The 144,179-nt window shown below is 42.1% G+C and overlaps 1 protein-coding gene, 1 long non-coding RNA gene, 1 other non-coding gene and 1 pseudogene across 3 annotated transcripts; all 4 read right to left on the bottom strand.

Annotated features, from left to right (window-relative positions):
- Nucleotides 1-74,894: 74,894 nt before the first annotated feature.
- Nucleotides 74,895-102,314, bottom strand: LOC142436550 (uncharacterized). The gene is made up of 3 exons (XR_012782004.1): nt 102,252-102,314; nt 101,592-101,669; nt 74,895-74,927 (listed from the first exon to the last, which is right to left on the bottom strand). It is a non-coding gene; the product is annotated as an uncharacterized LOC142436550 (long non-coding RNA).
- A 4,472-nt stretch (nt 102,315-106,786) lies between these two features.
- Nucleotides 106,787-139,675, bottom strand: LOC142436549 (ninein-like protein). Its single transcript, XM_075540126.1, has 7 exons — nt 139,546-139,675; nt 137,165-137,325; nt 135,342-135,408; nt 119,068-119,240; nt 118,135-118,287; nt 108,766-108,933; nt 106,787-106,927 (listed from the first exon to the last, which is right to left on the bottom strand). The coding sequence occupies exons 1-7, from the start codon at nt 139,673-139,675 to the stop codon at nt 106,787-106,789; spliced, it is 993 nt and encodes a 330-aa protein (XP_075396241.1).
- LOC142436552 (small nucleolar RNA SNORA84) lies at nt 111,004-111,135 on the bottom strand. Its single transcript, XR_012782005.1, has one exon. It is a non-coding gene; the product is annotated as a small nucleolar RNA SNORA84 (small nucleolar RNA).
- A 1,695-nt stretch (nt 139,676-141,370) lies between the features above and the next one.
- Nucleotides 141,371-141,706, bottom strand: LOC142436551 (E3 ubiquitin-protein ligase RBX1-like; annotated as a pseudogene).
- Between the last annotated feature and the right edge of the window lie 2,473 nt (nt 141,707-144,179).

The raw sequence follows: 144,179 nt of genomic DNA, 5'->3' as shown, positions 1-144,179 counted from the left end.
AGGACCTGATGCAAAGGGCTTAAGTGGAGAGCAAATGCTTTGAAAATGATTTGGGCAACGAATGTAGGGGTGTGCTTTATACAATTTATGTATGTATTTGTATGGATTGTGATAAGAGTTGTATGAGCCCCTAATAAAATGTAAAAAAAAAATGTCTTTTGCCTCCTTTCCTCCTCTATTTCCCTTTACTTTCCTCCTGTCCCACTATCATGTTTGACCTTCATTTGGCTCTCAGTAATTCCTCTTTCAGCTACATTGCACTTGATCTAACCCCACCAGGCATTCTACACCTTCCTCTCCATCAATTTTAGATCTCTTGTTGTTCCCTGTCCGTGGGTCTGTTGGCTCCCCTCCCCCTTCCCTAGCTCTCCCTTTCTATTATCCCCTGGAGCCGTTGGTCCCATTTTCTTCTCAGGATTGTAGGATTTGAATTTTTCTAATATGGTTATAAAGTTCTTTCCTGTTGTTTTGTTTATATAGTGGATAACATTGATTGTTTTTCTAATATGTAACCATCATTGCACCCTTGTTATGAATTCATGTTGGTCATGATGATTTACTTTACTGAGATATTTATTGTTGGCTTTATTAGGTAGGGTTTTGTTGAGATATTTTTACATTTATGTTCATAAGTGATATTGCTGTATTATTTTCTTTCCTGGCTATGTTTCTGTCTGATTTGGGTATAATGATTTTACAAGTTTCATAAAATGAATTTGGGGACTTTCCATTTTTATTATGTCCTACAATGGTTTGAATAAAATTGGTGTCAACTCTTCTTTGAATGTATTGGGAGTTTTTAATTGCATGACTCGTTTCTCTTTTCAATATGTATGTTTACTTTTCCTGCTTCAGTGTGTTCGTGTATGATAGATGGTGGTGTTGTTGCTGTTATTGGAAGGTGCTGTGGAGTTATTCCAACTCAGTGTTCCTATGGACAATAGAGCAAAACCCTGCCCCATACTGTGCAGTCCTCTCTATTGTTCTTATCTTTGAGCCCAGTGATGCAGCTACTGTGTCAATCCATCTTGTTGAAGGTCTTCCTCGGTTCTAAAACCCGGTACTTTTATCATGCGTGGGACACGTCTCCAAGGTCTGTCTCCCTGGACAACATGTCCAAAGTACATTAAACCAAGTCTCGTCATTTTCTGCTACAGAGCCTTCTGGATGCACTTTTTCTAAGACAATTTTTGTTTTCAGTTCCTCTTTTTAAGTAACTTATTTTCCCTCAATTGCTGTCAGGATTCCTGTCATTTGTAACTTTCATCATGATATGTCATGATTATTTTATTTCAGTCAGCCCTGCTTTTGGTTTGTTTAGCTTCATGAGTACATTTTTTACCATGTCATGATATATTAAGGAAGTTTCCTTCTCTCTGCTCTTTTGATTGTTTTGTTTGTTTCTTCCTGTTTTTTTATCCAATCACACATAATGTACTTGATGTTGTCCCACAGAATTCTGTGATTTTCTCTAGATTTTCTTGTCTATTTTAAAAATTATTCCTTTACCAAATTAGGTTGAGAGATTTTCTTTAATCTCACTGATGAACTCTCTCTGATTCAATTCTAGTCCATTTGCTCTTTTTTAAAATTAAAAGATCATACTACTGGGGACTCAGTTTATTGTGCCAACCTGGCCGATAAACACATGTGGGGTTAATTGAAGGGCAGAGGGATAAATGGCTCAGTGAGCCTCACCTTTCTAGTTCTCGGGTCTCTTGCTTTGTGGTCACACCAGGGTGCAACTGCTTTCGCAGTTCCCTGCTACAGCCAGCTTGCAAGACAGACTTCCTGCAAGACATCCCCAGGGAGAAGCCACATGAACGTACCCCGATGTAGCCCTGGGTGCTGGAGCACCCACGTGGAGACCCCTGCCAGCGCTGAGATGCTTACATATTCATTGACTCAGCTTTCCTCTGCAGTCGACATCATTGTGTCTGTTTTGTGAGATGGAGCAGGACTTTGTGGACTGTTATTGGACTAATGGGTTAATGTTGGACTTGTGGGCTTGGGCAGCACTGGGTTGGGATATTTTCTTGATGCGCACTTAACCTTTACATACAACTCTCTCTTATACACAAGTTGCTGTAGATTTACTTCTCCAAAGTACCTAGACTAATAAAGGGGCTCTTAGAGCTCTTATAACAATCAATACATCAATTGTATCAAGCATATTTGTACATATGTTGCCAAGATTATTTTCTAAACATTTACTTTCTATTTGAGCCCTTACTATTAGACCCCAGGGACTCTCAAGGGGCAGGATTGTACTAGGAGGCCAAGAGGTGCAGTCCTTATGCCCTTGTGATGATACTGGCCTTGCTGTGCCCCAGGGTCAGTTAGCCCCTAGGGCAAGGCAGGGCATGAAGTGAGACCAGTGTTAAGAGCTCCGCTGGTGTAGGCAGTCCCCAAAGGAGAGAGGGCCACCGTTGATCCCAACCCTAGCGAGGTGATCTCCTGGCTGTCTTTTCAGGCAAGTGGGGGAGATATGTCAGTTACGTGGGCGCTGACAGAAAATGAACCACCCATGTGATGGACATGGGGCTTAGAGGAGCCAGCAGAGAGCAGGCTGCCACGGTCAGGCCTTATCAGGGGTTTAGAGGCCAGGGTCAAAATATCAGTCCCTCTTTTTCCCCTCCCTCCCCACCCCACCTTGACCCCTTGATAAATTATAAATTATTATTATTTTCATATCTTAACCAACCACTCTCTCCCGTCACCCTTGGTTTCTGTTGATCGTCCCCCTGGGGTGGGGGTGTGGTTATGTGTCAATCATTGGAGTCACCTTTCTCCTGCCCTCCTGGTATCACTACTTCCATTGTTATTTCTTGATTCAGTGTGTGTCGAGCTCTTATCTGTATCTGTGTACATGTTCTGGTCTAGCCCGCAGTGAAAGGCAGGACTGGAGTCATGGTAGTGGGGGGTGAGGAACCTCAAGGAACCAGAGGAATATTGTATATTTCATTGGTGTTATACTGCATCCTAGTTGACTCATCCCTTGTGACCCTTTTGCAAGGAGATGTTCCATTATCTACAGATGGATTTGGGGGTGTGTGTGGGGTGTGTGTGTGTGTGTTTTGGGTCTTCTGATGCCTGTTACCTGATCCCATGTCATGATCACACAGGCTGGTGTGCTTCTTCCATGTGGGTTTGTTTATCAGCTAGACAGCTGCTTGTTTAACCTCAAGCCTTTCAGATCCCAGATGCTATATCTTTTGATAGAAGAGGTACCATCAGCTTTCTTTTTTTTTTTAATATTAGCATGGTGTGTTTTATTTTTGCAGTACTTTCACATATCCTGCTCCAATTAGTGATACTTATTTTCCCCAGAGATAAAGAAAACAAGGGAATGGGTTTTTAAGCTAAACTGAAATAAGGTATGAATAGCAAACTAGTAAATGTACAAGTAATTTTCTCACATAACACTTGATCACTAGAGTATGAATAGCAGCTTCTCCAACTCTGACACCAAGCGATTACATTTAATGCGATGGAAAGTTAATGTCCAAGCCTGGGTGAGCAGCATCTGACACTTGTCAGAGCCAGTCTTAGTTTTCTGTTGTTGTTGTGGTCGGGTGCTGTCGAACCAGCTCCACCTCACAGTGACCCTCTAGACAAGAGAGCACACCCCATCCAGTCCTGAACCACCCCCAGTATCGCTCTATTTTTGCATCATTGTTGCAGGCAATCCATCAGCTTTCTTTACCACATTTGCTTGTGCACCCATTTTGTCTTCACCGATCATGCCAGGAGGGTGAGCATCACAACATGCCAGGTTCTTAGAACAAAGTATTCTTGTATTGAAGGCAGGCCGTGAGCAGAGACCTAAAGTCCATCTACTACATCAATGTCTTGCCATATATGATGTACATAGACCAATACCTCTATTTTTATGAATTAATGTATTTACATAGGTACACACTTATGCTTATACTTCTATCTATAGCTTTGCTTCCTAGATCTTTCCTGTTTCTTTTTACCTTTCTTCTACCTCACCATCACACTCACCCTTCTTCCACCTTAGTAGTTCTTCTCAGCTAAATTGCTGTTACCCCAACACCACCAGGATCTCTTTATGTCCTCCTCATTGTTGATTTTAATTCCTTAGTTATTCCCCTGTCTTTGGCGTTGTTTGCTTACCACTCCCTTCCCCTGCCTCCTTCCACTCGCAAAGTCCTTTGCTCTTCTAATGTGTTATCTGTTTCTCTCATCTTAGTATTAATCTTCTGAATTTCTCTTTGCTGTGGTGTACGGTTTCTAGTTTCAATTGATGTGTTATTTTAGTGCTTTCCTGAATTACTCTAAAGTGTGTGTGTGTGTGTGTGTGTGTGTGTGTGTTCAGTTTTTCTTTAGCTTCGCAATCTTTCCTTTCTCCCGGTTCATTGATAGTATAAAAGTATAATTTTTAATAGTTTATCAGGTAATTTCAATGCCTTTTCTTCCTGAAAAAAGGTCTTCTAGCTCTATATTGGTCATGTGCTTCAGCTGTTCTGTCTTGTTTCTTCATATAAACTTAAATTGCCTTTGCCACTGAGATGTTGTAGTATTAGTGTTTTTGTGTTTAATTGATCTTAGTATCTTGAGACTGCAGACACTCCACCTATCTACTGGTTGTTGTAAAGGATAATTTGAGAATGTGTGTGGTACTGTTTGTTGTTATTATAGCACAGTTAGCAATGGTTTCTTTGGTGGTCTCACTTACGTAAAGATGATCAGGTGCTACAGGAGTATGTAGTGTCTGTCACTGTATAGGTATGACTACAGTCATAGAGGTGGCTAGGCCTGCGATTGCTGTCCACTGTCAGGTAGAACAGGAAGGGACAAAAAAAAATTGCCAACGAAGAAATAATTTTTGAAAAAGAAACCAGCAAGAGACAGCGGACAAACAAGAGCAAGTGAAAGGAATTTAATAACTAGAAGTGTGTGTGTGTGTGTGTGTGTGTGTGTGTGTCAAAAACCAAGGTAGAGAAAAATAAAAGAGAAGCTAATCAAAACATAAAAAAGGAAAGGAAGGGAACTGGAAAAGTAAATTAAAATGGAAAGAATAGAAGTAGAAGCAGAAATAAAGAAGAAAGCAGAGTGCAGAAGTGATTAAAATAAATAAAAGGAAGTGAAGGAAAAGGAAAAACAAAGAGAAAACTTGGGGTGAGGACCTTTTTGTATAGGTCACAGCCTCTAGGGGGTTGAATATTGATTCCAGATGGAGCTTGGCAGGCCTATCTGTTTTCTGTGGTCCATGCACCTGATCCAGTAGGGTGTTTTTACAGCTTAGGTGATAGCTGAGGGGAATCTTTCTGGTAGAGAAGCAGCTGGGTCAGAATGGCTAATCATGGGGGAACTTTCCACGTGTCCAAGAGTAGCGAGGGATCCAGCATTGTATTTTTTGCTAGTGCTATGAGGAGAATCTCAAGCATTCCTGGGCATGGGGGTGATAATCCATCTCTAGGCATGGGGATGTTAAACCATGAGGGCATAGCTTTGTCTTCAAGCAGAAATGGACTTACAAGGATATCTCTGTCTGGTGTATGGGTGAAGGTAGGGGCTGGCAATTGTGATATCAGGAGGGTGTGGGAAACAAGTGAGGATCCTTTCTTAGTGCCAGCTACCAATGTGCCAGGCTTCTGTCTGGATGGAATGCGTCAGGCTAGCTGACAATTCACCTGTCTGTTCTTGCACCACTTTTGTTTCCCTTCATCTTCTAGTTAGTTTTCAGTCCACTTTTCTATAATTTCTTCTGAAGCTCAAGGTTCCAAGATTACCTAGTTTTACTAGATCTCTTGTATCTTTGTTGTAAGTTGTCTGTATAGTTATTCATTATACCTGATGTCCTTAATACATAAGTTCTTCTTTTTAAAAAAAAAATATATACTAGTTACACTCCTGGAAAATTCAGGGTTTATTAAAGTTGGGCAAAAAACCACTTCTGTGTTTACAAGTTTCTTATTGAATTTAATTTAAACTATACAATTCATTTAAGTAATTCTGATTAAACTACCAATAGCTTTAACAAAATTTGAATAAAGCAATAAATATAGTAAAGTTAACTTAATTCCTTATTAACTACTTGTTACTGTTGAGTTGATTATGATCTATCACTGTTGGAATTTTAAAATAAGCTATTAGTTTGTTTTTTATTGATGTAAAATATAATCCAAGAGGTTATTTTCCAATAATTTCTTTTCTGTGTCCCTTTTTTCCCTCAGCATTTTTTACCTCGTTGGAAGTGTGAACAGTTAATCAGACAAGGAATTCTGGAACATGTGCTGTCATAGCTTCACATTTAGACAGAGTCCAGCTCTTGGAGACATCTGTACATCTTTCCATCTACCTGACACCACTGTTTAATTGTTAAAATTACAGGCATTCTTTATGTAAAACCAGAATTACTTGACTACATAGTTTTAGTGCTCATTTCTAAGAAATTATTAGAATCCTAAGAATTCTCATCCTTGCAGTACTCTCTATCCATATATATAACATTTTATATTAGTGGTTTGTTCATTACCTTTGAGTCTTTTTCCTCTTTTCCCCCCAAACACAGTTGCATTTGGCTGTACAAGAAGAAGGCAGACCCTCATGGGTCTTACATTCGGCAGGGATGCTGTAGCATTCCTGGTGAAGCCAAGAAGCCCAAGATTCTTGAATATTTATTAATGTTTCACACAAGCAAGTTACGATGATGTGTAAGACCTCTTGCTATATTTAATGTGTAACCACAATTGTTTATCATCTGATTTGCGAAGGCAGACAGTAATGGCTAGCCTGGCACATGACTATCAATAAACTTGTGCATCAGCAACAACTAAATGCCATAAGCAAGGTAGCTTAAAACAAAGGGAAGTTTATTCTCGGTTCTGGAGGCCAGAAATCTGAAGGCAAGTGTTGACAGCACCTTGTTCTCTCTCTGAAATAAGGGAGGTCCGTATATCGTTTTTCTCAGCTTTTGGGAACTGCCAGCAATTCTTAGAGTTGCTTAGCTTGTAGTCAATCATTCATTATCTATTTACTTGTGGTTTTGGATTCAAATGCCTTTTAAAGATACCAATCACCATTTTGAAATAACAGTGAAAGCAAATAATAATTTATAAGTGTATGTATATATATAGGTAGATATGAGTTGAACCGGTGGTCTGTGGGAGTATACCTGTGTGGCAGGGACTATTTTGATATACTTATTTGTACTGTAAATATGTCAATATGTCCACGTATGTGATAGAGCATACAAGGTACAAAGTTATGAAAACTTATTCATGTCCAAAAACACCTTCAAGTTCTGAGGCACTGGACTGGAAGGGTAAAGACCATAGTTTGGAGACTGTCTAGGTCAATTGGTGTAACAGTCTTTAAACCGAATGTTTTGCATTTTATTTGGATGAGTAGCAGTTACAGGGAGTCTTATAAGCTTGCGTGGTGACCAGTTAAGTTCCAACTGTTAGTCTCTTTCCATTTGGAAAACAGTTGAAATCAAAGACCCAAACAATTAGGTTAAAGAACTATTGGACCACATGAACTCCTACCTCCTGAGGGGTACCAACTCCCACAATCAAACGGGTCCAGTTGTGTAATTGAGGGGTAAAATTAAAGAGACAACAGACAAAATAAAGTATACAATTGCTCACCTTCAGGACGGCCATGATCTCAACACCCAGGTCCACACACAGAGAGAAAATGTATCATATTTCTAATCATGCTGTATATACATTTTGAGGACATTCAAGCCCCCTAGTGACAGGTAACCATATGCGTAACAGGAAGGGGCTGTACAATAGGTTTATGCGTGACAGAAAGGGGACGAGCTAGGAATACACACACAATAGGAAGGGGGAAACACTGGGGATACACCTGTGACAAGATACCCGCTAAGCAGCTGACCTCCAAGTGTACAGTCATTTACCATGTGTCATAATAAGGTTGTGACAACCTGGGGAAAACCTTTCTGTATCCCACAACCTCTCTAACCTTAAGACGAGGAGAACTGGAAGGTTCCTGGCTACCACTCTAGTAAAAATCGAAGATCCTGAACAGAGTAGGAGAGAAAAGACCAGCTTCACTGGTCTGATAAAGACAGGTAGAGAATCCCCTCTCCCCCTAAGACTATAACCCTTAAACATCCGTCAAACCTGAAAATGAACCTATTCCCAGAGATCATTTTTATGCCATACTGGACAGACCTGTAAAATAGTAACACTTGTGAGGACTCATGAGAACAAAGTATACTGACAATCATATGAGAAGAAATGTTGCTAAAAGCCAAGTTCAGAAGGCAGGAAGAAGGTGAAATGGGAACCCAAAAAGGATGTTTAAGGGATTACAACTAATGTCACAAAAGAAACAAATTAAGAATTGTTGAATGCGAAACTAATTCTGTAAACAGGTACAATGATGAAGTGTTCTTTAATTAAATAAAAACTTAGTATTAGATTGTTGTTGCTGTGCATGTTGGGTGCTGTTTAAGATTTTCAACTCAGCAACCCCATAAGTGTTTGTTGGGGCTGTAGTTTTGGTCATCTCTACTATATTTTAAATTATGAAATGATGAAATGTTAAGTAAGTGAGTAAAGCTTTTCCAAAAAGTCATGTGGAAATAGAACTAAAAGATAATCAAGAAGGACTTCTGCCAAGATTAAATAGACACCGAGAGATTGAGACAGAGTTACAGAACAGAGGCAGGGTTCAGACAAAAATGAGTGAAAGAGAAAGATTTTATTGAGGGAAAAGAACTCCCAGATGGATTCCGCAACCCAACAAGAATAGGTTAAGTAAGTCGCGCATGGTGCTAGGGTGGCAGGATATATACATATTATATGAGCTTAAAGGCATATGGGCCGGTAAGGGGAAGGGAGGTTCTTTGTACTGCGGCTGCAAGTTTCGGAGCAGGAGATGACCTGTCCATAAATCATCTTGTTCTCAGCAAACCTGCTTCCTGGCACGCTGGGGGGGAGTCTGTGTTCTGCCCGGGGGTAAGCTTTGTGACATGCTGGAGGCAGCTGCTTTGAAGTTCAGCATGTCATTTGTCTTCTTGAGAGGCTGGTGCAAGGGGCTGCCTGGTCCGGACCTGGCCCAAACAGACACACTACCAAGATCCTGTACAAGAAATATGTGAAAGACCAAATAAAACACGAATGAAAATCCAGGAACCCTCAGTTTTAGAGGAGAGGATAGAGAGATTATTTGAATGCTGACTACAAGAAGCTGAATAAAATCTAAATATGAAGACACGAGACTAGTAAATTCTCAACTGACATTACAGCACATCCATTATGAAATTTGTGTTTAATGTGAAATCATCACTATAATCAACATTGGAAGATTTTCTTCTTGTACCCATTGCTGTTGAACATTATGAAGTTTTGTGAACAGGGTTTGATCAGAACAATGAGCTGACAACTGCCCCATATCAATAGCTGGCAGCCCAGGTGCCCAGCCCTCCCCCTCCCCCCACCCATTTACCATAGGTGTTCTACCTACAGGTGGGGGCCACTTTTTGACTAATGATAGTGGCCAACATCTTCTAAATCTGTTCTCAACTGCACTCCGCAGTGAACAGAGAATTATAGTCATTCCCGTTCTGTGTCACACCCATAAGGAGACAGGTGCTTAGCACCTAACAACATATAATCACCAATTAAGTACAAATAGTACCATTACAGTACACTGAAAAATTCAATTTCATTTCACCCAAAGAAACAATTCACCAAAATAAAGATCTAGAAACCCTTTCTAAGGAAGAAATGTCATGGGAACTTCCTAATAGTTAATAATTGGGCATTTTACATAGAGAATATTGCAAGGCAAACAAAACTTTGGGAAAATTCAGGGACGACTACAATAACAAAATTAATGAAACATTAGAAATTATACCAACACAGCAAATTAAAATCCAAAAGATTACAGAAGTAGGTAGCATTGAAGGTAAGTCAATGAAATGTAATCAAGAAGAAACATTCATCAAGAGAAGACAAAGCTCATTAAGCTGATCATTTTTAGGTGCTATTTAGTTGGTTCCTCATAGCAACCCAGTGTACAAAAGAGCAAAATACTACCGTCCTGTGCCTCTTCACAATTAGGTTTGAACTTGTAACCATTTTATCAGTCCATTGTGAGAATCTTTTTTACTACCCTATTTTAACAAGTCTGATGTCCAACATCTTGAGACAATATGTTCAAAGTATGTGAAATGAAATCTTGTCATCTTTACCATTAAGGATCATTCTAGCTGTATTTGTTCTAGAATACTTGTTCTGCCTGTCCCTGGTCTTCTCACTGTTCTTCATCAATACCATGATTCAAATGTATCCATTCTTCTCTGGTCTTAATGCCCAAATGCCACACTCTCTTGGGTCAGACAGGTCTCAGTCTCAAAGTGACTCCCTTGCTCTTCAACACTAAAAGGTCTTGTGCAGCAAATTTGCCCAGTGCAATACTGTTTGTTTTCTTGACTGCTCCTTCCATGGGCATTGCTTGTCAATCCAAGCAGAATGACATTTTAGATACTATTAGTCTTTACCATAATGTTGACTACTGATTATAAGGGTTTTGGTTTCCTTTGCATTGAGTTGTATTCCATACTGAAGATTGCAACCCTTGATCTTCATCAGCAAGTGTTTCAGGTCCTCACCTGTAGCAGTTGAGGTGTCATCTGTATATTGTAAGTTGTTAATAAACACTCTCTCCAATCCTGGGCCTGTCTTCATATGTTCTTAGATTATTATTTCACCATATATTTTGATTAAATATGGCGAAAGAAAGCAGCTCTGACATGAATATTAGCTGCTTTTAAACAGCCCCATATTGTTCTATTCCAATGAATGCCTCAAATACCACTTGGTTTGTACAGGGATGATCAAGGGTTGAGGAATTCCCATTTTTCCAAATGTGATCAATAGTTATGATCTATGTACCCTGTTACCTTTACAACGCAAGTAGCAACAGTTGTTATCTTTGTTCAGCCAAGATCCATCTCATATAATCAATGATAAATCCTTTGTTCCACATCCTCTCCTGAATCTGACTTGAATTTCTGGCAGCACTCTGTTGATTGTAACCATTGATGAATTTTTTTCAGCAAAAGTTTATTTAACAGATATTAATATAAGAAGTTTGATAACTTCTGCAGTCTGTTGTGTCACCTTTCTTTGACGTAGGCACAGATTTTCAGTTGGCCTTGTAACCTTGTGCCAAATTTCTTAGGCATAGACGAGCCTGTATATTACTTCGCTGAAGAAACATTTCCATTGACCAATTGCAGGAACTTTATTTTTTGCGAATGCCTTTGATAGGGCTTGGACTTCTTCCTTCAATACCATTGGTTTTTGATCAGAAGTTACCTCTTAAAATAGCTGAATGTACTTTTCAGTACAGTGAGTGTTCTTCCCATCATCTTTGGGTACTTCCTGCTTTGTTCAATATTTTGCCCATAGGAATCCTTAATGTTTAACTCAAGGCTTGGATTTTTTTTCTCAGTCCTTCAGCATGAGATATGTTGAGTGTGTTCTTCCTTTTTGGTTTTCTAACTTCAAGTCTGCATATTTGATACTTTGTCTCATTAATCTGCCCTTTGTGATTTTCTGTGAACTTCATTTCTTAAATTTATTACAGTTGATCTATGATCAACTGCAAGTTTTAGGGTCTCTTCTGATATCTGCTTTATTTTCTTTTTATTGGCATATTGCTTTCTTATTATATAACCTTGTCATTTATTTCATCCCACAGCATATCAGTTGTCATCAGTGTTGTTAATATTTAATGCTGTTCTTGATGTGTCTATAAAATTGAGGTGGGATATATGCAAGGTCATATTGGGGCTTTTGTGGGCATGTTTTAATTTTCAACATCAACCTGAACTTTTATGTGAGCAATTGATGTTCTGTTTCACAGTCAGCCTTTCGGCTGCTATTACTGAGCTTCTCTGTCATCTCTTCCCATGGAGGTAGTCAGTATGAGACCTATCTATACATTCTGTATGCTGTCTATCCAAGTACACATTATGTTGTTGAAAAAGGTATTGCATTTAAGTCCATCTCAGTAAATTCTATCATGCAATCAGCAACTTTTGTTTCTCTGAAGCCATAGTTTCAAACTATTGTCCCTCTTTGTTCCAGCTCTCATTCCAATTATCAATAATGCATCTTGATTATATTTGTGATCAGTTCAGACTGAAGTTGGTAGAATTCAATTTCTTTATTCTTAAATTAGAATAATAGTCATACTAATTGGGCTTCCTTGTAGGTATATAGATATTTTCATATTACAGAAAGCATTGTACTTTAAGTTTTGAAATTCTCTTTAATCCACATTCACACAATTCAATAGTTCAGTCATATCAAGAAGAATTGTACAATCATTACCACAATTTCAGAATATTTTCTCTATACCCCCCCACTCCCATGGTTAAATCATCTTTAAATTGAGTTGTGTAATCACCTTGAGTCCTAGTACTCACTCCCCCTCCCACCTTCATTGTTTACTTCCGAAATAGCCTCACCCTCCCCAATCCCTGCTCACCCACCCCTATATCTCCTAGAAACCCTTTCATCAGTTAACTATATTTATCCACTCCTGTGCTTCAACTGGTAAATCCAACAGAAATAATAACAAAAAATAAAATGATATGGATAAGACAATAATATATAAAGACAAATAAAAAGCACCAACATCATTTCTTTTTTCCTAACCCACCACCATCAATATTTTAAAGGCCAGGGAAGAAGTTTTTATCATGGAGTAAGCAAGAGATCCTTACACCTAGAACAAATTCAGGATGGATCTAGAAGGTCAACTGATCAAATCCCAAGTTTGATCCAGCATAATCAGGATGACAATGATTTTTGTTTGGTAGTAAGTATTTCAGACCTTTGCCTGTAACTAGAGATCTGCCAGTGGCTTAATTTGTCTTGATATTCTGCAGATGGATTTTGGGCTCCCACTGTCCTCCATAGCCTTCCACAAATTGGGTGTTCATAATTTTAGGTCTGATATTACTTCTTTCATCATATTTGAGTTTATTGTCATCTTTGACTCATACGAGCTGGTTTTCTTCCATGTTGGCTTAGTGGACTCCTTACTTAGATGGCTTTTTATTTGAATACACACCTTAAAACCACAAACACGATTCCACTTGAGAGCCAGGCACCATCTGCTTTCTCACCACAATGCGTAGGACACTCTTCAGTGATCTTTTCATGTGAGTGAGTATTGAGCAGGGCCATGTTTTCAGAACTGACTATTCTTGGGCTGGAGCTAGACTTCATTTGGGGCCCATAATCTAGCTGCTTCTCCCGGGGATATTCATGACTCAGGTTTACTGTGGTGGTTGTGTGTGTTAGTCCAGGTAGAGAGATCCAGGGAGACACTCGTGTATAAAAAAGAACTTTATATAAAAGAGCAACTGTATATTGAGAAAACATCCCTGCCCAGTCCAGATCAAGTCCATAAGTCTGATATTAGTCCATATGTCCAATACCAGTCTATAAATTCCTCTTCAGACTCAAGCAACACATGCAATGATGTTGAATGAGGAAAATCACAGGCCAGTGGGTGAAAAATCCGGATCCAGTGGTGGTGGAAGCATCTGAGCGATGTCATGGGTCTCCATATGACTCCTCCATCTCCAGGGCCCTGGCTCCATCAGTGTAGCTCCCAGTGGCTTGTCAACAGGAATGTCTCACAGGGAGACAAACAGAGTGAATCAGATACAGAAAACCTTAAGAGTAGAAACAACATTGTCAGAGATGGTGCCAGAAGATGAGCCTTCAGTCCAGAAGACACTCAGTATGACTCCAGGAGAACTGCCTTCACAAAGTAGAGTCTATTGTGATGTGGGTGGAATACACCCTACATGAGTAAAGCCTTCAGGACCTTCATTTACTGATGGGACATGACTCAAAAGGAGAAGAGATAGCTGAAAACACCAATTACCATATATGCTTGAGTGTAAGCCACGTTTTTTGTTTTTTTGTTTTTAATTTTAACAATTTATTAGGGGCTCATACAATTCTTATCACAGTTCATACATATACATAAATCAATTGTATAAAGCACAACTGTGCAGTCTTTGCCCTAATCATTTTTTCTCCTCTTTTCTTTTTTTACATTTTATTAGGGACTCATACAACTCTTATCACCATCCATACATATACATACATCAATTGTATAAAGCACATCCATACATTCCCTGCCCCAATCATTCTCAAGGCATTTGCTCTCCACTTAAGCCCCTTGCATCAGGTCCTCTTTTTTTCCCCCTCCCTCCCCTTCCTCCCCTCCCTCATGTGCCCTTGGTAATTTATACATCGTTATGTTGTCATATCTTGCCCTATCCGGAGTCTCCCTTCCCCCCTTCTCTGCTGTCCCTCTCCCAGGGAAGAGGTCACATGTGGATCCTTGTAATCAGTTCCCCCTTTCCAACCCACTCACCCTCCACTCTCCCAGCATCGTCCCTCACACCCTTGGTCCTGAAGGTATCATCCACCCTGGATTCCCTGTACCTCCAGCCCTCATATGTACCAGTGTACAGCCTCTGTCCTATCCAGGCCTGCAAGTTAGAATTTGGATCATGGTAGTTCGGGGGGGGGGGAAGCATCCAGGATCTGGGGGAAAGCTGTGTTCTTCATCGGTACTACCTCGCACCCTAATTAACCCATCTCCTCTCCTAAACGCCTCTATGAGGGGATCTCCATTGGCCGACACTTGGGCCTTGGGTCTCCACTCTGCACTTCCCCCTTCATATAATATGGTATATATATACATATACACATATATACACATACATACACACACTTATATCGTTGTTTGTTTTTTTTTGCATGATGCCTTATACCTGGTCCCTTGGCACCTCGTGATCGCACTGGTCGGTGTGCTTCTTCCATGTGGGTAAGCCACGTTTTTCAGCACATTTTAATGTAATTTTTGTGGTAAAATTAGGTGCTTCGGCAGATATTCAGGTCATATACTTGAGTATATACAGTAATGGAACTTAGAATGTAGGGATTTAGGAAAATTGAGAGTTGTAAAAAATGAAATGGAAGTCAGAAATAGATATTCGTGGTGTTAGTGAACCAAAATGGACTAGCATTGGCCATTCTGAATCTAAATGTAGCTTGCTGAGAATGATAGATTCAAGAGGAATAGTGTTTCATGCATTGTCAAAAAGGACATTTCAAGATCTAGAGTATAATGCTGTCTGCGATGCAAAATCTATCCTCATATATGGAAATCCAAACAATTGTGATTATTCAAATTTACATACCAACCATTCAAGCTAGTGATACAGAAATTGAAAATTTCTACCTATGTACCTATGTCTCCATTCTGTAATTTATCAAACATGGGAATACTGCATAGTTTAAAATCATGAAAGGTGTTAGGTTTATACTGTCTTACCATACTTACTCAATCTGTATGATTAGCTCAATTATATAAAGAATGTGACACCAGAATTGGAGGAAGGCATATTAACAAACTGCAATATGCGGATGACACAACCTTGCTTGCTGAAAATGAAGAGAAATGGAAGCACTTGCTGATGAAGGTCAAGGATTGCAGCCTTCAGTATGGGTTACTACTCTATAAGGTAAACCAAAATACAACTGGACCAGTAGGTAACAGCATGATAAATGGAGAAAAGGTTGAAGTTGTCAAGGATTTTGTCTTGATTGGATCCACAATCAATGCTCATGGATGCAGCAGTCAAAGAAATCAGAAGACATGTATTTGGGTAACTGAATATTTTGAGTACCAAGTTGCGCCTGACCATGCCGTGGCATTTTTTTTCTTTTTTTACATTTTATTAGGGACTCATACAACTCTTATCACCATCCATACATATACATACATCAATTGTATAAAGCACATCCATACATTCCCTGCCCCAATCATTCTCAAGGCATTTGCTCTCCACTTAAGTCCCTTGCATCAGGTCCTCTTGTTTTTTCCCCACTCCCTCCCCTTTCTCCCCTCCCTCATGTGCCCTTGGTAATTTATACATCGTTATGTTGTCATATCTTGCCCTGTCAGGAGTCTCCCTTCCCCCCTTGTCTGCTGTCCCTCTCCCAGGGAAGAGGTCACATGTGGATCCTTGTAATCAGTTCCCCCTTTCCAACCCACTCACCCTCCACTCTCCCAGCATCGTCCCTCACACCCTTGGTCCTGAAGGTATCATCCACCCTGGATTCCCTGTGCCTCCAGCCCTCATATGTACCAGTGTACAGCCTCTGTCCTATCCAGGCCTGCAAGGTAGAATTCGGATCATGGTAGTTGGGGTGAGGAAGCATCTAGGATCTGGGGGAAAGCTGTGTTCTTCATCGGTACTACCTCACACCCTAATTAACCCATCTCCTCGCCTAAACGCCTCTATGAGGGGATCTCCATTGGCCGAAACTTGGGCCTTGGGTCTCCACTCTGCATTTCCCCCTTCATTTAATATGGTATATATATACATATATACACATACATATACACATATATACACATACATACACACACTTACATCTTTTTTTAAAAAAATTTTTTTTATTTTAACAATTTATTGGGGCTGATACAATTCTTTTCACAGTTCATACATATACATACATCAATTGTATAAAGCACATCTGTACAGTCTTTGCCCTAATCATTTTTTTCTCTTTTCTTCTTTTACATTTTATTAGGGACTCAAGCAACTCTTACCACAATCCATACATATACATACATCAATTGTATAAAGCACATCCATACATTCCCGGCCCCAATCATTCTCAAGGCATTTGCTCTCCACTTAAGCCCCTTGCATCAGGTCCTCTTTTTTCCACCCCCCTCCCTCCCCATTCCCCCTCCCTTGTATGCCCTTGGTAATTTATACCTCGTTATTTTGTCATATCTTGCCCTATCCGGAGTCTCCATTCCCCCGTTCTCTGCTGTCCCTCTCCCAGGGAAGAGGTCACATGTGGATCCTTGTAATCAGTTCCCCCTTTCCAACCCACTCACCCTCCACTCTCCCAGCATCGTCCCTCACACCCTTGGTCCTGAAGGTATCATCCACCTTGGATTCCCTGTACCTCCAACCCTCATATGTACCCGTGTACAGCCTCTGTCCTATCCAGCCCTGCAAGGCAGAATTCGGATCATGGTAGTTGGGGTGAGGAAGCATCCAGGATCTGGGGGAAAGCTGTGTTCTTCATCGATACTACCTCACACCCTAATCAACCCATCTCCTCTCCTAAACCCCTCTATGAGGGGATCTCCATTGGTCGACACTTGGGCCTTGGGTCTCCACTCTGCACTTCCCCCTTCATTTATTATGATATATATATACATATATACATACATATATACATATACACATATATACACATACATACACACACATATATCTTTTTTTTTTGCATGATGCCTTTTACCTGGTCCCTTGGGCACCTCGGGATCGCACTGGCCGATGTGCTTCTTCCATGTGGGCTTATTTGCTTCTGAGCTAGATGGCCGCTTGTTCACCTTCAAGCCTTTAAGACCCCAGACACTATCTCTTTTGATAGCCGGGCACCATCAGCTTTCTTCACCACATTTGCTTATGCACCCATTTGTCTTCAGCGATCCTATCATGGAGGTGTGCAGTCAATGATATGATTTTTTGTTCTTTGATGCCTGGTAACTGATCCCTTTGGGACCACTCGATCACACAGGCTGGTGTGTTCTTCCATGTGGACTTTGTTGCTTCTGAGCTAGATGGCTGCTTGTTTATCTTCAAGCCTTTAAGACCCCAGTCACTATCTCTTTTGATAGCCGGGCACCATCCGCTTTCTTCACCACATTTACTTGTTCACCCACTTTGGCTCCAGCCATTGTGTCGGGAGAGTGAGCATCATAAAGTTCCAATTTAATAAAAGAAGGTATTCATGCATTGAGGGAGTGTTTGAGTAGAGGCCCAAGGTCCTTCCGCCACCTTAATACTTGACTTATAAATATAGACACATAGATCTATTTCCACATCCTCCTATATATATTTGCATGTACATGTATTTATCTAGACCTCCATGAATGCATTTTGACTCCTAGCTCTTTCCTCCATCTCCCTTGACTTTCCTCCTGCCCTACTACCATGCTTCGTCGCCACCTGGGCTAGAGTATACCTCTTCTCTAAGCAACCTTACCCTTGATCATTTCCCACCAGGCCTGCCACTCCCCCTTCTCTACCATTTGGGGTCCCATGTTTTTCCCTTGTCCCTGGGTTTGTTAACACCACTTCCTTATACCCCTCTACCCCCCCCACCCCAAGTCCCCCCGGCACTGTCGGTCCCGTTGTTTTTCCTCCAGATAGTTCATCCAGCCTGTCCTATTCAGACAGACCTGTGGAGACACTAACATGCACGAAAACAAGACAGAGGAAAACAAAGCAACAGTATACAACCAGGCAACAAAACAAAAACAAACCACTGACAAAGAACAGAACAAAACAGTTCACAAGAGAAAAGCTTGTAGTTAGTTCAGGGATCGTTTGCTGGCCCTTAGGAGCGTTTTCCAGTCCAGTCTTTTGGGGGCCATGGCATTTTTAATCATCTCATTCACATGTAAAAATTGGACATTGATTAAGGAAGATCAATGTAGAATCGATGTATTTGAATTATGGTGCTTGTGAAAAATATTGGAAGTAATTGGACTGCCAAAAAACAACAACAAATCTGTTTTGGAAGAAGTACAGCCGGAATGCTCCTTAGATACAAGGATGGCAAGATGTTGGACATTGGACAGGTTTTCAGTAGAGACCAGTCCCTGAAAGAATGCTTGTTACAGAAAAGGCACAGCAAAAAAGATGGATTGACATGATTGAAATCATAGGCTCAAAGAGAAAACGTGTGTAAGGATGACACAAGAAACAAGCACTGTTTCCTTATGTTGTCGATAGGGTCACCGAGTCTGAACTGACTGGGTGGCACCTAACAAAACAAGATTGAATATATGCCATCAGTTATATCTATTTTTTATGTTCAAATAAATCTTTATTTTTTTAAATCATTTTATTGGGGGCTCATACAACTCTTATCACAATCCATAGCACATCAATTGTGTCAAGCACATTTGTACATTCGTTGCCCACATCATTCTCAAAACATTTGCTCTCCACTTAAGCCCTTGGCATCAGCTCCTCATTCCCCCCCCACCCGTCGCTGCCCTCTCTCTCATTAACCCTTGGCAATGTATTATTTTGTAATATCTTGCACTGTCCAACATCGCCCTCCACCAACTTTTCTGTTGTCCATTCCCCAGGGAGGAGGTTATATGTACATCCTTGTAATCGGTTTCCCCTCCCCCCCCTCCTTCCACCCTCCTGGTATCCCCACTCTCACCACTGGTCCTGAAGGGATCATCTGTCCTGGATTCCCTGTTTTTCCAGTTCCTATCTGTACCAGTGTACATCCTCTCATCTAGCCAGATTTGTAAATTAGAATTGGGATCATGATAGTGGTGGGGAAGGAAGCATTAAAGAACTAGAAGAAAGTTGTAAGTTTCATTGTTGCTACAATGCATCCTGATTGGCTGTCTCGCCCCACCCCCCAACTCTTCTGTAAGGGGATGTCCAGTTGTCTACAGATGAGTCTCTCTTGGTTCCCTAATCTGCACCCCCCTCGTTCACAATGATAATATTTTTTGTTCTTTGATGGCTCCTACCTCATCCCTTTGACACCTCATAATCCCACAGGCTGGTGTGCTTCTTCCATGTGGGCTTTGTTGCTCCTCAGCTAGATGGTCGCTTGTTTACCTTGAGTCTTTAAGACCTTAGACACTATATCTTTTGCCACCATCAGTTTTCTTCACCACATTTGCTTATGCACTCATTTGTCTTCATCGATTGTGTTGGGAAGGTGAGCATCATGGAATGCCAGTTTAATAGAACACAGTGTTGCATTGAGGCAGTACTTGAATGGAGGCCCAATGTCTATCTACTACCTTAATACTAAACTTTGAGGGCCCCCCAGTCCCTTCAAACCTTGTGGATCTGTGCCTACTTATCTTTATGATGCGCCTCCTGCGACCCAGCAGTGTTGAATTTCCCTCTTACTAGCTCTCCTGGGTTGATTTCTGTGGAGTCCCTCTGGTATGTGTTACTCAGTCACCATCTTCCCTCCAAGATAGTTTTTTTAGAAAACATTTTATTAGGGGCTCATACATCCAAGATAGTTTTTATTGATTGTGTTATTAAACTTTTTTTGGTCTTCATTGCCTTTTTTCGTGACATTTTTTTTTTCTTTGAGAGTGGTGTATTGAAATCTTCTGTTCTTACTGTCGATGTGTCTTGGTCCTTTTTCAATTCTTTGAGGATCTGATGTATTTCAAAGGTGTTTCATTGAGTGCATAGATGACTATTAAAGTTATGGTTTTCTGAGCTATTTTTCCCTTTATCATTATGTAGTATTCAATCTTTTCTCGTTATGTTGTTTGCCTTGAAGTTTATCTTCTTGGAGATTAATATTGTTACCCCTGCTGAGTTTTGTTGCTGTTTGCTGGGTATGCTTTTGTTCCACCTCTGATTTTTAATGTCTTCAAGTCTCTGTTTGTGAGGTGTTTTTCTTGTAGGCAGCATATTGATGGGGCTTGCTTTCTTATCCATTCAGCTTCTCTCTGTCTCTGTACTGGTGTATTTAGTACATTAACATTCAGTGAAATTATTGACATGTATGTGTATTTGTTTCCACCATTTTGGTTTATATATGCGTGTGTTGTGTGTTTGGATGTGTATTGTGTTCAGTTTCTTTGTTCTTCCTGTGTCGTTCCCTTGCTCTGGGTGTTGTTCTGTGTGTGCTGTTTTTTGTGCGGAATTGTCTTGAATGTTGGTTTCAGGTTTGTGTGTTGTTGCTGTTGGTTTTTTTGGCCACAGTACTTCATTGAGTATTTTTTGTAATGGTGGTCTTGCTTTGGCCTTTTCTTGTCTTGAAATAATTGTATTATACCACCATATTAGTTGCTGAACCTTTGTGTGTAATTGATCTTTTTCTCTAGGTGCTTTTAGATTGTTTGTTGTTTCCGTTCTGAGGTTCGACATCTTGACTACAATATGCCGTGGAGTTTGCCTTTTAGAATATCTCCTGGCTGGGGTTCTTTTGGCTTCCTAAACAATCATCTTTTTCTCTTTTAGACATTGAGCAAAGTTCTTTGGCTGGCGCTCTTGGACTATTCTCTGTGTGGATGTAACTTTGTTTGTTTCTTCCTCTTCTGGAATTCCTACAAGATGCAGGTTGTTCCTCTTAATGGTGTCCCACATTATTATCAAGCTTTTCTCAGTCTCTTTTGCATTTTTTGGTTATTTGTCCTTCCTTTAGATTGGAATCTATAGATTTGTCTTTCAGTTCACTAATTTGGGTTTCTATCTCTTCAATTCTGTATCTCTATTTTTTTTACAGCCTCCCGCTTTTCCTTTATAGCAGGGGTGTCAAACTGACCCTGTCGGCCGCATGTAGCCCCTGAGGAGCTTTTTTGTGGCCTGCGATGCTCTGAAATAAAATGAAAATAGAAAAAAATTGTTATGAAGAAAATAGCACTTAGGGGAGATCGAGGCAATACCGTACACACAATTCCCTCGTTAACCCTTTATCTGAAGATGAGTATACATGTGGCCCAGTGCTTTCTGGGGGGCCTGTGGATGTGTATAAATGCACTGACCTAGTTCCAGTGATGATTGGAAGCGATCTGTCTGCCACTCTCAGTGTCACATAATGTAAAGAGATCCCAATAGTGAAAAGGTGAAAAATAGCACTCTGGGTTGTGCTGTTATGATCATACCTAGCAGCAGTGCTAGTGACCATTTTTAGAGAGAAGCCATTACAATTGTGCATCACGTTTGTCAGCTGCCCAAATCTTGGTGTTTTTTATTAGTTACCTTGTTATATTTTCCGGTCACAACATAAGACGTAGTGAAAACTAGTAGAAGGAAAGCACTGTCAAGTTAAGGGTAAAACAATAATTTTAGTTTTATAAATACATTAAATAAAATAAATATTTAAATAAAAGCTATTATAGTATTTCAATTATCCTATCCATATTCCTGAATCCTCACTTCTAAATAGAAATTGAACAAAATTTGTAAATGTGATGTGGCCCATGTGAATCTTGCCTGTTGCACCAAATGGCCCGCTTTTTAATTGAGTTTGACACCCCTGCTTTGTAATTCTGCTATTATAGTGTTTGATTTTTGTGTTTCTGTTTGTTTCTCTAATGACGTTATAGCTTTTCTATTGTTTTATTTTTCCTTTCAGACTTCTTTCAGCTGTTGCATGAGCACAAACATCATTCTTTACATTCTTTTTCTGGGAAATCCATAACTTGTACAGTTTCAGGTATTACATTTAAGTCTGATTGCTATTTGGTTATTTGTTTATGTTTCTCTTGTTTTGTGTGTGTGTGTGTGTGTGTGACTGATATCTTCTGTTGTTTCCTTGTCATCTTGGAGTCTATTGGGAGTGTTATGTAGGCGATGTTATTTGGAACTGGTTAACTCTATTAGGTGGTGCAGTAGAGGGCTAATGGATAGTTTGTATTAAGTGTCTGAGGGAGGTTGCTAATTTATGTGTTAAGGGAGTCATATGAAATTTGGGGAGGAAATGTTATGAGTGTTGGGAGAGTGAAGGAAGCAGTAGGTTAAAAAAGAGGGTGGAGGATCAGGTAGTGTTATATAGTAGGTTAAAGGAAGGGGTATTTGGCCCTGAAATGCCTCATTTGCAACGATGGATCAATGGGTACTAGTATTTGAGAGCAAAAACAATTTTAAATATTGTGATAGTAGTATTAGTCTTTGGTTTTATGAGTCTGAAAATGTAAGAAAAATTTTGATGATCAGTACAGTGAAACTAAAAGACAGGTTAATGATGTTATGAAGTAAAACTTTGGATATTTAGACTAAAGAAAGGAAAATGAAAGAAAAGGGGTAAGAGATGACAGTTTTAATAATAGTAATAGGAAAAATCATACTAGCATAAGATGCAGGAGAGCTGTTAATGTATGTTTGTCCGGGACACTAAGCTTCACACAGAGCTTAGTCTCTGTTGTGGGTGCGAACTAGTAGGTAGATGGGGTGTTAGGGGTCTAGGAAATAAACCAATGAGATCGGAAGGAAAAAACGTAAAGTAATATATCATACAAATATATACAAATGATATATATAAGCTCCCTTATATAAATTCCCTGCCTGGGCTTGTAAAACCTGTTCTGCCTGCCAAACCTGCTCCAGCTTCTTGTTTTGTGATGCAAATACTTAGTCAATGAGTCAGGTGTATGCAATCCAGGTATGTGTAACAAGTAATTAGAAAATAAATCCTCAGAGTGGCCCAATTATTTAAGGTACCAGGCCTTTGGGGTGTCTTCTGATCAGGGGTTGTGCTGAGTGGTACCTCAGGAGGGGGCTGGAGCTCTTGGTGTTAATCACTTAACACCTGCTTTCAGCTGCCCTGTTCTCAGCCCTGTGAGGCTCAGTAAGCTGTGAAGTACCCACTACTAGGAGTGAGTCCTAGATGGGGGATCTCCACTGGCAGTCTTCTGGTCTTGGCAGGAAGCCAAAGAAATTTATATTTTTATTTTCCCTGGTCCCAGTCTGGTCACTTCGAATTATGATCCTTTTGCTCTATCACACCCCACTGGCACGTACCCCCCACCCCCTCAGCTAGCTTCCCAATTCAAAGACCCAGGAATCTCCCCTCAGGCGGCCGAGGGGAGATGCCCTAAGCGGTTCTAATTGGCTGGTGTTTCTGCTCTCTCGTTGTAGTCTATTTGTGTCTACATATCTTTATGGTGACAATCCTGTGGTCTGGAAGTGCTATCCCTTTCAGTAACTCTTTTGCGCTGTTCTCTGCAGTGTGTGCTGCTTGGTCATCCTCCTCCTCCCAGCTGCCCCTCAATCCCCTCTCAGGTGCTGCTTATCTCCTCTTGCTGCTCTCATTGTCTTTCTTATTTGAAAGTTCATATCCCCTAGGAGGAGTCATCAGGCTGTAACCTGTTTGATAGGTGGGACTAGTGCTACAGTTTCCCACAGGGTCACGTTGACATAACATCTAACTGCCACAACAGCTAAAGCAAACTGCTTGTGCTGCTCCTTTAAAACTGGAATTGAGAAAAACACATTTGCCCAATTAGTAGCTGCTATCAGATACTACAAGAGATATTAATCTACTCAAGCAATAAAACCATTTCTGGGACAGCAGCTGCAATTGGAGTCACCACCTGGATAAGTTTCCAGGCACCCCCTGCCATTCTCAAAGATCCATCTGTTTTTTGCACTGACCAAATTGACAGGGACAGAAGAGGCATTTTCTGCCTGCAATATGGGAATTAACAGAAGACCTTGTGAGAACAGGTTAGTAAGCAGGTCAACCTTGAAGCTAGGCCCTAATGAATGTCCTCACACAGCAGTGCTGCTGGAGATAAATCTGACAGCACACTGATCCAGAGACAAAAGCTGAGATTGCAATTTAAAGAGCCTCAAGGGTGGTCTAAATAACTAATTAGAAAGCTAATTGTACATCTGTGGAGTGGCAAACTCCTCCCCTTTAAAACTGTCTTTTAGAAACTAGGAGTCTTCCCCTAGACAATGAATGACCCTTCTTAATTTGTGAAAGGGGCCCCCACTACATTCCGGGAGCAAAGCATATTTTATCTATGCTTAAGGTATCCTTTTCACCATGCCAGAAGGACTCACATACTTTCTTTGGAAATGATTCTATCTATGCTTTAATAAAATTGTTGCCCAGCCTGTGTGATCACAAGGTGTAGATGGGATCAGAAAGAGTTAGGGAGCTAGAGGCAGAAACCTCTACCTCTACCTGCCAAGGCCTCCCTCCACCCTTACAGACTGTGGGAAGCTGCTCCAGGCTGGATGGCATGAATAAATTCAGGCAGTTGAGACGAAGCCAGTACTCTTGGGAGGACCTCAATCTAGGCCAGGTGAGCTTAATTGAGTCAATGGAGTCAACCAGTACTGTCAACCACGCCTCCCAGTGGAGGGCCCTGAAAAGTCAGAATTGCAAGGAGATGACAAGCAATTCTCCAGGTCTCCAGACCCCATATGCTAATTGCCATACATTCCTCACTACCCCTGTAAAAACCCTCGCCCCCAGCTGCTGAATGGGACTTCCCTGACCTGTCCGCCTAGGTCACGAAACCTCGGCAGGGAGCCGCAGGAGCCGCCCTACTGCCCCACCTAATAAAGCTATTTCTGTTTCTGCTTTCCTTGTCCTGTCAGTATGTCTGTCTTCCTCCCTGTACCTCAGTTTCACCTTTACACTTCTATCCTTTATAAAAATTCACTTGGATCACAAACCAGGGTTCGGTGTGAATTCATTCTCATGGGAAGCCAATGACCCAGGTATTTCCACCTGAGGAATCTAACAGTATCAGACATCAGGAGACCCCAAACCATCATATGATGTGAATGAAGGGAGTCGGATGGAGACTCAAAGCCCATCTGTAGACAATTGGACATCCCTCACAGGAGGGACAAGTCAGCCAGAGTGCAGTACAGCACCAACGAGACACACATTTCTTTAGTTCTTTAGTGCTTCCCGCACCCCACCCCACCCACCTATCATGACCCCACTTCTACTTTACAAATCCCAGTTCTAGCTTACAAATCTAGCTAGACCAGATGGTACAGATAAGAGCTCTTGTCACACGGGATCCAGGACAGATAAACACATCAGGAACAGTAATGGGAGTAGCAATACTATCAGCGTAGGCCACTTAGGGGGAATGTAGGGGGAGAAGGGGGAGAAACAGAGAATTGATTACAATGATGATGTAGACATAACCCCCACACCCTGAGGGGGACAAACAACAGCAATGTGGGTGAAGGGAGACAGAAGATGGTGTAAGATAGGAAAACGATAATAATTTATCAAGGGTCTTGAGGGTGGGAGGGTGGGTGAGGGAGGGAAAAAAGGAGCTGATATCAAGGGCTCAAGTAGAAAGAAAATGTTTTGAAAATGATGATGGCAACATATGTACAAATATGCTTGACTCCACTGATGTATGGATTGTTATAAAAGAGATGTAAGAGCCCCTAATAAAGTGATTAAAAAACCCCACACTAAAAACTGGCTTAACCGCTGCTGGTGCTTGTGTGTGTGTAAGCACAGCTTATACCTGGACCCTTACAAACCACATAGGTCTAGAGTTTGCTAGTCCCCCCCATAGACAACAGCTCAGTTCGGAAGTAATGGTCTCCAGCCCTATATTCTTCAATTCCTTGATGGTGCAATCTTTGCACCCTGATCTTTGCAATCCCTCCAGGAAAACATAATTGCGTTGGCTTTACCATTTTCCTAAGTAGAGGTAGCTTTACTAGCTTCCACTCCTGCCCCTGCCATAGTAGTCCATGTTCTAGAGTCAGGTAGCCATATGGGGTACTGGCAGTCAGTGAGTCTGTCTATTCCATTTATGTGTTCTAGAACAGGGAAATTACTATAGGATAGGTTTGGGCTCATACTGGATCCCCTGTGAGATCAACCTGAGCTAAGACTCCATTATAACTTGACCTTTATATGCTCCTAGTCTGATTGTGGGACCTTAAAATTTAGGGTCACTTAGATTAATGTCAGTTTGGAGCCAATGTCCAGTAACCATCCCCAACGTCTGATTATTTCCTTTCTCCAATGAATTGTCACTTATAAAAGGCGCAGTTTCCACTGGGCAGGCCTGGGAGAAAGGCTAACTATGCATTTTTTTTATTAGTGTAGTGGGTGCCTTCCTCAAAGGGACCTGGCTTCCCCGTAAATGAAGGGTTTGTGAACTGGCTCAATTTTTGGGAATTGATCGAGCATTTGCGACTCTATATCTGGCTATTTGAATTAGACTGCTATTCAACTGGCCTAGAATTTTTCAACTTGTACAGATCAATGATAGATTTGGTAGGTTTCTCATTTATTTCACTCCTAGGGACACTCTGCTTAGGTATCCAATGCCATACAAATCAGGCTATTCTGTTACTACTTTGACTCTGCTAACCATTTGGCAACCACACCCACCTTGTCTCTGTTAAATGCTACTGCTTACCGCCTACTACCATGGGACCCAATCAGCCATGTTATGTGCAAACGTCTTAATTAGGGTATTTTCCACTGTCAAAACTGGCTCAAAATAAAATATCAATCACAGCAGTCTTTAGAGATACTTAAGATCCCTTCAGAAATTTGTTTCCCACTGAGAGAAAAGGTGTGTCCTCAGTGCATTCCATTTGTGAGTCTATGGGTCTGCCCTGAAACACGCCCATTCCCTTAATGCTCTAAAGTATACCAAGCTAGGTCTGGTACTTCAACTTAACTTGCTCTAAGCCACTGCAGAAGCTTTGCTTCAGTAAACCAAACAGATAAACTATTAGATTCTGTCCTAACGTCTGGTGCTGAAACACTGACTGAAGGATCAGTGCTTAGTTGGTCCACGTCAACACATTCAGAGTGATGCAACCATTCGCTCCTTGCATCATCATCTCACTCCCGCACACATTCCTCGGGTCTCTGCCTGTACATACTAGAAAATGCTAGCAGTCCTTTAAGAGGATAGCACAGCTCTTTCTGGATCAATATTTGGAGGTCACCTTTGGGATTACTGAGACAAGTTTAGAGGCAGTGTCGAAGCAGGCATGAGTGTCGAAGGTGTTTCCCAGCAAGTGTCAGCATTATCTTGCAAGGCATCTGCTGCAGGGAATGCTCCAGATACAACTCGAGGTTCCCTATCAGCAGGGAAAGTTGGGCTAAGCTCAAGTGCAGGTGGAGGGGACAATGGCTTTACTAATGACGGATTAAACTCTTCAGATGTGAGTGGTAGTGTTGTTGGCTGAAGTAACTCAATGGCATGTCAAGGATCCATGTTCTGATATTTCTGAGAATAATCTTTCCATGTGTCCCTATGATGGTTCGATTTTATATCAGTTTGATGCATCTGTGTGGAAGTATGGGTAGAGTTCAATCTCAATAAGGCCCTCTCCTTGGAGGAGGTGCCCAATTTAGAGAGATGCCATGGACAACTTTCCTTCCCTCTCCCTCCATCCTGCTTACCTTGATTCTGCATCTCTAGGATTCATGGCCGAGCCAGCCTGCTGATCATAGGAGCTGCAGTGCCCTGCCCTCTTCCTGCTGACCTTACATCCAGATGCTCTTGCCCCTACTGGCCTGTGATTTTCCCGATTCCTGCTTTGCCTTTGCTTCATTGGCTGGAAGCTGGGTGAGTCTAAAGGGGACTTCATCTAGCATCTGACCCATGGACTTGAGTTGAACTGGGCTAGGCTTCCTGATGTAAATTTATTTTTGCTATAAAGTTATTTGAGTGTAGTTTGATTTATTTCTCTAGAAAACTCAGCGTAGCACAGTCCTCTTCACCGTAACTTTCAGGTTCCCATTTAGTCCCAATCCATGCTCTCCTGTTAACATCAGAAATCATTCTAAGTAGAGGGTTCAGTTAGTGTTGTAATTCAGCCACTCTTTTTTTTTTTAGATTTAGTACTTTTTAAAAAAACATTTTATTAGGGGTTCATACAACTCTTATCACAACCCATACATATACATACATCAATTGTATAAAGCACATCTATACATTATTTGCCCTAATCATTTTCAAAGCATTTGCTCTCCACTTAAGTCCTCTGCATCAGGTCCTCTTTTTTCCCCCCTCCATCCCCGCTCCTCCCTCCCTCATGAGCCCTTGATAATTTATAGATTGTTATTTTGTCATATCTTGCCCTATCCAGAGTCTACCGCCCCCCCCCCCTTCTCTGGCGTCCATCTCCCAGGGAGGAGGTCACATGTGGATCCTTGTAATCAGTTCCCCCTTTCCAACCCACTCACCCTCCACTCTCCCAGCATCGGCCCTCACACCCCTGGTCCTGAAGGTATCATCCACCCTGGATTCCCTGTGCCTCCAGCTCCCATATGCACCAGTGTACAACCTCTGCCCTATCCAGTCCTGCAAGGTAGAATTCGGATCATGGTAGGTGGCGGGAGGAAGCATCCAGGATCTGGGGGAAAGCTGTGTTCTTCATCGGTACTACATCGCACCCTGACTGACCCATCTCCTCTCCTAAACCCCTCTATGAGGGGATCTCCAGTGGCCGACAAATTGGCTTTGGGTCTCCACTCTGCACTTCCCCCTTCATTCACTATGGTGTGTGTGTGTGTGTGTATATATGTATATATATATATATATATATATATATATATATATATATATATATATATATATATATATATATATATATTGCATTATGCCTTATACCTGGTCCCTTTGGCACCTCGTGATTGCACAGGCTGGTGTGCTTCTTCCATGTGGCCTTTATTGCTTCTGAGCTAGATGGCCGCTTGTTCACCTTCAAGCCTTTAAGACCCCAGACACTATCTCTTTCGATAGTCGGGCACCACCAGCTTTCTTCGCCACATTTGCTTATGCACCTGTTTGTCTTCGGTGATTGTATCATGGAGGTGTGCAGCATATGATTTGATTTTTTGTTCTTTGATATCTGTTCCCTTCGGGACCATGCAATCACACAGGCTGGTGTGTTCTTCCATGTGGGCTTTGTTGCTTCTGAGCTAGATGGCCGCTTGTATATCTTCAAGCCTTTAAGACCCCAGACACTATCTCTTTTGATAGCCGGGCACCATCAGCTTTCTTCACATTTACTTGTTCACCCGCTTTGGCTTCAGCAGTTGTGTCGGGAGGGTGAGCATCACAGAGTGCCAATTTAATAAAAGAAAGTATTCATACATTGAGGGAGTGCTACTATCTACTTTTTTGCGACACTTCGCTGTAGTACCTTTATCTTCAGTGATCATTTCATGAAGGTGAGTACTGAGCAGGGCCATAATTCTTTTTAAGTGTGAGCCCCCAAACCATTCCTGAATCTATGCTTTTTAAAAAATTTGCTAACTTAGGAGTTAATACAAATGTCATATTATTCCATAGTTCAATCACATCAAACAGAATTGTAAAATTGCTGCCACAATCAGTCTTCACACATACATTTCCCTCCTAGACTACTTGACATCATCTCCCTCTTACTTCCCCCGACCCTCTTTATCCTTGCCCCCCCAAACTATTGTTATATTTTCTTTCTCAAAGTCTCTGGGTCTCATTTACTAAAAAGCAGAAACAAATAACAGCTTCAAGAAAGTGACCCCCATGGTTCTGCACCCCTGAGACACACCTTAATATACCCAAGCACATGCAACACACAGTAGAGGGGCTGTCACAAGATTTCCAGAATAATAGATATCTTAACCCAGCATAAAGGGGGTTGATGTAACATGACCTTATTTGTCCACCAACCATCAGTACACCACTCTTGGTACAGCTGTTTTCTGCTTCCTCAGGCACCATGTATTTCCCGCTTAAGTCCTCATGTTACAAGTGTGTCTGAGGTAGAGTCTAGTTCACCCAGTGGGATTCCCATATGGGGCTCACTGATGTAGCCTCTGGAGCATGCATGCACCCCAAAGATCCAGGATTTGGTGTCCCAGCATTTTATGGCACCTGGTCTGCTTTCCTGGGATACCCCCCCCCCCAGATGCCCTACACCAGTTCTGCCCACCCATTGCATGCCACTGAAGACACCTCCCATTTATTGTTGCCAAGAGCATCCTCAGTCTTTTGTCCCCCACCTGGAGGTTAGCTCTCCCTCCCTCCCTTCAAAAGGCATGCACCTATGTACCCCCAAATTTGACCATTCCCTTTCATCTCCTGTGCGGCACCTCTCATCAGTAAACCCCATTATTCCGACGGGGCTACCTCCCTCTCTGGGAGACCTCACCACAGATCTAAATGGCTACTATTCAGCGAACAGCCACTACCCCCTCGCACCCTCCATTTGATCCCAGCTGTCGTGAGGTGACCTCCGGCCAAGTGACCTACACTATACTCACCAGGAGCAGATGATGTGTAGGTCATTGGCACTGGTCCAGCTCGTTAGCGGCCTGTCTGACCCCAGCCAGACGACTGCATGGCCTGCACGCTTGAGCTTGCGCCTCTTCTGCTGCTTGTTCCTGCTGCTCTGGACTCACACAGTGCTTGTCCTTTCGTGCTTCACTCGCTTCCCTCAGCATGTCTTCCAGAGCCCTCCACGACATGAGGGGTCTCATTGCTGTTCTTCAGGCATGCGCAGTACTCATCATGTTTATGTACCAGAGGTTTTTTATCCATTGTTGGGAATGGAGGCCGCTTCTAGCAATTGTGAGCTGTGCTGTGATGAACATGGGGGAGCAAATGTCTGGTTATGATGTTTTTTATTTCTTTGGGGTATATGTTCAGTAATGGTATTGCTGGATCATATGGTAGTTCAGTTGCCATCTGTTCTAGGTATCGCCATACTGCCTTCCTGAGTGTCTGTACATATTTACAAGTCCACCAGCAGAGGATAAGAGTTCCTATCTCACCACACACTCTCCAACATTTGCTGTTCTCAGCTTTTTTACTTTAACTGGGCTACAGTTATGGGTGTTAGGTGGTATCTCATGGTTGCTTTGACTTGCATTTCCTGGATAGCTAATGACTGAGAGAACTTACTCATATGTTTATTAGTTATTCGCGTATCATCCTTTGTGAATCATCTGCTCCGGTCCTTTGCCCACTTTTTCATAGGGCTACTAGTTTGTTTTTCTTGCCACCTTGTAAATTCTGTAGATTTTAGTAATTAGTCCTTTGTTATGTCATTACTAAATATCTTTTCCCAGTCTATGGGTCTTTTTACTCTTTCAATGAAGTCTTTTAATGTATGCAAGTTTTTTTATTTTTTAATATGTCCCACTATTTTGTTTTCTATGGATTGTGTCAGCTTTGTTATTTCTGATAGCCCATCTACTGCACTAGGGTTCCTAGTTTTGTCCCATTTTTCTGATCCTGAGAGCTTTGGGTTTTACTTTTAGGAATTTGATCCATCTTGAGTTTGTTTCTGTGCATGGGTGAGGCAGTCGTCTTTTTTTTGTTCTTCTGCAAGTGGATAGCCAGTATTTCCAATAGCATTTATTGAAGAGGTGTCTGCTTCCCATTTAATGTTTTTTAGGCCTTTGTCAACAATAAGTTCTCTGTCTGTGGAAGCTAGAGGGTAGACCGGTGTTAGTTTTGTGAAGGGAAGACAATATAAAACAAGAGATTGGCAAAAAATATTGGAAATGAAAAGACAATGGTAGATTTAACGAGTTATTTAATGTAAAACTGATGTCTGCTCTATAAACCTTCACCTAAGTAACAATAGAAAATATTTTTAAAAACTTAAAAAAATTCTCTGTCTCTAAATTCTATTCTTTAATGACTATTTTAACACAGACACACACACGTTCTATTTTGTTACCATTAGACTCACAGTTTAATGATAAAAATTACATTAAAACAGAACAGAAAAGTTGGTGAAGGGAGACGTCGGACAGTACAAAAAAAAATAAAAGGAATTTTTTTAAATTTATTTTTTTAAAAATTTATTGGGGCTGATACAATTCTTTTCACAGTTCATACATATACATACATCAATTGTATAAAGCACATCTGTACAGTCTTTGCCCTAATCATTTTTTTCTCTTTTCTTCTTTTACATTTTATTAGGGACTCAAACAACTCTTACCACAATCCATACATATACATACATCAATTGTATAAAGCACATCCATACATTCCCTGCCCTAATCATTCTCAAGGCATTTGCTCTCCACTTAAGCCCCTTGCATCAGGTCCTCTTTTGAAATTTTTGTTTTTTAAAAAAAGTGACTTAAATAAGAAAAACTGTGCATGAGCAGCCAGTAGTAACTATTGGTCTCTCTGCACTCGGAGGAAACAAGAGTGAAGTCAAAAGACATGTTGAATACAATTATTACAATAGAATGATGAACAACCCAAACATTAGTCTCTATAATCTTGAGCTTGGAAAACCTAAATGGTGCCTGACTCCTGCTACCTATTACTCTGAACACAATCACATTAGAAGGTCCTCAATGGAATGGGGGTAAAATGTGGAACAGAACTCATGATCATAAAACAGACTGGGTTTACTGGTTGAATGGAGTCTAGTAGCATACCCCAAGAATATAACCAATGTCCTCTAGGCGTGGAACTGAAATGACCTTTTTTAAAACCATCAACAGCTTAAAACCCAAAGGGCAGCATTTACCCAATGACAAAGTCCAGAGGGTTACTAAAGAAGGAGTGATGGTAAGAGAAAGCCCAGTGGGGAAGTAGGATGGCACATGGAAGGTATTGGAGTGGATGTGCAAAATCAATGTGTATGAATTTTTCGATGTAAAACTGATGAACTTCTCTGTAAACCTTCACTTAATTGGTAATAAGTATACTTCCCTTCCCCCACCCTAACAGTTTCAGAGTCTCAAATGTTTTCGTGTGTTGTATCTTCATTTTCATTTGACTCTAAATATTCACTGGTTGTTTGTATAATGGTTTAATTTCCATATAATTGTGTATTTCAGTTTCATTGTGTTACCAAATTCTGTTTACATTCAATTGTGATCAAGAAATATACTTTGTCGCAGTCTGCTCCAGCAAGGGGACAGCATGCCACCAGCTGTTGTCAGTTGTCCAGTTCCCTCTGTGTCCCATTAGCTTCCCCCAGGGACGTCATCCTCCGAGCCTGGCGTGCCAGCGTGGGGTCTAGTCCCGCTCTCTTTCTCTTCCTCTCTCCTGGCTTGCCTCTGTGTGGGTGTGGCATGCTGGCTCCTCTCCCTAGCCTGTAGCTCTCTCTCTTCATGCATCCTTCCATGTGACCATGCTGTCCTCATGGTTTGGTGCTTCATAGTAGGGTCTACATGCACTCCAGGCTGGGAGAGGCAGCTCCTGGACAGTCTTGAAGGCCAGCGAAGAGACCCAGGATTTTTGTATATTTCTTTTCTCTTTTTAAAAAATTTTTCTTATTGATTTACTATTTTATTTTAAAAAATCATTTTGGGCTATGTCATAGTCGGTATACCTACCTATATAGGATAGGTATGGGAGGAATGCTTGAGGTGAGAGCATTGGGACCAACAGTTCCAGGGAGACCTGGGAGGTCAGAGTGGTGGAGGAAGGGGGTGCTGAGCAGGCTGCGCCGTGGACAGGGGAACAACTGGGGTGTCAGAGCCAGTAATGAGGATATAGGGATCCAAGGTGGGGGTGGTGGTAATGTTGGAGCAACAGTAGACTAGCTAAGGGGGTTACCAAGAGGCAGAAATAAGGGGAAAGTGGCAGTGGGACATGAGGAAGGTAAAAGGCAACAGAGGAAGGACCAAGGAAGCAAAGCAATGGATAGAGGTATAAACATAGTGGTGTGCATATGTAAATACATTAATCTACAAAAATAGAGGTATTGGCCCATGTACATATATTTATATGGCAATACCCTGAGGTAGGGGATGGACTTTGGGCATCCACTCATATCCTCCTTCCATTCAAGAACACTTTGTTCTATGGGGACCCAATGCCCATCTGTAGACAACTGGACATCCAGTTGCAGAGCGGTAGTGGGGAGATGAGTCACTCAGGCTTCAGTGTAGCAATAACGAAACTCACAACTTTCCTCTAGTTCTTAAACACTTTCTCCCCCCAACTATCATGATCCCACTTCTACCTTGCAAACCTGGTTAGACCAGAGGATGCACAGCGGTACAGTTGGGATTTGGAAACAGGGAATCTAGGACAGATGAACCCCCTCAGGACCAACAGTGAGAGTGGTGATACCGGGAGGGAAGGAGGGGTAGAAAGGGGAAACCAATCACGGGGATCTATATATAACCTCCTCTCTGGGGAATGGGCAACAGGAAAGTGGGTGAAGGGAGACGCCTGGCAGTGTAAGATAAGATAAAATAATAATTTATAAATTATCAAGGGTTCATGAGGGAGAGGGGAGCGGGGAGGGAGAGGGAGAGAAAAAAGGAAAATGAGGAGCTTATTCCAGGAACCAAAGCGGAATGCGAAGTTTGAGAATGATGAGGGCAATGAATGTATAAGTGTGCTTTACACAATTGATGTATGTGTGGATTGTGATAAGAATTGCATGAGCCCCAATACATAAATTTTTTAAAAAAGAGAAAGTTTTGTTCTAACCAGTCAGCAGCATGAGATGTTTAGCCTCCTGACACAATCGCTGAAGACAAAATAGGTGCATAAACAAATGTGGTGAAGAGGGCAAATGGTGCCCGGTTATTAAAAGATATAGTGTCTGGGGTCTAAAAGGCTTGATGTCACACAAGCTGCCATTCAGCAGTGAAGCAACAAGTCCACATGGAAGAAGCACATCGCTGGTGCGATCATGAGGAGTCATAGGAACTGGGCATCAGCAGACACGTAACAAATAAAAACGAGAGGGCTGGAGCAGAGATCCAAAGCTCATCTGTAGATAGTGGAACAATCTCCCCACAGAGGGACCACAGGGAAGGATGAGTCAACTTTCCTCTAGTTCTTAAATATTTCCTCCCCACCACTATCATGATCCCAATTCTATCTTAAAATCTGGCTAGACCAGAGGATGTACACGGGTACAGAAAGAAACACAGGGGATCCAGGACAGATGAACCCCTCAGGACTAGTGGTGAGAGTGGCGATAATTCAAGGGTGGAGGAAAGGTGGGATAGAATGGAGGAACCGATTACAAGGATCTACAATATAAGCCCCTCCCTGAGGAACAGGCAACAGAAAAGTGGGTGAAAGGAGATGTTGGACAGTGTAAGACATAACAAAATAATAGTAATTTATAAATTGTCAAGGGTTCATGAGGGAAGGGGGTGGGGAGGGAGGGGAAAAATGAGGAGCTGATACCAAGGCCTCAAGTAGAAAGAAAGTATTTTGAGAATGATGATGGAAATAAATGTACACATGTGCTTGACACAATGGGTGTAGATATGGATTGTGGTAAAATGATTAAAAAAGAGAGAAAGGAATATAGTCATTGTACAAAAAATAAGAAAAGAATATAAGCCAGGTGACATTCCACCATTTCCAGATCTAGCTCTTTCTTTTTTATTAAATCAGTTTTTGGGGGGCTCGTACAACTTAAAAAATAGTTTTATTGGGGGCTTGTATAACTCTTATCACAATCCATAAATATATCAATTTTCAAGCACATTTGTACATTTGTTCTCATCATTTTCCCTTTTGTGTTCAACTTTGAGTGACTTTCTAGTATCATTCCTTCACATTTCTCACGTTGGAGGACTGGCTTTAAGTTTTCTTGTATGGGAGTCTAATAGCTATGAACGCTCAGCTTTTATCTTGGAATACTTAACTTTTTTTTGAAGGATAATTTTTACAGTCCTTAATTTTTGAAGGACCGCTTTACAACTTGTACAGTGTGAGCATTTTTCATAAAACAAGTATGGATAGATATAATCATATTTATCATATGAGCAAGGGGAACACTGCGGAGCATGTTTGGGAACATGGCAGGGCTGAAAGAGACAGGTTTTGTGCTACATTTTATTCATTCCTAAACAGTGTTATATGAAAAAAGAAACTTTTAATTAAAAATATCTTTTGAAAGAAGGGCTTGGCTCTCCTCCTTGACCCCAGTGAAAAAGCCTATCACTCATACCTGGCCTGCCCTCAAAAGATCAGGTGATATTTTTACATCATTTACCACAATTCATATGCATTCTGATTCAACCCATTAATTGCAGCAATACCGTCAATGTACCATTTGAGTTCAGTTCCCAATCTGCAGGGGGAGAGTGCAAATCTTGGAGGTCCTGCCTATCTCTGTTCGATCAGTAAACCTGGCATCCTTTAGGGTTATGTTCTTAACTTCTCCCCCACTCTAGACAGAACCTTCTGTTGTGATCCTTTTCATAACACTTGGTCATGGTAGCTGGGTGCCGAACAATGTTTTCAATTTCTAGGTTGTGAAGACTGACGTTTTCCTGGTCCTTCAGTCTGGGCACTTAATTCGGAGACCTGGGTTTGACCAGAGCCTGAGCTGAATGTCTTTGGGTTGAGGCTCATAGCAGAGTTGTATGCCACTTCGGGTGTTTATTAGCATACCTGAAACTCTGTAATGTGTCCTGTTAAACACCTATCCTGAGCATTTCTCTTGGCACTATAACTTATTGAGTTATTAAATTCTTTCATCACGCATTTTGTCTGTGAGTTTCTGTTTAGCCGTTGCAATGGATACATGCAAAAGTAAAAGGGTGGACACTAATCAAGACTATATAATGCATATATAATAAATGTACAAAGAGACCAGGAGACTTACTTACCATCTTTGGGATAGTGCGTGCCTTTAGGACGAGTAAACGGTTGCAATCAATAGAATACGACCTTCACCTCTATCTAAAATATTTTATATCTTTTAAAAAGAAAAATTTCAAAATATTATATTAAATGTATCTAGTTGATGGGTATATGGGTTTTCTCCTAAAACTGTATTTTCTAATTATTTGAGATATTTTATAATTGAAGAACAAAGGACAAAATTGAAATATAGATATTTTTTAATTGAAAAACTGCAAATACAGTGACTCATTTCACATTACAGTAGTACATTCAGATAAACAAATGACCATCAATTTTGGTATAAAACTATATTTTTATCTTTTTTTAACATATAGTTCAATTCCCAGTGCAAAAACACTCCAATGAAAAAAAGATTAATGTACAATAAATACAAGCCTACAGGTGTAACCACAGTACCAATATTTACATGTGGTAAAGTGGTTCCAAACGAACAAGAGTCCTCTCCTTTATTGTCTAGAGGACACTCTGCTTACAGAGGGAAGCCCTTCTGGAAAGTCTACCCTCAGCAGCCATTGGGAAGTGTAACAGAGGACAGAGCTGAATAACCAGACAGTAAAGCTCTTAGGTTCAGGGTAATGGTTTCATGGGACATACCATTAGTTGGCTTATTAACATGTTTGGTGCTTCTGTTCTACCTCGTCCTTCAGTTGTCAGGCACAGTTGGTGTCGATTCATGTGGAACAACAGAATCGAATAGAGTAGGATTCTGGAATGCATGGCTAATTAGCTGCCTCCATAAACAATGCCCTCCTTTGTCACGAGTCCAAATGAACTGCATGGTGCCTGGCTACCACTGCTGAGCATTTTGATCAAAGAGTTCAGAGAAGGATCCTGAACAAAATGGGGCAAAAATACAGACAAGAATAGAAAATTCTCATAATTCCCAACTTTCTGGAGCCATGGAGGGTGGCTGAACTCCTAAAACTATTGCCTTAAACCAGAAATGTACCATAATGTCTTCTTGAAACCAAGTAATAGTTTGGCTTAACTAGTAAAAAAAAAAGTCTGCTTTGAGCTTGATGATCTTTTAACAACTATGTATGTGGAATAAAATGGAAAACAACTTGAAGTATTTGCCTGGGACTTTAAACAAAAAACAAAGCCAACCACACTGCCATGAAATCAATTCTGATTCACAATGACCTTACAGGACCGAGTAGACCTGCCCCTGTGCGTTTCTGAGACCGCAACTCTTCATGGGAGCAGACAGCCATGTCTTTCTCCCAAGTCTGTTGGATTTAAAGTGCTGCTTTTGTGGCTAGCAGCCCAGCGCTGTCATCACCATGCCACCTGGACTCCCCTGGAACTCTAAGGGGAGTGAATTTATGCTAACAGATGAGCAACAACTGAAAAATGCTGAAAATGGCTACAGACCGGAGGAATATAATCCGTATCAGCAAACTGTAAACATTAAAAACTGCTGAAGTGATGTATGTTTTGTTGTGTGTCTGCTTAAGAAAACATAAATGAAATTTAAAAGGAAAAATATGATAAAGCTGTCTAGAGCCCTACTTTACATTTTAATCTTTGAAGCCAAAGTCACTACGAATTGTAATTGACTCGATGGCAAAGAGAGCTTAAGTCGAAAATGCAGTATTGGAACTGCATTATCTTAACCCACTTTCTCTGTCAGGCCTGACCAAGTGTTTCCATCATGTTTTCCCAGTGGTAAAATTGGGAGTTTTATAAAAATGTGCTCTTGTCCAACACGTGTATGTTCCCAGGATCTGGCACAGAGCAGATGCTGCTGGAACGAGCCAGACACCACAGTCGCCCTGTTTCTGAGGACCATGGCCAATAAGCTGCAAGTGATTAAGGCATCACAGTGGCTCAGGTTTTAAGATTTCCTTTTCAGAATGAATTCCAAGAAAGCAAGCAGTCTTTACACACAGAGGGATGCCGGAGAAATCTTACTGATTAATTTGTTGAGAGCTCTGAGTTTTTCTTCCAAGATGAGGCTGTTTTTCTCAGCTCCTCTTTGTTTCTCTTCAGTAACCTGGAGGGCTTTTAGCAGGTGTGCGTTCTCCACATAAAGCTCCTTGAGCAGCAAATTGGACTTCACGCTGTTTTCAAACTAGAGAGGGAAGAGAGCCACCCATTACTGTGAGTGCAGGGAAGGAGTACATGCTCCCGACCCTGTTCATTCCACGGTCGTTGAAATGATAACTTTAGGTTCTTAAGGATATAACAAAAATATTGCGTGTATGACACTTCTTGTTACCCTGAAGTGAGACCTCCAACTGAGGGTGTGATGAATTATGTACTGGAGAAAATTTACGGGAAATTGTGGGAATCAGTTTAACCGGAAGACCCAAGAGTCACAAATCAACAGTTCTCAGAAAGGCTATTGTACGATACAATAATGAATTGCAAAGAATGACAACAATTATTGGTTCTTTACTGCCCTTTGCCCTAGGAATCACTGTGGCCCTGACCCCCACTGCTGTTTCCTGGGTCTGAGCTTTCTGCCAAACCCATACGGTTTCACAGATGTGAATGACAGGAAACACTAGCAATGACCTCATTCAAAATACAAGGGCACAAGAATCCCAGCATGGGGTTCAGTCAACACCAAATATCACTTGTAGAACATAGTCAGTAAGCGCCCACATGCCAGGTCTTGCTCTAGCACTAGCGAAGCAGTGGTGAACGTAGTCTCTGGGCTGTGCGCCACATATGCTAATGAGAACCAAACTTAGTATGCCATATGGGGGAAGTGCTGAGAAAACCAAGCAAGGAGCAAGAGGGGTGCAGCTAGTTGGTTGAGGGAACTGTAACGACTAATGTAAACCTCAATTTGACTAGACTATGATTCTCATCAGTCTGACAGGTGCTTTTTCATAATGGAATCAACTTTCATTTTTGTGATCTGATATGAACAGCCAATCATTTGAAAGGGAAATTGCCTCGGGAGTGTGGCCAGCTTCCTTTATCGAAGTGGAAGTTGTGGCAAAGTTTGCTCTCTTTCTTGACCTGCACTCTAGTTGCCTGATCTGCAGTTCCTGTGTTATAAACCTGAAGAAGTCTCCAGCCTAACCAGCAGGTCGTGGATTCACCAGTCCTACAACCCCACAAGTCATCAGAAATCCTTAGCTTCCACTGGACACATACGGTAGGTTTGGGACTTGCCAACCTCTACAACTGCATAAACCCCTACCATGCAGCAAATCTCTGTATATGTATGTATGTGTGCATCTCACTGATGCACCCCTCTCGAGAACTCAGACTTAGCTATTTGGCACCAAGAGTGATTCTAGAAGAACAAAACTCAAAGAATAAGTGGTAGTTACATCATTTCATGTCAACTTGAAGATATATGAAAGTGTAAGGGTAGAGTTTAGTCTGTCAATCAGGTCACACCCTGATGGTGACTCTCTGTGGGCGAGACGTTCTCATAAGCAGGGTCCTGGGCACCTCCCCCACTCTCTGTGCCTTCACTTTCCTGGCTGCTGCAAGCACTACGATACGGTCAGTTGGATCCACATAACTACACCCACTGGCCTGTGATTGTCCTGCATTCTGCATCATTGCATGTGACTTAATGAGTCTGAAGAGCGACTTATAGACTGAAGAGCTGGACTGGGATGGAATGTTTTATTGATCCATAATTACTTCTTGAGATAAAACTTTTTCTTATACATATATGAGTATCTCTGGATTTGTTTCTCTAGTCAACCCGGCCCAACACAGAATGCTTTCTTTCTTTTTTAGTTATATACTTTCCTTGGGAACTCTTACATCTCTTATCACAATCCACACAATCATCCATTGTGTCAAGCACATTTGTACATCTGTTGCCATCATCATTCTCAAACATTTGCTTTCTACTTGAGCCCTTGGCATCAGTTCCTTGTTTCCCCCCTCTCCCCAGTCCCCCTCTCTTATGAACCTTTGATAATTTATAAATTGTTATTTTGTCATGTCTTACACTGTCCGACATCTTCCTTCACCCACTTTTCTGTTGTCTGTCCCCCAGGGAGGGGGTTTTATGTAAATCCTTGTGACTGGTTCCCCCTTTCTATTCTACATTCCCTTGACACTCCCGGTATCACCACTCGTCCTGAGGAGTTCATCCATCCTGGATTCCCTGTGTTTCCATTTCCTATCTGTATCAGTCTACATCCTCTGGCCAGATTTGTAAGGTAGCATTGGGATCATGATGGCGGGGGAGGGAGAGGAAGCATTTAAGAACTAGAGGAAAGTTGTATGTTTCATCATTGCTACACTGCACCCTGACTGGCTTGTCTCCTCCCCATGATCCTTCTGTGAGGGGATCTCCAGTTGCCTAAAGATGGGCTTTGTGTCCCTACTCTGCACTTCCCCTCATTCACCATGATAGGATTTTTTGTTCTTTGATGCCTGATATCTGATCCCTTCGACACCTCATGATCACACAGGTTGTTGTGCTTTTTCTATGTGGGTTTTGTTGCTTCTGAGCTAGATGGCCAATTGTTTACCTTCAAGCCTTTAAGACCCCAGATACTATATCTTTTGATAGCTGGGCACCATCAGCTTTCTTCACCACATTTGCTTATGTACCCATTTGTCTTCAGCGATCATGTCAGGAAGGTGAGCTTCATGGAATACCAGCTTAATAGAACAAAGTGTTCTGACATTGAGGGAGTACTTGAGTGGAGGCCCAATGTCCATCTGCTACCTTAATACTAAATCTATAACTATATGCACATAGATCTATTTCCCCATCATCATATATAAATATATTTACATATGTACACACCTGTACTTAGACCTCTATAAATGCCCTTTGCCTTGTAGTTCTTTCCTCTATTTCCATTTACTTTTCTCTTGTCCCACTATCATGCTCAGCCTTCATTTGAGTTTCAGCAATTCCGCTCAGTTACATTGTCCTTGATCAAGCCCTACTAGGCCTCTTACACCATCCTCGTCACTGATTTTGGAGCACTTGTTGTTCTCTTGTCCCTGGGTTTGTTAACTCCACTACAGCATGCTTTCTGAACTTATTCTCAAGTCTGGCTGGATTTAAAAGTACTAATTGCTCGACTTCCAATAGTAAAGAGGCATAGTAATCCATGGCATGAGGTGGCAATAAAGACAAGCATAATATCCCCACCATTAGATCAAACATCTGTGAGAGAAAATGCTGTGAGTGACTACTATTTCATTATTATCTTTCAACATTTTTGTTACACCCACAAGCATAGTGAAGCTGGCTGGTTCAGCTTTCAGATACACAACGCGGAAAGAGAAAATGATGAGTCCAGAGCTTCAAAGTCCTGGCTCAAGCAGTACATAAAGGACCTGAAAGTTGCTATTTGGGTCTTGAAATAAAGTCTTATTTCTTGTAGCAGTGTTGAGATTGCTGGAAACCCATCCAGAGTCTTATCCTCACTACCACTGAGTTGGCTGCAATGCACAGTGACTGCACAAGCCAAAATCGAATGTCCTCGAGGGCTCTGGGGGCTATAAATATTTATCGGAGCACAAACTTCATCTTTTACCTGGGGCATGGCTGGTGCTTTTAAAATCGCTGACCTTTAGCTAACAGTCCAGTTTGTAACCCACACACCACCATCATTCCTGAGTCCTAGCTGAAGAATAGTTAATTACACCATCAACTGAATCCCTTATGTTGAAAGGTTTGACGGGGAAGATGTGAGATCCTGAAAATTGAGATGGGAAAATGTGGAAAATAAAAGGATCAAGCTAGGGACATGGAGCCCTTATTGTTGAATTACCTTTTTTTATTTTCAGAAGGACCAGCCTCCTGCCCCCATCTGAAGGGATTAACCCACCTTCTTTGCCTGAATCACCTTCGAGAGTAAAATCAGCCCTCTTATCCTCATCTGACCATAGTCCCACAGCTGTGTCCCAGGAATCTTTGTATGAGGCAAATGCTTTGCAAGATGCACTCTTTGCTTTTAGAGCAATAACTAGTGTGAAGTCCACTGTCCCGTGACACGACTTCTTTGAGGCATAAAGTGTGGCCCAGGAGGAGGTATGGCATACTCCAGACAGAGACTGCTTGCTTTTCCTACTGAACACAAGGAGAAACAAAGGCCTCGGGATTAGGTGTGGGAACTGTGTCAGTCTGAGTGTAGTGCTATGAGCCTGCCAAGTGGCAAGTCTTCATTCGATGTTTCAGCTCACGGCGTCAGAAAAGTACCTAGTAGTTCCATTGTTGCGGGACGACAATGAGGACTATGAAGTGGCCTATACTGAATGAAGTTGAATTGCTTTTATATACTGGAAAAGGGATCTAAAAGCTGAAGTAAATTGGAATGTTAGAGTAGATTTATCAAGATGGACATACCCACACATGCAGGGGATGCTTAGAGGGCTCTATCAATTCCAAGATGAGCAAGTGTATAGGCCCACAACTCCTATGAATCCTCTGAGGTAGAAATCCACTACACTGTCAGAATATAGATAGTTAATATTTCTCAAAGGATCCCTATGGCACTAAACTGACACTCATTCTAGGAGGCCCAAATGTCAGCTCATGCCTATCCAACAGTGGGTACAGTGGTCTCTGAAATAATCCTGTAATAATCTCTCCAGGTCCAGAATATGCAATTGGCAGAATTTTGGATCCCTGACACATGGAGAAAGGGTTATTACAGTAAGATAGGCCAAGTGGAAGCCATTAGAACTTTCCTCAAAGAAATATTAGACCAAAAGCAGTATTACATTGCTGGAGAACCTGCAGAGATTAATGTCACCATAAAGACTTGAAGAATGGAGGGGGATGATTTCCACCACAATCTCATTCAACTTACCTATCTGTCTTGTGCAAAAAAAAAAAAAAAAGGATCTTAAGAGAGTGACAGTGAATTGATATAAACTTAACCAGTGGTGGCTCTGATTGTAACTGCTAATCCAGATGTGGTTTCACTGCTTGAGCACATTAGTACATTTCCTGGAAGACAGCACATAGCTATTGCTTTAATCAATGTCTTTTTCTTGATACCTGTCAGAAGCAGTTTACCTTTAGCTATCAAGGTCAAGAATACAAGGGGGCTTCAAAAAGTTCTTGAATGAGATCAGGTCCCTTAAGGGTAGCATTGGTGAAGAAATTAGATGGTGCCCCACTAATCAGACAGAACAGCATCTGGGATCTTAAAGGCTTGTTTCCAAACAAGCAGCCATCTAAGTGAGATGTCAACTAATCCACATGGAAGAAGCACACCAACATCTGTTATCCATGGATTGTAAATTATATAATCCAAATCGGAAGAAGGGAATAGTATCAAAGCTTAACAGGCGAGATTCTGGTTTTCAGAAGGGAATGGATGAGAGCGGAAGGCCAAAATACATTTGCAGGAGCTACTCAGCGAATAAGTCTCCAGTGATTTTCCGATGAAACTGAGGAATGGGAAGAACCTGGTTACCAGATGAGAGTACTGAAGATGACTATAGGAAATTAAAATGATAACTCTGACTTGAATAGCTAAAATCTCGAACAGTTAAAACTATGGGGGTTTATTTCTGTTGTATTTTGTCATCGTGGTTAGCCGTCTCGATTCTTTGTTATGTTTTTGCTTAACGCCTGGCCTGCAGTTCTAGTTCATAAACCTGCAGACATCTGTTCCTCTGCTACCCCATGAACCAGCAGAGGTCTCCAAGTTGCCACTGGACCCACGGATATGGGACGTGCTAACCCCCCCATGTGTGTGAGTCACGAAGTACAATTTTCTCAATATATTTACATACATGTTTTACTGGTTTTGCTTGTCTACAGAAACCCCGAGGCTGTTCCTGTAAGATGACATGTGAACGGAGTTCTGAGTAAAATGAGAGTCCAGAGACTATCCCAGTTTTTCCCAAAGGGGGCGGTACTGCCCGTTGGGTAGCAGTGAAACAGTCCAGTGACGATGTCTGGGCCTCAAAGCATCCAGGGGCGCTACACAAGCAGACACCCAAACCGTATCCTGAATTAGGGGCAATAGTACAAAAGATTTTAATGGTCAGGTGGACAATGAGTGATTTTTTTTTCCTGTAAAAAGGGGTGGTAGGCCAAGTAAGTTTAGGAATCTAGGGGCTATGTGAACACCAGGTAGCAAGAAGAGAGATTACAAAGACCTTGCAGCTGGTCAGGGCCTCGGGTGACTAGGTAGCAGCAGGCAGCCACCATAGCTGAAGGTGTGTGCTCCTGAGGAAACATAGACAGGAAGTCAGGGCAGGAGTGGACACTAAATCTAAGAGAGCCTTAAAGGACACCGTGACAAGGTTGACTTTTACTTTGAAGAAGATGGGAAGGTGTGAGGCGCGGCGAGCTGAGATCTCAGAGGTATTGCAGCGCCTGTGCTAAGAAGAAATCAAGGCCGGTATGCAAGGCAGAACCAGGAAGGCCAGAGAGAGGGCATAAAGTGAGGGGGTGTGGACCAGAGTGAGATCAGTGGGGTACGAGTGCTTGGAGTCTATATCCATTCTGAAAGCTGTGCTGCGAATTAGGTGTAGACCCAGGCAGGGGGGACGAACAGTGGCTGAGCCATGAGAGGAGCATGGAAGGGAGAGAAGCAGGGTTGTGAGCACAGAGTCTTTGAAGGGCATTTAAAGAGCAGAGAGGAGGGCTGAGGGCTAGGCCAGAGGGCCAGGCTTCTTTACAATGGGCTTACATACTTATGGCAAGGAGGGCTCCCAGTGAGTGGGGGAATAAAAAAGAGCAAGGCAGGATGGAAAGAAGAGGAGAAAGGGGACTTAAGAGGAGTAGGGGAGGGACAGGAGGAAGTAAAGGAACAGTAGAACAGTGACAGGCATGGTGCCTGGCACTCGGTAGAGCAAAACCTTTTACAGGGCCGAGACTATTTCCCCACAACCACGAACAGGGAAGTGTAAGTGTGTGGGTGCCTATTTATGGCTGTCTGGTGATCAGGAAATGTTACCGGTATTTAGCACCTGTCAGGAAGGATTCTCAAGTACAACACATGTGATATTCCACCAGTGAGCAACATGCTTCCCCCAATGCTAATCTGTTTTCTACTTGAGGTATACGATGGGGTACCCACAAAACCTGGAATTTTGTTTCAAAGCTTTGTATTTAAATTTTTTTACAAAACAACCTTATCACCTTCAAAGTACTCTCCATTACACCTAATACATTTGTCAATTCTGCGCTTCCATTCTTGGAAACATTGTTTTTTTTGTTCAAATTCAGCTGTTTGGACGGCTGACAGCACCTCTCTCATTTTTTTGCTTCATCTCTTCTATATCATCAACTAGCTGTCCTTTCATGTTCCTCTGCATTGGTGGAAACACAAAGAATTTGCATGGAGTGAAGTCAGGTAAGGTGCATGGGACAAGAGAGGCATGCTGTTTCTTGTCAAAAATTGGCACACTGAGATGGCATGTGAGCAGTTGCATTGTCATGATGGTAAAACCAGTCCCCCATCTGCCACAAATCAGGTCTTTTTTGTTGCACATTGTTACACAATATTTTCAAAACCTCTAAATAGAAAGTTTGATTAACAGTCTGACCTAGTGGAAGGAACTCTAAATGCACTATATTATGGACATCAAAAAAATCAAATGAGCATAATCTTGATCTTTAATTTCACTTGACGAGTTTTTCTTGGGCAAGGTGATGACGGTGTCTTCCCCTGGCTTGACTGAAGTTTGCTTGTCACCAGTAATGACCTTGAGAAAAGTCTGGATCACTTCAGAGTTGTTCTTTCCAAGAATGACTTGTTTCCAGTTGACACTCCTTCTTGGTGGCCTGTCACAAATCTTCTGTTAAACTTCACTGAACTAAGCTCCAAGATAGTCCAGATAACTTCCCCATCTTTTTAATGGTCCATCATTGGTCTTCAAGCAAAAGTGGATGAATTTTTTGGACATTTTTGTCTGTTTGGAAAGTTGATGGACATCCAGAATAAGGTTTGTTATCGATCGACATTTTACCTTTTTGGAAATAAGAAAACTACTGGTACACTTGAGTTTTTTTCAGAGTGCTATCCTTGTAAGTTGTATTCAACATCACAACAGTTTCTGTGACATTTTTCTGGAGCAGAAAGCAAACTTTCACAGCCACACGCAGTTCTCTTAAATGAGCCATCACAAAAAACAAGGTGTGAGCAAAACTGCTTTTATGAAAAAATTCACTGTGACCAGAGAACCTTCCCAGGCGACGCCGCTGGGTGCACTAACTCAGAACAAGTTGCTCGATGCTCAGCTAGTAGGAACAATGCATCCTATGAAAGCTCCACAGAGTGGAGTTTTCCTGTTTTTCTTTTTTACCCACTCATATATGTTAGGTCATGATTAAGGGGCTGCTCAGATACCTTATCTGTGCAGTATAGTCTCCCCTAACACCCTGACTCTACAGTCCAGGAAAATGTGTTTTCTTCAAAGCCCTTGGCCAACTACAATCTTATTATTAGCTCTCATCAGCTCTAGAATTTAAGTTCCATGAGGGCTTATTTATCTCAGGTCTACCTAGAAAAATGCTTTCCTACACAGTAGGTGCTCAGTAGGCAATGTGCTGAATGAAGGATGCATGAATAAATCCATAACCTTCCTGAGGTTATGTGGCCATCTCAAAAAAGAAACCTTAAAATGATACCCAAAAGAAAATAAGTACAATAAACAAGCTAGTTTTATATATATAATAGAATCTTTTATTGACTGCTATTAATTATGAATCCTGTGGAAAATTACTTCATGTTCAAGTATAAGGTGTTGACAGAGGCTCAGTCTGAGGGGTAACTAATGAACATGGCCTCTCGGAGTCTGTGACCAGACAGTCTCTTACTACACCAGCTGTGTGAATACCCAGGAGGTAGAAGTGTGCAGATATAAGATGTTTGTGAGGAAATGACAAGAACTTATCACTCACCTGGTCCTTCTGCTCATCTACTTTTTCTTGTAGAAGCATTTCCATATTCTTTAAGATCATTTCCACTTTATCCACTTGCTTTTCTGTGGTATTAAGTTGTTTTTCATGTATTTCCTGACAAAAGGAGGTTACCAATCAAAAAATTATGTTTTAAAAGAACTAACTTCAAGACATTTAAAATGGTATTTGGGCGAAATGTACACATCTACAAGTTACTAGCTACGAGCCTCTGTCTGAACATGGGATGCTAACAAGCTCTGTCAGGAGTATAGGTGTGGCGCAGGGCGTAGTGTTTTGCATAGGAATCCGACAGTGGCAGTTTCTTACATAGGCTTACAAAAAAACAAAAACAATGCCATCAAGCCAATTTGACTCACAGCGTCCCTCTATAGAGTTTCTGACAGGATTTCTTTATGGGAATAGATAGGCTTATCTTTTTCCCTGGGATCATCTGGTGGATTTGAACTGTCAATCTCGCTGTCAGCAGTCCAATACTTATCTGGTAATGTAACCACTATTCCAAAGGCCTGTCATATGTTTTAGCAGTTGTGTTCCTAGGTATTTACTCAAATGAGTTGAAAATCTGTATCCACATAAAAGCCTGCATACAAATATTTATCGTAATTTTATTCATTATTGCCCCAAACTGGAAGTAATCAAGAGGTCCTTCAACAGGTCAATGGCTAAACAAACGAGCATATCTGTATCATGGAAATATTATCTAGCAAAAAAAATAAATGAGCCATCAAGCCATGAAAAAAAATATGGAGGAAACTTAAGTACTTATTAAGTACAAGAAACCAGTCTGAAAAAGCTACATAATGCATGATTCCAATTATAAAGCAAAATTAAAGAGACAGAAACAAGGTCAGCGACTAGCAGGAGTTCAAGGAACAATAGAGGAACAAACAGGTGGAGCAGAGAATTTTAAGGGCAGTGAAATTATTCTGCATGAAACTTTAATCTTGGGTACAGGGCATGCCTACGGGCAACCCTAAGCGTCATCCTGAATGGGAACAAGAGACAGCAGTTAATAACGAAAACTGATGCTGTGGAGTTAGTTCTAACTCAGGGCAACACATGTATTTGTCAGAGTCGAAGTGCTCCATGGGGCTTTCTTGGTCATGATCTAACTCTGTAATTCTAACATCCCAGAAAACCTGATCTGATCTGTAACCACATGGAGTTTCTTTCTATCTCGTTATTTATTTTTCAATATGAAAACCGTTTGCAGTAGTGGTCTCATACAATATCTGTCTCTTGTGATTGACTAATTTCACTCAGCATCATGTTCTCCCGAATAATCCATATTATTGTTTTGCATCACATCTTTTAAAACAGTTGTATTAGCACTTCACCCACGTCATACAATTCAATCAGATCAAGAAAAGTTGTCCAATTGTTACAATATTTAATTCAAAACCTTTTTCTTCTTCCTTGTACTCATTGTAATTCATGTACTTATTTTTTTCTAACTGTGGCACAAATGTACAGAAATATTTTCCAATTGCACAACTTCTAGTTGTATAATTCAGAGCGAGAAGAGGCTCAATAATATTCTTCATGTTGTACAACTATCATTGTTATCCTTTTTCAAACTATCGACCACAGTGACAGAAACTCAATGCTCCCAAAGCAACAGATCTTTCCCCTTCACCCATGGTAACTGTTGGTCAAGTTTGGTTTCTTTTTTTACAGTATTTTAAAAAATCATTTTATTAGGGGCTCATACAACTTTAAAAAAATTTATTATTATTTTTTAAACAATTTATTAGGGGCTCATACAACTCTTATCACAATCCATACATATACATACATCAATTGTATAAAGCACATCCATACATTCTTTGCCCTAATCACTCTCAAAGCATTTGCTCTCCACTTAACCCCTCTGCATCAGGTCCTCCCAAGAGCAACCTCACTGGACACCCCTCCCCCACAATGTCAGCCCTCCCTCTTCTCCCCTCAACAGGCATGCACCTATGTTCCCCCAAATTTGACCATTGCCTTTCTTCTTTCCTGTGCTGCCCCTCGCATCAGTAAGCCCCATTCCTCTGACAGGGCTGATTCCCTCTCTGGGAGACCTCACCCCAAATCCACATGGCTACCTCTCAGGGACCAGCATCAACCCCACCCCATCCATCTGATTCCAGCTCTCATGAGGTGACCTTCGGCCAAGTGACCTACATGATACTTACTTTGAGCAGATGATGTGTGGCTCTTTAGCGGCCTGCCTGGTCCCCAGCCAGACGACTGGATGGCCTGCACACTTGAACTTGTGCCCGTTCTGCTGCATGTTCCTATTATCGTGGACTCACACAGTGTTTATCCTTCTGTGCTTGACTAGCTTCACTCAGCATAATATCTTCCAGATGCCTCTACAACTTGAGGTGTTTCATTGTTGTTTTTAGGGATGTATTCCATTGTATGTATGTACCAGAGTTTTTATCCACTCTTGTACTGATGGTAATGTAGGCTGTTTCCAGCTTCTTCCTGCCCACCCACCAGCTTTTTGCTACTATGAACTCTGCTGTGATGACCATAGGGGAGGGAAACATCTGTCCGTGATCTGCTTCTTATTTCTTTGGGGTACATACCAGCAATGGTATTGCTGGATCATATGGTAGTTCAGTTGCCATCTGTTTTAGGTATCGCCATACTGCCTTCCAGAGTGCCTGTACATATTTACCAGTCCACCAGCAGGGGATAAGAGTTCCTATCTCACCACACACTCTCCAACATTTGTTGTTCTGTTTCTTTTGAAAAATCATTTTATTGGGGACTTGTACAACTTATTGTAATCCTTCCATTGTGTCAAGCACATTTGTTCATTTGTTGCCATCATCATTTTCAAAATATTTTCTTTCTACTTGAGCCCTTGGCATCAGCTCCTCATTCCTCCCCCTACCTCCGCCCTATCCTCCCTTTCACATTCTGTTTTTTTTAATTGGGCTAGTTATGGGCATTAGGTGGGATTTTATGGTCATTTTGACTCGCATTTCCTGGGTGGCTAGTGACAGGGAGCATGTATCAGTATACCAGTATCAGACTGTTTTGACAACTGTGGCTGTATAAGTAGGTTTTGGGGTCAAGTAATGTGAGATCACCTGCTTTGTTCTTTTTCTTGGGGAGTTCTTTGCTTATCCTGGGTTTCTTCCCTTTTTATATGGAGTTAATAATCAGTGTTTCCATTTCTTTGAAGAATGATGTTAGAATTTGGATCGGCAATGCATTTTATTTGTAGATTGTTTTAGATAGTATCAACATTCTCACAATACTGAGTCTTCTGATCCACAAACACGGAATATGCTTCCATTTGTGTAGATCCCGGTTGGCTTCTTATAGTAATGTTCTATAGTTTTCTTCGTACAAGTCTTGGTTTTTGGTTAAGTTTATTCCCAGGTATTTCAGCTTTTGCAAAGGATACTGATTCCTTGGTATCTTTTTCTGTACCCCCATCCCTGGTATAGAAGAAGTCAATTGTTACTCTTGTATACTGCTACTCTACTAAACTCCTCTATGACTTCCAGCTAGTCTCTTGTGGACCCTTTAGGATTCTCAATATATAAAATCATATTATTTGCAAACAGTGAAGTTTCACTTCTTATAATGAGATTCTTGAGGCTCTTGCTATCTATATTTTCAACTTGTCTTTTCAGAAAGTTTGTAGGAATTCACTCTCTTTTTAAGATTTAATTCCTTTATGCTACTCTTCTAAATAAAGCAGATTTATAAAAAACTATGATATTCCATGTTCTTTTCCCCCAGGCTTCCTGGCTATGTGTGGGGCAGTGTATGTCTCCATATCTTTAAGTTGTTGCTCTCATATTCCCACTCTGCACTGCCCACTCACCTGCTCTTTCACCTGGTGACCAGCCCGATCCATCTTCAGTGTCAGCAACTGAACGGGTACTTGATTTTTCTCATTTTGAGCCTTCTGGACAAAGGCCTCCTCACCCAGGTGAAGGATCCTATGGTTGAGCTGAGATAACTGATCCTTGTATTTCTGACTCTAGAGCAAAAAAGGGTAAAACAATGATTGAAAACAAAAACGAAGCCCCAGCAGATCCTTTCAGTGGTTAATGAGGGGTAATTTTGTCTCACTGTGGGACGTGGCAACATCTGGAGGCATTTTTCATGGTCATAATTGGGGTAGGTAGGGGTGGTTACTGACATGTAGAAATGCTACTAAATATCCTACAGTGTATAGGACAGCCCCTATACAGACTTATCCAGTCTCACACAGCAATGATGCTGAAGTTGAGAACTCTGCTTTATTCCTGAGAAGAAGTGAGAATACATCTAGACCATTAAGAACATTTAAACCACTGTTCTGAAGGCCTCCCACTTTTATCTAAGTTATTTAAAACATCGTGTTAAGGGGGGGGGGAGGAAGAAACTTAAAGCATATGAATCTCTTCAAAAGGACCTCTGACCTGTCCCTGATATCCAAATCTATCTGGCAGTAAGTTGTTGATATTCTCAGTACCACTGGGCCAGGAAATTAGAGTGTCTGACAGATGTCCTCTTGGTGTATACACAAATGGCCGTGTGTTCCAACAGTTGCTAGAAAATTTCTCAGTTTTTCACCATAGAGATTTCAGTTACTGTCAACCACTGGTCAGGAGCATCTTTCAATAAATTACAATTTAAAAGAATCAAATTAAATTTTTGTTGGATTGCCTTTCTTTTTTTCTCACAACAATTAGTTTTCAGGGGAGAGATCAACCACAGTTCCAAGGTATTCCCACGTTGGTGTGAATACCTATGGTTCAGCAATGAGCAGAATCATATCATTTTTATCTTGTAGGTTTAATACGCACACACAAGGGTAAGTATAAAAGCATTTTATAATAGAAACTTGTTAAAAATGATTATGGAAACATATGTATGAATGTGCTTGACACAATGAATGTATGTATGGAATGTGATAAGTTGTATGAGCCCCCAATAAAATGATTAAAAAAAGAAACCTTAATTAAACAAAACTATCAAAATATGAACTACTGTTTCATGTCATATCTTTATCTATGCCTATATGCTTCTGAAGTGTTTTCATCTTTCTATTCATTTCCCAAAGAATTCTCACTCTTCAATTTATGTCATGTCAAATGGGAGTTTTGTCATGTTCAAGGGATGCAAATCATGTTCGTTTTAAATGTCCTCTGAGCTTGGGAACACAGAGCAGTGTGGAAGGCAGATAAGGCTGCGTCAGGTGGATGGGTCGTTCCCAATGAGGAGCTCGTCAGACAGTCCTTGCTACCCTCCAGGAGGAGCAGGTATGGCGCCGTAACAGAACACACGCCGTGGTACATTTTCCTGTCCTTCTTCCTCCTCCCCAGCGCAGCTTTCCATTCTCTTCAGATGTCTTCCTGAGAAGTCTCTGTGATCATCCTTGAGAAAATATAAAGAGGATTCCTTTGAAACCCAGAAAGAGAGTCTCCAAAGCCTTCTGAGGTGACTTGCCTTGAATTCATCTTTGAGGTCTTCCCGACCTTCATTAAAACGCTAAAAAGTATTGTGTTATGTGGAGCAGCAGCATTCCTGTAAACTTGTGGGAAAACTTAATTAATTTGGGAATATTCACTTGAGTTTTGTTAAAAATGTGATAGCCCTGATGTAAATGAAAATTGATTTTTTAAAATTTATGTTTTTCCCAGATCATTTTATTAGGGCATAATCCAGACATCATACCAATAGCTCTATCAGATCAAGCAGCGTTGTGCAATTACTGCATATAATCAATTTCTTCCTTTTCATACTACGTGATATCAGCTCCCCATTACCTCTTTCCTCCCCATCAATACACCCCAAGAACTCTTACTCCAGTTATTACCTCTACAGATTCACCCAATCTGGGTTTGATAAACCCCCAAACACAGAAAGATACATAACAGAGAATCAAGAAAGGTACCAAAATAACAAAATACAGCAGAGATAAGACCTAATCTAGAAAACAACAGCAAAACCCAGAAAATATTAAAAACTAGATAAAAGTCAAAGTGTATCTAAAGGGAGCTCAAATAACAAGATTTTAACCATTCAAGCCCTATTTATCATTTTAATTTACTATAATCGTCTTTCCAATACCAGCTGCCTGATAACCAGGTTATTCCTATCCCTCAGTGATAGTCAGAGGGGGGCCACTGGAGGCTTATTCCCTGTGGAGAACCTGAACATGTATTTTGGGCTCCCACTGTCAGCCATAGCTTTGTGAACACCAGAATTTCACAAATTTCAGCTCTGACAGCACGCCCTTCTTCAGATCTGGTTTATATAATTGATAATCCTTGGATCATCGATGATCGTGTGCTTCTTCCAGGTGAGTTTACTGACATCTCACTTAGATGGGTGCTTATTTGAAACAAGCTCCAATTATTTCCAACAGGGTTTTGTGGAGACCTTGGGTTTTTCTCTCTCTATAAAATCATACCATCTGCAAATAACTAGAGCTTAATTTCTCTTTGCCCAATTGCACTCCCTTAATCTCTTGTTGCCTTTTGATTCTGGCTAGGATCTAGCACAATGCTGAATAAAAGTGGGGATAATGGGCATCTTTGTCTGGTTCCCATTTTCAATTGCAATGATTTCAGCTTTTCTCCATCCAGTATGATACTGGCTGTTGGATATTAAGACATGGACTTTAGTATATTGAAGAATTTCCTTATATTTAATTATTGTTTTTATTAGGAATGGGTGTTGGATATTGTCAAATGCTTTTACTACATCCATCAATATGATCATCTGGTTCTTCTATATTTTGTTTATATGGTGGTATGAATCCCATTTGGGCATGAAGTATTATTATTATTTTGATATGTTGTTGAATTCTACTGGCCAGGATTTTGTTGAGAATCTATGTTCATGAGAGATATTGGCTTGTAGTTTTCTATTTGTGTGAGGTCTTCCTTTCATTGTCATTGGTTTAGTAATTTTTTCTCCATCTTTTGACTCTCAGTCTGTTTTTGTCTGTGAGTTTGAGGTGTGTTTCTTGAAGGCAGCAGATTGATGGATCTTGTTTCCTAATCCAGTCTCCTACTCTGTCTTTTGACTGGGGTATTTAGCCCATTGATTTTCATTGGTATTAATTCCAAATGCAGGTGAGTTACTATCATATTGTATTATCTGTGTTTGGGAGGGAGGAATCTATTCATGTCCTTGTTTCCCGTCTAGATCTACTGTTTTGGGTGTTGTTTTAGTGTGTTGACTTCTGGAAAGAAGCACGGACTGTGGCGATCTCATAATGTTTTTGTGCTGTTGATTTTCTGACCATAGAGATATGGTTAGTGTTTTCGGCAATGCTGGTTTTGTTTTTATGAATTCTCTATTTCCTTGTTTGGGAATACCTTTATTTCTTCTTTATATGTGATATATCGCTTTGCTGGATACAGGATTTTGGTTGGCAGGTTTTTACTTTGAAAGTTTGATCTATGTTGCTCCATTTTCTTATTTCCTGCATATTTTCTGCTGAGAGCTCTGAGCTTATTCCAATCTGATTACCTCTGAAGGTGACTTTTTCCCTCTCTAGCTGCTCTCAAGATTCTCTCCTTTTCCTTGAAGTTGAATATTTTGACTATCATATGTCCTGATGCCCTCCTATACATGTCCCCTACCCCCACCCCCCGGGTCTAACCTCCTTGGAGTTCTCTCTGTCTCCTGAATGGTTATTATCTCCTCCTTTATAGTACTGGGGAAAATTTCCTCCACAAATTCTCTTACTAATTTATATGTAGATTTGTTTGTTTCTTCCTGTTCCAGTATTCCAAACAAGACATTCATTACTTCTGTTCATGGTTTCTCACATCATCCTCAGGTTTACTTCAGATTATTTTACTCTTTTGTTTGTTTCTCTCATTTGCTGAAGTCTGCATGGTTGTCTTCAAGTTCATAGATTCAATTTTCATTTTCTTCCATTCTATTGTTCAGTTCTTTTTGGGGGGTAATTATTTTATTGGGGGCTCATACTACTTTTATCACAATCCATTCATACATCCATTGTGTCAGCACATTTGTACATTTGTTGCCCTCATCATTCTCAAAACATTGCTTTCTACTTGAGTCCTTGGTATGAGCTCATTTTTTACCCTCCCTCCCTGCCCCCCTTTCTCATGAACACTTAATAATTTATAAATTATTATTAGTCATGTCTTACACTGTTCAACGTCTCTCTTCACCCACTTTTCAGTTGTACATCCCCCAGGGAGGGGGTTATATGTAGATCATTGTAATTGGTTCTCTCTTTCTACCCCCACCTTCCATCTACACTCCCAGTATTGCCACTCCCACCACTGGTCCTGAAGGGTTCATCTATCCTGGATTCCCTGTGTTTTCAGTTCCTATCTGTACCAGTGTACATCCTCCGGTCTAGCCAGATTTGTAAGATAGAATTGGGATCATGATAGTGGTGGGGAGGAAACATTTAAGAAATAGAGGAAAGTTGTATGTTCATCATTGCTACACTGCACCCTGACTGGCCCATCTCCTCCCCGTGACCCTTCTGTAAGGGGGTGTCCAGTTGCCTACAGATGGGCTTTGGGTCCCCAATCTGCACTCCCCTCATTCACAATGATATTATTTTTTGTTCTTTGATGCCTGATACCTGATCCCTTTGACACTTCATGATCACACAGGCTGGTGTGCTTCTTCCATGTGGGCTTTGGTTGGCCTAGAAGGCCACTTGTTTACCTTCAAACCTTTAAGACTCTAGATGCTATATCTTTTGATAGCCGACACCATTGACTTTCTTCACCACATTTGCCTTCAGTGATTGTGTCTGGAAGGTGAGCATCATGGAATGCCAGTTTAATAGAACAAGTGTTCTTACATTGAGAGAGTACTTGAGTAGGGGCCAAATGTCCATCTGCTACTTTAATACTAAACCTATAAATATATGCATAGTTCTATTTCTCCATCATCATATATAAATATATTTACATATGTACATGCCTATATTTAGAGCTCTATAAATGCTATGTGCCTTGCAGTTCTTTCCTCTATTTCCTTTTATTTTGCTCTTGTTCATGTTCAGCCTTCATTAGGGTTTCAGTAATTCCTCTCGGTTACATTACCCATGATCAAGCCCTACCAGGCCTCTTACACGCCCCTCACCACTGATTTTGGATCACTTGTTGTTCTCTTGTCCCTTGGTTTGTTAACCACTTCTTTTCCCCAACCTTCCCCTCTCTCTTGTCCCCCTGGAACTGTCAGTCCCATTGTTTTCTCCTCCAGATTGTTTATCCCACCTATTTTATCTAGATAGACCTGCAGAGATAATAATATACACAAAAACAAGACAGAACAAAACAAAGCAACAAAAGAAAATAAAATAACACCACCAAAAAACAAATGACAAAAAAAAGAAAAGCCTGTCAATAGTTCAAGGTCTGTTTGTTGACATTTGCGAGTGTTTGCTGATTGAGCCTGATGGGGTGCCATGCTCTGAACCCAAAGTCTATTTTTGATAATGCCTCGGGACTTCCTTGCTCTGCTTCCCTTGCTGTTCTGTTGCATGCCCTTCATGTTTTGCCTCAGTGTGGTGGGGTCAGATCGGTCTAATTCCCACACTGTGTCTCCAGTGTTGTCCCCTATAGGGCTATGGGTCAGTGGGGGATGTCCTGTCTCATAGTGGGACCAGCCATATGGTCCTCTCTGTGCATTGGCTGTTCTTAGTGGGGATATTGTCCTTAAGGCTTGGTGGGCCAGGATGTGCTCCAGTCTCTCTTCCTCCCCCTTCATTTGCTTCGATTTGCTCTGATCAGACATGTCCCTCTCTCGGAGCTGTAGCTTCAATGCTATCCTCTGAAGTACTTTCTTCTGGGGGCAAGGGCTGCTGTCCATGTAGTTGGGATTGGGGCCAACCCCTCAGACCTCTCTACTGGTTCCTTGCTTCATGCCAGTATGTTGCATTCACATCTTGGAGCATGGGGTAGAAGTCTGGTCCTTCTTTCCCGGCGACGATATGAACAAGACCCTCCCTTTGGATGGGTTAGTTCCCTGTTCCCCAGCTACCCATTTATTTCATTTTCTTCCCCCCCCCCACACACCTTTTTAATTGTCTAACATATGTATCCCTGGATTTGGTCTGGCCCCTGCCATACTACCACCCCAGGAATGTTTGTATACAGTAGCTTTTTCCTTATGTCCCTTTTGCATTTTTTTTAAGTTTACCTCAGCGGACTCATGTTGTATTTGTGTTTTGTGCTTGGCTTACTTTGTTTAGCATCATTTTCTCCAGTTTTTCCCATGTGGCAAGGTGCTTCATGCATTCATCACTGCTTTTCAGTGATGTGTAGTACTCCAGTGTATGTATGTACCATAGTTTTTATTTAAATCATTTTATTAGAGGCTCATACAACTCTTAGCACAATCCATACATACATCAATTATGTAAAGCACATCTGTACCATAGGTTTTTAATCCATTCATCTGTTGATGGAAATTTGGGTTGTTTCCAACTCCTTGCAATTGTAAACTGTGCTGCGATGAACACCGGTATTGCTCAGTTCTCATACAATGTTTTTTAATTCTGTTATCTCATTGTTTTGTTTCTCGGTTTCTTTGGGGTGTGAGGTTTTTAGTATCACACTTTCTTCCTTTTTTCAGAATTGATCCCCAAATCTCTTGTATGGTCACAAACATCATTCACCTGTATTCTCTTTCTGGTAATTTAAGGTCTTCACTTTCTGTGTATTCCAATGAAGTTGCGTAATCTTCAGTTGTTGACTTTTGTTTATCTTGATTTTTTGTGGTTACTACTGCTGACTGTTGTTTGCATGGCATAGTGATCCAACTGTAGATGGTATGTAAGGTTCTGGATTGTGTGTGAGTAGGTGGAGGAGGGAGGGGCAGGACTTGCTCTTTGGGTTAGTGGAGAAAGTTCAGATAGGGGCTGGAAATTGTATTCTGTTGAGATGAGGAAGAAATGATAGAGCTGACTGGGTAGAAGGAATAGGAGATAGGAATACATGAGTAGGATTTAGGTGACAGAAATAATCATAAGTGGTGTTCTGGTTATAGTGGTTTTCTGATAAATTAAAAAAGGGGATTTTAAGGGGTCTGCTAGTACTTGTTAGTTTATGTGAAAGTGTGTCTCACTGTTAAGATTCTGGCTGAGACTGGCTGAATTCCCAAGGAGGTTCTAACTGGTGGCAGTTTCTAACATTTTATATTTTCTTTTGGTTGAGGTTTTTCTCTGTTTTGCTTTGTCATTGTTTGTGCTTTGTGTGATTTTTTGTGTATGAAATCCAGGCTATGTAAATCTCTAGAGACAGTAACTGGAGTGATAGTTGGCTAGGGGCATGGCAGGAAGGTTGCGGGAAGTGGGAAGCTAACAATGAGTGGAAGAAGGAAGAGTTCTGACATTGATGGTGCTGATGACTGCACAACTCTTACTCTTGTACTTCTGCCAAAGAAGCCTCATCTCAATCTAATTATTATCAATGACTAGACAAACCCAAACTTCAAGACACGGAACAAAACAATTGCATGTAATATTCAAAAGTGCCATGGTCTCCAAAATAAAGAATAGACCGAGAGAAAGAGACAAGAAGACATGATATAAATGCCACATGTGATTCTAAGAATTATCAGGATGGCTGGCAGCACCAAAATGGGGTGTCCCTGACGGCAGTAATGTATCCACACGAACTTTCTGATTTTTGACAAGGGAGGTAGTTACTGCATTCTGAAATCGTTGAGGAACAAAGTCCTCTATAATATTCGAAAATAGTTTTTAAAGAAAGAAAGAAAGAGAGAAAGAAAAGTTCATTAGCTTCACATCAGGTGGTAATACTAAACCTGACTGTTGATCATTTCCATTTCAAGGCAGGCCTGATATTTCTCTTTCTTTAAAATATCAATTTCTTTCCTGTTGAAAAAGCAAAATTAACAATATCATTGCCAATTAATGTGTTTTCTTCTTCTAGTAACAGTCCACCATGGCTTGGACAAAAAGGCCCACCCCTACCTCCCCTCATATTCTACGGCCCAGATCCCTCTACACTACTGCTACTGCTATGATTGATAATAGTGGTGATGGTTCAATCTTGATCCCAAGCTCCTAAAGCCAGAAGAATTTAGGAAAGTTTACCCTTAGGACTTCAAACCGATTCATTCCAGTTCCAACCCCTGTTGATAATTTGAATTTTTGACCTAAATATACTGAATCACAATCAATATTTTAGCAAAGTTCTCAGGCGATTCTTTAATTTTTAAAAAAGTTCTATTGATACATAATTCACATATATACAATTCAATAGTTCAATCATATCAAGATTGTATAATCATCACCACAATCAGTTTTGGAACATTTTCTTCATTCTTGTACTCGTCGTTATTAGCTTTCCATTTCCTTCTAACCAACTGTGTGAAACTCCCAAAGAACCAGTAATCCAGTTAGGGTCTGTATAGATGCACCTATTCTGGACTTCATCTATAGGAAAACATACTTTAAAAACAACAGAAACAACTAACAATAACAAAGTAAAACAGACAAGAACATTTAGAAAAGAAAGCAGAAAGTATTAAAAACTGGAACAAATTAAAAATGGAACTTAAGAGAGATCAAAAGACAAGGTGCCAAATTTTAAACTAACTGCATCTCCAATAATCCCCTTTCCAATGCATTTTACATGCGAACAAGGCTGGTCCCATCCTTGGTCTAGGGTCAGATGGGATTCGTCAGGTGACTCTTTTTGAGGCGGAAATGAAAATTTTCAGCAGGGAGGGTGAAACCAAAGCCAGGTGTCACCTTGGTTTGTGCTGGTAACTGCCAAGGTCAATGGTATAGCCTCCCACACCCCTTAACGATTCAGTCTTAGAAACCCTCTACAGACTCAATGAGAGTGGGTTTAGTTTTCGCTTGCAAGATTTTGCCAGATTGTACAAAAGGAGCATTCTCCGTGGCAATCCTTAGTCAAGCAAATTACTACGGATTTAGCAAAGTATGGAACTAGCCACCCAGCAACACAAACACAAACCATCTTACCCTCACTGCGATCTGCTGGGAATGGAGTCTGGTAGTACACTTAGGAGAAAATGGTTTCAAGGGAAGACCTCCTGGATTTCAGAACTGTAATGATGCAAATCCCCGCTGGTACCTTCCCCTGCCATCCATATTCTGACCGTCATGGCTACTCCATCAACTATGCTCCATGCTCGCAGCAGGTCAGAGTTGACTTTATCTTGAACTTCTTATTTGGAAGAAAAATCAAAAGGCAGACTGCCCTTGGATATGGCTACAGCAGTGAAAACTCACTGACCAGTGTTAGCACTCCACTCCCTGTCCCTTGTTCCTGCCTCAGTGTCCTAGGGCCCAGACCTACCCCTAATGCCGATATCTACATACAAATATAAACCGTGGTGAAAAGTCCACCTGAAATTATTACTGAGTCATGAACATAGATATTGTATTTGTCTAGGAAGGCCCTAGGATCATTTCACTGTACTAAACTATGTCCACCTGTCCTCACCATCAGGTGTGATGCGGAGTACTTTCATACAGGGAATAAGGTGGTATGCCACGATGGCAGAGGTAAGAAGGATGGGTGTAGCAGCTGCTCACTGTGGGGTGGTCAATGCTGCCACATACATACGTGTTCTACCTTTTACGTCTGAGACCAGGCATTCAGGTATGAGAGGGGCTGCCTGCATGTGGAGGTAGGCCAGGGCCCTTTACATATGTGTCATGTCATGGTCAGAGACCAATTAGGTTCATCCACTCTTGGCTTTCTGGAAAGTGAGGTTGATTTGAGAATACGCCCCACTTTCTATCTCAGTAACTTCTACACTCACTTTACTGAGAGGAAACCACTCATTCTGCTATGTGAAAACTGGGTCACAAGCTCAAAGGTCCTAAGTTGAACCTGGACAAGCCTTTACCTCTGTACATCATTTGTTCTTTCTGCAACTTTAAGTTCTTGCTGAATCCTTCCCAATTCATTTGTCAACGATGTGTTTTCTTCAGAAAGCCTCTGTAGCTCGGCTCTGCAAGCACAATTGACAATCAGAAGTAAGTTGGGAACCATGTGCCCATGGTTGGTATCAATGCGTAATACTGAATGTGAGACCTTGGGGCATTCCAAAAGCTATTCCCTGCTAGTGAATCCCGGCAGGGATCTAAGAAACAAGAATGACCAGAGCTTAAAATATATGCACACATTTTCCTCTTTAGTGAGACTGTCACCTGCTATACTCCAAGGTCATCACTGGAAGGAAAAACTGAGGAAGAAACACATATTGATTTATGGAGCGGCCTGATGCACAGTGAATACCTCAGCAGAGAAAGGCAGGTGTCACTATCTACTCCATGACCAAGGCTACCCTGGGCCACATTATTTCCTGACAAACAATTCTTAAAGAATCTCTGCCAAGACAACACAAGTGATTTATAACAGGCAAGTATTTTTACCAACAAAAAAATCCCTAATGAGCTTTGAACCCATACTTTCTGTCCTGAACACATGTCGATATTTATCCCCCCAACTACGTCTTTGTCTGGCATCTTGTTAGATTCTAATTTTCCCAATCTAAGTAATCAAGGTACTATATAACCTTGCCATGCTTATCTTATGCATTATGTTCTAGTATCAAGCACAAGTATGTCTCATCTGACTTCATTTGATCTCATGGGGCACTAAGGGAAAAATAGAGAAAAAGAAGTCATGAGAACTTTAAAAGCAGCAAAGGGTTTAGAGTAGGGCTGTCAAATAAATGGGACATGAAATTTGAAATGGTCACCCTGGCTCTAGTATGGGAAACAGACTGATTCTAGGTGTGTACACTGTGTTAGGTGGAGGTGTAATTCTACTTTTGGCTGCTTGGAGCGCAGATACACTGAAGATTGCTCATCCTATCTGCTGAACAATTAAGAGACTATGTGAAGCCAAGTATGTAACTGCCCTCACAGAAGTAATGGAGAACACACTCAGAGCAGAAGACAATGGATGACTAGGGGCTCCGAAAACGTAGACAATTGTGTGTGTCAAGAGATTCCACCAAGAGTTAAAAGAGAAGCTAAAGGCTGTGTAATTTCATATTGGACAATGACATACTGGACAAGAGACTCATCTCTAAAATTTACAGAAAATTGAGTATCTCAACAGAAAGAGATAGGCAATCTAATTTAAAAAATGGTCAAAGGATGTGAACAGATCCTTCACCAAAGAAGACATTCAGGGGGGCAAAAATATATGAAGAAATGCTCTTAATCATTAGCCATTAGAGAAATACACATCAAAATGAGATACGACCTCACCCCCCAAATTAACTGGAAGGTTAAAAAAAACAACAACAGATAACAACAAATGATGGTGAGGGTGTGGAAAGACTGGCACTTTCATACACTGCCGGAGGAACTGGGAAATGGTGCAGCCACTGTGCCAGGCAGTATGGTGCACCCTGAGAAAGTTGGGAAGAGAAATACCATGACACATCAATCCCTCTACTTGGTATGTGTCTTCGAGAAATAAAAACTATGACACAAATAAATAGATACAGACCCATGTTCATCATAGCATTATTCACAATAGCAAAAAACAGGAACAATCTAAATGCCCTGCAGTGGAAGAATGGATGAACAAACTTGGGTGCAATAAACACACAATGAAATGCTATGCAACGTCGAAGAATAACGATGCACCTGCAAAGCCCTCACAGAGGGATGGACACGGAGGACAGTACGCCGAGTGGAATTAGTCAAAAACAAAAAGGACAGATATCGTATGAGACCACCACTATAAAAATCAACAGTAAGTTTTCTTATGGAAATAAAAACATTCTTTGATGGTTGCAGAGGATGGAAAGGAGGGGGGGGAGGTGCGGCTAGAACACAGGCAAGTGATAGCCTGGGCGGAGGGGAATGCAACACACAGGAGAAACGATGGAGGCAGGCAGGCGAGTACACCGGTAGTTTGCAAGAGTGAGAAACTACAGACGCAAACACTGTTAGATTCAAAGTCCTACAACAGTTGGGGATTGGGGAATCTACAAGTGAGTACTTGGACATACACACAGGCTGAACAGATAGGAGACTTTTACAAACATATATATGTGTGTGTGTGTGTGTGTGTGTGTTTAAAAGAGAGTATTTGTATATTTACTTTTACTGCAAATATATCCATGAATGTGGTGGGGCGAACAGAGGACAAAATTATGACAACTTCTTAAATATAAGCAGATACTCTGAAGGAATAAGGTACTGGGCTTTGGGGGAGTGGTATCACAATAGCTGCAGGGGACAAAATGATCCATTAGCATATCATAGTTCACAAAGAAAGTGCTCTACATTCTAATCTGGTAAGTAGCAGCGGTCTTAAAGGTCTCTGAGCAGCCGTCTAGGGTGCAAGGACTGATCTCTCCCTGTCCAGGGCAGAGCAGCGGGGTGGCAGTTAAACAGACACAGGGAAAACACTTAGTTGAAGGGACAGTGAGAACACCGGTCTCCACAATCCTGGGCCCAGAAGAACGGGGTGATACCTGGCGCCACCACCACCAGCTCTGCATAAAATCACACTAGAGAGTCCTGGAAAGAGAAGAAGAACCTGTCAATCAAAATCCTAAAAGAAACCAGGCTTACTGGTCAGACAGCGTCTGGTAGGGCCCCTAAGACCGTGCTCCCTTGGGTCTGGACTTCAACTCACTACTGTGTTAGAAAAGTCAACCGTTAAAATGAGATGGGGAGCATTCACCCAAAGACAGAAGGCTAGGAAGGGAGGAGAAAAGGACACAGAAAACAGGGAAGTCGTGGACTAAGGGAGGGCATATTAAGGGGACTGGAATGAATGAATGGCATCAAAATATGTATGAATTGCAGAGTGTTAAAGTATGATCTGCTCTGTAAACCTTAATTCACAATAAAAACTTCATTAAAAAAAGAGTTGTAGTTGAGTTTTGCACAAGACACATTGTTTCTTATGTCAATAAAAAGGTAAACATTATTATATCTTAAAATCTAAAAAATTCCATTCCATACAAACATATTGCATTGACCCAGAACTTTCATAGCAGTAGAAAAATGCAGGCAAGAGAATGAAAAATAAAGTGCAAATGAAATAACTATAGCTCTAAGCAACAATATGGAAGAATCTCACAAGCAACATATGGTAATAAAGGACGGATGGTATGCTTCTTTTATATAAAGTGCAAAAACAGGCAAAATTAAGGAGTTAGAAGTCAGGATACTGGCTATGTGTGGGGAATCCAGGAGGGTTCTATTTCTTGTTTTGGGTGCTGGTAAAACGATCTGATCAATTTCTTATAAAATCATAGCAGTACACTTTTTTATTGCATATAACATTAGAATATTTTAAAAAATACACACCTAAATACACCAAAGATATGTGATCATGAATGTATCAGAGATAAAAAACATCCAGATCACTACTGTGGTTGGCAGATTAATGACCTCCTAAAGACTGTTCTGGGAAGCCATGGTGGTGCAGTTGGTATTGTATTCATCTGCATTTCACTCTAGGTTGCTAACTGGAAAGCCAGCAGCTAAAAGACCCACCCACTCACTGCTCTAAAGGAGAACGATGGGGCTTTCTGCTTCTATCAAGATTTATAGCCTCACAAACCCTAGGGATCAGTTTTACTCTGCCCTTTGGGGTGGATATGAGTCAGAATTAACTCGATGGCAGTTGGTAAAACATTATTCATGTTCTAATTCCCGATTGTGAATATTATGTTACATGGCTAAGGGGAATTACAGTTGAAGATGAAATTAAGTCTGCTGATCAGCTGACTGTGAGATAATGAGATTATTCTGGACTATTCTAGTGGGCCTATTGTACAGACTAGGGTCCTTTTAAATGAAAGAGGCAGAAGAGGCACAGCCTTAGATTCAGCCAGCCATTGGACGCTTTGAAAAGTGGAAGAGGCCACGAGTCAAGAAATGTGAGTGGCTTCTAGAAGGTGGAAAAAGTAAGTACATGGGTTCTCCTTAGAACCCCTTGGAAGGGGCACAACCCTGATGACACCTCGATTAGAGTACAATTTAGCTCTCAGTTCTAGCTAACATGCAACTAAGCTGTCAAGAAATTAGCTAAATTTTAACCTATTTCTGACCTGTAGCGTCTAGAACTGTAAGATATTAAATCTGTGTTGTTTTAAGCCACTCAGGGACATGGGTCCATCTATGGAAAATATTGGGAAAGGCCTTCCTATATCCCAGGCTTTTGAGATAGAGCATTTGCCAGCCAAAGTCCTCAAGCGAGAAGGCCAGTTCCACCTGTGGCCTTTCAAGCAGCCTGCCCAGCTGGTGGAATTAAGAACTCCCTCTCAGCTCAGCTTTCTCTAGAAGGCATTGGCTTCTGCGGCCAACATCCGAGTGTCCCAGTCAGTTCTTGGGGCTCTCACAGAATTCACGAAGCAGTAGATCTGCGCCAAGGACACTTTCAATAAATACACACAGTGGGACTAAAGGAAGGTGCTTGGAGCTGGCAGGCAGAGACCTTCAGAGACCCCAAAGGAATGAAATGGGGTTCAGGGCAGTCTTTCGTGGGCCCCGTGAGACAAGCACAGATTTCCTGCTGACAGAGATAGTGAAAACCTGAGTCTAAGCCACAGCAGTCCTCTTGGTGAAGTTCTGGGGGTTTCTGTATGGAAAATTTCTCTTTTTGCATTCACACAGCACCTAGCAACACCACGGCCCGAGTACAGGCCAGACTGGGCTTGTAAGCTTGGGCACACCTGGGCTACGTGGTATTCTCCTGGTGCCGAGTCTACCAGCCTGCTAGGAGGAAAGGGGGTTATGCAATCAAGTCATCAGGGACTGAGATGACTCAGTTCCACTTGTTTAAGAATGGATAGAGGGCAAACCTGTTATTCTCTCTCGAGTCTGCTTCTTTCTCCCTAGCCAGAAGCTTATCTTCCAGCTGTAGGAGCCAGGTTTTCATGTCATTCTTTTCTCTCTCCAGCACAGTTTCTACCTTCTGTTATCGGTACAGCATCTTCTAATTTCTGCTGTCCTGTCCTAGTGGTCCCTACCCCATGCTCACCTTCCAAGACACAGAGGCTCCTAGAGGGGCAGCTTGTGTCCAGCCATGTCCAGTAAGGGCTGCTCTGTGGCTTTGGACTCCTGCTGCTCAGATGATCTTTGCTTCTGACCAGCAAGGCTGCTAGCCAAAGGTACGGGTTTCTCCAGGAACATGGGCCTTGCCCCTCTAGGGGATAGCATAGATCACCCATGTCTCTAAAGGAGCAGGAGCCACCTCTATATCATTCACCAAGATGGGATGGCCCTGATAGTGAGCTATGCAGAGGGTCCTCTGGGCTGTGGGGCTGCTCTCGGGACCGGGCTCTGGACAGGATCTGCAGTGAGATGCCTCCCTGGCATACGCAGGAACTCAGCCTCTCCACGTTCTGACCCTGCTGGTCCCGTCTCCTTTCTGACTTCTGTGGACCTCAACAGGCCTGGAGGCAGTTGCCTTTCCCTCCTTCAAGAAGGCTTTCAGCCCCTCTGCCTCCAGGGAAAGCCCTTTTAATTGCTTCCTATATGTGGTATCTAACTTTTCAAGTGCAAACACTTTGCAAATTTTAGCTTGCTCTTTACTCATCAGCCCTCCCTGCCACCCTCCACCCTCCACCCCCCACCCAACTTGCGTTGCTGCTTCTTGCACTGGGCTAGCATCTCCTTCTGCCTCTCTTCTCTATCCCTTGTCCAAGTCCAGCTGGGCTCCCATGTCTGTCACTAGCTGCAGTTGCCTCTGAAGCATCTTTTTCTTTTTACAGTCCCATTGCTGTAACAAGTGCGCTGCTTCCATCCACAGGAGTTTCTGGCTCAGTTCAGCCTTTGCCCCCTTTCTACAGAAACTTTCACATGGACCTGGCTCAGAAACACGAATGTCACATGTATCACAGGGTTAGAAAGGCCTGCCCAAGCGCACGTTCTAAGTGCACAACTCCTCGCTACTCGTGCCAGCTGTGCTCAGAGAGTGCATGCACAGGATCTAGTTGATAATGCAGCAGACACGACTTGTCAAATGGGACTAAATTTACATTTAGACGGATTAAAATGGAATAAAATCAAAGCTCAGATTCTTGGTCACATCAGTCACTTTCAGTGACCCCATGTGGCCAGTGGCTCCTGTAATGGGCAGGCAAACACAAGATATGTCTATCACTACAGAAAGCTGTATTGGGCAGTACTGGCCTAAAGTTTAGTGAAAAAAAAAAAAGTACCTTTAGTCGAAATTACTCTAAAAAGTATTTTAAACATCTAGGAAAGAGGCCTTTAGAAGCCCCAGGAAAATAACACTGAGGTGGAGTGAGGCCCAGCTGAGAGCAGTCAGCCTGGGAGAACAAGAGTAACTCAGCTCATCAGAGTCATGCAATATGGCTCGACTCACAATCATGACATGGGGTGGGAATGGGGGTGGGAGCAGCCTTCCAGCCAGTTAAGGAAACTCCTGGGACCAGACATGTCCCTTTGCTACTTCTTAGAGCCTGAAAGGGCTTGGGAATAGTGGCAATGGTCTATAAGTTGTTCTGGACAGTAGCCCGCCCTTTACCAGACAGTTCACAGGTTCAGATACTATGAAGCAAAATTCTCAGGAGGAAGCTCTGGATCATCCTAGCGGGCAGTATGTGTTATTGCAACGCCCAGGTCTGAGGCCACTGTGTGGTCATCTTTTGGGGAACAGAAAGGCAGGGTACAGAAGAGGGTACAATTCAGTAGTCCAGGATTTTCTTTACCGCCCATACTTAAGCTGCCTCAATTTCCTTGCACCATGACAGAAAGGCAGACTGGCTCTGGGATCATCAACCTCCCCAGGTCACAGGACACGGGAGATGGCTTGATCCACTGTGGTCATCGTAGTGCCACTTCTAACCCGAGCCATGTTCCCAGCTAAGAATGCTTCCCAAGGAGGCTTTGCAGGTCTGGTCAGCAGGGCTCTAGCCCGCTTGGTGTCCAAGTTGGCGAGGGCCAAGATTCTCTGTGGGAGAGTGAGGTCATGATAAATAGGCATGGGCTGGCAGCAACCAGTTATCATTCCACTAAGTGAAACCTACTTGATACGCTCAGTTTTCCAAAGAAATCTTTCATTGCTTTTCTTTGTGATGACACAGCAACTCGCTGCCATGAAACCGATTCTAACTCCTATGCTCTGCAGGATGGAGCAAACTGCTGCCGAGGCTCTCAGATGGTCCCTCTTCTTGGAGGAGCAAGTCTGTTTTTCTCTCACAAAGCAGTTGGGAGGTTGGAATCACCAATCTTGTAGTTAGCAGCCTGATGCTAACCCAAAGCCCCAGCAGGGCTCCTTTCGCTTAGGACAGCTTTGAAAAGCTACCTTCGCAGATAACTGGCCTCCCTATTGCAAAGGAGCTTTTAGCCTTTTTCTCCATTTGCCCACATACTACCGCGTGCACTGGAAAATTAGAACATGACATTAAATAAGGAAGATGCTTTGCTACTTTGTTCCTTTGCTACAGAGAAGTCTGAGGCAGAAAATAAATATGAATGTGTTAAAAGTAGTCTACAAACTAAATTACTTCATAACTTAAGTTTTAATATATATATTTCTAATTTAAGTTAAAACAACTCATACAAAGCCCTATTTTTTCCTACCTTCCTCTCTGTGGCCAGAGAAAAACTACCCACTTAGCATGCACTGCAGTTGAGTCATTTCCTGAATTAAATATCTAATGTGGGTTTTTGGGAAGAACTTCAGACTGAAGGAGGACCCAGAAGAAAACAGGGCAGCAGACCTGATTTGTGGTAGTCCGTGCTGGTGTCTCAGGCGTAGCTTCTCGTCTGGCCACTGAGCTAAGGTGGCCAACTCCTTGGGGCAATGTGGGCCCCCACTCCTTATCTCCCACAGCTGCCCCTGCAGGCTGCAAAGGGCATCCTGAGACTGTGCATGGAGTGCCTCTCTAGCATGCTGACTTCACTTTTGAACATAAGCTCCATTTCCCTTTTCTCCTTCTCAAAGTTTTTCTTCATTAGTTCAATTTCCTGCTTGTAGTTTACCTGGAAAGAGAAACATTAGCCCCTGACAATATGACATGGAAACAGCAAGGTTGTCGGGCATGCCAAGGAGCTGAGGCCTGCAGAAGTCAGGGATGAAAAGGCAGCGGTGACATCCCCAAGACTCAGTGCTCAAGATGTAGGCACAGCCTTGTCTGGACCAGTTGGATAACCTCCCGTGGGAGAAGATATTGTCTGGCCGTTGGCTGGCAAGCTCCGTTTAGGTAAGTAACTTGCACCCAGGAGCTCAGAGGTCCCGGTGGAAACAGGGTGGCTGGCTCTCTGAGTCCTGAAAGTAGAAAGAACGCGGCACATGGCAACTGTGTGCGGACATTCTCTTAGTCACCATCTAAGGAGAGGCAGGAGCTAACTCCATCTGAGAAGACCTTGTCAGCCAGGGTAATCCTGGCTGAGAAACTATGCAGCATCCCACGAGAGGCAAAGCCAAGGATAAGTTATGCTAAGAATGAGGTAGGTGGTGTGAATTCCCACACAGCAGTTGGCAGGGCTGCACTCAGCATGCCAGCCCCCAGCGACTTTGGGCCAGGCACTGACAGTCATTTCTCTTGTATTTCCCTCAAACTGTCTTCTTAGTGCCCCCGCTCACCAACCAGAGAAATCCAAGGCAGCTGCCTGGAGAAGGGTCAGCACTAAGCACGGCTCTCTGTGCACAAAAGGAAGCCCCAGGCTCCCCTTCGGGCACCCCTCACACCTACCTTCATCTCCAGCTGGCTCTTGACGTCTTGGTAACGTTCTTTTACCTGCTCCATCATGAGTTCCGTTTCGAGGCTCACTGGAGTAGGAGCTGTAACGCATGTGAAAAAGCCTGCGAAGAAGAGGAAATCTCAGCTTAGCTCAGTGAGGACATTACAGGTTTCTTACAGCTTTCCTATTCCCAAGGGACAACAAAGCACAGATTCTACATGTGCTTTTTCAAGGGAAAGGCAGTGATGGTGGAGTCCTGCCGCACTGGCGTACAACAGCACGCATCACTGGTGATCTGCTATGTTGTATCCATGTAGAATAAAGGATCTCAAACTTATTTGGTCAGCTGTCCAATTTTCAGAAAAATAGTTACCCAGCAACCCTCTGGCAATTAACTTTTATACAATAGCCCATCCCTAATCCAGGATAGGGTGTAGGTTATTTGCTTTGGCAGCTCCCACGGATTATTCCAGTGCCCCCCAGGGGGCAGCATTGCCCACGTTAGGAAACACTCATTTAGAACCATTTCACACTTTCACCAGAACAGATTGCTCAGGAGGCTCCTGCAGCCCATCACACCCTTCAAGTTCCTACAAAGTGGCAGTGATATCGTGTGAAGGGACTTCAAAAAACCTCCAGAACACGGAAGAAAAAGATAATGGAATTGTCCATGAATGTAAGGCCCCCTTGTACTTCACTTCAAGTTTATTCCCTGGTGATGCCAGGATCATAGAGGAGGTGGGGAGATGGAAGAAGTGGGGTGACCTGGTGACACATGCCTCTGGGCAGTGTGATGCCTGGGAATGAGCCTCACTGTGTATGAAGGTGGCCAGACACACCTCATGGCCTGTTTATTAGCTAAAGACTTCAAATTGGCCTCCTCCTCCTCACACAAATAATGCTGGGTTTCAGGATATGTAGGAGCTCTGGTGGCATGGTGTTTATGCATTGGACTGTGATCTGAAATGTCAGCAGTTTGAAACCACCATCAAGAGTTACAGTCTCAGAAACCCACAGGGGCAGGTCTCCCATGTCCTATAGGGTCATTATGAGTTGGCATCAACTTGATGGCAGTAAGTCTGTGTGTTGCTCGATAAACTGGTCAGATGATTGCTGAAGCCAAAATGGGTGCATAAGCAAATGTGGTTGAAAAAAGCTGATGGTGCCTGGTTATTAATAGCATATGGGGTCTTAGATGCTTTGCAATTAAATAAGTGCCCAACTAGCAGGTAAGAAACAGCCCACAAGGAAGCACACCAGCCTGTGTGATCATGAGGTGTTGAGGAGAAATGGTATCAGAAGTTCAAAAGATAAGCAACCAAATTGATGTGAAGGGGCATGGATGTAGTAGAGACCCAGAAATCACAGCCCCTCTGGTAGTTGGACAGTCACGCTCAGAAGGGACACAGGAAGGGATGATAAATCCAGGGTGTGGTATAGCACTGATGAACTACATAATTATCCTCTAGTTCCTTAATATTCCCTCCCCTTTTGATTATGGTTTTTATTTGTTTTGCCTCTTTAATCATATCAGATTTGATGTAGGTTCATCGTATATTTAATATCATTTGATACATGAAAGCTAAGATAGATAACCCTTCAGAAACAATAAATGGAGTAACGGTTCCCTGAGGGTACGGGAAGGGGGGAGGAGATAACAGGGAGCTGAGAGCACTGATGACTGAATAACCCCACTCAATGGGATCGAACAACAGAATTGTATGTGAGTGGATATATTGGATGTGCAAGATATGGAAAAAAATAAAGTAAGGTTTCCTGGGGCGGGGTATGGTGGGCAAAGGAGGGAATAAATGGGGAGCAGATATCAAGGAGTTCAAGAAAAAGAAAATGTTTTGAAACGGATTGTGGTAGCAACTGTACAACACTGTTTGATGTGATTTAACTATGGAATGTTATACTTGTAAGATGTCCCAACAAAATGATTTTAAAATACAATAATAATAATAATAAATAAAGCAGTCAGGCACATTCCATACGTGTGGAATGAGGAATGGTGCTTGAGAGCACTGCAAGGACTCGCTTTCCGACCTGAATCACCACTCCGCACACCAGGCACACAAGGCACATCTTTGAACTACGTGTGTTGCTAGGGCTTGGAAGAGAGCTGGTCTGAGACTCAGAATTGCATTTATGCCATGACTCAGTCTTCATTTTGCAGTGTCAAGGATGGGACGTGGCAAAGTCATCCTCTACTCTCATTGTCACCCTGAAAATGGTGACAAACTTTGACATAAGGGACAAGACAAAAACCTGAATGAGAACCTCTGGAAAGAATTACTTTGCCTTGGAAACTGAGAACTGTCAACTTGCGCAGTCACCTGGGCTGACAGGAGGTCCGTGAGGCTGGACAGTCCACATCACTAGGCTTACTGCAACCCAGCTTCTTACTATTCTCTCAGCAGCAGACAAACATCGGAAGGGTCAACTGAGCCTTGGTGCTGCTTCTAAAATGGTTTCCATCAGAGGGATGGGAGGACAGTACATAAAAAGGCCACATTGTGAAACTGCTAGGTTTCATTAGCGATGGCATGAAGCCTAGGTCTGTGATCTGGTGCCGCAGTCCCCAGTCTCGAGCAGACCCAAGACTTCAGGGCCCTGTCTCCCAGGTTTTGGGTCAGTGGTTCGTGCTGAGGGCCGTAAATTCTGTGTAGTTGAGGGGACACAGTGTCCATTTCCCTGGGGATGGCTGACCTGTCTGTTGTGTGGAAGAATACGTAGGATGCCTTAAATGGATGTCACAGCACCCTTGGCATCTCTGGATGTGGTGCAGCTGGCTGTGTCAGGCTCCATCCCACATTTCCCAAATGAGTCTAATGGCCTTTGACTGTTGACTCACAGGATTTCAAGACACCAATCTGCCATTTGCAGGTGAGCAGGTTATGTTGGGTTCCAAAGACGCTGTACCCACATTCAGAGAAAACTTAAGGTTCCCAGGTTGGCTCTTTTAGCTATAATTCATTTACATTTTATTAAATAAATAGCTTTAGAGCACTACAAAACTGGGAGGGAGGAGGATGCAAAATGCTCGACTGCCAAAGATCCACAGGTCAGTGTCCACAGATCTCCCTGGGGTGAGGGAATGGCCTGTCAGTGTCCACAGATCTCCCTGGGGTGAGGGAGTGGCCTGTCAGTGTCCACAGATCTCCCTGGGGTGAGGGAGTGGCCAAAACTTAGCACACAAAACCACTGTGTATCAGAGCTTTGGCAGCAGGGCTGAGAGACTTGCCACGGTGTCTGCTGATGCACAGTTGGGGGCACTGATCCAAGAACCAACCCCTGGCTATACAGGACTATGACAAAACTCTAGGGCAGCTGTGTTACCTCCTTGTTCTTGTCTTTTGAAGGAGCTGAGATTAATCAAACACAGTCTACACTGTAGGTGGAATTTGTCATAAACCTCAGCACTAAGAGGATCCTGAAGCCAGAGATATCTACTTTTAAGCAGATATGCACGCCTATGCACACAGGTCCCAACTGCTTCCAGTGCTTGACCTGTGTCCTGCGCAGGCGCCGCTGGCACAGGTCTATTCTGACGAATTCTGACACTCAAGGGGACAAATCTCAAGCTCTCTCTGAATATCAGGGAGTCATTAATATGTTTTAGATATAATTTATCTCTTTTATTAAAAGAGTTTTCACATCAACCAGCTTACAGCTCAGAGGACAATCTGTATAGAGACTGGTCTGTGACCTGGGCAAAGGAAATATAGCTCCTTTATTTACTGTCACATACCCTCACTCTCTCTGTCTCTAGCCTATGCTGAAACCTCACCACCAAGTCCCTTCATCTTAATCACAACTCTGGAGGTGGCTTTGGAACATCTACGAGTGATGGACATGCCTCTGATGAGGTCATTGTGAGATCACATAACTGCTGCCATTTCATTACAGTTGATAAAGCCCCCATCCCCTTCCATAAATTCCCAGCTACAAGGAACTCAGCCGGGTGGTGCCAGTGTGTCTGGGGCAGGTGTTTGTGCCTCAATATACCCTATGATGCTTGGAAGTGGCCCATGACACAAACTACGGGTAGGTCTGAGAGATAGCCCAGTTTGCTGGAACAAGGACTCCACCCTTTCCCCAAGAAGATCCTCTACCTTCGGAGCAATCTGCTGGGGGCAGGCATCCATCTGGCCGGAAACTAGATGGGCTACTCTGTGTCTTGTGCATCCATGTCTGTAGGCCTTCCAGTGCAGCCTGCAACTCATCATTGCGGTCCTGCAGGTCCTATAAGCAGAGTAGAGATGGCCCTGCAATCCCCATGCTACACAGCAAGGCCCAAGGAGCAATGCAGCACCGCAGGGTCTGCAGGATGCCCAGTGGAAAGGAAATTCAATTCCTGACAGCAAACATGTAACATTCAAACTATAAGTTTCCAACTATGCAGTGAGTTAAACATGACAGGGATAATTCAGCTTTCTTAAATCCTACATCGCCTTCTATCACTAGAATCATAGCAGGGGCTAAATTTTTTTTTTAAAGTGAAGTGAATGTGGAGGAGAAATGCAGATCACCAACACCTGACTCAACAGGAATGTGTGCAAGTCCACCACAGTGATGGGGTATGGCCAAGAAAAGCAACTCACTGGTGTCCTTTCTCCAGAGGGTTCTGCAGCTTTGACTGTCAAGGCGTTGCCATCATCTTAAAACAAAATGCCACCCAGCAGAGCAGAAAGGCCACATGGATGGCTGAGGCCCAATGAGGCACATAGAGTGGGGGCTGCAGGACAGACAGGCAATGCTGGGAGGCTGCCCTGAATCTGCACCTGGCTGCAGTGGTCTGTCTGCACAGGAGTTGAGGAAATGCACTGTAAAAAGCACACTTGGTTGCCAGGGTTTAGAGGCGAATCTCCCAAGACACAGCTCTCACTTGTAGATTTAAGGGTAAGAAGGCAAGAAGCGCCTGTCTGTGGGACTGTCTGTGGGACTATCGTGGTGTGAAGTCTCTTGGCATGGCTCTTCTGTCTAGGTCTTTGTGATTCCCATTGATGATTAGGTGGGACTTTGCAAATAGGGCATGTCTAACACAAAACAGAGTGGACTGGTTCATTTTCGTTGCCACTTCCCTGGCCATAGGGATGTGTTATCTTAGAACAGGAACAGAGAGGAATCCCATGAACTTAAGGGATAAAGAACTACCAGTGGAGAACAAATGAGATCTCTGTCTAAAGACAAGAGGAACCAGAGGCTGTGAAACAGAAATTACTGGACAGACTGAAAGAACAAGGCAAAGTCAGAGGCTGAGGCAAGGAGACACGGGACAGAATTGAAGAGCAACACAGAGACTAAGGACTAGAGAAAGACTTGATTGAGGCGAGATGATACTGTGGACCAATGACTGTATCCTTAGTGTTTTCTGATCTTGGCTTGTAGTAACCCATTAAGTTCTCTAAAAAGCTCCCTTAATTGTGAGTATTGCCTGTGAGCTCTGTGCGACCAGTGCAATGGATTATAGAACACAGCACAAAAGTAGAATGCTGTGGAAGAAACAGTTACTATCAGAAAAGGGTAAAGAATGATGGAGGGTGGAGGCATGCCTGATCTCTATTTTGTGGCAATCGGCCTTGATTGATGGAGCTACGTAGGATTCTTCTCCTTGATGTAGCCAGAGGTCAGCTATGCACTCCATGCGGTTTACTCAGGGACCCTAGATCCCTTCGTGAAGGAATGTGAGGTGTGTGGTCACTTTCCCTTTTGTGCACCTGGGGATGGGGGACTTGGGACTCTTCAGACCTAATGAATACGGCAGCAGTGCTCCCAGGGACTATAGGAGTATGATTCTACCTGGTTTCTCCTTTAGGAAACGTACTCTGGAGGGACACTAGACATTGAACTGTGAAGAAGCCCAAACTGGCCCATCAGGAAGCCACATGGTAAGCGAGCTTTCAGACATTTCTGGTCTAGCCAGTAAGGTGTGTAGCTGAGGCCCCGGCATCATAGGGCAGAGAAGAAACATGTTTGTTATGCTATGTCTGAGTTCCTTCCCACAAAATATAAAATCTATGAGCATATTTAATTGCTATTTTAGGCCATTAAGTGTTGGCGATAATTTCTTATGGAGCCATAGTAACTGGAATAACATGTATGAGTGAGCCACAAATAGCTCATGGAAATAGGATTAAAAGGTAAAGGAATTTTCCATGAATTTTTGAAGCCCTTTTTCTGTAATTTACAAAGGTAAATTACAGTCTCTTGAGGGGAAAAGTATATTAATTTTAAGTGGGAGAGAAAAAAAAGTTCTCACAAAAATCTGTTAAGAAATGGATGGTAGAGACTTCCAGGAAGATGGCGACTGAGTAACACATAGCAGAGGAACTCCACAGAAATCTGTGCAGGAGAGTCACTAAGAGGGAAATTCCACACCACTAGGTCGCAGAAGGAGCATCAGAAAGATAAGTAGGCAGAGATCCAATAGGTTTTAAGGAGCTGGGTCTTTTGGCTTACCACAATGGAGGCCAGCTAGGGTTTGACCTTAGCCTAAGGTGACCAGACGTACCGCTTTTTAAACATTTTTTCTCGTGTCTATGGTGTTTTTAAAAAGTCCCAATTTTTGGAAAGAATGCACAACAAGTGAGGGTATATACGGTTTTCGGCTGCCATGTGGCAATTTCACCAGGATATGAGTTTTATCAATGGTGTCCCGCTATACCAATGTTAAAATCTGGTCACCTTACCTTGGCCCGGCCACTGTCTTGGCTGGAGCCAGGATCATTTGTAGGCAACACAGGGGCTTTATCTCAACACAGCCACAGTTTGACACCATCTCAGGGCAGGGATTAAACCCCTCCAGCCCCATGGTCAAGGATCAGGTTCATTTATATTGATGCTTCAGTTTCCCTCTCTTCTCTCTATTCCCCCCTATCCCCCTGTCTCAGTGGGCTGTTTTTTTTTTTCCTTCTCTTTTTCTCTTCCCCTTTCTCTCACACAGCACTGCCAACATCCTGACCACTACCCTTAGCCTAGGGCATTAATGCCTGCACTCAACCCTGCTGGGCGAGCTCCTCCCTCTGCAGCATAACCGGAAGCTGGGAAAGCCGACCCACACTCCAACAGGGGATATCCTGCCCAACTTCTTCCCTGGAAAAGCCCACCTGCCGGTCCTCTGTAGTGCTTAAGACATGGCTGGAGAAATTCGGCACCCCTTCTTTGGGGGAAATCCTGCCTGTGTGCCTTGGGGAGCTCCTATCCATCCTCTGTGGTCCCACGTTACTGAGGGAGCTTCCTCCCGCCTGCTGTAGTGCCTCACAGACTAAGAAAGCTTATCAAACACTCACCAGCTTTCCACGGAGCAGTGGGAAACTCTGCCTAACCTACGCAGTGATCTACCTGATCAGGGAAATTCTGCCCACCATTCACGGTGCTCTATACCAAAGCAGGCAACCAACCAGATTTCTGTGACACTCCTGTTGCAGCGGGCACCTTTGCATGCCACCTGTGACAACCCAAGCCGTCATGGGCCACACCATCATGGATTCTTGTGAGATCACCCAGTAAAGCACCATCCTCGTGGATCCACAACAACCCAACCAGCATCTCCGGAGAGGCCCATCCAACTTGTTGACTAGGGAAAGAGTGAAGCCACAGGAGGACAAAGTGGTTGGCTAATTCCATAGTGAAATTAGCTGTAGCAGTTCGAAGAAGCTTTCCTACGAGTCTCCCAGAGAGAGCCAGTGCTCTTTGACTCCCTGAAAAATGGCACCTGGCTCCTCTAAAACAAACAGCAATCAGGCCCAATGACCTCAACAAAAAAACATGAGAAACAAACTTCAATGGCAGAGATGTCCTGAACCGAACGACATGCATAGAAGAAGCAGATATTTATCTGCCACATAAAGAATTTTTCAGAATACTTCTTGCAGTAATACAGGATATGAGAAAAACAATACAGAAAAAAGATGAAATGAAAGAGGAGATTAAGTCCATACACCAAAGGGAAATACAAGAGATCAGGGAAGAGATAACAAAAACTAGTAGCAGACACACAGACCTCGAGAATCGACTAGAGGAGGCAGATAATTGCACCAGTGACCTAGAGGACAGCCAAGGAGACTTTAAATGCGAACAAAAATCTAATAAGATCATTAGTGAAGCTGAAGAGAACCTAAAAGCTAGGTCTGATGCTATGAAGTGGAACAACATTAGAATTATTGGATTACCAGAGGAAGACACCACAAAGAAGTCAACTGCAACAGAGAGGAAATTCTTGGAGGAAAACTTCCCGAGCTTAATGAATGAAAACCTGGCAACCATTCAGGAGGCTGAAAGAACACCAGTCAGATTGAAACCCAAGAAGAAATCAAGGCACATCATACTTACTATCCAACTTTGAGGAAAAGGAGAAAATCATGAGAAGAGCTAGGGAAAAACAAGCAATCACATAGTTTCCCAAATAAGAATATGCTCAGACCTATCATGTTTCCCCAAAAGTCAGACATCCCCCCAAAATAAGACCTACTTACAGTTTTGCCTCGGGCTGAAATATAAGGCATCTCCCAAAAATAAGACCTCCCCAAAAATCAGCACCCCCGAAGCTACCGTAACTCTGGACTCTGGATCATAGTGGTGGGCACCACCACGCAGCTCACTATTGGCTGCAGCGCAGTCAGAGCAGACAGGTAGTACGAGGTCTCTTTTAATAAAACAATAAACAATAAACGTGTACCACATTCTTCTCCATGGAAAAATAAGATATCCCCTGAAAATAAGACCTAGTGCATCTTTGGGAGCAAAAATTAATATAAGACACTGTCTTATTTTCGGGGAAACAGGGTATCAGAGAACACTATGAAGATGAGGAGAGAGTTGTTGAGCAACATTGCAAAAATTGAAGTAAAATAATGCAAACCCAAGAATACTCTACACAGCCAAATTATTGATCAAGATAGATGAAGAAGTAATTGTCTTTTAGAGAAGGAAAAACTCAAAAAATACATTAGAAGAAACCCAGCCTGGATCCTTGTCGATCCAGTATAGGCAGAAGAACAGCACTCACCAAGCATAAGTAAGAGACTGCCACAGAGAACAACCTCACCCAGAGGGAAACAAAGAGAAAACAGCCCCCAAGATAGCATTGGATTAAGGGTGAAAAGAAGTCAAGAATGAAACACACACACACACACACACACACACACACACTACATTAAAAAGAAAGGGAGGTGGGAAAACACCCAACACAAAAGGTGTAAGATGACATCAGAGTCCACGGATGGAAATAATACCCCTGAATATCTATGAACTAAACTCAGGCATTAAAAGACTGAGGCTAGCAGACTAGTTTAGAAATACAACTAATCAATCTGCTGCCAACAGGAGACACATGTCAAGACTACAAACAAAACTAGGCTGAGAATCAAATGCTGGAGAAAAACATACCAAAGAAACAGCAATTAAAAAAAAAACCAAGTGTTGCAATCGTAATCTTGGATAAAACTGACCTCAAAGTGCAAACCATAAAAAGAGATGAGGAACACTATATAATGCTCAAGGGAACAGTAGGCAAAGAACCACTAAGCATTGTAAACATATTCCCCAAATGACAGACCTGCTGAATACGTCAAACAAATGCTTCAAAATATGAAAAAGGAAGTCACAGCCTCAACAATTATAGTAGGTGACTTCAATACACCACTCTCTGAGAAAGAAATATCACAGGGAAAGAAACTCAACAAGGAGGCCAGAGATCTAAACACTACAATTAGTCAATTTGACCTGATATATATTTACAGAGCTTTTCATGAAAATACAAAATATTTCACATTCTTTTCAAGCCCACATAGTACATATTCGAAGATAGACGACATGCTGGGGCATAAGTCAAATCTGCATAAATTTAAGCACATTGATATCATATAGACTTCTCTCACTGACCACTGTGCCATAAGGCTGGAAATTAGCAAAAGGAAGATGAATAAAACAAGGCAAACAATTGGAGGATGAATAACTCTCTACTGAAAAAGGAGTGTGTACTGGCTCAGATCATAGATGAAATTAGGAAATTTCTAGAAACCAATGAGAATGAGAATAAGACGTACCAAAACTTATGGGACACAGCAAAGGCAGTTATCAGAGGAAGTTTCATAGCAATACATGCACACCTGAGAAAGGAAGAAAGCCATATGATTGATATGCTGGCACAAAATTTACAGCAACTAGGGCTGAGTCAACAGCACAATCATGCTAATAGCAAAAGAAAAGAAATAATAAAAATCAGGGCTGAGATTTAGGAGAGGGAAAATAAGAAAACTATGGAAAAAATTAATGCTGCTAAAAGTTGGTTCTTTGAAAAGATAAACAGAATCAACATATCGTGGGTAAACCTAACCAAAGAAAGACGGGAACAAATTTCAATAGCAAGAATGAGGGATGAAAGAGGGGACATTACAACAGACTCTAATGAATTCAAAATGATAATTAAAGAGTATTACGAAGGACTGTATTCCAATGAATTCAACAACTTGGAAGACATGGTCAAATTTTGAAAAACAATCCCTCCCTCGAATTTCCCAGAGGAACATCAAGAATGTCAATAGACCCATAGCAATAGAAGAAATAGACAAGGATATCAAGGGATTACCAACCCCAAATTCCCTGGACCAGATGGCTTCACAGGACAATTCTACCAAGCATTTAGGGAAGAAATGACACCAATCCTACACAAAATCTTCCAGAACATAGAAAAGACGGCAACCTCTTGAAGCAAGTATAAATATGATACCCAAACAGGGCAGGAATCCTACAAGAATTGAGAACTACAGACCAATATTCTTAATGAACACAGATGCAAAAATTGTTAACAAAATACTTGCCAATAGAATACAAATGTATATAAAACGAATACCATATATACTTGAATATAAGCCGACCTGAGTATAAGCCTAGGTACCTAGTTTTTACCTGGGAAACTAGAAAAACTGATGACTTGAGTATAAGCCTAGGGTGGGAAATGCAGGATGTGAATTAACACAGAGACCAGAGGGGAGAGACGGAGCGCAGCCACGGACACATCCTGACCAGTTCAGCTGCCAGCGTAAGTGAATCACTATGGGTGCTTCTGCAAATTGGAGCCTTCCACGTCATAGGATGGCTCTGATTGGTTAGATGTGAGTAACAAACATTCAAAGCCCTGCAGTATCAGTGGGGCTTTGAATGAACAGCGGAGGAACGACAATCACCTGTGAGATATTACACCTCGTATAAGTTAAACCCCAGTTTTTCAGCACATTTTTTGTGCTGAAAAATTCAGCTTATACACGAGTATATATGGTAATTCACCATGACCAAGCAAGATTCATACCAGGGATAGTTCAACATACGAAAGACCATTAGTATCATGTGCCACATTGACATGAAAAACTCTAAGAACCACATGATAATATTGATAGATGTGGAAAAAGCATTCGACAACATCCAACACCAATTCCTTTTTAAGACACGTCAGGAGATAGGAATGGAAGGACAATTCCTCAAGACCATACAAGCTATATATGAAGAACCAACAGCCAACATGGTAGTCAATGCAGAAAAGAGGAACACAATTCCACAGAAAAAGGGTCCAGACAAGGATGCCCCTTGTCCCCACTCTTATTTAACATCGTACTGGAGGTTTTAGCTCGCAGCATAAGGCAAAGGAGAGACATCAAAGGTATTCGTCTGGGGAAGGAGAGGTAAAACTATCGTTATATGTAGATGACATGATTTTATAAATGGAAAATCCCAAAAGATCCAAAAGGGGCAGAGTGGCAGGATACAAGATCAACAAACAGAAGTCCACTGGACTGCTATACATATCAGCTAAAATAACAGAAGAGGAGGTCAAAAAGGTGGTACCCATCACAATAGCCAAGCACAAATTAAAATATCTAGGGAAATAGCAGACTAAAAGAACAAAAGATTTATATGAGGAAAACTATGGAACACTATTACAAGAAACCAAGAGTGATTCAACAAATGGGAGAATATCCCATTTTTGTCGATCAGAAGACTCAATATAGTAAAGATGTCAGTTCTCTCCTAGGCACTATATAACTTTAATGCAATCCTGAGAGAATTACCCTCATCTTTCTTGAAAGAAATGGAAAAACTGATTACCAAATTCATATGGAGAGGGAAGAAGCCCAGAATTAGCAGAGACTCCCTAAGAAGGACACAGTGGGAGGGCTTGCTTTACCTGACTTTAGCACATATTATAATGCCATCATGGTCAAAACTGGGAGGTATTGGTATAATGACAGATACTTAGACTACTGGAAAAGAACTGAAAACCCAGAAATAAAATCATCAGCATACAGACAACTCACTTTTGATAAAGCCCCCAAAATATCAAAAGCAGGTACCCTCTTTAACAAGCGGTGTTGGAAAAAATGGATATCTACCTGCAGAAAAATGAAGCATGACCCTCATCTGACTCCATGCACAAGAATAAACTCAAGGTAAATCACAGACCTTGAGGTAAAACTCCAAACTATTAGGTCCATCAATAAGGGAACTGGGACCAATCTGAGAATTTTGGCACTGGGAATACATGGGATAGCAGAAACAGGGAAGGACACAAATGCACATGAGTCACAAATTGACATGTGGGATACACTGAAGATAAAACATCTGTGTACATCAAAATAATTCACCAAGAGAGTAATAAGAGAGCCCACGGACTGGGAAAACATCTTTAGCCTGACACATCAGACAAAGGCCTTATTACTAAAATCTACAATACTCTGCTAGTTTCCAAAGAGAAAAAAACTAATTGCCCACCGAGGAGGTGGGCAAAGGACCTGAACAGCAGTTCCACAAGGGTACAAATCCGAATGCAAGGAGTTGGAAACAACCCAAATTTCCACCAACAAATGATTGGATTAAAAAACAGTGGTATATACATACAATGGAGTACTACACATCACTAAAAAGCAGTGATGACAAATACTAAGAGGACGCCTGGCCCTCCCACCAGAAGAACTTATTTCAAAAGACGGCATTGAATCTGCAGCTCCAGGAGAGGGACATATCTGATGGGAGCACATGGGTGATGATGAAGGGGGAGGAGGAGAAAGTGGAGCACATCCTGGCCCACCAGGTCTTGAGGACGATTATCCCGATTAGAGCAGCCAGTCCACAGAGAGGACCACATGGCCAGCCCCACTATGAGACATGACGCCCCTCACTGACCCATAGCTCTACCGGGGACAACACTGGAGACACAGTGTGGGAACTACGCCTAATCTGATCCCGCCACACCGAGGCAAAACACTAAGGGGGTGCAACAGAATAGCAAGGGAATGGAACGGCGAGGTCCTCAGGGAATGATGAAGGTGGACTTTGGGGCTAGGGTGTGGTACCCCAATTGATTGAACTGGAAAACACTCCTAAAGGCCAACACACAATCCTTGAACTAACTACAAACTTTTCTTTCTTGTGCTTTTTTTTGTCATTGATTTATTGTTGTTGGTTGGTTGTATATTGTTCCTTGGTATTTTTATGTCTTGTTTTTGTGCATGTTATTATCTCCGCTGGTCTTTCTAAATAAGATAGGCTGGATGAACAATCTGGAGGATAAAACAACAGGACCGACAGTTCAGGAGGGACATAGGAGAGGTGGGGGAAAAGGTAGTGGTGTTAACAAACCCAGGGACAAGGGAACAAGTGATCTAAATCAGTGGTGAGGAGGGGCTGGGAGGCCTGGTAGGGCATGATCAAGGGTAATGTAACAAAGAGGATTTGCTGAAACCCTGGTCGGGACTGAGCATGATAGTGGGACAGAAGGAAAGTCAAGGGAAATAGAGGAAAGAGCTAGGAGACAAAGGGCATTTATAGAGGTTTAGATAAAGACATGTATATATGCAAATATATTTATATATGAGGATGGGTAAATAGATCTATGTGCATATATTTATACGTTTAGTATTAAGGTAGCAGAAGGACATTGGGCCTCCACTCAAGTACTCCCTTAATGCAAGAATACTTTCTTCTATTAAATTGACATTCTGTGATGCTGACCTTTTCAACGCAACTGCTGAAGACAAAGCGGGTGCATAAGCAAATGTGGTGAATAAAGCTGATGGTGCCCGGCTATCAAAAGATATAACGTCTGGGGTCTTAAAGGATTGAAGATAAACAAGTGGTCATCTAGCTCTGAAGCAACAAAGCCCACATGGAAGACGCACACCAGCTTGTGTGATCACAAGGTGCCAAAGGGATCAGTTATCAGGCATCAAAGAACAAAAAATCATAACATTTTGTGCTTGCCTCCATGATATGATCGCTGAAGACAAATGGGTGCATAAGCAAATGTGGCAAAGAAAGCTGATGGTGCCCGGATATCAAAAGGTATAGCGTCTGGTGTCTTAAAGGCAAACAAGCAGCCACTTAGCTCAGAAGCAACAAAGCCCACATGGAAGAACCACACCATCCTGTGCGATCACAAGGTGTTGAAGGGATCAGGTATCAGGCATCATCAGAACAAAAAATCTTACCATAGTGAATGAGGTGGGGGGGGCGGGGTGCAGATTGGAGATCCAAAACCCATTTGTCAGTCACCGGAATCCCCTTGCAGAGGGGTGTATGGGAGGAGGCGAGCCAGTCAAGGTGTGATGTAGCAACAATGAAAAATACAACTTTCCTCTAGTTCCTAAATGCTTCATCCTCCTGCACTATCATGATCTGATTTCTACCTTGCAAGTCTGGCTAGACCAGAGGATGTACACTGGTGCAGATAGGAACCAGAAACATAGGGAATCCAGGGTGGATGATCTCTTCAGGTCCAGTGGTGAGAGTGGCACTACTAGAAGCGTAGAGGGAGAGTAGGTTGGAAGGGAGGAATCGATTTCAATGATCTGCATTTGACCTTGTTACTAGGGGGTGGACAACAGAAAAGTGGGTGAAGGGAGATGTTGGACAAGGCAAGATATGACAAAATAATAATTTATAAATTATCCAGGGTTCATGAGGGAGGGGGAAGCGGGGATGGAGGGGACAAAATGAGGACCTGATGCCAAGGGCTTAAGTGGAGAGGAAATGTTTTGAGAATGATGAGGGCAATGAATGTACAAATGTGCTCTACACAACTGATGTATGTATGAATTGTGATAAGAGTTGTGTGAACTCCTAATAAAACAATTAGGCCTCCACTTACTCAATGCAAGAACACTTTGTTCTATTAAATTGGCATTCCAGGATGCATACATTCCCGACATGATTGCTGAAGAAAAATGTGTGCATAAGCAAATGTGGTGAAGAAGGCTGATGGTACGTGGCTATCAAAGCGTCTGGGATCTTAAAGCGTTGAAGATAAACAAGCGGCCATCTAGCTGAGAAGCATCAAAGCCAACATGGAAGAAGCACACAGCCTGTCTGACCACAAGGTGCAGAAGGGACTGGTTATCAGACATGAAAGAACTAAAAATCATATCAATGGGTGCCCACCTCCCTGATACGATCAATGAAGACAAACGTGTGTGTAAGCAAATGTAGTGAAGAAAAGTGATGGTGCCCAGCTATCAAAAGATATAGCGTCTGTGTTCTTAAAGGTTCTAAGATAAACAAGTGGCCATCTAGCTCAAAAGCAATAAAGCCCACATGGAAGAAACACACCAGCCTGTGTGACCACGAGCTGTCGAAGGGATCAGGTTTCAAGCATCAAGGAACAAAAGATCATATCATTGAAAATGTGGGTGAGTGCAGAGTGGAGACTCAAAGCCCATTGGTAGCCAATCGGACACCCCTTAGTGAAGGGTTGTGGGGAAGAAATGAACCAGTCAGAGTGCAGGGTAGCAGCGATGAAACATATAACTTTCCTCTAGTTCTTAAATACTTCCTCTCCTCCACTATCATGATCCCAATTCTACCTTACAAATCTGGCTAGACCAGAGGATGTACATTGGTACAGATAGCAACTGGAAACACAGGGAATCCAGGACAGATGACTCATTCAGGACCAGTGGTGAGAGTGGCGATGCCTGGAGGATGGAGAGAATGTGGGGTGGATAGGGGGAACTGATTACAAGAATCTACATATAGTCTCCTCCCTGGGGGAGGGACAGTTGAGAAGAAGGCGGTGGGAGACATCGGACAGTGTAGTATATGACAAAATAATCATAATTTATTAATGATGAAGGGTTCATGAGGTAGGGGACAGTGGGGAGGGAGGGGGAAAATAAGCAGCAGATATTAAGGGCTCAAATAGAAGGCAAATGTTTGGAGGATGATGATGGCAACAAATGTACATATGTTCTTGACACAATGGATCAAGAATATATTGTGATAAGAATTCTATGAGCCCCCAATAAAATGATTAAAAAAATAAGAAAAAAAGTAGTGATGAATGCATGAAGCACATTGGAAAGAATTGGAGGAAATTATACTAAGCGAAGTAAGCCAAGCAGAAAATGAGAAGTACTATATGAGTCTGATGAGGAAAGCTTAAAAAAAAAAAGTGCAAAACGGGCTTAGGGAAAAAACTATTGTATATAAACATTCCTGGGTTCAGGTTCAGGGAGTATGGCAGGGACCAGACCAAATCCAGGAATACATATGGTAGACAACTAAAAAGGAAGGGGAAAGAGAGAAAAAACAAAAACAAATGAGTAGTTGGGGAACAGGGCACTAACTCCCCCAAGGGGAGTGTATTATTCATATCTTCTCAGGGAAAGAGGGACCAGACTACAAAGCGGTGCTCTAAGATGTGAATGCAACATACTGGCATGAAGCAGGGAACCAGTAGAGGGGTCTGAGAGACAGGCCCCAATCCCAACTATGTGGACAACCACCCCTGCCCCCTGAAGAATTTACCTTAGGGGCAGCACTGAAGCTACAGCTCAGGGAGAGGGACATGTCTGATCAGAGCACACAGGAGCAAATGAGGGGGGAGGAAGAGAGAGTGGAGCACATCCTGGCCCACCAAGACTTGAAGATGATATCCCTGCTCAGAGCAGCCAATAGCTAGAGAGGGCCATATGGTCAACCCCACTATGAGACATGACATCCCTCACTGGCCCATAGCCCTATAGGGGACAACACTGGATACACAGTGAGGGAATTATGCCTGATCAGACCCCACCACACCGAGGCAAAACACTAAAGGCGTGCAACAGAACAGCAAGGGGAGCAGAGCAAGGACGTCTCGAGGGAATACCAAAAATAGACTTTGGGGCCATGGTGTGGCACTCCATCAGACTCCACCAGAAAACACTCCTAAATGTCAATAGACCTTGAACTATTTTCTTTTTTGTTGCTTTGTTTTGCTCTGTCTTGGTTTGTGCATAGTATTATCTCTGCAGGTCTGTCTAGATAAAAGAGTCTGGATAAACAATCTGGAGGAGAAAACAACAGGACCGAAGGTTCCAGGGGACATAGTAGAGGGAGAGGTGGGGGAAAGGAAGTGGTGTTAATAAATCCCAGGGACAATGGAATAACAAGTGATCCAAAATCAGTGATGAGGAGGGTGTAAAAGGCCTGGTAGGGCTTGTTCAAGGGTAATGTAACTGAGAGGAATTACTGAAACCCAAATGAAGGCTGAGCATGATAGTGGGACAAGATAAAAGTAAAAGGAAATAGAGGAAAGAACTAGAAGGCAAAGGACATTTATAGAGGTCTAAATACAGGCATGTACATATGCAAACATATTTATATATGACAATGGGGAAATAATCGATCTATGTGCATATATTTATAGTATTAACGTAGCAGATGGACATTGGGCCTCTACTCAAGTACTCCCTCAATGCAAGAACACTTGTTCTATTAAACTGGCATTCCATAAGGCTCACCTTCCCAACACGATCGCTGAAGACAACACAGGTGCGTAAGCAAATGTGGTGAAGAAAGCTGGTAGTGCCTGGCTATCAAAAGATATAGCACCTAGGGTCTTAATGGCTTAAAAATAAAGAGGCCATTTAGCTGAGAAGCAATAAATCCCACATGGAAGAAGCACACTACCCTGTGTGATCATGAGATGTTGATGGGTTCAGGTATCAGGCATCAAAGAACAAAAATATTATTATCACTGTGAATGAGGGGCAGTGCAGAGTGGGGATCCAAAGCCCATCTGTAGGCAAGTGGCGATCCCCTCACAGAAGGGTCGCAGGGAGGAGATGAGCAAGTCAAGGTGCTGTGTAGCAATGATGAAACATACAACTTTACTCTAGTTTCAATGCTTCCTCCTCCCCACTATCATCATCCCAATTCTACCTTACAAATCCAGCTAGACCAAAGGATGCATACTGGTACACACAGGAACTGGAAACAGAGGCAATCCAGGACAGATGACCCTCTCAGGACCAGTGGTGAGAGCGGCGAAACAGGGAGGGTGGAGGGACGGAGGGGTAGAAAGCAGGAACTGATCACAAGGATCTACATATAACCACCCCCTGGGGGACAGACAACAGAAATGTGGGTGAAGGAAGATGCTGGACAGTGTAAGACATGGCAAAATAATAATAATTTATAAATTTATCAAGGATTCATGAGGGAGAAGGGTTAGGAGGGAGGGGAAAAAGGAGGAGCTGATACCAAGGGCTCAAGCAGAAAGAAATATTTTGAGAATGATGATGGCAAGAAATGTACAAATGTGCTTGACACAATGGATGTACGTATGGATTGTGATAAATGTTGTACGAGCCCTCAGTAAAATGATTTAAAAAATAAAAAGCAATGGATGGTAATTAAAATAGGAAAAATCCCACAAAGAATGGTGTCTTGCTAGGCACCCGGTTGAGTAGTACTACCAATCCCATGGGTGTCAGGGTAGAACTGTGCTTCACAGGGTTTTCGATGGTGATTTTTCAGAAGTAGATCACCAGGTCTTTCTTTCAATATCCCTTTCAATGTGGGTGGACTCAAACTGCCAGCCTCGCAGTCGGCAGTGGGATGCGTCAACTGTGTGCACTTGCAGCTCATTTCCCTTTCCACTGGGCAGCACGGATCTTGGAAGCAGCATCCACAGTCATATTTATCTGGTGGCCTGCTTCTTGTGTGGTTCTTCTTATATTCCAAATAGGTATTCTGAAAATGTCCACTGCTGATAACAAGTTGATTCTGACTCACAACGACCATATAGGGCAGAGAACTACTTCTTTCGGTTTTTGAGGTGGAAAATCTTTACAGGAACAGACGGCTTCATCTCGCTCCCACAGACTGGCTGATGGGTTTGAACGACTGACCTAGATTTTAACAGCACCCAAACATAGCCACTAAGTACCACTAGGACTCCTTTAGACACATCCCTACCACTCAGCAGTGTGAGAAAGCTGATGCCTGATATACACCGAGTCGAAGTCTCTCTGTCTTGAGATTTAGTAACACAAAACCTAGGAGCATAGTCCATTACAACTGGTAGAGATGTGTGGAGCCTGAGCTGGAGCAGCAGGGCCTTAGCACGTCTACTTGGTGGCTCTCTGGAAGGATGGAAGTCAGACTACTGTTTTTAAGTTATCACTTGCTTAAGTGGGTGGCTGTGGATGTTGAAGGTGATAAGGAATCTGGGGAAAGTCTTGTGAAGTAGCAAGTCCACTAAGGTCTATCACAGCATTAAGAACAAAGGACTCTGGGTTTCTTACAGAGGCCACAGAAAGCCATTATGGTGTCCAGCAAAATACACAGCAGAAAAAAGTATCAAACCAAAGATAGCGGGTTACCATCTTATATTTCCTTTTATCAAAGGCAGCCTCACCAGGAAAATCAAGATGGACAGTTGGGAAAAAAAAGAAAAAGCTGAAATGATGCTTAAAGAGAAAGAACATTTGATAAATCCATTGTAGTGTCCACAATAGCAGTAAAAACTGCCACTGAAAGCGATCTGACTAAAATCTTATATTTGCCAAGGGCAGCCTCATCGAGAAAACAAAGATTACCAGCTGAGAGAAAGAGAAAGAAAGTTAAAATGATAGCTAAATTGGAGGAAAATTCAGCGACAAAGGGAAGAAGCATGGTTGTTGTGCTTTGCAATATGCATTGTAAATTACAGTGAAACTTTACGCTAAAATTTGGAAAAGAATGGGCGCTACGCAGGGGGAAAGGTCATGCTATTTCTCCTTCTGTAGAATGAGTGTAAGACACTGAGTTCAGCCAACAAGCAAGGATATCCCTGTAGCAATGAGCCCATCTGGTAACCTAATCGACCTCAAGAATCATTCTCTTGTCAAATGAACCGGCAGTCATTGGAGAAATGGCAGATTCTGGGGTAAATGGCAGCAATGTACAAGGTAAATCTGGAGTATCTCAGGAACCACGTAATAAAACAACCAAAACAATGATGGTGCAGTGCAAAAACTTAGCAGATAGGTTGACCTGTCTGGCACAATTTGAACACCAGAAATCTAAGCACAGTAATGAATTATAAACCTTTGGTAATAAATCGGAAATTCTTTAATTCCATAACAACAGGTAAAAACCCACTGCCTTCAAGTTGATTCTGACTGTTCGTGTCCCTATGGGAAGAGTAAAACTGCTCCCCATGGTTTCTTGGTTTCTTTTTTTACCCTAGAGTTCTGAGAGCGTACATGTTTATGGGAGCAATAGCTTGATCTTTCCCCTACAGAGAAAGATGGATGTGAATTGCTGACTTGTGGTTAGCAGTATCACACCAATCTGCACCACCAGGGCTCCTTATACCAATATGTGACACACGCCAACCGATAGATGGCATCGTCCTACTTTAATTAAAAAGGAAACAACAGAAAAGCACTAAGTCAAGGCATTTCTTTGAAACAGGGAAGAAGAGTCCCAAATAACCAGAAGCCTTGGGAATTTGGCAATACCAGACCAGCCCTACATGTACTTAAGGAAGTTTTCTAAATGGAAAGGAAAGAACATTAATCAAACACTCAAATGTAGACAAAGGGGGAGGAAGGAGTCAGACAGAGATCTCAGAAAATAAGTACATATTACGACTACTGGATGTAGGGTGTACATTACTGTCACTGGAGGTTCACCAACAGAAAAAGGAGAGGGAACAGTAAACCAGGAATACTTAATATTTCACATTCATTGTTGATTGCATGCTAAATGTTACTGTAATTGCATGTTGTATAGTATAATATTTGTAGTAACCACTAAGAGAATATGTAAAGAGGAATTAAAGCTCATAACAAAAGATGCTAAATACAAAAAATAACAGGAAAATTGATAAAAAGAGAAACCAGATAAAAGAAACTCAAAACCCAATTAGCTAAAAGAATGAAGAAAATGTAAATAGCCAAAATATTGACACAAAAGGCAGAGTGATAGACTGGATAAAAAACATGATTCATCTTTTGTTACCTACACAAAACACACATTCACATTAGGACACAAACTGATTGAAAATAAAGGATGGAAAAAATGTTCCGTGCAACCAGCACCCAAAAAAAGGAGTGTGGTCATACTGATAAAGGCTATTACATAATAAAAGGGCTAATACTTCAAGAAGATACAACAATTATTAGCATATATTCACCTAACCTGTCCAAAAACATGACACAAACACTAATATCAAAGAAAAAAAATTACAGTGCCGCTATTAATATTTGTAGATTTGAAACCTTCAATTTCAGTTCTCGACAGAACATTTAAAAAGTGAATCAATAAGGACATTAAGAACATAAAGAAAATCATAAGCCAATTTAACTTAGAACACTCCATCCATCATCAGCAGACATTTTCACAGGATAATTTTTCCAGAACCAACTACAGATTAGGCCACAAATCTCAAGTTTTAAAACATTAAAATCATACAAAGCATACTTTCTGACCATAATGGTATGAAGTAAGAAATCAATCACAGGAAGAATAAAAATGAATAATTATTATTATACCAAAATTAAATATTGTACGACTAGAAAACAATTTCTCTATGTAAGAAATTAAAAGTGAAATAAAAATATACTTGGTATCAAATATAAAGGAAAGCACAACATACCAAATCCTTTGGGACACAGCACAAACCATTCTCAGAGGGAAATTCATAGCAATACATGCCCATATTTAAAAAGATGGATGAAAATCAATTGTTTAAATGAAAACTTGAACAAAAAGGAAAGGAAGAGCAAGAGGCCAAAGATACTAGCTGAAATGAATAATAAATACCAGTGAGAAAGAAATGAAATAGAATACAGTTAAACAACAGAAAAAAATCAATCAAACCAGAAGTTGGTTCTTTGAAAAGGATCACTGAAACAAACTACTGGATATACTGGGGGGGGGGGAGGGCAAATAATCCAAAGAAATGAATCTGGAGACAACACAACATATTCATTGAATAAAGAATCATAACACTATGAAAAAGAACTGCAACAGATTTGAAAGTGCAGATGAATGGGACAAATTCCTGAAAATATACGACATACCTAAACTAATATGAATAGAAATAGGTTTAAGCAGAGTAATTATGAAATAAGCAATTCAGAATGTGATTAACCCCCTGCTCCACCCCTTCAAAAAAGACCAAAAATATATATAAAAAGAAAAGTCAATGGCAAGATGGCTTCACTGGGATATTTCATAAAAAATTCAGAAGTGCTGACACCAGTTCTATAGAAACTTTTAAAAACATTAAAGAAAGGGGACTAGAACATGTCCAACTGAACACATACACACAGGTAGATCCTTATGTAACAACCAGGATAGACTAGGCCCTAAGAAAAGACAGGTGGCCTGTGATCTCAGACAATGGCTTGAAAGTGAAGTAAAAGGAGGCTTCCATATATCAGAGACTGTGGGAGCAAGCAGAGAAGGGAAGGAAAGAGCAGGTCCACTGAAGAGGCGCCCAGTGGTCTCCTGCTACCCATCTGTAGCTCCATTCTGCACTGCTGGCTACAGCAACCCAGCTCCACTCCTCAAAGACTATCATTGTGAGCAGGGTCCAAAGCTTCACGTGTAATAAGCACGCAGGTCCCATGTGGCTTCCAGCTCTCCAAGCAAGCTGGCCTGCACAGTTCCCGGAGCATAGGTCCCAAAGGACCAGCCTAGGCTATCCCAAGGACAAACTTGGCACCATGATAGTTTTCCTGAAGATTGCCTGTGCTTTGACGGACTATGTTAAGAAGCTCTTGGCCTTAGGGAAGAATACACTCAAGTACAGTGTTCCTCCCCCTCCCAACTTTTCTTAGTACAGCCTTTTACTGCCCAAAGCCTTTTTTCCCTCCCCCGTCCCTCTTCTATTATTCATTTCTGGCACTACTCAACAAAGTCATCGACTCCCACAAAATCTAGCAGCCCTCCCAACCGTAATACCCGGCCACGATGCTGCAGTGGCAGCAGTCACTCCTGATTCATCAGAAGAAGGATTAACAAATGAACAACACTCAGATCTCAAGGAATTTTCTTAAAAAGAACAGGCTCTGAAACTATCATAAATTGAATTCAGAAAAATGTTGTCATGTACTTTCAACAAAGAGTTTGCGAGAACAATGGTCAGAATAGAAAAGCTAGATATCTTCAACAAAAACCTCTAAAAAGAAATGCAGAAAATATTAAGATAAGAGAATTAGGCAACAATTTAGAAGAACAGAGTAAGAGAATTGAAGAAATGGAAAGCTGAATTGGTGAGTTTGAAGGCATATCTCTTAACTCCAATTTATGAGTGATACAATCAGCTAAAAGAACAAAAGAATCTGAAGAAAACATAAGAATGAAGTGGGATTCTATCCATATAAGAAATTCCGGAATAATACTTCCTTAACAGAACAGAGGAGGAGAAAATAATTCTCCAGGAAGCAGAGAGAACCCAAAACACCACAGATCCCAAAAGAAAACACTGGAACATATTGTCGTTGAAATTTCCAAGACAGAAACAATTAGCAGGCTGAGAACAGCTTGGAAAAATTGTTTTAATTCATTTACAAAAACACTTTTATTGGCATATGACTCACATGTCATACAATAGCTCAATTATATTAAGATAAATTGTAATAATCATTATCACCACAATCAATTTTAGAACATTTTTTCTTTATTGTATTCATGTTATTTCCCCCAACCTCCCCTGCCATAGCCCCCAAAACCATTGTCTATATAGATTTAGTTATCCTGGATTTCATATACAGAAAAATGTATTTTTAAAAGCCTAACAACAATAACAAAGAAAACAGATTAAAAAAGCTCTAGAAAAGAAAGCAGAGGTTAAAAGAACTGGAATATATTTAAAATGAGTCAAAAGGGAGATGTATAAATTTTAACTTAAATACATCTGTAATAACCAATTTTACAATGTTATCTGTCTGATAACAGGGCTGTTCACATCCCATGGCTCTGGTCAGAGAGGATTCCCCAGAGCTTGCAAATGTTATCCACAACCTTAAAACCAGGTGTTCATAATTGAAGCTGATATCATTCCCTCCTTCAGATTTGAATTTCATGAGTTAAAATCCTAGGATGTTACAGGCTGGTGTGCTTCTTCCACATGGACTTAGTTGATCCCTCACTTAGATGGCTGTTTAAGACCAGCTTTTAAGACCCCAGAGGCTATTTTTTTCTGATAGGTGGGCACCATCTAGTTTCTTCATTACACTTTCCTATAGCATTCATGTCTTGAGTGATTTCTTCATGAGGACGAGCATCAAATAAGGCCATTTCATAAGAACTAATTGTACTTAGATTGAGGCTAGAATTAAGTGCAAGCTCAAAATCCATTCACATATTTATGGTTCATCTGGCTCTGGTTCACCTCAGAGATATAATTGTTATTTTCTGTTAGAGAACATTATCAATCATCCCCTTGGGCATAAGGCAATTTTATTGATAGTGTAGTTAATTTAGCCAATGGTATAGAATTTAAAACAAAAATATGTCTTGTAAATTTAAATTTTATGTTTTCTTCCCATTGTCTCTCTTTTGTTGCCTTTAATAGATATTTTTATTAATTTATTTCTATTACCATCCTTTTTGTCTTTTTTCTCATATTTTTCTGTGTTACCAATGTTCTTAGGAACAAAGACACCGCTCCTCTATCTGTCTCTAGGTGGGTCCGCCCACATGCAGATACACCCACATGTGAGTACCGTGAGTGAACATTGTTACCCATGCTGCACCATGCTTTAAGACAAAATTTCATTTATTTGTCAACAGAAATAAATATTTCAAACAAAACAAAACTGTAAACCAATATCCCTTATGAATATAGGGGCAAAATCTCAAAATCCTGGCCAACAGAATCCAACAATCTATCAAAAAGCTAAGCAAAAGAACCACAGCAGGTGAGATTGGTTCCAGGGATGCAAAGATGGTTTGAAATGAGAAAAATAATGAATGTGATCTACCATATAAAAAAGAAAAACAACCACATGAGCATTTCAATTGATTCAGAAAAGGTATTTGATAATATCTAACAGCCATTCTAGATACAAATACTAAAAAATAGGATTCGAAGGGAAATTCTCAATGAAATCAGGGACATATATGAAAAACCAACTGCCAGCATCTTACTCAATAGGGAGAAACTGAAAGCACTCATTCCTCTTTCAGATGGAAATACACAACAATGCTCCTTATTAACACTCTTATTCAACATTGTACTGGAAGTTAGCCAGAGCTATCAGGACACAAAAAGAAGTTTCAAAAATCCAAATGGGCAAAGAAGTAAAACTGTCACTATTTGCAGATGATCTGATTCTATACATAGAAGGCACCAAAGGCTCAACAAAAATATTGCTAGAAAATATAAAAAGATTTGGCAACATGGCAGGAAACAAAATTGACATATAATAATCAACAGGATTCTTGCATACTAACAAAGATAACTCCGGAAAAGAAAACAAGGAATCAATACCATTTACAATAACCACATAAAGATGAGTCTCTTTAACAAATGGTGCAGGAAAAATTGGATTTCGACTTGCAGAATAATTAAATAAGACTAATGCCCCACACCCCCACAAAAACATATAATATGGATCAAATATCTAAAAATAAATACCAGAAAATCAATGAGAAAACATGGACAAACTTAAGAGTCCTATTGCAGGGGATACACAAAATGTCAAATATTAATGAAGGATGCACACGTAACAGAAGACAAAATTGAAGTCTGGGACTTAAGAAAAGTAAAACAAAAACTTCATCAAAAAAGTAAAAATGTTATCTACAGATTAGGAAAAAGATTTTGGCAATGATATACGTAATTGAAACACTTCAATAAGAAAAAGATGAATAGGTCTGTGTGGCAAGATGGTGATGGAGTAGCATTCCAGAGGGACTCTGCAGAAATCAGTGGAGGAGAGTCACTGAGAGGGAAATATCACTCTTCTGGGTCACAGGCAGAGCATCTTAAAGATGAGCAGACACTAGGTCTTGAAGAGCTGTGGGGTTTGGGCTACTACTGTAGAGGTTGGCTATGGCTTAGCCTTTCCCCTGCCACAGTCTCGGCTGGATCTGAGCTCTCTTGGCCAGCACAAAGGCTTAACTTCAACACAACCACAGCTTACTGCTGCCTTTCAGCAGGGTTTAAACCCCTCCAGCCCCACAGTCAGGTGACTGGGGCTGTTATTTCTCTCTCCCTTCTTCCACAGTCTAATTGGCCTCGGTACCCACCACCTGGTCTTTTTTCTTTCTTGTCTTTCCTTTCACATGTCACTGCTGGGCTCCAGGTCACTGCTCTTTGCCTAGAGCAACTGCATCCATCCTCCACTCAGCTGGGGCAGCTCCTGCCCACTTGCCCTCTGTAGCCTTACAAGCAGCTGGGGAAATCTTGCCTGTCTTCTGCCACACCTCAAATGGGGGAATCTCCCCTTAAAACATCTAGGAGAACTCCCATCAACCCTCCAAAGCCCTGTAAGCAGATGATGGAAATCCCAACCACCCTCCACGGTGCACCATGTGGCTGGGAGGGTCCCTGGGCCCCTCCCCGTCCTCTGTGGTCCCACATGGTTGAGGGAACTTCCTCCTACTTGCTGCCGTGCTTTACACAACTTAAGACAGCTCTGTGTGAGCCCTCTCCAGTGTGCCATACTGCTGTGGGAGCATCTGTGTGACCTATATGGGAGATCTTGCTACTAGAACAATTCCGTCTGTTATCTGCAGTGCTCTACACTAAAGTGGGCACACCCATCAACACTATGTGGCAATCCCGCTGCAGGAAGCACCCCCGCACTTCCCCTGAGGTGTTCCAAGCCGCTGTGGGCCACACCACCATGGCTTCCTGTAAGATCATCCAGTGCAGTGTCATCCTCCCCAGTCCACAATCACCCAACCAGAGTCCCATGAGAGGACCATCCAATGTAACCTCTAAATAACAGGATACGGGTTGGCTAGGTAAGGAGTAAAACCACAGGAGGAAAAAGTGGTAGCCTGACCTAGTACATTTAGCTGCAGGCAGTTCAATGACACACTCCAATGAGTTTTCCAAAGTAGGAGACCAGTGCTTGTTGACTTTCTGAAAAATGGCACCAGGCTCTTCTAAAACAACACAACACAAACAGCAACCAGCCACAAAAACCTCAATGAAAAAACAGGAGAAACAAAAGGCAATGCCAGAAGTCCTGAACATAATGACATGTATAGTAGAAGCAGACATTGATCTGCAAACAGAAAGCAATCTTCAGGATTTCTGCTTGGAGTTATACAGAATATGAGGGAAGCAATATAAAAAAAGGATGAAATGATAGAGGAGATAAAGGCCACGCACCAAAGGGAAATAAAAGACCTCAGGGACAAGATAACCAAATCCAGTAGTGAATTCACAGACTTCTCCAAAAGACTTGATGAGGCAGAGAATTGCACCAGTGGCCTAGAGGATAAACAGGCAGACTTCAGCAAATGGGAAAGGCAGTTAGCCAAGATAATCAAAGAAACTGAAGAAAAGCTGAGAGCCATGTTTGATGCTATGAAGAACAACATCTGAATAATTGAACTACCTGAACAAGGCACAACAAAAGAGTCAATGGCATAATAAATAGTGTAGAAATTCTTAGGGGAAAACTTCTCCAGATTAATAAATGAAAACTAGGCAACTATTCAGGAGGCCAAAATAACACCAGCTGGACTGAATTCCCAAGAAGAAATCACCAAGGCATATAACAGCTATTCTATCCAACTTAGAGGAAAAGGACAGCCTCATACGAGCAGCAAGGGAAAATAGAAACAGTTACCTATAAAGGAACTCAAACAAGAGTCTGTTGAGACCAATCAGCGGACACTGTGAAGAGGAGAAATTGAAGAAAATAACACAAACCCAAGAATACTCTATCCAGCCAAATTATCAAGATAGATGGAGAAGTTAGAGTCTTCCCAGACAGGAAAAACTCAAAGACTACGATAAAAGAAACTAGCCCTACAAAAGATCCTTATCTAACCGGTATGGGCAGAAAAACATCACTCACCAAACAAAAACAAGAGACTGCCACATAAAACAACTCCACCCAGATGTAAACAAAGAGTAAACAGCCCCCAAGATAACAGTGGCAAAGAAAGGCAGAATGAACCACACACAAATGGACAACACACTGATAAGAAAGGGAGGTAGGAAAACATTCAACACAAAAGGTACAAGATGACATCACAGAGTCCACAGCTGGATATAATAACCCTGAATAACAATGGACAGAACTCAGCCAATAAAAGGCAGAGGTTAGCAGCCTGACTTAGAAAACACAACCCCTTGGGCTGCTACCTATAGGATACACATCTTATGATTACAGACAAAAATAGGCTGAAGAAAAATATACCAAGAAAACGGCCATTCAAAAAAAAGCAAAGGTTGCAATCCTAACCTCAGATTGTAAAAATAGTTCCCAAGGTACAAGCCATAACAAGACATAAGGGGTAGGGGCACTATATAATGTTCAAGGGAACAGTAGATGAAGAACCAGTGAACATAATAAATATATTCATGTTCAACGCGACGTCCACAAAATTTATCAAACACTCCAAAAGATGATAAAAGAAATCACAGGCTAACAATTATAGTAGGTGACCTTAATACACCATTCTCTGAGAAAGATCACAAGGAAAGAAGCTTAACAAGGAGGCAACAGATCTAAACATTATGATTAAATGACTTGACCTGATAGATATTTTCAGAACGCTCCACCAAAATGCAAAAACACCCTCATATTCTTTTTAAGCCCCCCATGGCACATACTCAAAGATAGACCACATGCTGGGACATAAGTTGAATCTGTGTAAATTCAAACATAAAGAGACCATACCGACTTCTCTCTCCGACCACTATAACATAAGGCTGAAAATCGACAGAAGGATGATGAAGAAAACAAGGGAAAAAATTGTAAGAAAAATAACTCTCTTTTGCAAAAGGAGTGGTTACTGGCTCAGAAAGATATGAAATTAGAAAATTTCTAGAAACCAATGAGAATACAGTTACCAAAACCTTTGAGACAGCAAAGGCCGCTATCAGAGAAAGTCTGATAGTAATATGTAAGCACATGAAAAAGAAAGAGACGTATGATTGATGTGCTGACACAAAACTTACACCAATTAGAGCAGTCAGCAGAATAATCCTACAAATTGCAAAAGAAAAATAAAAAGGGCTGAGATTCATGAAAGGGAAAACAAGAAAATTATGGAAAAAAGAAATGCAGCTAAAAGCTGGTTCTTTGAAAGGATTAACAGAATCAAAAGACCATGGAAAACCTAACCAAAGAAAGGAAGGAACAAATTTCAATAGCAAGGATGAGGAATGAAACAAGGGACATTACAATGAACCCTAATAAAATCAAAAGGGTAATTGCACAGTACTATGAAGGACTGTACTCCAATGAGTTCAACAGCTTCTCACTCCCCGCTATCACGACCTCAGTGCCGCTTCCCAATCTAGACTAGACGGGAGCATGCGCATAGGCATAGGCAAGAGATAAAACTCACGACACATGGAACCAGGAACAGGAATGGGAATAGAGACAAGAAAAGGGTAGGGGGAAGGGGGCGAAGTGGGGAGAGAGGAGACACCAATAGCAATGAATAGCATATAATCCCGTACCCCCAGTCAGGGGGGAGAACAACAGAAACTAGAAGGGAAGGGAGATGGCGGTCGGAGTAAGATTTGAAAATAATTAACAATCTACAATGTATCAAGGGGCCACGAGGGTTGGGGTTGGGGGAGGAGAAGGGAGAGAAAAAAAGAGGAGCTGATCCCAAGGGCTCCATGGAAAGTAAATGTCTATAAAAGAAAGACAGAATATATGTACGGATATGTCAGATACAATTGATGTATAGATTGTAACAAGAGTTGTAAGAGCCCCCAATAAAATGATTAAAAAACACCCACACAACAACTTTGTTTTTAAAGAAAGATATACAGTAGAAGAATAGCAGCCGTCAAGTCTGGAGCACTGGGCCTGGTTTCTTGGGACATTCTTGTGGCTATAACATGAGGCCACTTTTAGATATCAAGTTGACCTTCCACACGCAGCAAGTAGACGTCATCAAATTTGAGGCTTTTCAGCAGAATCAAGGCTAAACGTAGAAGCCCGGTCTCTTCAAGAAGATACTCTCAGTGGTCTCCTCTTTCAACCTCCAAAAGGAGGGCCTGAACATGGCCTGCTCAAACCTCAGCCACTCTCATAGCCATCAGCTAGGTTGAGCTACACAGACACTGGTCACCTACAGTTCTGTCCATTCTAATGGTTGAACACCACCCTCTTAGCAGGTACAATGAGACAAGAAGTAGAGTTCTTTGGACTTTTTTGCACAAGAGGTCTAGAGACCTGTTGATGCAGCCAGAGGGTCATGCTTTTAGAGAAAACCCTAAGTTCCCCATAAGCTTTGACCCTGCCCCAGTGTAGAAATGGTTGGGGAAGAGGATGGGAATGAGCAAAGGTGAAGGTTTGGGTACCAACAACCAAAATGCTGGCATGTAAGACCCAATACAAGATTAATATGTGACTGCTCACAGCAGTCAAAAGAGTGAGTGCAGTAGAGCTGAGGATGGTGAGGGAACCCCCCCAGCCCAGCCCCCCAAACTTCCCTGGCACATACCCTGCACTTGAATTCATACTCCTTCAGGATCGCCATGAACTGTTCTTGAGAGAAGAGTGCAGTGCCATCTGGTTCCAGCTGATGTCAGACCCAGAAAGAAAGCAACAATACAGAGAATGGTAAGGCAGGTCCTCTTGGGCCAGGTTCCTGGGGCCACCTCCTCACTTTCCTTCTGGGAATCTAACTTCTACTTTCCAGTAGCTCTAGAAAAAAGCATCCAGTCTACCTACTTTCAAACTTGTTTAAAAGGTCTTGCCACCAACAGCGTTTTCTTAGGACCCGGAGCCTGTGGTGGCTGGGATGCACTTCTGCCTTGTCTCTGGTGCAACTTCTCCCTTCCCAGCAACGTCCTTAGGGTAGATGACATATGATGGCACCACGCTCTAAGTGCTCCTTTGGCCTCTCTGGCTAATCCCAAGTACTATTAGTGGGTCCTGGCTTTATCAGTACAGAGGCCATACTACGCGGGGTAGCACTAGGTCACAGTGACTTGTCATGAAAAGGGGAAAGAAAAAGATATTATATAGATTTCTCTCCATTACAGGATTTTTGTAAGGAAAAAAACCAAAGTTCTATCACCCAAGTATCATTTTCAAGACATGGCCCACACTACTGACCATGATTCTAGTTGAAAGACTCAGAATAAGCAGAAGCACTTGCCTTGTCCTTCAGCACAAACTCAAGGTCATTCTGCAGTTTCAGCACCAGCTTCTCTGAATCTGACTACTTTTCCACAACTTCAAAGATCTCCTTCTGCAATCGACTGTTTTCCTAAAAGATTCAGGCCAGTGGTTTAATAGCTATATAACGCAAGCAATGACGCAATGGTAAGTTTCTCACCTTTCCATAAGGGAGAGGTGTTACAGGGAGGCAAGCTGCTTTTCCTTGAAAGAGTTCCTGTAGTGGTGGAGGGTGTGAGGGCAGCTGTGTTGAAGTGAAATTACTTGGAATGGCTTTTCTATTCATGTCTTTGTAACTCCCACCAAATTTTGGGGCCATATCAAGCAAATAGGGTATGTGAAATGCTAACTGAGGGAATTTGTTGGTTTTCCCATTGCACTGTGTATATAAGAGTGAATGATAACAGTTGCAGACAGAAACATTCCATGTTAATCAAGATGGAAACACCAGGAGTGAGCACATGTAAGATCCTTGCCTGAAGTAGTGGAGGCACCAGAAGTATCAGAGGCCAAGGCACTGAGAACAGAAGACAAAGCAAAGGAGCAGTGCTAAGCTCATGAGGTAGAGGGCAGAGGTGCAACACTAAGAAAGAGATGCCTACCATCGTGGGTGAGAAGAGGCAATGCAGACCAAAAAACCTGTTTCCTTAACGTTCTGTAACTGGTTAGCTTCCTTAAGCAATTCTATAACCATGAACATTGCCTGTAAGTTTTTTTGAAGACGTTGCAATACATTATTGAACCCAACAGAGAGGTAGCGTGCCAACTGAGGGATGTTGGTATCAGATAAGGGTAAAAAAAGGATAGAGGGTCAAGGCATTCTGCCTTGTGGCAATTAGCTTGGGCTGGTGTGGCATTGGAATCTCCCCCTTCGTGTAGCTAGGAGGTCAGACGTACGGCATTTCATCAGTTGGTGTCAAGAGTGGAATTAACTGCAATGGCTCCAGGCTCATGAAAGCATGGGGTTTTACAAAAGAAAGGTCAGGGTAAGGGAAGTGAAAATTTTGATTCTTAGATTATTCCTTTGGTTATTCTTACTATGGACTGCTGAAAGGACAAAATGATCTGTCTTGGAAGAAATACAGCTATAGTGCACCTTAAGAGTCTAAGATGGGCACACTTTGGACATGTCAGGAAAGACCAGCCCCTGGGGAAGACATTATGTCTGATAAAGCAAAGGGACAGTGAAAAAGAGGAAGGCTCTCGATGCGATCGATTGGTACCATGGCTGCAACAGGAGGCTCAACGGGAAAAACTGTGAGGATATTGCAGAACCTGGCATAGATGCATAAGGTCGAAACCTACATGATGGTACCTACCTAAAACAATGGCAGTGCTTGAAAGAAATGTAAGAGGTGTCAAGGGCGTGAAAGTGCTCTGGAGTGGCCTGAAGGAAATACCAGGCTGGTTAAACAAAACAGTTAATAAGAAGGCCAGGGTTTCCTGGATGTACCCTAACAGAGGCCCAAGTCCGTAGACATACGAATGGGATAATCTGGGTGGAGAAAAGAACATTGAACTGAGTGTTTTTAAAAGGATGATGTATTTGGGTTTATGTGTTTAGCTGACTGTTGGATAGAGGTTTCTCCTGACTAGTGTTATAAATAGGTATCATGTGCGATAGAAACAAATACTCAGTTTTATGATTACAGAGAGCTTGTATGTTCACATTCAGCCTATTCTTATTGGATTTGTTAAAAGGGGAGTTAGGAATTTTCCCTGAAGAAATGGGTTTTTGTTTTAAGTCCAAGTAGAGTATTGGAGGCCTGTTGGTGTAGTAGTTACGCACTGGGCTTCTAACTGCAAGTTCAGCAGTTCAAACCACAAGACACTTCATGGGAGAAAGATGTGGCTTTCTATTCCTGTAAAGAGTTACAATCTTAGAAACCCACAAGGGCAGCTCTACCCCCTGCCCTATAGGCTGAATGGGAGTCAGAATTGACTTAACTGCAGTGAGTTTGGTTTGGTTTGGTTTGGAGAGAGCAGTGAAAGCTCTCACCAGTGTGGATGGAAGCCTCACCCAGAACCTTTGCTACCAGTACTTTTGCACTTATTTGCAAAGACATGCAGATCCACCCAGAACAACTGAAAGAATGAGTAGGAGAAAAATCGGTTTGGCCTTTTGAATTTTGAGCTGCCTGCCTTTAGAGTCATCTTAGCAGGGAGAAGTGTGTTCCTCTCAGAGAATGGCTCCTGACAGACTGAAGTTAAGGGAGCTGGCGGCAGCCTAGTACGCTCACTGTGCTGACACTTGGGTCCACTTGGGTGGGAGTGGTGGAACTGCCGCACTGATGACACAGCCTGCATTTTGGCATGTTCTATTGGCACCTGCTGATCTGGCCCCAGAAGCTAGAGATGAGAGAGAGGGGCTGGCTGGTCTGAAGTTTGAAAATGTGAGTGAAGAGGGGAAGACATTGGGAGATTTCATGAGTTGTGAATTATAAAGCTGATGATCAGGACCTAGGCCATGGGGAGTTAGGGTTGATGAGAATATATGAATTGGCCAGTTAATCTAAAGTACAGGGAGGTGTGTGTGAACTCCCAAGCTTGATACTGGTACCTATTTGATCTACCTTGGATTCTAGGGCTGAGTTGACCAGAACCCAAATGAATGACAAGATAAATGTTGACACTATGATCTGGCATACATTGCTCTAATTTGATGGCTTTCCCTGGATTGGATTATATTTATGGAAACAGATGCTCAAAGTTTAAATCATAAATAAAGATTCTTCTGATCAAAAATTTGCTTGTCTCCTCAGAGGACTGGTTGTTAGGGATTGACAATTTAGCAATGGGATATCTAAAATAGGGAGTGGTAATGAAGTAGCTGGTTTACCAGTTTTTGTGGGTGTATTAGTATCAATATGAAAAAGAAAAGAAAAAGAACAAGTCAAGGGAAAGTCCCCATTGAAGAGTGTCCTCTTTTCACCATGGGCTCAGGTAAAAGGAGGCGAGGAGAAGATGCTGGTTTGATGATATGACTGAAGTACGAGTGACTGTTAGCAGGGTCACCACGACTGTGAAAACAAATCCTAGATGTCAGTGGGCAGGAGGCAATTCTTCATGTATTAAAGGAGCAATGTCTAGAAGAGCCAAAAGGTAGCCCGGGGTGAAGTGAAATGATCCAAAGGGCTCTTCTATCCATATCTTTGTAACACTCATCAAATAATTGGGTGGGACTAGGCAAATCGGGTATGTGAAACACTCATAGATGGGTCGGACAGTGATGCCCTTGCACGGCATCTCAGTAGCAGAGAGAGAGAATCCTGTGTCCATCAAGAAATAAGAGCCATCAGTGGGGCACATGTGAGATCCATGCCGTAAGTCGTGGAGGCAGCAGAAGCCCTGGCACTGAGCACATGAGACAGAGCAAGGAGCAACACTGAGACCACGAGGCAGAGTGGTAGGCTTCCTGGCCCATGGAACAAAGCAGAAGCCAAGGGACTATGCAACTGAGAGGCCTGGGACCAGAGAAAGAGGTGGTTATCAGCATGGTATTGTAGACAAAAGACCTGTATCATTAACATTTCCCTGATTAACTCGATAATTGTGAATATTGTCTGTGAATTGTATGTGGTCACTGAAATAAATGACCGAATCTAGCTAAGAAGAGTGTTATGGGAAGGTTAGGGATGGTTGGCGTTAGAATAGCATAAAGATGAATTGAGGTTTTTTGGTGTTTATTTTGTTTTGTAGGATTTTCTGTATATGAAATCCGGGATAGGTGATCTATAGAAACAGCAATTAGATTAATAGCTCCTTCCGGTTGTGGCAGGGGAGACTGGGGGCTATGGGGAGTTAATAATAACGGGTACCAGAATGAAGAAAATATTCTAAAACTCATTGTGGTGACGCCTACACAATTCTTTTAAAATATGTCTAAACCACTGAATTGTATGATACATGATTTATATGCCAACAAAACTGTTGGAAAAGTTATCTTTCTATAAAATACTATCAACTTTTGTCCCTGTGAATCTATTTAGCAGAACAACATGAATAACCCGTTGAGTGAAAGCAGAGCTCTGTTGTAATGGAACACGGTGCCAACTGCCACGTTGTGCTCAGTGAAAAGGTCTAAGAAGCAATTTTTTTTTGTGCGCTTTCAGTCAATTGGCTTAAGCCTGGGGGCCCCGTGGGCTGGTCTGGAGAACATTTGCACCTCCATAATAGCAAGAAAAATGTCAGTCACATAAGTTTTAAGTTGGATTCAGCTGCTTGGGATATTATTAAGGGGATTAGGTTAGGATTTTGAGATCTGGCTTTCTAAGCCTCTCACCAAGTATGCAAGACCTGTGACAAGAATAACCGTAGGCGGCCCCTTGCTCATTAGGCCCTATTAGGAAGAGGCAAAGCGTCTCTCCCTACACCAGAGACCCTTTTCCTTGTCCCATCACAAGTTGCCTATAGAGGGTGGTGGGGGCAGGCAAGGCAGCAGCCCAGACCCTTGCCAGTCCCGGACCCCTGAGAACAAACCACACCCCTAGCCTTGAAACAACCTCTCCCAGCCTCTTATTGGAGGTAGCTCAGCTCCTGGTGGTAGGAGGCCAGGGCCGCTTGCTGAATGACACCAGTGACCATCAGGAGCTTGTTGTCGATAGCCCAGGCCAGATCCAGAAGGTTCACCTTCTCATCCACACTGAATTCGAGGCTCTAGAAATAAATCCCAAGGGACATTCAAGATGAGTTTAAGTCTCTCAACAATTTGACTCCAGACTCCATTTTCCTTGGCTCTCCCATTTGCCTGAGACTTTTCCTCTTGGGGCCGCCCCCACTCCAACTCCTAGGCTGTCAATAGGAGATCCCACTGTGCCTGAGCCAGGGACACATGAGGAAGAATATGACTCCATGCATAGTACTTCATGGGGATTAATAGCAAGAGAGGGGCCCTTCCCCCCACCTAAACCCAATAATTATAAAGGCTGTATGGAGCTATAGAGAGGAGACTTTGCCCAAGGCTAAGGGCACTGGAAGGAGCTCTGGTGGTGTGGTGGGTAATGCAATAAGATGTTAACTTCAAGGTCAACAGTTTGAACCACCCCATTTCCCTGAGGAATAAAGTAGAGGCTATCTATTCCCATAAAGATTTAAATTCTTGGAAACCCAAAGGGGTAAGTCCATTCTGCCCCCTAGCATCATGATGAGTTGAAATTAATTTGATAGCAAAGGAAAATTTGGAAGCAGTTAGAGATGAAAGGGTACTGATACAGGCACTTACAGAGAGCAGTGGCTAAATTAACTCTGCCAACTGCCCACCACTGTAAGCCACTAACATTCTTTCTTTAAAAAAAATCATTTTATTTGGCTCATACAACTCTTATCACAATCCATACATACATCAATTGAGTAAAGCACCCTTATACATTCGTTGCCCTCGTCATTCTCAAAATTCGCCTTCCGCTTGGGTTCCTGGAATCAGCTCATTTTCCTTTTTTCCCTCCCCTTCCCTCCCCATTGCCCCCTTCCTCATGAACCCTTAATAATTTATAAATTATGATTTTATTTTACATTCTCCTTTTTTCTTATGCCACTTGGAGTTGAGTTTTTACCATTTCAAGCTAAAAGAATTCTGGGAGAGACTCCTAACGTAATATATGTAAAGAATCCTGACACATATTTCATATCTCCATAATATCTATCTATCTATCTATTTATCTATCTACACACACACACACACACTGATGATTTGTATTGGTAGAAAAATTATGTATCAGAGGACATGAGCCATGGTCAAAAGTATTACAGAAAATGAAATCTTCCTTCTCTCTCAGAATTTTGAAAAATAAACTTAAAAAGAGATGTTATGTGCATCTTACCACCCACATATACAGAATGAAACAATGAATGTTTAAAAATGAATCTTTGCTATATTTATTTTAAATTGACTACTGCACAGTGTGACACTAAGTCCAAGAGCAAGAGCTACACCAGGCTAGTCTCCTGGGCCAGTTGCAGAAGAAATGGAGGAGCATGGGCAGGAAACCCCCATGGCTTCCAGGAATGCGAGGCTGGCCTGTGGAGCCAAGTGGCACAGTTCCCACCTAGGTCTTTTTTGATCAAAGGACTTGGCAGAATGCATGCCCTTATGTAGTGGTCAGTGCTGACTATACACATGCACCTTCTCTGACTCTGATGCCACCACAAAAGTGTGCTTGTTCCAACGCCCATCGGAGTGCTGCCTTGTCCAAGCAACAAGCCTGAAAGGTTAGCATGGCAAAGGGGGAAGTATCTAATACATGAAAACCTACCTTCAGAGTGTTTTTATCACTGTTGTTTTCTCTGTATTTTATTTATGCTCTTTCAAAATTAAAATTTTTATATATTAATAGCCAAAAAGAAAAGTTTCCCGAGAATTTCCCTGTCTGGGATTCTCTGTTGCAGCAGGAGTAAGGAAGCCAGAGAGCAGAGGCCAAGCACAGTAACCCTCTCGGGCTCCCACCCCACCCTCAGCCCATTCTCAGTGGAGCAGCTGTGGCCATCCATTTCCAAACCTGCAAAATCTCCTTGCCATTTTGAATGCCCTCCTGGGCCCACAGAGCCACCACCTGCTCAGGGCATGCAAACCCAGTGCCGTCATCGATGCCGGAGAAGAGGTGCCGGTCTGAGCAGATGGACACGAGGGACGAAGTGGTCGTGTGGCAGCTGCTCTCCTCTGTGGCCTGTACACCAGGGACCAAGAAAGTGCTGTGAGCACGCACGTCTGTTCAGCCCAATCTCTTGTTTCTCGTGTCCCCCACTGCACAAACCTGCACGCTGCCTAGCAAGAACAACCTCACCAGTTATCGCTCTCTTCACTTTCTAGCAAAGGTGAGAGGGCTGGGCACAGCGACGTGATTCATCAAAGCAGCCATGACTGCTCTGGAGCCAGAAGGCAGCAGACAGGGCTTTCTACTCCCACAGAGAGCTACAGGCTTGCAAACTGCCAGGGCAGGCCTACTGTGTCCTGTATGGTCGCTATGAGTCCACACTGAGTCAATGGCAGTGAGGATGAGTGTGAGTTGGGTGTGTAAGTGCAGCCCGTGAACTATCCGCATCTCTCTGGCATGACGAACAAGGTACACAGGGCCTCACAAAGGAAGAGCCTAAAGAGGGGCTTGCCATCATGGAGAAATTCCTAAGAGGCTCCAAAAGCAGAGTGGGCTTCCCTGTGTGTGAAACTGCACATTACTGGGAATACAGAAGCAAGCAGCTTTCAGCTAAGCAAGCTAGGGGAGTCTTACGATGATGGTAAAGTCTCTCAAGCGGAAAGCTGACCTGCTACGTTCAGATATTCTATGAATCCACAAGGGCAAGAAATATTTCCCTTAAATTTTTTCTACCTCAGAGCCCTTTCCAGTAAATATGTGTTGTCAGGAATCCCTGGGAGTAAGAATGAGTGTTCTCCACGCCTTCAGGTCATCACATTTCTGCTCCAGGCATCCAGCGCTCCTGCCTCCCTCAGAGTAAAAACCACCTTGCTCCAACCGGCTCATGGCTCTTCAGCTACCCTCTCCTCACTGCCTTGCTGGCTGGGATCTGGATCTGGGACCCTCAATACCTTGCTCAATCACCCTTAACTCCTCTTTTCTGACACACCGGCTCGCTGGCCTCCAGATAGAAGGATACCTAGCTATTTTTTAGCCCTTTCAAGTCCAGCCCCACAGCTTAAATCATGCTCCTCTTGCTCTTTCTGGCTCATCCTGGACTCTTTCCGGTCCCTTCTCTGATGACCACCAGGCTTGTCCTGGCTATACTCTCCACCCTTCATCCTTCATCTTCTCCCAGCAGTACACTTCCTGAGTCAGGCTCAAGGGAGCAGAAACCTCCTCTGCCTGTACTCACTGAGTCACCAATTCTCTAATGAAGGAGCTTGTTTACCGAGCTTACTAAGCTACGCTGGGTGCTCTGCGTGCCAACTGGACAACACTCTAGAGCAGGTATTTTACTCTGTTTGCAGGTGGAAGAGGGCACCATGGCTATCAATGGAGAGTCCCAGATACTCAAATGCATCTGGAACTGCTATGAACCCTCTAGCCACTTACTCTAGAAAATATGAGGCTCAGAATGGGTTTCCCCTATACCATGTCCACCTGATTCTCCTGCTGTCATATATATATATATATATATGACATCAGTACAGAGCTAGTATACCTGTTAGTAAGTAGGTTATCTATCTATCTATCTATCTATCTATCTATCTATCTATCTATCTATCTATCTAACAGGTATACCACATGACATGGTCAAACATCACACTCTATAGCCAAACTGTGGAGACACACACAAGATATGGCACACTCTACTTTGAAATAATACAGAAGACTCTACCACCCTGGCCTCCTTCCAGTTTCTGCCCTAAAATGACAGTGCAAATGGGCAATTCTCAGGTGAGAGGTATCAAGAGAGGGGTAGGACTTTGTGCTCCACAAACGAAAGACTGAATCCGCCCACTCCTCAGTTTGACATTCTATGCCCCAAAGGTATTATATACTGTGTATACACTCATATCTCTGCAGTGAATTTAGTATGGGTGTGTAGAGAGTGCATGTATATGAATATACTGTGCATGAATGCATACAGAATGTATAGTGAAGGGATGTGTAGGCACTGTGTTTATGATGTTTACGTACACTAGCAGTGTGTGTGGTGGGCATGAGTTTGTGTGCCTTACAATTTGTGTGCATATAGTAAGTGGTACCCCCCCAAAAAAACCCTGGAATTTTTTTCAAAGCTATGTATTTAATTTTTTTCCATGTACCAGTGACCGGGCTATGGAGGCTGCTGAAAAGGAACAGCCCCATGCATGCATCCCAGGATCGCTCTGGCCCATTGCCATCGCTGGAAAGCTGTACCTGCCCAACAGTGCCCAGCAACCATGGGGCATGCATTTAAATTCTTTTACAAAACAAACTTGTCACCTACAAAGTACTCTCAATTACACTTGATACATTTGTAAAATCTGCAATTTAATTCTTGGAAACATTTTTCAAACTCATCTGTTTGGATGGCTGACAGCACCTCCCTAGTGTTTTTCTTCACTCTTCTATGTCCTCAAATAGTTATCCTTCCATGTCCCTCTTCTTTGAGGAAAAAAAAAAGTCACACAATGCAAGGTCAGGTGAGTAAGGTGCATGGGGAAAGAGAGACATTCTGCTTTTTGCCAGAACCTGGCACACTGAGATGGCTGTGTGAGCAGGTGCATTATCATGGTGGCAAAACCAGTCCCCTGTCTGCCATAAATCAGGCCTGTTTTTGCCGCACACTGTTATGAAATCTTTTCAGATCCTCTAATAGAAAGCTTGACTAACAGTCTAACCTGGTGGAACGAATTCCAAATGCACTACAAATCGACATTTTTATCTGTTCGATAAGATGATGGACGTCCAGAATGAGGTTTGCCATCAATCAACATTTCACCTCTTTTGAAATGAGAAAACTACTCATACACTTAGAGTTTTTCCCATAGCACTGTCTTTCTAAACTGTATTCAACATCACAACAGTTGCTTTGGCATTTTTCCTGAGGAGGAAACAAAGTTTCATAGCTGCATGCTGTTCTCTTAAATTCGCCATCATGAAAAACAAGATTCCAGTGAAACCGCTTTTACAAAAAATTCACTGTGACCAGAGAGAACCTTCTCAGGTGGCGCTGCAACTCGGAGCTCTCAAAGAGGGAGAAAAAGTCATATTAGGAAAGGTCTACTCTGCCCAGCACAATTCCAGTTCTGGGAGGGTACCACCTTGTATCATGTGCATATATAGTGTGTGTGTATAGTTAAGTGTGTGTGTGTGTGTGTGTGTGTGTGTGTGTGTGTATGACAGACGCATCTATAGTTTGGGTGTATACATGTAGCATTGACTACATGTATCAGGTGTGTATATATAGTGGGTGTACATGTATACAGTGGATGGGTCCAAACTGTGTGGATATGTGTACAAGTGTGTGCTGTATGTAGAAATACACGTGACAGGAAGAGTAGATGGCTATGACAGCAGGATAATGGGTCAAGTTGCTGTGCTGAAAGACCTGTTAGTCTGGGTAGATTAGAAAAACAAATTCATAGACACTCATAGGTGTTAAGAGAAAGCTTTATACACAAGAGCAATTGAATATTGAGAAAAAATTTCACCCCAAGTCCAGATTAAGTCCATAAATCCAATATTAGCACATATGTCCAATCCCAATCTATAAAATCCTCCTCAGACTCACGAAACACATGCAATATGCCAAATGCAGGAAGATCACAGGCCAGTGGATGGAAAGTCTTGTGGATCCAGTGGCATTATAAACATCTCAGGGCTGGCATGAGTCTCCATGTGGCTCCATGGCTCTATCTGCCATCAGTCTAGCTTCATGTGGCTTGTCCGGAGGAGGATGAAGCACCTATCTGTATCTATCTGGCCTCTGTATCTATCTGGCCTCCAGTAAGCTATTTATCTCAGTGGCACGCCTAAATGAGGTTATCAAGCTGTGACCTGATTGACATGCTAGACAACACCCCTCAACAAGTTGACACCAGAATATGTAACTACCACAGACCAACCTTTGTCAAGTTGACACTTTTACACAACTTTTTACCCATACATAACTCTTAACAAAAAAATAATAAAATCATATCTGTAACTAACAAGATAAAACTAATAAGTGTACCATTCAGTATGTGCCATCCTCATTTAAACATATTATATAAGTGACAAAACAATATTCTATGCCTAAGCATCGCAGTTAAGGAACACACACTTAAACCTATAATCCTATGTACATATTCCAGCACCTATGAAAGTTTGTAGCCAACCACTTCATGCCTTTATCATCTCCATTTTAGGTATAAAATTTCTATACTGCCCACTTACATCAGCCGTGTTCTGAGGAACCTTCATCCCAGTTAGAACCTTGTGAACTCCCCATCCATAGTAAAGTCAAATCAGAACAGGCTATCCATGAAGTCTGCAGCAATATCTCTACTTCACAGGCTCAAACATCTCTTCATCTGGTCGGATTCTGGTCAACTCAATGTGGGCTGCTTCACTCAGCGTCCACATGGTGCCCATTGGTCACCTCGCTTCTAGACCATGGGCACTGTCACAAATTTTCAACAAGCCTAGCCCCCTTGCGCTAGATCATGAATTTCAGACCAGTCAACCCACCCTCGTTTTCTCTTCACGTTCCTGAAACAAGGTCCATGAGTGTCAGTGGCCAGACTCAATCTGTCTCTTTATTGCTGCATTTCGCCCACTTCCACTCAACAAGTGGATCTGGGTGGTCGCCTAGCAAGCAGTTCAGCCTGCCCACAGGCTCCCTGTAATATTCAGCCCCAGAGAGTAGTTTTCTTCATGGTTCCAGATTTTTTCCCAGCTTCTGACAAAACCACGAGTTCAAAATTTAAATATCCAAAGAGTTCCCTTTTTTCCCCCTGTCAATCTGTCAACAGCCCTTGGCAAGTCTCTTCACCCTTAAATGTCCTCAACACTGAAGACACTTTTCTTTTCAGAGCTTATTTTTTCAAAGCCTTCTTTGCGGGTGTGTCCTAAACCCATCTAACAATCCAGTTTTAATGACGAGAAACAAGTGGGCTTACAAGCTCTCTATTTTCAAATTTCCCAATAATCATTTCTATCAATCATATATCAATAATAATAAACAGAAAAAAATCAGTATAAACAGAGTAGCATCAGATCCTAAGCTCTATTCGTAAAACAGTCAAATTCGATGCTTATTTAGTTATCTTACTCATTATCTAAACGCTTCTATTGATAGAAAATACGGCATTAGGCCTCTGACAGCATCAAGCCAGAGCCAGGGTTCATTATTTATTTTTATTTTTTAAAATAATTTCATTGGGGCTCATACAACTCTTATCACAATCCATTCATACATCCATTGTGTCGGGCACATTTGTACATTTGTTGCCATCATCATCATTCTCAAGATATTTTCTTTCTACTTGAACCCTTGGTATCAGCTAAGCATTTTCTCCCTTCCTCCCCCACACTCCTGCCTTCACGATAATTTATAAAGTATTATTTATAAATTATTATTATTTTCTCATATCTTACACTGTTCAATGTCTCCCATCCCCCACATGTCTATTGTACGTCCCCCAGGTAGGGGGTTATATGCAGATCATTGTGATCATTTCTGCCTTCCCTCTTGTCCCACTATCATGTTCAGTCTTCATTTGGGTTTCAGTAATTCCTCTTGGTTACATTGCCCTTGATCAAGCCCTACCAGGCCTCCTACATATTCGTTGCTATCATTTTTGGATCACTTGTTGTTCACTTGTCCCTGGGCTTTTAACACACATGTCCTTTCCCCCACCTGTCCCTCACCCATGTCCCTGCAATACTGTCAGTCCCGTTTTGTCTTCCAGATGGTTTATCCTGCCTATCTTATCTAGATAGACCTACAGAGATAATAATATGCACCAAAAACATGACGGACCAAAACAAAGCAACAAAAGAAAACAACAACAAAAAAACAAATGACAAATTAGAAAAGAAAAACCTGTCAATTATTTATCTGTTCAAAGAAACAACTTTTAGCAGCACTAATTTTACCATAGTTTTCTTATTTTCCCTCTTCTGAATCTCAGCCATGATTTTTATTATTTATTTTCTTAATCTATTAATAGGTTTGTCCTGTTGACTCAGCTTTAGTTGCTGTAAATTTTGTGCCAGCATATCAATCATAAGTCTCTCTTCCTCTTTCATGTGTTCATGTATTGCTATGAGACTTCCTCTGATAACTGCCTTTGCTGTGTCCCATAAGTTTTGGTACATCATGTGCTCATTCTTGTTGATTTCCAGAAATTCCCTAATTTCATCTCTGATCTGGGCCAGCACACACTCCTTTTGCAAGAGAGTTATCATCTTCCAATTGTTTGTCCTTGTTTTCTTCATCTTCCTTTTGTTGGTTTTCCAGTCTTATGGCACAGTGGTCAGAGAGAGAGGTACATATATCAATGTGCTTAAACTTATGCAGATTCATCTAATGCCCCAGCACCTCTATCTTTGAATATGTGTCATGTGGGCTTGAAAAGAATGTAAATTCTTTTGTATTTGGGTGAATAGCTTTGTGCACATCTATCAGGTCAAATTGTCTAATTGTAATATTAAGATCTCTAGCCTCTTTGTTGAGTGAAAGCCCTAGGATAAGAGGAGATGCCTGGAGGTTGGCAGTGGTGTGTGAGATTAAAAGGAAGAGAAAGAGAGAGGGAAAAAAAGAAGAGCCTGTTGAAACTGTAGTGGGAAAGAAGGAAGAGTGAGAAACAAAAGTAACAATATAGCTTAACCCCATCCCTGACCCTGGGGCTGGAGGGGTTTAAACCCTTCCACAATTCGGAGTTGAAGTGTGGCTGTGTTAAGATAAAGCCTTTGTGCCAGCTCCAGATGATCCCGTCTCTGGCTGAGACAGTGGTGGGGCTAAGGTTAGACCTTAGCCAGCCTTCACTGTGGTAAGACAAAGCCCCCAGCTCCTCAAAACCGAGTGGATATTTGCCTGTTTATCTTTATGACGCTCCTCCTGCAACCAGGCAGTGCACAACATCCCCCTTAGTGACTCTCCTGCGCTAATTTCTGCAGAGTCCCTCTGCTATGTGTTACTCAGTTGCCGTCTTGCCTGAAGTGCTCCCTGCCCCTCCAGCCAGCTTTCTCTCAGCCATTTTGACCTTCTGTCAGCCATTTTCACTAAGCAACTCTGAGAAATTCAAGGGGTGATTTTGTCCCCTGAGCTCAAAATATACATTAATCACATTTTCACCATTTCACACAAGAATAACCAAAGACTACAACCAATGAAAAGAATCCAAACTTTAACTTCCCATGTTCTTTCCAGAAAACTATCCAGTAAACTGCATGGCCATATCTGACTTCTGGCTAGCCAAAGAAGCACTATCATGAAGCAGAGATCAAACAAACATCCACTCTCCATCTTTATGATTCTTTTATCTAGTACTCCACTCCCAAGGGACCATAATGTGTTAGTCTGAGTAGACTAGAGAAACAAATTCATAGACACCCATCTGTGTGTAGAAAGAGCTCTATATACAAGAGCAGTTGAATATCACAAAAACATCCCACCCTAGTTCAAATCAAGTCCCTAAGTCTGATATTAGCACATATGTCTGACATCAATCTATAAAGTCCTCTTCAAACTCACAAAACATATGCAATGATACTGAATGCAGGAAGATCAGAGAGTAAAATATCTTGTGGATCCAGTGGCAGTCTAAGCATCTCAGTGCTGGTGTGGGTCTCCACGTGGCTCCTCCAGCTCTAAGGCTCTGGCTTTCATCAGCCTAGCTCCATGTGACTTGTCCGAAGGAAGACGATGCAGAGACTGTGTCTATCTGGCCTCCAGTGAGCTATTTATCTTCGTGGTGGGTCCAAATGAGGTCATCAAGCTATGACCTGATTGATAGGCTAGACTCTACCCCTCCACAAGTTGACACCAGATTGTGTAACTACCATAGGACCCATACTTCAGTGGTATTCGAGGTTACAGAACTCTTAGGGATCCTGCCCTTGCAGGCTCAGGGGTGCCACTTTGAGATCCTTATCCTACACTAGCTTCCAGCAACACCTAGGTCTCCACATTTGGACATGAGTTACCCTTGTTTCTGTATCTTCCCTAGTTCTTAGCCTCAGTGCAACTTACCCTGGAGAAAATCCTTGACAAAGAAGAGAAACCCATTTCCATGTTCAAATCTTAATCCACAAACAGGGATCACACTTCACTTGATGTGGGTGTCTCCTGGAAGACATACCTGCCTGCCTAGGTCATTTCCCCAAGATTCCTCCTTACAAACTCACACCTCTGGCCAGAGAGCATCTGTTCAGGAAGGTGTGCATGGCACAAGAAGCGGTACGGCTCTATAGCCACTATCTTGATTCTTTAATGCCAACTATGCGCACATCCATCCCTAGTTCAGTGTCCACATTAGTCTATACTTCAGATGAATACAAAGGGAACATGGGGCTGCTTCTGCTTCAAGGAAGTCATATCTGCCAATTAACCCAATCAGTGACATATAAGGGCCATACTCTGATTTTTTTTTTACCTTATATGGCCTGAAATCTCTCCTTAATGCTCTTGAATATCTTCTTCCTGCATTCTTGTTGATTTTAGAATGAAAAACTTATGCTCTCAGAAGTACCTACTCAGTGGTGAAGAATATCACACTGGTTTTACTCTGCCTCCCACACAACATGGGAGTCAGCCACATCCTTGTGCAGAAAGCAAGAATTCCTTAGAGCAGTCTGCTCTGTGGTGGGAGAAGGAATTTCTTCTGTTCGGAAAGTGCTAACCCAGCAGTCACTGAGCAATGCTATGATTTAAGGAAACTGCCTAAATCTGTTCTGTTTAAAGCTGCACGGAGATCTGGTACTTCTGCAAGACATAAAACCCAGGGATAGGAGGGAGGAATCCAGACTCAGGACCTAAATCAAAAGGGCTGCCCGAGGGAGATGTTGCAGAATGCTCTTTGACATTGCTCTCCTGCTGCATCATGGTATGAGGGAAAAGGGATTTCCCTACTGAAATGTTCTCTATCCCACAATTAAGAATGGCTGAAGCTGTCATGTCAGACACTACTTGGTCTTATAGAACAACACCTGGGAGGCAGGCATCACAATTGCCCCATTTTATAGATGAGGAGCATGAGGCTCAGAGATGAGCATGCCATCCAGGGACATACAGTTATGGAGGTCTGTGTGACCCCAGAATCTCAAACACATATCTCTGTTTCTTATCCCTCTTGAACCCCTGGACAACAGTCAGGTGACTCAGAGAGGACAGGTTTGTGAAAGATGCTGACGGTTATGGTTGCAGTCATCAGAAAGATAATACTTAATGTGGTTCATAATTTATTTGTCCTATTTTACCTGGTAATGAGTCCAAGGATCACTCAGTTCGATGGGAGTAGAAGATTTCGGAAGTGAATTGGGTCTATGACTGAACAGGCTAAGCTGGAATTCCTCAAGACTTACTCTGCCATCTCCATCTTGATCCAATTTGTTAAACAAATCTTCCATTTCCTAAACAAAAGTCATACACCTGGATCAGAACACATGTTTTGCTTGATGCAGAGGTTCCACAAACAGGCAGCTCAACCCAGATGTCACCATTGGGCCTCCTGCTTCTCCAAACTTTTGGATCAAGCATTCAACAAGGGCAGCTTGCTCATCTTCATCCACATTCAAAATTGTCTAGGTCCCAACTGGCTGTATTTCCAAAATATTTTTCCTTATCAGTCTCAAGGGAAATCTATACTACCATGTCTGTTTTAGTTCCATAATCAGTAGCTGAGTCATTCAAACTGCCTGAACTCCATAAATAACTTATTTCCTATCTGCTGTGGCTGGGAACTTGCAGTATGTTGGTGGAAGATGTACCCACAAAAACCAGCCTGGCTCCAGTGGGTCACAGGATAACAGCAGCTAGGCCAAGAGCGCTTTAATGAAGAGTGAGGACTGCAATATAACACTCCACCTCTATTCCCATCTGATGAGACTACAGACAGGTTCTAAAGAGGCCTTACTTGGCCGTAGTACAATCAGCCTGGCAGGCAGGGAACGGTGATCTTGAGTGACTGTGTCTAAGAGTGCCTGGCACAACTGCCCTACAGTGGTGAGAGTTTATCACAATGGGGGGGGGGGGTCTGAGATATATTCTTTGACAGGAGTTTTGAAGCCAGTCAAGAGTTTTAATGAGAAATTGATATGTCTGAATCATAGTCTAAAAGAGGGTGAGAGTTTTCAGACCAAACATTTCAAAGAAAAGTGGTTGAGACAGGTCAGTCTCAGGCTTTCTCTCACCTCTTTCTCAAGGTCTTGTAGCCCAATGGTTTGACAGACCAGAGTCAGCTCTTGCATACTGAGGAAACCACTGCTGCCAACGCCAAGCTCTTCCCAGATTATCTGGGCTTGGATCTCAGGGGTATGAAAGGAGGGGCTGCTGAGCTCCAGAGGGCTCCAGACTTGAAGTTGGCCTGAAATAAAGGGAAGATAGTTAAACGTGGTACCACTTGAAGAATTTAGGAGAAGTGTACCAACACCAGTAAGGTTTTCTAAATTAAGGAGGAACAACTGGATAGAGGGATGGATAGATACACGACAGGACATGATGGACATATATATATTAGGTAGAAAGACTCTAAACTTATTTTAGTTGTTGTTCAGTGCTACTGAGTCATTTCCAACTCATAGTGACCCTAAGTACAACACAACGAAACACTGCCTGGCCCTGTGCCATGCTCACAATTGTTCATATGTTCAAGGCCCTTGTTGCAGCCACTGTGTCAATTCATCTTTCCGAGGGCTTCCTCTTTTCATAGTTACTGGTCTCTCGTGATAACATGCACAGGGAAAGAAGATGAAGTCTTGGCATCCTTGCCTCTAATGAGCTTCCCTGCTCTACTTCTTCCAAGACAGATTTGTTTTTTGTAGTTTGTGGTACTTTCAATATCCTTTGCTAGCACCATAGCTCAAATGCATAAATTATTCTTCAGTCTTCCTTATTCAATATCCAATTTCCATGTGTACGCAAGGGAAGTGAAAAGGTTCATGAGGGAACTGAAATGATACAGTCAAAATGGTATCATGGCTTGGGTCAGGCACACATTAGTCCTCAAAGTAACATCCTTACTTTTTAACAGTTTAAAGAGATCTTGTGCATATTTATCTAATGTATCGCATCATTTAATCTCCTGACTGCTGCTTTCATGAGCACTGATTGCAGATCCAAGCAAGGCGAAATCCTTGATAACTTCAATCTCTACTCGATTTATCAAGTTACCTATTGGTCCAGTTGTGGGGATTTTGATCTATTTTATATTGGGATGTAATCTATACTAAAGGCTTTAATCCTCGATCTTCATCAGAAATTACTTCAAGTCCTCCTGATTTTCATCAAGTAAGATCATGTCATCTGCACATCACAAATTGTTATTATGTTTTTCTAATCATTGCCATTCTTCTTCATGAAATGCAGCTTTTCTGATGATGTGCTCAGCACACAGAGTGAAGAAGTGTGGTGAGAGGACACAGCCCAGATGCACACCTTTCCTGATTTTAAACTGAGTAGGATACCCTTGTTTGTACCCACAACTGTCTCATGGTCCATGCACAAGTTTTACATGAGCACAATGAAGTGGTCTGGAATTCCCATTCTTCTCATGGCTATCCAAACTGTTATGATTCACACATGAGATAGTTTAGCCTACTGAATAAAACACAAGCAACCTCTGGTGTACTCTGCTTTCAGCCAAGATCCACTGACATCAGCAATGGTATCCCTTGTTCCACATCCTCATTTAAATCTGGCTTCAATGTCTATCAGGGTCACATATGGGTGATCTCTTTAAAAAGACACAGTACTTATGGGTGGTATTTATTAGTTTGGGGGCTAATGTGTTATTTAGCTATAAAGAGACTTCAGGGTGAGTTTTGGTTCAAGGTTTAAAGATTATTTCATATCAATAATGTTAAGTCTTCCAGATCAGATCTATCTTTTATTGTTTTTATATAATAGGAATTTATGGTTTTATTATCAGGAGCCATCTACAATGGTACTAATTAGGTAATGGTAGCCATCTAGTTCTTCTGGTCTCAGGTAAATGTGGATGTGATTTTTGGATTGGATTCTTCTTCGGGTCTTTAGTTTCCATCTTACTCTTTGGTTCACTTTAAGTAGAACTCTAAGTTGTACCTTAGGTGACCAGTCATAAGCTTTTGAAACTCCAGAAAAAATTCAACAAACTAAAAAGTAGAACATAACTTCATAAACTAAATTATACTGAATGAATGAGATGTCCCAAAAGACTATGGCTTTAATCCTTCAAATCTAAAATTTATTTATCATTCTATTGGGGGCTTTTACAACTCTTGCAACAATCCATACAACCATTAGTTCAAGCACATTTTAGCACATATGTTGTCTTCATCCTTTTCAAAACAGTTTCTTTCTACTTGAGCCCTCGGTATCAGATCCTCCTTTTTTTCCCCCTCCCTCTTCCACCCTCCTATCCTCATAAACCCTTGACAAATGATAAATTATTGCTATTTTCATATCTTACACTGTCTGCTGTCTCCCTTCACTAATTTCTGTTGTTCCTCACCCTAGGGTGTGTGTGTGTGTGTGTGTTTACATTGATCATTTGGATCAGTTCCCCCTTTCTCCCTCTACTGTCCCCAACCCTCCTGGTATCGCTACTCTCATTATTGTTCTAGCCAGATTTGTAGGTAGAACTGGGGTCATGATAGTGGGGCTGGGGGAGGGAAGCATTAAAGAACTACAGGAATGTTGCATGTTTTATCAGTGCTATACTGCACCCTTGCTGGCTTGTTCCTTCCTTGTGAATCTATGGTGAGGGAATGTCCAATTGTCTACAGATGGGCTTTGGGTCTCCCATCCCTACCCCAGTGTTTGAATCAATATGATTGTTTGTTTGGGCCTTTCTGATGCTGGATACCTGATACTGTCTACATCTCATGATCACACAGGCTGGTGTGCTTCTTCCATGTGGACTTTTTTCGCTTCCCAGCTAGATGGCCGCTTTTTTATCTTCAAGTCTTTAAGACTCTAGGCACTAATATATTTTAATAGCTGGGCACCATCAGCTTTCTTCACCACATTAGCATATGCACCCATTTTGTCTTCAGCGATTGTTGTCGGGATGCTGAGCATCACAGAATGCCAGGTTATTAGAACAAAGTGTTCTTGCATTGAGGGAGGACTTGAGCCATGTTGAGTAATGTCCGTCTGCTACCTTATTATTTAACATATAAATATATGCACATAGATCTATGTCCCTATTGTTATATATAAATATATTTACACATGTACATGCCTGTATTTATGCATCTAAAATATCTTTTGCCTCAGTTATTTCCTCTATTTCCTTTTACTTTCCTCTTGTCCCACTATCATGTTTGACCTTCATTTGGCTTTCAGTAATTCTTCTTGACTACATTGCACTTGATCAACCCACCAGGCATTCTACAGCCTCCTTACCATCGATTTTAGATCATGTGTTATTCCCTTGTCCCTGAAAACCCCAAATCTTAATAATGAGTTATTGGGTTATATATAAGAAATATCCATACTTGTGTCTATGTGTTTTATTACACACATACAATCAAATACTTGCATTTATTTTAATTTTTAAAAATAATTTTACTGGGGTTTCGTACAACTCTTATCACAATCCATTGTGTCATGCATCCATTGTGTCATGCACATTTATACATTTGTTGCCATCATTATTCTCAAAGCATTTGCTTTCTACTTGAGCCCTTGGTGTCAGCTTATTTTGTCCCCTCCCTCCCCACCCATCCTCCCTCAAGAACTCTTCATAATTTATAAATTATTATTATTTTGTCATGTGTTACACTGTCCAATGTCTCTTCCACCCACTTTTCTGTTGTTCACTCCCCAGGGACGGGGTTATATGTACCTTGAGATCAGTTCCCCCTTTCTACCCTACCTTCCACTTACCCTCCTGGTATCACTACTCTCATTATTGGTCCTGTGGAGTTCATCTGTCCTAGATTCCCAGTGTTTCCAGTTTCTATCTGTACCAGTGTACATCCTCTGGTCTAGCTGGATTTGTACAAGGGATCATGATGGGGGTGGGGGAGGGAAGCCTAAAGAACTAGAGGAAAGTTGCATGTTTCATCATTGCTATACTGCACCCTGACTGACTCATCTCCTCCCTGTGGCCATTCTGTAAGGGGATGTTCAGTTGCCTACATATGGGCTTTGTGTCCTCCTCACTCCTCCTCCTCATTCACAATATGATATTTTGTTCTTTGATGCCTGATACCTGATCCTATTGACACCTCATGATCACATACATGCATTTATATAAACACCTAGCTCAGTAGGTAGACCAACATTGACTTAATACTTTAATGCCTTACTTGCTGTATTAAGATATGTTTTATTCTGGCAGACCTGAATGGCATTATCAGTGAATATTATTGCAAGTTTTGCCTGATAACCAACTCTACTTCTTTAAGTAAATAGCATCCAGTCAGGTAAGGATTTATTCTATAAAAATGAATAATCTAGATATTGAGATATAGTTAGCCTACCCTTATTTAATCTCCCTCTCTCACTAGTGTTCAAAAAATTAGTACCATAGCTTAATTAATGACACTATAAACAAAAGGTCCTATGATCCATGGAGAAGATTGATATCATTTGCTACCATAAACTAACAAGGATATCTCTAAGGTGAGCCAGAGGCAAATTAAAAACATAGATCTGGGAATGGATTTGGGGCTCGCACTTAATTTTAGCTCCAGGCTAAGAACAATTATTTCTGATGACATGGCCCTACTCATTACTCACCTTCACAAATGAAACACAGAAGATACGGTTGCATAGCAAAGTGCAGGGAAGAAATTAGATAGTGCCAGGCTATCATCATCTGGTTCTTAAAGGGTTGTTTTCAAATAAGCAGCAATTTAAGTGATATGTCAACTAAGCCCACATGGAAGAAGCACACCAACATCTATGACCTAAGGATTATAAATTATATAATCCAGATATTAAGGATGGAATACTATCAGAGCTTATATTGTGAGATTCTGGTGTGTAGAAGGCAATGGATGACATCAGAAGGCCAAAATATATTTGCAGGATCTACATAGGAAATAAGCCTTTGGTGATTTCCTTCTGACCATAATTGAGAGATGAGAATAAGCTGGTTATCAGACAGAGAATATTGGAGAGATGACTGTTGTAGATTAAAATGATAAACCTGACCTGATTGGTTAAAACTTTGCCACTTGATACATTTGACCTTGATTTGGTTTTTAATATTTTCTGTGGTTTTTTTTAATATTGGGTTTTATATCTGTTGTATTTTGTCATTGTGGGTAGCCTTCTTGACGCTTTTTATGTGTTTTTCAATGTTTTTTGGTATATGAAACACAGGATAAATGAAGCTAGAGAAACAACAATTAGAATAAGGGTTCCTGGGGGTGCAGTGGGGGAAGTGGTGGGTGGGGTGCATTAGTAGGGGGAACTGATATCAAGGAGGAAGAAAAGACTCTGAAGTGGATTTTGGTCACAATACCACAATGCTGTTTAATGAGATTGAACTATGAAATGGTATGATGTCTGTATTAGCTCCTAAGAGAAGATTGGGGAGGGGGGGAGATTAAAAAAAAAAAGCAACAACAGAGATTTCCGGCAAGATGGCGATGGAGTAATACATACCAGAGGAACTCTGCAGATTTCAGCCCAGGAGAGTTGCTTAGAGGGAATTTCAACACTGCTGGAATGCAGGAGGAGCATCATAATGATAAGTAGGCTCAGACCCACATGGTTTTGAGGGGCTGGGGGCTTTTGGCTTACCTCAGTGGAGGACGGCCTGATTTGACCTTGGCCCTGCCACTGTCTCTGCTGGAGCCTGGGACCATTTGGAGCCTGTACAGCGGCTTGGTCTCAACACAGCCACAGTTTGCCACCACCCACCTCGGGGCAAGGACTGGACCCTTGCAGCTCCTCTCTGTGCCCCCTCAGTCTTGGAGGGCTGCACAGGGGCCTTTTCTCAACACAGCCACAGCTTGCTGCTGCCGCCTCAGAGCAGGGACTAAACCCTTGCAGCTCCACTGGCGGGGGATCGGGACTCAGCTACATTTGTTACTTTGTTTCCATGTCTTCACTATATCCTCCCCTCCCCTGCCCCCCACAGGCTCAGCGGGCTTGATTTTTTTCCCTCCTCTTTCTCTTTCTTGGTCTCTCCAGACCACTCCCCTTAGCCTAGGGCATGTATGCCTGGGCCACACCCAGCTAGGTGAACTCCACCCTGTGTAGCTAGGGAGGCTGGGAAAGGGCCTGCCAACCTCCACCAGGGGATACTCTGCTAAAACATCTAACAGGGGAATTCCTACATGTGTGCCTGGAGTCCTAAGGTAGCTCAGCCAACACTCCTCAACCTTTCAAGCTGTTGTAGGAACCTCTGCCCAACCTCAGCAACACCAAAGCAGGCAACCCACCAGCCTTCTGGGTCACTTCCCTGAGAGGGAAGCTATAGGAGGATAAAGTGGTAGGTTAATTCCATAGTGAAATAAGCTATAGGCAGTTCGAAGAAGTTCTCCTGCAAGTCTCCCAGAGAGAGCCAGTGCTATACAACTCACAGGAAAATGGCACCTGGCTCATCTAAACCAACACAAGGCAAACAGCCATCAGCCCAAACGACCTCAACGAAACAACGGGAAAAACAAAAGGCAATGCCTGAAGATGGCCTGAACATAATGACATGCATAGAGGAAGGAGACATTGAACAGTCACAGAAAGGAATTTTCAGAATGCTACTTGGATTCATAGAGGATATGGGGCAACAATACAGAAAAAGGATGAAATGATAGAAGAGGTAAAAGCCATAAATAAAAGAGAAATACAGGAACTTAGGGAGGAGATAACAAAAACCAGTAGCAGACTCACGTAACTCAAGAATCGACTGGAGGAATCAGAGAACTGCATCAGTGACTTGGAGGGCAGCCAGGCAGACTTTAACAAATGCAAACAAAAATCTAATAAGATCATCAGAGAAGTTGAAGAAAACTTAAGAGTGATGTCTGATGTTATGAAGCGGAACAACATGAGAACTATTGGCTTACCGGAGGAAGACAACAAAGAAGTCATATGCAACAATAGTGAGAGAATTCTTGGAGGAAAGCTTCCCCAGCTTAGTGAATGAGAACCAGGCAACCATTTAGGAGGCTGAAAGAACCCCAGCAAGACTGTATCACAAGAAGAAGTCACCAAGGCACAAAAGAATTAAATTATGCAATTTAGAGGAAAAGGAGAAAATCATGAGTGCGGCTAGGGAAAAACAAGCAAGCAATCACATACAAAGGTTCCCAAATAAGAATATGCTCAGACCTATCAGCAGAATCTATGAAGAAGAGGAGAGAGTGGAATAACATATTCCCAAAATTGAAGGAAAACAATGCAAACTCAAGAATACCTTACCCAGTCAAATTATCTATCAATATAGATGGAGAAGTAAGAGTCTTCCCAGACAAGGAAAAACTCAAAGAATATGTTAGAAGAAATCCAGCCTACAAAAGATCCTTGCAAACCCAGTATGGGCAGAAGAACAACACCCACCAAGCATAAATAAGAGCCCACCACATAGAACAACCTCACCCAGAGGGCAAAAAGAAAACAGACCTCAGATAGCACTGACTTAAATATGGAAAGACTTCAAAGGCTGCTGAGGTAATCTTTAAAAAAAAAGGCAAAAGAGGCATAGGGAAAAAGCTACGGTATACAAACATTCCTGGGGCAAGGACCACATAATATGGCAGGGACCAGACCAAACACAGGGGTACACATGGTACACAACTAAAACGGAGGTGGGGTAAGAAAAAAAATAATAATAAAGAAAAGGGTAGCGGGGGCACAGGACACTAACCCACCCAATGGGAGGGTACTATTTTTGTCTCCATAGGGAAAGAGGGACCAGATTTCAACCCGGTGCTCTAAGATGTGAATGCAACATGCCGGTGCGGAGTAGTGAATCAGTGGAGAGGTCTGGGGGGCTGGCCCCAACACCAACCAAATGGACACCTGCCCCTCCCCTCAGAAGAATTTATTTCAACGGACAGCACTGAATCTACAGCTCTGGAAAAGGGACATATCTGATCAGAGCATATGGGAGCATATGAAGGGGGAGGAGGAGAGAGTAGAGCACATCATGGACCACCAGGCCATGAGGTTGATATTCCCAATTAGAGCAGTCAGTCGACAGAGAGGATCACATGGCCAGCCCCACTATGAGACATGACGTCCCTCACTGACCCATATCTCTACAGAGGACAACACCAGAGACACAGTGTGGGTATTGCACCCAATCGGATCCCACCACATCGAGGCAAAATAATTAAGGGGTGTAACAGAACAGCAAGGGAATAGAGCGGCGAGGTCCCCAGTGAATGCTGAAGGTAGACTTTGGGGCCAGGGCATGATGCCCCAACAGACTGGACTGGAAAACACTTTTAAAGACCAACAAACAATCCTTGAACTAATTACAAGTTTTCTTTCTTGTTGTGTTTTGTTTTTTCTCATTAGTATGTTGTTATTTTGTTGTATATTGTTGCTTGGTTTTGCTCTGTCTTGTTTTTGTGCATGTTATTATCTCCACAGGTCTGTTTAAATAAGATAGGCTGGATGAACAATAGGAGAAAACAACGGGACCAATAGTTCCGTGGGACATGGGAGAGGGGGAGGTAAGGAAGTGGTGTTAACAAACCCAGGGACAAGGGAACAACAAGGGATCCAAATTGCTGGTGAGGAGGGTCTAGGAGGCCTGGTTGGGCATGATCACGGGTAATGTGACTAAGAGGAATTGCCGAAACACTGGTGGGGACTGAGCATGAGAGTGGGACAGGAGGGAAGTCAAAGGAAATAGAGGAAAGAGCTGGGAGGCAAAGGGTTTTCATAGAGGTCTAGATAAAGACATGTACATATGCAAATATATTTGTACATGAGATCTATGTGCATGTATTTATAGGTTTAGTATTAAGGTAGTAGAAGGACATTGGGACTCCACTCAAGTACTCCCTCAATGTAAGAATACTTTCTTCTTTTAAATTGGCATTTTATGATGCTCACCTTCCCGACACAACCGTTGAAGACAAAAAGGGTGAACAACCAAATGTGGTGAAGAAAGCTGATGGTGTCTGGCTATCAAAAAATATAGCATCTGGGGTCTAAAAGGTTTGAAGGTAAACAAGCGGCCATCTGGTTCAGAAGCAATAAAGCCCACATGGAAGAAGCACACCAGCCTGTGCGATTACAAAGTTTCAAGGGATCAGGTTTAAGGCATTATCAGAACAAAAATCTTACCATAGTGAATGAGCAGGGGAGTGCGGAGTGGAGACCCAAAGCCCATTTGTAGGTCACTGGACATACCCTTACAGAAGGGTCTTGGGGAGGAGACGAAACAGTCAGGGTGCGATGTAGCAACGTGAAAAAATACAACTTTCCTCTAGTTCCTAAATGCTTCCTCCCCCCACCCCACTGTCAAGATCTGAATCCTACCTTGCAAGCCTGACTAGACCAGAGGAGGTACACTGGTACAGATGGGAACTGGAAACACATGGAATCCAGGGCAGATGATCCCCTCAGGACCAGTGGTGTGAGTGGCGCTGCTGGGAGCATAGAGAGAGAGTGGGTTAGAAAGGGGGAACTGATTTCAAGGATCTACATGTGACCTCCTCCCTGGGGGACATAAAACAGAAAAGTGGGGGTAGGGAGATGTGGGACAGACCAAGATATGAGAAAATAATAACTTATAAATTATCAAAGGTTCATGAGGGAGGGGGGAGGGGGGAGAGAGGGTTAAAAATGAGGACCTGATGCCAGGGGCTTGGGTGGAGAGCAAATGTTTTGAGAATGATGAGGGCATTGAATGTACAAATGTGCTTTACACAATTGATGTATGTATGGATTGTGATTGGAGTTGTGTGAGCCCCTAATAAAATGATCTTTTAAAACAAATAAGTAAATAAATAAACAATCACTGACATTAAAAAAAGAAAATAAATAAAAAACACATATAGATTACATTGCTAAATGTCATCAAGTCAGTTTTGACTCATAGTGACACTTTGTACAACATAAGGAAACACTGCCTGGTCCTGCACCATCCTAAAACTCATTTTACAGCCACTGTGTCAATTAATCTCAATGCGAGTCATCTTTTCTGTTTACCCTATACTTCACCAAGCACAAAAACCCTACTCTGGTGTAACTATAGGAAAAGAGCTCACAGGAAACTGGTGTTCCAGAGGAGAGAATCCAGATCTGGGTTCAGTATAGCAGTACACACACACACACACACACACACACACACACACACACACACAACACACACCACAATTTTTGCTTCTCTGGAGAACCCGGTGTAAAACATTTGGTTCCAAGAGTGATTCTAGAGAAACAAAGTTGTACAGATCAATTTTCTCAATTGGTTCCCAAGTCTGATCAGGTTTGAAGGTACTAATAACTGCCCCCATGCGTATAAAGGGCACTGTGAAATCGTGGTGTGCGGTGTGCTGTAGTGGTTACGCATTGGGCTCACCTCAGTGTCAGCAGTTCAAAACCACCAGGAAGAGAAAGATGAAGCTTTCTACTCCCATAACTAGTCTCAGAAATCCACAGAGGGCAGTTCTACCCTGTCTGACAGTCACTACTCGATGCACGCAGTGTATCACCACCCGCACATCAGGAATTGGTGGAAATTGATGCTCTAAGTGATAGCATGTTTGATATTCTTCTGCAATTGTTTCGGGGTAAGCAGTATGGAGAAGCTGATTATTTATCCTACTTACAAAAGATAAATTGGTAGAAGGAAAGACACGAACTCAGGACTTCAGAGTCAAAGATCAAAAAATGCATAAAAGACTTCAAAGTTTACATTTATTCTTTAAAAAAAAGGTTTTCTTTTTGTGGTAACAGAGGTGATATTACTGAAAAAATAAACTCAAGAGTAATATCCTAAGAATGATGAATTATAGTACCAACTCAATTCTCAACCTCAAATGCTGTTAAATTGAGAATATTGATTGGGAACAAAACGGACTCTTACGCCTTGGGATGGGGAGATACAGGCAGATAATTAAGAAGACGGGTGGATTGAGCCCCCAATTTCCATAATGTTACTTTAGCTAAGAGCAGATTGTTTCCATCTGAAGAGATTGCTCCATCTTAATTCATGATCAGTAAAAAAAACTATTATCCCTTCCCACCACATGAAAAGATTAACTCAATAGTGCATGCTGATATGAATCCTGGGCATTTACTGGAGCCTTGCTTGAGGAGATGCTTTAAAAGATACTGATAAATGTTTCCAGTTAATGAATTCACCACCCATTATTGCTTCTAGACCTAAGACTAGACTTATGTTCCAGCAAGCTCTAAAAGATGACATATACATGGTGACCCAGGCAGAGGTACACTATACTCCAAAAGAATTTCCAGAAACGTAGAGAATATAGATATAAGAATGGCTAATAATGGTGTGTAGAACATAAAGTTGGATCAGTCTTAGTTTACTGATATGGGCCCACTAAGTGCAGAATATAAATTTAATGTTTCAATCTAAGACACTTTTTGGTTGATTCAGTGAAGCTGATTCGTGGGTTGTATGATGGCATAAATAAATCATGCTCAATGACAAGTCCAGTCAAAGTATATTGTAGCAGAAGGTATCCACAAGATTAAGGAGTTGGGCATGCTATAATGGATTAATCAGGATGGGTCTACAGACGCACATGGAGTAGAACTCACACCTTTACTGCAAGAGGAGGGAGCCCAATTGCAAATGTAGTCCCAGCATCTCTGAAGATTGCTATTTTATGTAAGTCACATTTCACTGTGGAAATGGACTTATTGGAATAGTGACACCTAACTACACTTGGGCTGATTGGGTTGCAGGGAAGTAGGGGCCAAATGGCAGCACTTAATTGACAGAGACAGGTGGATGTGGCTACTGTAATGGACAGCTGAGTCAAAGTGGGAATCAGAACAGCTTGACTGTCATGGACTCATGGTATTGTCTACTCAGGCAGGAAGTCCTTGGGAGTGAAAAACATAGGAAACCTAATGAATATTTACTTGATCTGTCTAAGCAGAAAAAAAAATCTGGGTCAAGTGAACAGCAGTGAAACTCAAATGATTAGAAGAGTCATAATTGTTCAATCATTCCCTGAGGTGAGATAGTTTACAGACCCATAACCCATTAAAAAGAGCAGGGGCTATGTTTCCCTGTGGAAGGACCCCCACTATAATGACAAAATTTTCTGTTATTTTTTTGTCAGCCTTCCTCAAATGGATCATCAGCATTTTACAAGAGTGAGTGTTCACTGTGGGAAAAGAAATAATTAGATTTTTTTAGGGATTATTGGACACTGGCTCTAACTGAGACCAATTCTAGAAGGCCTAAAACATCACTGTGACCCACCATTTGGTGTGGGGGCACATGGAGGTCAATATTGTAACGGAGTCTCTTACTTCAAGTTCATCTTCAGGTGGGCTGGTGGCTCTCCAAACCCACCCTGTAGCAAATGAACCAGTTCCAGAATCCATTTTGTGTAAGTCAGATTTACATAACTGGAATACTCAGCAGCTAGCAGAACATCCACATTGGGTCCCTGAGGTGGGGAATAAGGCTAAAATGGTAGGAAAAACCAAATGCCAAGAAGACGCCATTTAAACTGTCTAGGAAAATGGTAAGCTAAAAACAATATTGTATCTTCCCCCACACTTTCACCACTTACTCATCTCTCTCCCCTTTCCTTCATTTCACCATATTTTCCACCTTCTATTAGACCTCTCCCACATCACTAGACAAAGCCAACTAAGTGTTCATATCACTGGCACTACTACTAGGATTCTGAGGAAACAGCAATCAACCACAGAAAACCCAAAACATCAAGAAAAACAAATGTAAACAAATGGAAATTGCCCAGATCCAATAGAGAATTCTGAAAAAGAGGCCCTGGAACTATAAGAAACAGGATTCCGAAGAATGATTTAGACATGTAGGGAATACTCAGGAAAACAATAGAAGAAATCTTAAATCAAAGGGAATCTAAGAATATAAACAATGAGATAACAGAATTAGGCAACACAGTAAATGACTTGAGGAATAGATTTTCCTTCTGAAAAGGAAAATCAAATCAGTGAGCTCAAAGACGATCACTCTGACTATAACTGACAAGAAAAACCACCACCAAAAAACAACAAAAGAATCAAGAGAAATAATCTATGTCTCATTAAAAACCCTGAAAAGGAAGTAACAAAAATACATACAAAGAAAATAGTTTTGACAAACTATAAAAGAAAATTTGACCAACAACACAGGAGTACATAATTATTCAAAAAGTTAAGAAAACCAAAATGAGATAGAAGCTAAAAGAAAACCACCATGAAATATCAGAGCCAAATTCTCCAATTTGAAAAAAAAGGATAGAATCCTGAGGGCAGTTACAGAAAAAAGATGGGAGGTGGGGTCAGGGGAATGTATGTCTTGAAGAAGGCGACTACATTTCTATCAATGGTTAAACTGGCTGGAGAAAAACAATGAACAATACTCGTAAAGAATCCAATGGGAGAAAATGCCCGGTATTATGTTCCTACTTGGTTTCTATTCATCTAGTTTCCATCCAGACCTTGGTGAACCAGGCTATGCGCTGTAGACTACTGGGACCTTGAACTGTGTTTTCAAGGCACACATCTGTCCAACTGCTCGAACTGTTCACACTCACCTGTAGCCGTTTTAAGGAACAGACAGACTTTCTTGGACTTAATATTTATATGACTTAGTGTGAGAAGAAGCAGATGACTGCTATCCCAAGGTTATGGAATTGGTGGTCTTTGGACTGTGGTTCAGCTCTCTTGCTCTCAGGGTGCTCTATTAATGATGCCCATTCAATGTGGCCCGGGATTACCATATATTTACTACTTAATGCCCTTCTTTTTTCTTATGAAATGTATTCATCTGATAGGGATGATTCTGCTTCTGTGAATTACTGCAAATTTTGTCTTATCACTGATCCCACTGCTTGTTTATAAATAGTGTCTTGTTATGTACATGTCATTAATTCATATTTTACAGTCTGAAGCCTATCTATACTTAAATAATTTTTCTTCAGCATTTTAAAATGCTATATAATTGGCTAAATAAAAGACATTACCTTATGCCCTAGGGGGATGATTTATAAAGTTCTCTATCATAAAATCATAATAATCTCTGAAGTTAACCAGAGACATATAAACTATAGATATATGAATGGATTTGGGGTTCGCACTTAATTGTAGCCCAATGCATCCTAGCCTGGCCCCGCTCAATGCTTGCCCTCATGAAGAGGTCACTGCTAATATGAGGGCTGTAACAGCATGTGATAAAAAAACCAGTTGGTGCCCGACTATCAGACAGAATAGTGGCTGAGGTTTTAAAAGCTCGTCTTCAAACAGGTAGCTATGTGAGTGAAGCATCAACTAAGCCCACATGAGGAAACACACCTGCCTTTATAATCCAAGGATTGTAAATAACATCCAAATCTCAGGAGAAAATAGTATCAGAGCTTGAATTCTGGACATGTGGTTTACAGAAGGCTATGGAAGACAGTGAAAGCCAAAAATCCAATTGCAGGGTCGCTTGGATGGATTAAGCCTCTGGGGAATCTTCTTGGACCAAAGTCCTGGGATATTAAGAGCCTTGTTAGAGACAGAACACTGCAAAGTTGATTAAGTCCGTTGTACTTAGGTTACATTTTAATATCTTGCTATTTGATCTCCCTTTTGACTCATTTTAAAGTTGTTTCAGTTTTTAATATTTTGCTTTTTTTCCTATGAAGTTTTTCTCTGTGTTCTAATCATTGTTTTCCAGTTTGTCTTTTCAATGATTTTCTGTATGTAAAGTCCAGGCTATGTAGATTCACAGAGGTAGTAACCGGCTTGATAATTGTGTAGAGCATGGTAGGAGTGATTGGTGGCAAATTAGGAACTAACAACGAGTTCATGAGAAAATGCGCTGAAATTCATTGTGGTGATAACTGCAGAAACGTTCTTAATAGGATAGAACAATTGAATTGTATGATAGGTGAAATATGAGGGAGTACCCCCCCCCACCACCAACCCCAGACCAGAATTGCGCGGGGCAGAGTGGAGCTTTCATAGTACCCATGTTTCCTGCTAAGTATGCATCGAGCAACTTGCTCTGAGTTAGTGCACCCCGTGGCACTGGGAAGGTTTTCTCTGGTCACGGTGAATTTTTTCATAAAAGCAGTTTTGCTTGAAACCTTGCTTTTTGAGATGGCCAATTTAAGAAAACAGTGTGCAGTGGTGAAATTTTGTTTCCTACTCAAGGAAAAACACTGCAGAAACTGTTGTGATGTTGAAAACAGCTTACAAGGGCAGTGCTATGGGAAAAAACTCAAGTGTTTTTCTCATTTCAAAAAAGGTAAAATATTGATTGATGACAAACCTCATTCTGGATGTTTGTCAACTTCCTGAATGAACGAAAACGTCAACTCATCATGCATTTGGAGTTTGCTCCACCAGGCAAGACTGTTAATCAAGCTTTCTATTTAGAGGATCCGAAAAGATTGCATAATAGTGTGTGATGAAAATGGTCTGATTTGTGGCAGACAGGGGACTGGTTCTGCCACCACGACAATGCCCCTGCTCACACAGCCATCTCAGTGTGCCAGTTTTTGGTAAAAACCAGCATGCCTCTTTTGCCCCACACACCTTATTCACCTGACCTCACTTTGTGTGACTTCTTTTTGTTTCTTTGAATGAAGAGGGAAATGAAAGAACAGAGATTTGAAGACAAAAGCAGAGATGAAGAAAAAAATTGGAGAGGTACTGTCAGCCTTCCAAACAGATGAGTTTGAAAAATGTTTCCAAGAATGGAATCACAGGTGTGACAAATGTATGAAGTGTAATGGAGAGTACTTTGACGGTGACATGGTTGTTTTGTAAAAAAATTTAAATACATAACTTTGAAAAAAATCCATTTTTGGTAACTCCTTGTATCTTCCAATAAAACTATTTTAAAATAATAAATATGTAAATGGGGTTAGCCCAGATTCAGTTGTACACAGGTTAAGACTTGAGTCAGTGGTCTCCTGTATTGCTTGCTGTCCTTGGGAGTTATCAGTAGCTTGTCACCTGACTTACCAAGCTTGGACTTATTCGTCTCTTTAGCCACAGGCTTGATCTGCCAACCTTGAATTCATTTCCCTCTGTAGCCATAGACCTTTGTCTTTCAGCTCCTTTTGGGCCCATCAACTCCCAAAGCTATGACAGTCATGATAACCCTGCACCCTAACATCAGCATCATGGGCCTAGAACTTGCTCAACTTGGAATTTGCCTTCTTCTACATCTGTGTGAGCTATTTTCTTGATGAAACGCTCTCTATATAAGCATATCCGGAGAACAGGCTGTCCAGGGAGATTACCCACACTGCACTCTCCAGGAAACTATTCTTGTCACAGCAACACTGCTGACAATCCAGGTCCTGGATCTTTCAAAGTACCAAGCATGAGGTCATGGTTTTACCTTGTGCCTCAAATAACTCATTCTGAGGCTCTTTGGCACCATCAGGTTCTTCATCTGACTTGAAACTCTGTGGAAAAATGGAAAGGATACATAAATCCCTTGGAGAATATCAAAAGCAGTTGCAGAACACCAAACAAACATGTAGCACTGGAAAGCTCTTTTGTGTAACTGAAGTGGACATGCTATCTGTACACCAGCAGCACGTGGATCATAAATTCCTTATTGAAAGTGAGAATGCCAGAAGTGGCAATAGGGAGCATGTCGTACTTTGTGAAATCATACTTGGTGTTCCTACCCCCTAAGTCATCAGCACTTTAAGTGGGCACATGCAGTCAACTGTCTTGGTTACCTTACACCAAGAGAAAAGACGAGGACACCCAGAAGCATCTGATTCTGCCAAAATCTTATGGTGTATGTAGTGACCAAGTGAATACCCACATATGGAATCGGTGGAGTCCTGGTGACATAGTGCTTGAGCACAAGGCTACTAACTGGAAGTCAGTTGGTTTGAACGCACCAGCCTTGGAGACCCTTTGAAGCTGTTCTACTAAGGACGATGGGGTTGCTAAGAACCCAAGTAGGTTAAATGGTAGTGGGTTTGGGTTTGGGTTGGACCAAGACTCAGCATTCTAAGCAGGAGCAATCTTGAGGACTGAAAGCTGAGAGCAGACAACAGGAAGAGTCTACGGAAGCGATGAAAGAAAGAAGCATCGTGCTACCGATGGAGTCCAGCATGCGACAAAGGGACAAGGTAGCGCCTTCAGCTCACACCCTGTCCACTGTCTCTCTGGGGTAACTGAGGTCTACAGTGCTTAGGTGTCTTGTCTACCAGAGGTCTAGGGCCGACCCTCCAATGCTCTCACACCCTTGAATTTAAATGACAAGTCAGAGCAACACCAGTAAATTCAGTCCCACTTCCCTAATGCCTTCCACTCACTGAAAAACTAAAAATACCCTTTCCATACCCAGTTTTGAGTACCAAAAAGGCCTCAAAAATCAGAAGAGCCCCGATGAAGACAGAGTCTCATTAGCCCAGGAAATGATAATTCAACCCACACCATACTTCAGATCCAAATGTAAAGAGAACAGAAAGCAAATGTCCTGGGTTTATGGTGTAGCCCAACATAGCACATGCATCCATGAAAGAAAATTTAGGATTTAAACGTGTGCTTATTTGTTTCCCCCTGCCTTACAAATGTTTAAGATTAAAATCAATTCAGGACTCCAAGTTACCTTACTAAAGATAGGTTCTTGATATGGTCTCGTCTTTCAATCTGACAGCACATAAAGGAGGAACCAGTAACATTCTGGAATCCTTGAATACAGATCTAACAAGTATGTGATTTACTTAGGACATGTGATGCATCATCATGAATATGCTTCTTGACATGGAGTACAGTGAGGACCTGGCCCTTAGCAGGTGTCTGGGATTCACTCCAGGTACTTGAAGTGAGTAACTTAATGAACTGGGAGAAGGGAGCTGAAGCTAGCGCCCAAAGCGGCAGGGGAGTAGTAAGTATTTCCTGTCTTACAGTTTCGAAGCACTACAGTACTAGCGTCAGAAAGGAGTGAGAAACAAATGAAAACATTTCTGCTGTTGCAATGTCTGAAGGAGAGCACTCTTTGTCCAGGGTCACATGGAGACAACTAGACCCAGATCTTATTTAAAATGAGATCTTATTCCCCAATGGTAACCCTAGCACCTGTCTACTTAAAATTCCAGGGAATGAGACTCTCTCTGCTTACATTCTCTCACAACCATGTGAACTAAGATATTTACCTGATATTAGGCACTCAAGTTGGAGAAGGAAATTCTGACCCACCTCCACACTTTGCAGAGATGTTGCTCGGTGGAGCTGGCTGCTCAGGCTGCTCTGTCCTTGCTTATCTGCTGCATGCCTGACTTCAGTCTCCAGTGAGCACAACTCAGGCTGGGTCCGACGACCATACCACTTAGGACCACTCACATGCTTCGGTAGGACAGCTTGTGAGAGAGAGAGAAAGGAAGAGGGAAATTTGGTGAGGAGCCCTTTAAATGAGCTCTCTGAGATTTGAATGTGTCTACGTTATCATGGATGAACATTTTTACCCAACAGAAAGCATTAAAAAGAACACAAGAAGCTGCTTCTCTGTTAGGTGTGAATTGGGTCTGAAGGCTAGTAATAGTGGCTCAACTTTATGCACTGCTTGAAGTTTTCAGAGTCTGTTTTTGCTTTTGTTTATGCAATAAAAGGCTGAGGGGGGGAAAAAAACACCCCCAAACCCTCTAAACCTGAAGCCCTAACTTTTTATGCAAACAGTAGGTTCTCCAGTAGTCTAACAATCTAGGGCTCTGGAAGCTGAAGATCATCTTCCAAACCTAAATGTCCTCGGAGTACATCTTAGCCACCAACAGAGGAAGAGAGAGTGGTGCGTGGGATCTGTGGATGTGGGGCCAGGATACAGGCAGGCAGGTACCTCTGAAATTCAGAGCATGTCTGGTGAGTCTGGGACAGAAAGAGGCTTTTAACAGCTCTCTGCTTCCTTTTGAAATCCTTTCTTCTCTATATCTACAAAGAGTAGCTGGGACCTCTCAGCCAGAGAAGAAATTGATGCTGAATTCTCATGAAAATTGAAAGTGGAAGCTAGGAAAAAGAAATGGGGACTGGGGTGGCATGGAAGCCTGATCGAACAGGCCATGGCTTCAGAGCAGAGCCAGTTGAAGAGAAGGCAAAGAGACTTTCATGAGGTAGGGACGGGGCAACAAAACCAGATGCATATTTCGGTGCACATGTGTCTTTTGTCTCCCTACACAGAAGTCTTGCTTCATAGGGTCATGCGCCACCTCACTTGTTTTCTGCGGACATTGACCTTGGGGTTATGCAGAGCAGGAAGCTGGTTAAATCTGACTGCTGGTAGAATAGTGATACCACAGCAGATAGGAGTAAGGTGTTACGTTCGAGTTCTCATGTGTGAACGTATTAGGCATGGCACTATGCTGGTGTGGTGAGTTATGAATTGGACTGCAAACAGCAGTAAGAAACACTTGCACAACTACACAGGACAAAGATGGGGCTTTCGACTCCATTCTCGGAAACCCACAGGGGCCGTTCTCCTCTGTCTTATGGGGCCGCTATGAGTTGAAATCCACTCGATGGCAGTGAGTGCGTGTGACATCCAGGGCTTCCGACAGTGTGTGTGGTGGTGATATAACCTATCATACCACAAGAGACTTTTGAAGTAAAAAGATATTGTTAATAAGCATGATTGGATGACAGGTATCAATAAGGAATGGCTTGGGAAATTCTAAGGAAATGTGACTACAGCTTATAGGAAATACCAAGCAAGAGAGAAAAGTTTCCAAGTCAGTAGCTCCCTTCAAGGAGAAGTAGACAGGAGAACCATACCTTCCGAGAGAGAGACCACGAGTAAAGCGCTGCCCAAAGGGTGCGTGATAGAACACGTCTGACTCCCTACGAAGGGCTCTAAAGTGGGTTTGTGTGAGTGGGGAAGCATCGATTTTTTCTAGTATCCAGACAGGGATCCCTTGGTGGTACAAATCATTTATGTGCGTGGCTATTTACCAAAAGGCTGGAGATTTGAGTCCACCCAGAGGAGTTTCAGAAGAAAAGTTTAGTGACTATGCAAACAGAAACCCCTGCCACCGGAGATCCTGTGGACCGCAGTCCAGTCTGACACCCGTGGGCCACCGTGACTCCCAATCCAATAGACAGCAACTGGCTCCCCCCCACAATAGTTTTATTGAGATATAATTCACTTAGCACACACTTTCATAGTTCAGTCATAGTTTAAAAGAAGAGTTGTATACACATCAGCACAATCAGTTCTGGTGCAATCTCCCCACTCCCATATTCATGATTTGCTTCCCAATTCCCCTCGACACACCTGTATCCCCTTTAACGATTACATCATTTGTTGTCTCTATACATCTGCCCCTTCTGGGCTTCATAACTGGGACACATACTAAAAAAAAACACCCCAAGAATAAAACAGTGCACATTAAAAAGGGAAGAAAGAAAAGTCTACCGGCAATATTAAAATAAGCTAGAGCAAAAAGACTGTCATGAAACAAACAGGACTTCTTTAATTCAAGGACCCCTTCAGGGTGTGTAAGAAGAAGGGCATTGTCAGGGAGGGAAAAAGAAAGCTGGTGACAGAAAATACATTTCTCCCTGGACTCATCAAACCCACCACCGGAACAGACCATCTGCCAACATCCTGCTCCGAGAGCCCAGCCCACTGCTGCACCGCCTGCCTGTGAGAATTTCCATTTGCTCCTTCAGTGCTGGCTCCACAACATCATTCCTTCCTTTATAGTTGCTGCCAGCCAGCATTTTCCTTAGAATAGTAAGCTGTCCAGAAAAACATGCTTTTTTCACAAGCCTTTCTAATGTTCTCAGAAGAACATCCTAGGATGGAATCCATATAATCCGAACTTGACGGTGGGATAAGCATCAGAGCCTAAATTGCGAGAATCCTGTGTGTAGCAGGCAATGGGAGATAGTGGAAATCCAAGATCCACTGGTGGAACTCCGTAGGAAGTAAGCCTCCAGAGACCTCCCCTATCTAAAATTGAGGGAAGAGAGGAGAGTGGTCACTAAACAAGGTGCTTGAAGAGAGGAGATAGAAAACCAAAGGCATAAATCTGACCTCAACAGTTAAAACTTCGTTAGTAGGTTCTCCGCCCCGCCCCCAACACCCACCCCTTTTGATGCAGGCTGGACCTGATCTGATTCCCAAAATTTTCAGTTTATATTGTTTTCTTCAGTTTTTGTTTGCTCATATTAGAGTATATCTCAGAGGAGTTATTCAATGGAGGTCACCTTCTTGAAGCTGTGTTATATGCGTTTCTGTTTTTCAGTACTTGAAACCTAGGATCAATGAACCTAGAGGGAGAGCATGTAGGATAAGGAGTTTGGGGGGAGGGAGTACAGTGGTAGATATGGGGTAAAAAAGAGATGATGTCAAGGAGTCCATAGAAAAAGAATGCTTGGAAACTGATTGTGGTAACAATTGTACAATTCTACTTAATGTGATTGAAATTTGGAATGATATATGTATTAAATGCCAACTAAAAAGAAAATGAACATCCTAGGAACTTACCACCTCCAAGAAGAAGAAATACAAAAATAATATCCACACAGGCCAGGAAGAAACAAGAGTAGCAAACGAGTGATCAAAATACAAATAAATGTGTCAGCTTCCCAGTATGTGATATTATGAGACTCAAACTCTCAGGTTTGGAAGGACCATAAGCTATTGCACCAAGTACTTTTTTTTTTTTGAGTCTGAGCAGTGGCTTTCCTTTTGCTACACACACGAGAATACCAAGAGTTCAGGTAATGGTGCTTTGACATTGAGACACTGGTTTGCTTTCTTTTTGTTGTTGTTGTTCAGAACACAACTGGACTTTTATTTGACACAGAACATAATACAGTTGCATGAGCACAACAAACTGAAAAGCCAAAGGAACAAAGACGTGGTTCTAGCAAGTCTTTTAATGAATAATAAAACATTTAAGCTTGATAGAAGAATTCATTTTTTCTAATGCCCATATGTGGCAGTTACATAACTTCCTGTCAACTTGCGAAGAGATGGAGTCTATACTGTCAACCAGGTCACAGCCTGATGACCTCATTCAGAGGCCCGAAGGAAATAAATAGTGCACTGGAGGCCAGACACATTCTTTCTGCTTCATCTTACTGCTGACAAGCCACATGGAGCTACACTGAAGGAGACAGAGCCCCAGAGCTGGAGGAGGCACGTGGAGCCCATGCCAGCGCTTAATGCTTCCACCACTATTGGATCCACAAGACTTACCGCCACTGGCCTGTGATCTCCCATTATTCAGCATCATTGCATGGCTGTGTGAATCTAAAGAGGAATTTATGGGCTAGTATTGACGTATGGGGTAACATTGGACTTATGAACTTGATCTGGACTGGGCTGGGATGTTTTCTTAATGTACAATTGCTCTTTGATATAAAGTTCTCTCTTACACACATATGAGTCTCCTTGGATGTGTTTCCCTAGTCTACCCAGACTAACACATCATACTTTTGGAATTCCCACTCTGTTGTTCAATGGACACACCTGCCATGTTTTGAGTCAGAGAGAGAGGCAGTGGAAATAAAAAGCATGCTTAGACTCCCAGATAACAGTACACTCTTCTGACGTGGCAAATGCCTGGTTATCTTGTCATTCTCTAAAGAGATCCATCATGTGGTTCCTACAGATGGCACAGTTATCAATCACAATATCCCAGACCCAGAGGGCTACTGCATTCCACTTTTTTACTTCGAAGCGGTTCTTGCTCGCACCACCGGTGGTGCTGCTCGGGTATCCACATCCATCACTGCTGCCATTTTGGAAACGCACGGTCTACTGGCTTGGTTTGACAGGAAAAGATTTACCAAGGGTAATGATAAAAATATATTGACATTATGTATTTAATAATGGTCTTTAATGGAAAGAGAAAAAGGCAGGGGATCAGGGTTGTTCTTAAAAATTCAGGACATCTGGGCACTTAATGAAAGTAATTAACTCCAAGAGAGAAGTAAAATAATGTTGACCCGACAGGACTCATTCAGCTAGAGCTCCTGCTGCCAGACCAGAAAATTGGGAGGTAAGGTGAAGGAAATGGGCAGGTGGAATCCTGAAATTAAAACCAGGGCACTAGGGTCTCTCCTAAACCCCTTTTTTTGCATGTGATTTCCACTCACAAAGCAAACCAAGGATGCTTTAAAGTGCTCTAGCTTTGGGGAGCCCATGGGTACCAGCTGCACCCTTGCTGGGAGCAGCGATTTCTCCAGGGCTGAGTCCTAAAGGGGACAGAATCCCAAACACGAGAACCCCATGCAGGAGCGGCAATGGCAGGTAGCCAGAATTTAAAGTAGAAGAAAAAACAGGTATTTACCCCAGGTAGATAGATTGTGATGTGGAAGAAAATAGGCAGATAGTCGGAGTCCAGGGAGCAAATTTAGTTCCAATTGGCAGAGAAGGAAACATCCCCCCTGATAAGCTGGATCTCCCCGTCTGGGGGTCAGCCTGACAGCCCCCAAATCGGAGTACATCACAAGCATAATAATAACAAAAGAGTCAAATATATATTTTTGGTTTAAAACTCAAACCCAAGTCTGGTTGCTCAGCTCCAAGGAGCACATGGGCAGTGGGGGATTGGGGGGCTTAACATAAATCAGCATAAGAAGAAACCTAGCTAAGGAATGCCAGAACTCAGCTAAGAGCTGGGTGGCTTTTTGCATATCAAAGACATGCTGTAGCAAGTGTCAGCTTCAAACAGCACATAAGTACAGCCCAGAGACTTTGGGAGACAATTCAATTTTATTTTATTCTAGCTGGCCAGGGTAATAAAATAAAATAACAGAAAAAATAAAATCCATTGATCTAGTAGGCACCAGTAGACTAGATAGGACAATAAGCCCAACTTCCCTCTTAGTGATTCTACACATAGCTGGGGAGGCCCTGCCTGTCCTGGGGCCCTTGACAGGGCGGTGGAACACTCCAGCCCTCAGCCCTGCTGCAGTGCTACACACAGCACAAGGCAGGTACACCAGTGAACTCCAGCACTCAACTGACGCCTGGCCACGGGTGCGATCTTGTCTTTGAAGTAAACCCACACAGCATCTGTGGAACCCTACATCAAACAAGTACACCACCCCGCTACCTTGAGGAAGAGTTGGAACTCCTCCAGCCTCAAGGACAGGTGATCAAGTCCCAGTTACCTCCTTACCTACTACTCTATTTCTTCTCTCTCTATTCACTATCCCATATTTGCCACTGCAGTCAGTCTCAAAGAGCTCAGGTTTGTGTTGGGTTTTTCCTTTCTTCCTTTTCCCTCTTTCTCCTCTTCTCTCCCACTCTCTCCTATCATATATCCCTACTGGCTTCCAGGTCACTATCCTCCACTTAGGGCAAATCAACCCAAATAGCAGGAGGAACTCCAGCCTGCCCACCGTGGGAGTGCTGTACATCACACAGGGCACCTGGGACAAACATCTACAACACGCTGCTGAGGAAAACTCAGTTGGGGCTCTAAGGTGATCTTGTCAACTAGAGCAATTCTGCTCAGCACCACTGGGTCCCGGCATTGAAAGTAACACCAACCTGCCATTGTGGCGCAGGGTCTAAGCCCCTCTGGACACACATTCAAGCAATTAGGGATCAGCTATCTATTTATTCTCGGTCTCCTCCTTCTCTCTCCTCCCTCTTTACCATCACTGCCAATATTAGTGAACACAATTGGGGTTTTCCCCCCTTCTCTCTATATTCTCTTTTTCCTCTTTCTTTCTTTGTTCTCTTCACTTCTCTCTCTGCTTGTATGATTCTCACTTCGCCCTCTCACTCCTTTCACTGCTGGTTCACAGACCCCTACCTAGGGGAACCCTGTCCTCCCAGTGGGCTTTCTTTACAGATATTTCTATGAGCGTTGGTTGTGGATGGGTCCAAGTAAGATGAAATGCTTCATCATTTAAATCTTTTCTCTGTTTATCATGTTGCTTATTGGTTCAGTGGTGAGGATTCTTGTTCTTTTAACCTCGAGTTGTAATCCATACTGAAGACTATCATCTTTGAACTTCATCAGTAAGTGCTTCAACTCCTCTTCCCTTGCAGCAAGCAAGGCTGGTCGCCTGCATATTTCAGGCTGTTCTCAAATCTTCCTGCAATCCTTAAGTCTCCAATTCAGCCATCCAAAACTCAAAACAGCTCAATGCCATGGAAGTCAAGTCAATTCTGACTCGAGCAAACCTGTAGGCCAGGAAAGAACCTCCCGGAAGGTTTCCAAGGCTGTAATCTTTGTGGCAGCACATGGTCACATCT

The sequence above is a fragment of the Tenrec ecaudatus genome, unplaced genomic scaffold (genome assembly GCF_050624435.1).
Source record: "Tenrec ecaudatus isolate mTenEca1 unplaced genomic scaffold, mTenEca1.hap1 Scaffold_394, whole genome shotgun sequence".
Lineage (NCBI taxonomy): Eukaryota > Metazoa > Chordata > Mammalia > Afrosoricida > Tenrecidae > Tenrec > Tenrec ecaudatus.
Note: the sequence above shows the minus strand (reverse complement) of the source record. Positions and strands in the feature narration are given on the sequence as shown.

Bases quoted from the DNA above. Each gene is read 5' to 3' on its own strand.
- LOC142436549 (XM_075540126.1), bottom strand. From the start codon at position 139,675: ATGCTGGCTGGCAGCAACTATAAAGGAAGGAATGATGTTGTGGAGCCA. The intron at 135,409-137,164 runs GTGGGTCAGAAT...ATTTTTCCACAG, and splicing joins CATCTCTGCAAAGTGTGGAG to AGTTTCAAGTCAGATGAAGA. The intron at 118,288-119,067 runs GTGAGAGAAAGC...ACTTTTGTTTAG, and splicing joins TACAAGACCTTGAGAAAGAG to GAAATGGAAGATTTGTTTAA.